Source organism: Rhineura floridana, chromosome 3 (assembly GCF_030035675.1).
Source record: "Rhineura floridana isolate rRhiFlo1 chromosome 3, rRhiFlo1.hap2, whole genome shotgun sequence".
Lineage (NCBI taxonomy): Eukaryota > Metazoa > Chordata > Lepidosauria > Squamata > Rhineuridae > Rhineura > Rhineura floridana.
In genome coordinates, this window is record NC_084482.1 from 220919679 (window position 1) to 221043209 (window position 123531).

Genomic DNA, 123531 nt, shown 5'->3' on the forward strand with positions numbered 1-123531 from the left:
GTTTGAGGCTTTAAACTTAGTTGACAGAGAACCAGAAGAACTATAGAGTGAACTCAGACACATTATCAGGGAAGAATGCAAAAAGACAATACCTCTAGTTCAAAAGAGAGAAAAACTTCAATGGATGACTGAAGAAACTCTTAAAATGGTTAAAGAGAGAAGGAAAGCAAAAGGAGACAGAAACACAGTCAGAACCCTAAATGCAACAATACAGCGACTAGTAGGTAGGGACAAAGAGAACTGTTACAATAGTTATTGTATAGAAATAGAAGAGGACAACAAAAAGGGAAAAACAAGAGCCCTGTTCCAAAAGATTAGAGAAATGAAAGGGAAATTTAAACCAAGAGTAGAGATGTTGAATAATCAACAGGGGAACACACTGACTGACTGAGATGAAATAAAAGGAAGATGGAAGCAATACCCTGAAGAACTCTATAAAAGAGATGCAAGGATGACAGATTCATTCACGGAGGAGCCATATGATGAAGAACCAGAAATTTTAGAATGCGAGGTGAAAGCTGCTCTTAAAATACTTGGAAGAAACAAATGATCAGGAACAGATGGCTACAAGCTACTGAGACTGAATCTGTCCAAATTTTGACAAACATCTGTCAAGAAATATGGAAAACTAAACAATGGCCCACAGGCTGGAAGTGTTCCATATACATCCCGATTCCAAAGAAAGGGGATCCCAGGAAATGCAGTAATTATCGAACTATTGCCTTAATATCCCATGCAAGTAAAGTAATGCTCAAGATTCTACAACAAAGGCTCTTACCATATATGGAGCGAGAAATGCCAGACATCCAAGCTAGATTTAGAAAGGGAAGAGGCACCAGAGATCATATTGTAGTTTGTGAAGGGTGCTGAGAGGAGACTCCTATTCCACTGAGAGAGCTCCAGTGGCCAGACTGGTTTAACAGTTAGCCACTCTGATTGATGCTCTGTGAGGGGAACAGGGCGTCTCCTAGCAACTCTCAGCACCCTTCACTAACTACATTTCCCAGGATTCTCTGAGGGAAGCCATGACTGTCTCAAGTGAAATCAAGTCAGCTGTGGGTGTGGCCCCCTGATTACCCAAGCCCAGCAGCTGTGAGTCTGGCTTTTAGAACAATGACAGTTGGTTCTTACTGAACATGTCCCACATTATCATTGGGTCCCAGCCAAAATTTTTTAAACTAATTAAAAATCAGCCAGGCATTTCAATATGGGAATTCCTGCCTTCTCTTGACCCTTTCCTGCCGGAACAAAGGTCCCCACTTGCTGAATCTGCTCCAAAAGCCCTTTCAAGGTTGCTGCTGCAATTCCTGCTTTCCCGGGATCCCTACTAGCTGAGGGAACGGGCCTTGTTCCAGCTGCCAAGGACCCTTTCTCAGGGTCCCTCTTGCCTGCTGCCTTTGCTGTGTCCCTTTGCTGAGTCCTTCAAGAAACCTGGTCCCCGAGTTCAGCAGTTGTGCAACTGACCTCCCAGTCAGTAATCTTCACACTTCTGATTCCCAGAAAATGGCATTCAGAGGCATACTGCTTCCCAGAGAGAAACTACAGGGAAGCATCATTAACAATTGCATAACATGGATTAGTTACACAACATGGATTAGTTTGAAGTTACCAGACCATTGATATATCTGGCCCAGAACTATCTATCCCAACAAACTGCCTCCCCCAATAATTTAAGCAGAGCTTTTCTGCAGCTTTGCTGCCTTTCCTAAAGGCCCTTCTATTGCCTGGAGAAGCCATTTGGCTATGTGACCGCTGACAAAACCCAATTCTCACTCCTTTTCTCTATGCGCACCAGATGACAGTGAGGTCCTTCATTTGCCTGCTAGGAAATAGCACTGAGACCAGATGAGACTGTGGAGTGAAATCAGTTTGGAAAATGTATTTAAAATACATCAGCAGAAAACTAGTGAATTCATTCTTCTTTATGAAAGATGTTAGAATAGCCAATACAAAAAACATCTAAGCAAAATAAAAACCATATTATACACAAAAATACATTTTTAGTTATTTATCTTAATAAAATGTGTACACTGCAGAAGAATTTTATAAAGAATAGAAAATGTACATTAAAATAGTTAATAAAAATCAACATTTAAAAAACACTAAAAATCAATAAAATCAACAGTTAAAGGTATGCTAAACTAAACTATATGAAAACACCGAGTAAGGAGACCATTAGAAACAAGGACTAGTATTATTTTATTTTCATTTAGAAATCACTTCCCAGAAAGTATCTCAAAAATACCAACAATAAAAAAAACATTTCATATGCAAACCAATTAAAAACATTTTAAAATCCCACAGAGATCCTCGGTGATGCAGAGTGGTAAGCGGCAGTAATGCAGTTGAAGCTCTGCTCAGGTCTGCAGTTCGATTCCAACAGAAGGAGGAAGTCGAATCTCCGGTAAAAGGGGTCGAGGTCCACTCAGCCTCCCGTCCATCCGTGGTCAGTAAAATGAGTGCCCGGCATATGCTGGGGGGTAAAGAAAGACCGGGGAAGGAACTGGCAGTCCCACCTCATATATACGGTCTGCCTAGTAAACGTCGCAAGACATCACCCTAAGAGTCGGAAACGACTCGCACTACAAGTGCAGGGACACCTTTACCTTCTAAAATCCCACAGAAACAGTAATAAAGCTCTGCCCTTAAAAGGTTTGTTGAAAAAGGAAGGTCTTCTATAGGCACCACACAAAAAAACACCTGTCTGATATGTAACAGGAGGAAGTTCAAAAAAGTAGATGCCACCACACAAAAGGCCAGGTTTCTCTATCATGCAGAGTGGCCTTCCTAATGAGATGGTATGCGTAAGAGGCCATCTTCTGCAGACTTCAGTGATGGGCTGCATATATAACAGGTGAGATAATCTTTTAAGCATCCTGGCCCCAACCTGTATAGGGCTTTAATCTATGTAGCCTGCAAGATGAAGAATAAAGCTCCCATTCAAGTTCTTTTCATACTCCCTAAATTTCAATTGTTTCTACTGTGTATCCCCTGTGATGTAAGCCTACTGCTTTCATTGAATCTCTTTCCATACTCCGTGCATTAAAAAAGTTACTCCACAGTGCTTTTTCATGCGAAGTAAGTGTGCTCTGACTGAACCTCTTTCCACTCACTACATTTAAATGGTTTCTCCCGTGTGGCTTCGGTGATGTAAAACAAGGCTACTGCTTACACTGAAGCTTTTTCCACACTACCTGCACTTAAACGGTTTCTCCCCTGTATGGGTTCTTTCATGTACAGTACGGCTATAGCTCTGACTGAAGCTCTTTCCACACTCCCTGCATTTAAATGGTTTGTCCCCTGTGTGGGTTCTTTCATGTACAGTAAGGCTACTGTTCTGACTGAAGCTCTTTCCACACTCACTGCATTTAAATGGTTTCTCGTCTCTGTGGGTTCTTTCATGTAAAGTAAGGCTACTGCTCTGACTGAAGCTCATTCCACACTCCCTGCATTTAAATGGTTTCTCCCCTGTGTGGGTTCTTTGATGTGAAGTAAGGTGACCACTCTGACTGAAGCTCTTTCCACACTCGTTACATTTAAATGGTTTCTCCCCTGTGTGGGTTCTTTGATGTGAAGTAAGGTTACTGCTCTGACTAAAGCCCTGTCCACACTCCTTGCATTTAAATGGTTTCTCCCCTGTGTGTGTTTGGTGATGTAATTTCAGGCTAAAGCTTACTCTGAAGCTCTTTCCGCACTCACTGCATTTAAATTGTTTCTCCCCTGTATGGGTTCTTTGATGAAAAGTAAGGTGACTGCTCTGACTGAAGCTCTTTCCACACTCCCTGCATTTAAACGGTTTCACCCCTGTATGGGTTCTTTCATGTACAGAAAGGCTACTGCTCTGACTGAAGCTCTTTCCACACTCCCTGCATTTAAATGGTTTGTCCCCTGTGTGGGTTCTTTCATGTACTTTAAGGCTACTGCTCTGACTGAAGCTTTTTCCACACTCCCTGCATTTAAATGGTTTCTCGCCTGTGTGGGTTCTTTCATGTAAAGTAAGGCTACTGCTCTGACTGAAGCTCATTCCACACTCACTGCATTTAAATGGTTTCTCCCCTGTGTGGGTTCTTTGATGTGAAGTAAGGTGACCGCTCTGACTGAAGCTCTTTCCACATTCGTTACATTTAAATGGTTTCTCCACTGTGTGGGTTCTTTGATGTGAAGTAAGGTGACTGCTCTGACTAAAGCCCTGTCCACACTCCTTGCATTTAAATGGTTTCTCCCCTGTGTGTGTTTGGTGATGTAATTTCAGGCTAATGCTTACACTGAAGCTCTTTCCGCACTCACTGCATTTAAATGGTTTCTCCTCTGTGTGTGTTCTTTCATGTAATCTAAGATTACCACTCTGACTGAAGCTCTTTCCACACGCTTTGCATTTAAATAGCTTCTCCCCTGTGTGGGTTCTTTGATGCAAAGTAAGGTCACTGCTCTGACTGAAGCTCTTTCCACACTCACTGCATTTAAATTGTTTCTCCCCTGTATGGGTTCTTTGATGCAAAGTAAGCTTATTTCTCTGACTGAAGCTCTTTCCACACTCCCTGCATTTAAATGGTTTCTCCCCTGTATGGGTTCTTTGATGCGAAGTATGGTGACCGCTCTGACTGAAGCTCTTTCCACACTCCTTGCATTGAAATGGCTTCTCCCCTGTGTGGGTACTTTGATGTGAAGTAAGCTTACTTCTCTGACTAAAGCCGTGTCCACACTCCATGCATTTAAATGGTTGCTCCCCTGTGTGTGTTCTTTGATGTGAAGTAAGCTTACTTCTCTGACAAAAGCCCTGTCCACACTCCCTGCATTTAAATCGTTTCTCCCCTGTGTGTGTTCGGTGAAGTAATTTCAGGCTACTGCTTACACTGAAGCTCTTTCCGCACTCACTGCATTTAAATGGTTTCTTCCCTGTATGGGTTCTTTGATACGAAGTAAGGTGACTGCTCTGACTGAAGCTCTTTCCACACTCCTTACATTTAAATGGCTTCTTCCCTGTGTGGGTTCTTTGATGTAAAGTAAGCTTACTTCTCTGACTGAAGCTCTTTCCACACTCCCTGCATTTAAATGGCTTCTCCCCTGTATGGATTCCTTGATGCAAAGTAAGGTGACCGCTCTGACTGAAGCTCTTTCCACACTTCATGCATTTAAATGGTTTCTCCCCTGTGTGTTTTCGGTGATGTAATTTAAGGCTACTGCTTAGACTGAAGCTCTTTCCACACTCTCTGCATTTAAAAGGTTTCTCTCCTGTGTGGGTTCTTTTATGTGAAGTAAGATGATCATTCTGAGTAAAGCTTTTTCCACATTCCCTGCATTTAAATGGTTTCTCCCCTGTGTGGGTTCTGTGATGTGAAGTAAGGCTATTTTTTACACTGAAGCTCTTTCCACATTCCATGCATTTAAATGGTTTTTCTCCGGTGTGTGTTCTTTGATGAAAACTATGACAAGTAGAGGATTTCTTGCTCCCGTTCTCTGGCTGCTTTCTTTCAGACATTTTTGGTCCCCTGTGATTTCCAAATATCTCTTTTTGACTCTCAGCCTTGGCTATTACCAGTGGAACCATCTGTGGTTTTCTATAATTCTCATTCTGCCGGTCACCTGCTGAGGGGGAAGAGGGTTGAAAAAAACACATTGGAATTTCAAGGCAAAAACAAAGCATTTCATCACAGATGAAGCCCAATTATCTGCTTCTCTATTTTTACATCTCCATTATTCTCCCCCTTTTATCTTTGCATGGCCCTCCCTCCCTACTCAATATCTATATAAACTCGCTGACAAAACACCTCTCGGCAGTAAACTCTCACCCTCCTGTCTTGGCAAAGAGACACTTAACCTGTCTTCTATATGCCGAAGACATTGCCCTGTTATGCCAAACGCAGGTGGGCTTACGTTGTCTCTTAAGAGAACTTGCCTCCTTTTGTGTGGATGAACTTTTGAGAATTAACTATGCGAAATGTAAGGTTTTAGTTTTTGCCAAAAGTAGACATAAACACCGCTGGCAAATTGACAACCATATTATTGACCAAGTCAACGCCTTCAGTTACCTTGGCATTGCATTCCATCCCTTAGGTTTTTGGAATGTGCATTTTGTCCAGTCTGCTGCGACTGCACAGAAATCAGCCAGAGCTTTACTGACCTTCTTTTATACAAAGGGTGGTCAGTACATTCCGGCAGCAGTCCAGTATTCAATGCGAAGGTGCTTCCTCAACTGCTTTACGGGACCCAAATTTGTAGTGGACGCAATTACGCATTGTTGGACAGAGTACAATCTAAATTCATGAGGTCCGTTTTGGGCGCTCCAAGATGTGTCCCCAATGTGACCTTACGCTTGGAATTAGGTGCCCTTCTGATTGAGACCCACGCTTGGATATTAAAATTTAACTACTGGATGAAGCTGCTATTTTTACCCACGGGATTGCCCCCATTAACTTTGGAAGATTCCTTCCAATCTCAATGGCAATGGGTAATGATTCACAAACTCAGAACTCTCGGTTTTTCGCTCCCAGCGATTGGTGCCCTAGGCCATACGACCGCTAAAACAACAATTATCCAACGCCTCAAAGATGTTGAGTATCAGAACAACATGAGCCTAGTTGCCGCTTATTCACAATGCAGTATTAATGTAAATCCCTGTAACTTGGCCACTTACATTTCAAGTTTATCTACCCCAAAACTCAGGAGAGCTTTTACCCTGGCACGATTCAATGTTCTGCCCTCGGCACTAATGGAGGGTAGATACAGGGGAGTCGATTATTATGATCGAACTTGCCCCTGTGGAGCAGATGCGGTGGAGACAGTGAGCTATGTACTACTTTGCTGCCCTTTTTATTCAGATCTCCGCCTTAAGTTCATCTCCCCACTTTTATGTAATCTTCCTCTGAGCCCAGAAGCTATGATTTTACAATATTTAACAGCAGATTCAAAATCACGGATCACTCTGAGGTCGCCTCGTTCTGCACAGCTGCTATGGCTCGCAGGAGGGATCTAATGCGATGTCTATTAGGTCAAGGTTTTAGCTAGATTACTATGTGGACCCGGTTTTAGCTTTTTAGCTTTCTCACTGCAATGATACTGTATTGTATTCTATCTCCACTCTGATATTCAGAGGATCCGTAATTATACCGCTGGTCTTGGACCGTAATAAAGATTTTACGTTATCTTTGCATGGCCAGATGAAAGCAAGGTTACCTGAATATCCTACAGTCTCACACAGCAACATAAATTCCTTTCAGGTCCATATAACACTTGATGTCACTAAGCCCAGATTTGTCTGGGTTTCCTCCTACTGCCATACAACTGTGATATATATTTCTAAAATAGTATGCAATGAAAAGTGGGGTGCGGGGGATGAGAAGGGCAGCAAGTCTGCAGAACAGGACAAATTGGGCACAGCTCACTTCTCCTTGATTCTTAATAATTTGACTGCAGTCAAAAGAGCCGGTCAGACAGAAATATAGGAACAAATGAAGTTGTGATATACTGAATCAGACCCCTGGTCCCTCGAGCTCAGTACTGTCAATACTGGCTGGCAGCTGCGCTGCAGGTTTTCAGATAAAGACACTTCCAAATTCCACCTGAAGATTCAAGGGATTAAACTTAGCTGAGCTAAGACAGGGATGGCCAAAGACCAACACTACACGAGTTTGCAATGATGATCTGAACCGTAAGGGGAATGCCCGACTGATCTCTCCCCTTCATCAAAGCCCTGTCCAATTAGATCTTGTTCTTCCAGCCAAGAGACTAAGACCAGGTTTGACATTTCTTTCAAAGATACAGATAAACTAGTTAGTTCTGAACTGAAATTATTCTCCTCTTTCCAAAACAAAGAACGATCTTAGATCTCCTGGAGATGAATAGCACAGGGACATGTAGATCCAAATGTCTCTTGTGGACAAGAAACTGTTCAAAAACCTCAATTCAGTGACACTGTGGAAACCAATCCAGCTATCTTAATTTGGGGGATTTCTCAGCAGATGGGAAGGAAACTTCAACCTGGATGCCATTCCCCCTCCTTATATGAACAGCCTGGCTGGATCAGACCACAGGCCTATCTATTCCAGCATCCTCACAGTGCCAAAGTGGATGCAGATGGGAAGTCTACAGGGAGCACGTGAAGGCATCACTCAGCTCCAGCTGTTCTGATTCCAGAGATATCACATCTATTTATTCATTTATAGGCTCTTTGTATACCGCTATTTCATTAGAAACGTCAAAGCAGTTTACAACACGATAAGAAAAGGCAACCACCATAAATTAAAAACATCAAATATACAATAAAAACAAAGGTCAAGTGTTGTGAAAAGAGCATGCTCTTAATTGCCTGCCTGGTGCAACAGAACGGTTTTCAGCAGGCGCTTCGAAGTTTAAACAGAAGACGCCTGCTGAACCTCTGTTGGCAGAGCTTTCCAGAGAACTGGGCCGATGACACTGAAGGCTCGATTTCATGTCAACGTTCAAATCATTTAAACTCTATAAAATCTAGTTTCAAAGGAGATGAAGCTTCATCATGGATAGGGAGTAATTTACAAATGAATGCAAGCAAGAGTGAATTTGTTACAAGAAATTTTAAATGTCTCTATGCAAAGCACAGTAGCAAGCTGGAAGATGCAAAGGGAGACATCCTGGTTTGCTCCAAGAAAGCTAAATTGAGGAAGGTAACCTGGAAAGAAGGTGATGTGGAAGGCTAGTGACCAACTAATTTCAGAGATGAAAGGGAGACATCCTGGATAAACTGAGGAAGGTAACCTGGGACGCACGTGCAAGAAAGGAAGATGCTTTAAATGCAATTATAATGCCAATATAGAGGTACTGATTAAACAGAAATTATAACTTTAGGGTTTCTATAGGTTTCAATTAATCATAAAATGGCATCAGTATTTGTTAGGGAAAAGCTTTAAAAAAGCAGGTCACTTTGGGTCACCAATGATTGATATTTGAGGTTTAGAAAGTCTCGAAGGTCACAAAAAGCAAAACCAAAAGGAGATAGAAACCACAAAGTTTAATCTCAAAAAGTCAAACAAGCGTGCACTTTGAAAACAACTTATGTAGTCAGGGGCAGACACTTTGCAGGAAAGAAGGAGATGTGGAAGGCTAGTGACCAACTAATTTCAGAGATTTGACATTAAAACATCTTTAAGTAAGAGGGGGGAACATCGGTGAGGGTATATAAAGAACACGTCATCACTCCCTGACCATCCAGAGGCAGATCCTATGTTCTCTGAGCTACCACTTAGTCCCAGCAGCCTGGGCATTGCTTTTGGAGCATGGGGGTGCCCCTCTGCTGAGTTCCTCAACTCGCAGAGTAAGGAAGATCTTCCGTGCCTACAAGCTACTTCATTGCTGCTAAGGATCCATTGGAGAAGCTTTGCTGATCTGAGAGCAAGTGTGCATGCTTGTAATTTTCCTCTTTCCTCTTTGAAGAAAGCATTTATATTTGATGTCACACATTTGATTACTGCTGAAAATAGAGAGTGCTTCAAAGGCACATAGCACGCGCTATTGCAACCCTACACCTATGTGGGGGAAGCGTGGGGTATTTGAGGTGTTGGGGTACTCCCTCTAGGTTCCTGTTGACCACCAAGATTCAGTGTTGTGAAATCCTTCTACAGCTTCCCTGAGTCATCTTTCAAGTCCATACCTACTGATCTCTCCCTTTCATCAGAGCCACATACAACTGGATCATGCTCTTCCAGCCAAGAGGTGAAGCCTAGTTTTGACATTCCCAAATTATCCTCTCCTCCCCAAAGCAAACAAAGATTTTAGATCTGGAACTGATTAGTACAGGGACCCAAGTTATCCTCCTGACCAGTTGCCTGGAGGTGTACATAAATCTCCACTCAGGGGCTCTGTGGAAACCAATCCAGCCATCTTAATTTGGGGGATTCCTCAGCAGGTAGAAAAGAAACTTCAACCTAGCGGCTCTTCCTCAGAACAGCCCTGTTGAATCAGACCACAGGCCTATCTAGTCCAGCATCCTCAAAGTGCCTGATCAGATGCGAATGGGAAGTCTACAGGGAGGACAAAGGCACCACCCTCCGATCTGACATAAGATGTGTGGCAGATAAGGGTGAGGCTTCAAAAGAACCAACAGCACCTTGAAATGGGCTGCCAATTCCTCCTTTGCTGGACTGGGGCGCACTTGCACCTGCCAGTCAGCTGATCAGTGATTGAATGAGTCTTTGCTCAAGGAAGGGGAAGCTGTTTCCATTGGATGGAAATCACTTCTCCCTCCCAGCGCTGCTCTGTGAAGCAGCCCCATTCAGCTCCTGAAGTTGAAAGAAGCAGTGTGGGGTGGCGAGCCAAGGGCTCAGCTTGGCTATGGGTGCCTGTTCCCTTTCGGAAGCCACTGCTTTTTAGAAAGATCGGCTGTGCATGGGACTTCTCTGGCAGGCAGCACATCCGAAAGGCACCATTTTCCCCTCCCCCCTGCTCAATGAAAGGAGGGGGAAGGGTGCTTCAGAGAGCACTTTGCAGCTTTAAGACAGTCACTGTGCTCCCAACGGGGCAAGGGTTGCACTCAGGTCCTCCTTGCTTGCTTCCTATAGGCATGCTGCCATTGGCCTGATCCACCAGGCTCTTCTTAAAGACATCAAAGATGTTCTCCAGGAGAACTCACACTCTGATTAATCTGCAACAAATCATATTACACAGGAACTGAAAAATCCTACAATTTCCAAACCAAAATGGGGCCTCAACGCAGCTGAACATCTACCTGTTGATGTCGCATCTTTGGGATACTGGATAAAGGGATCTTTTCCTTCTTCCCAACACGAATGGAGGTCCGACTCTTTGAAGGAAATAGACAAGACTAGTTACTTTTGACCAGAAAATATTCAGCCCTTACAAACAGAGATTTTTATAGATAAGAAAAGGTATAATTTTGATCTGGTAAGTCCTGCTCTCGGTGAATAGAACAGAGTTGTGTGGACCAAGTAGGGTCAGTCTGGCACTTGTGAACATGCGTCCACTGGGCATGAAGCTCGTCTTGAAATGCTTGTTGGGGGTGAACCTAGTAAAGCCAGCTTCTTAGTAGGCTGCAAAGTACTAGGGCAGAACCTAGTAAAGTCAGCAACAGTGGATGCAATTCACTGTGTCACAGGCCACCTGTATTTATAGAAATTGGCCATCTCAAGTTCTTTATAATTGATTTACATAAAATTATGTGTGGAAAAGTAGCGCAAACAATACAAGCCAAAACATGAGTAAAAAGACAAGCTGCCAGTTAAAGTGTCTTTTTTCCTTTGAGTTTTGTTTACAGTAGTTCCAAAATAAATTCTTTCCCGTAAAGTATCAACATTGTATAAGGAGTCCGGGCATTCAGCCAATGATCATGTCTATATATGGCTGAAGCTGTACAGGGGTGAGTCAGGAGAACTTATCAGAATACAACATCAGCATCAAGATGCAGGTTAGGATGAGAGTTCAAATGATGGAAACAAGAGCATAGTAGTAATATGAGCATGAACTGACAGAGTCTAGATCAGGGTTTCCCAACCTTTGGTCCACAGATGTTGCTGGACTACAGTTCCCATAATTCCTGACCATTGGCCATGCTGGAGGGGGCTGATGGGAGTTGTAGTCCCACAACATCTGTGGCTCAAAGGTCGGGAAACCCTGGTCTAGATAGATACAAACTAGAGCTATAGAAGACAGACAGCCTTGGGGATTTTTACCAGTTGTCCGTGACACTGGTCGAAGAAAGAACCACCTGCTCTGAGTGTTAAGGTCCACACGCAGCAAAGGTGAGATCACTCCTTTTCAGATGGAAATCAATGTGACCTATGCTGTCCTTTGAAATGCAACACATTAGCGTACATCCCCTTTGTATGTGCTGTGTAAGACCTATGTTCTGATATGTGGCTATGTCCACAAACTATAGTAAATTAGACGTGTTAATTATAAATAGACACTGATAAAGATTTCCTTTGTTGATCGGCCATTAGATATTTCTAGACCTAAAAAGATTTTTGGCTGGGATCTCTGGCCACTTGGTTTACCTGGTCAGACCTAACTGCCGGCAAAAACTGATGGGTAAAAGTAGCCTAAGGAGTAAAATTGGTCTTCTCAGCTGAGATGACATTGCAAGTCGTATGCACAGGACATGACCTGGTCAGGAGAGAGAACTCCCTCGGCTAACCAATGTGGGAATCTGCTTTGAAACCTTTCCCAAAAGTGGATAAAACTGAACTCCTGGTCCCACTCTGGGTTCCAGTTTGTGCGGTTCCTTTTGCTGCTTGAAATCTATCTTAGCCCCAGATGTCAACCGGGGACTGACTCCATCACCCTCCCCTGCTTTTCCTTCCCTACCTCAGCTTCCTGCCTTCTCTCGACCCTTTCCTGCTGCAGCAAAGGTCCCGTCAAGGGCGCTGCTGCAATTCCTGCTTTCCTGGGATCTCTGCTAGCTGAGGGAACGGCCCTTGTTCCAGCTGCCAAGGAGCCTTTCTCGGGGTCCCTCTTGCCTGCTGCCTTTGCTGTGTCCCTGCCTGAGTCAAAGAGTCTCTGTGATCCATTTCTGTTTCCAGACTTCCCACCAGGGCTGGCAAAGCTAAATCTTGCTCTCTGTCCTGTCTTCTGGACAAAAGCTGACCTTTGGGCAGAGGAAGGAAGAGGGAGGAGGCAGGAGGTGCTCCCGGGAGCATCTCTTCCCACTGGGAGGTTAGAGTACAAGGCACAGAGTGTCAATGATCTGTTGAGGATGCAGGAGAAGATGCTCTGCTGGAGTTTGGGAGCCCCTGCCCTCTCCTCCTCCTGCTGCAAGGTAAGATTTTTCATCATGGGGCAGCAGAAGGCGGCAGGGAGGGGCACTTTTCGCACTGAATGATCAAAAAGCCCCAAGAACAGAGGAAGCTGCATTCTACCAGATCAGAGAGTTGGTCCATCTAGTCCCGCCTGCTTACAGCAACCAGCTGTGGATGTCACGCAGAGAAAAATCTTTCCCAGCACCTCCTACCGGATCCTTTCACCCCTCTTGGAGCTGCCAGGGACTAAACCTCGGACCTTCTACATGCAAAGCAGGTGTTCCCCTTCTGAGCTGCAGTCCCTCCCCAAATATCCAGGGCCCAGGCACCCATTTCCACGACAGCATCCGTGCAGTGGAAGGTTAAATAGCACAGGTGCTAAATCCATACCTTCAACATTCATCAGTCAAGGGGGAAAAGTGCCCTTACCGAGAGAGGCCACCGTCTCATAATTCTCCTCCATGACTTCCCTGTGCAGAACTCTTTGGCCAGGATCCAGCAGGGCCCATTCCTCCTCCGTGAAATACACGGCCACCTCCTCAAAGGTCACAAGACCCTGGAAGGGCAACAGATCCTGGAAAAAGAAGAAGAGGCAGTTTTTCCAACATGTACCATTTGCTCAGCCAAAAACTTGAATAGCTTTCAAAGAAGATTGGACAAATCCATGGAGGATCAGGCCATCAGTGGCTACGAGCCACAATGGCAATGCATTGCCTCCACTGCCAGAGGCAGTATGCTGGGAATGGCAACAGAGCAGGACACTTGGCAGCTACACTTTGGTTCATATCGTACTAATAGCCTGACCAGTGGGGCACGCTGGGATTAATTAATTAATTAATTTTATTGCATTTATATACAACCCCATAGCCGAAGCTCTCTGGGTGGTTTACCACAAAAGCAATATAGAAATCTAAAAATACATTTTAAAAAGCAATTTAAAAGCACATGCTAAAATGCCTGGGAGAAGAGGAAAGTCTTGACCTGGCGCCGAAAAGATAACAGTGTTGGCGCCAGGCTCACCTCATCACAGAAATCATTCCATAATTTGGGGGCCACCACTCAGAAGGCTCTCTCCCTTATTGCCAGACTCCAAGTTTCCCTCAGAGTGGGCACCCAGAGGAGGGCCTTAGATGTTAAGCGTAGTGTACGGGTGGGTTCGTGTCAGGAGAGGCATTCCATCAGGTATTTTGGTACCAAGCCGTGTGACTCTCTTGAAGCTGTCCCACTCTCTTTTTCTTTGCATTTCTTTAGTACAGTTACTTTTTATTTAGCTTTTGTGGGGGTGAGTATTTCTGGATTTTACACTGCTCAGACACAATTGCAGGGCAGAGCTTGATTGACTCTCGAAAAAGATCCCACCTCTCCAAGAGTGTATTTTAGGAGTTTTGCCAGAGTTCTGCCAGACACGTGTCACCGAATCACAAGTGGGGCGAGTGCTCATGTGTTCAGGTCCTGCTTGCAGGCTTCCCACAGGCATCTGGTCGGCCACTGCAAGAACCGGCTGCTGGAACAGACGGGCTATTGGCCTGATCCGGCAGGCTCTCCTTATGCAGCCTCAGAGGTAGTTTTCTCCCAGAGCCCTCCCCTCTATGCTCAGGGAGACACACCCCAGCTGTCCCCTCGGTCTCTCCCCCAATGATCCTCCCCTTACCTGATTGGGCTGCCCGGCTGCTCTTTCCACTCTATCCCACAAAAGAGACAATCCGGACGGTGCCTCTGAGGCCATGGCGCTGCCTGAGAGGGAGGAGTAAACTGGGCCAGCTCTGGGACTCCCACAGCTTTCACCACGATGCACGTTTCGTAGGGAGCAGCTCTCAAGGGCCTGCAGGGGAGAGACGGAGGATGGGAGGGATTTCATCCTTCATGCAAATTTGGGTTCCAGAGATTTGAATGTTATAAGCAGCCTCAATCCAAATAAATAAATTGCACGTCCCTTTGTTGTTTTTCCCCACAATGCTTGATCTGCAAAAGGCCTTAAAGGCCCCAAATCTCTCTCAGAACATTCTCCAGTTTCTTCCAGACTTTTCTCCATGCTTGGGCACCTGTTGTGTCCTTTGCCACCCCCAGGAATTTCACCCATCTCGGACCCCTCACCTCTCATCTCTGCTTCTGCTTCCGCAAAGTCTTTAATTCCTGAGCCCCACAGAGTTTCTTCATCACATTGTGAACCATTTCAGGCTTTATTATTGGGCCTTTTCATCATGGATATAATTAAAAATTTAATCTGCACAGATATTAATTCCATGTCATCTCCCTGACAGTTGGCAAAAAAATAGGTTTTGCACACATTGTCAAGAAGTACTGGGGGTGAATTTGGTCAAATGACTCCATCTTGGAGCTTCCTGGGGATGCAAAACACCTCCAGTCTTTCCATCAGAAATATGGGGAGAGGAAAAATGAGATGCATTCAGTCTGGTTCAGCTCACTGGGTAATGAAAAGAGTATGAAGAACTACTTGCAATACATCCATTTCAAGATCAGCAGGACACGTTATTTGGTACCATCCACTTGTATAATCTGAGTTAACCTTTAGACATTTCTGGACTACAACTCCCATCATCCCTGGCGTTTTGCCATGTTGTCCAGGGCTGATGGGAGTTGGTCCAACCATACCTGGAGGGCACCAAGTTACAGAACACTACTCCAAGTTGGAGAGGTGATGCACAAGTTGAAAAGCTTAACAGCAAACTCACCACACAGGGTTGAGCAACTGGGGTAATAAGTTGATTTCCTTATTATAGGTTTATCCAAACATTTCAATATATTTTTATATTTCTGTGCAGGCTTTCCTCTAATGAGCTCACCGTGGGAAACATAATTTGTGCCCCTCCTTTTGTCTTCACAACAACACTGTCACTGGGCCCAGGACACCACCTGAATTTCACTCCTGAGCAGGGATTTGAACCTGGGTCTCTGTGGACATAGTTCAGCATTAAACTGTGATTCCAATACAATAGACACACACACTTCCACAGATGTGGAAGGTCCCACACAGAGTGGATGTCTGAAATCTAGAGTGGCACATAAAAGTTTATCCTCACGACTTCCAGGAAGGGTGATTTAGCCTGTGCCTGCTTTTGGGACGGGCTCCCGCCGCAAAAGAAGCTTATTCAGATATAAATCAGTCAAAACATTTTTTTTTTTGACTGATGAAACTTCTCCCGGGCAGGGAGAAACGAAGAGATTAACCTCAAAGCCTATTTTTGTTGGGAGGACTAGATTTCATTAATTTATGAGACGAGGTCCAGCCGACAAAGAGGGACGGATTTTCAACAAGCTCTATCTGATAAAGCGACACGTTCATCTTTTCTTCAAAGAGAGAACGGACTAACAGGCAAGCACCCTTCTTTCTATATTTTTTTTACTTGACTTAAATTGTTGCAGTAAAAGGAGATTTGCCAGATTGATCGGCTTTGGACATCTTCTCGGTGAGCTATAACTCTTCTCTGCTATTCACTAATTAACAGCTTATCTCTGTTTTTGTTGCAAAAAGCTGTCCTGGATTTGCATTCTAAAGATATACACAGAAGAGGGATTTCTATTCTTGATTTCTATTCTGAAGAATATTATATTGTCTGAGACTACTCTCTTTTTGGTTTATTTTATTTTGACGAATCTGTTTCCTGACGACGCCATTAATTGTTTCGATCCTGGGAACTACATTTGTTTTCTTAAGCATAGAGAGATAAGGCTGGCTGCTCTGTTTATACTGTGATGTCACCAAGTTTGGAGTATTAACCCAATTGTTGCTGAAATAAGAAGTGGTTCTCTTATATTTTTCTTTTAAAATGGCAATCAAGAAAGTGGCTGAGAATCTGGAAGTAATTATGTTTCAGAAAATAATGGATGAGATTGAGATAACGAAACGAACCCTGTGACAGGGTTGTAAGGAGCTGAAAATTGAATTGAGCAAAATGACGCAGGAGTTTAAAGAAATAGGGGTCCCTGTGAGAGAGGAGACCCTGGAGACTGGAACAAACGTGGAACAGGAAAAAGATCTGGAGTTTATGGATTTTAGAAATAAAATCTACTGTTTGGAATTCAATGTTATCTCTGAAGAAATTAATGAAGATATTAGAGATAAAGTTATCAATGGCATGGATAATCTTCTGGACTGGAATGATGTGATGGAGCCTAATATAGAGAAAACCTATGGAATTAACTGCAGCCATGTGACAATGGAAAAACTTTCAAGAGATGAGCCAGTACATTTTGTAAAAAAGAACAGAGATATGATTTTACAGCAGTATTCCAGCAACCTATTCAGAATGGATGGCAAGAAAATATTTGGGATAGAGGAAATTCCCATCAGACTCTTACTATATGACTATGGCTATGACAGCAAGATTATTACGGAATACTGATAATGGAAGATTGGACACTGAAATTACTGGACTTAACAAGACTATTGAAGATGGAAGATGGAAGATGGAACTAATAGGGATAATAGAATAATGGCTACTGAAATTATTGAACCTAACAGATTCTGATGAGATGGATTAATCGAAATGTTTATTTTGACTATGGTTATGACAATAAGATTATTATAATTATTAATGAGATGGATTAATCGACATGCTTATCTGGAGAAAAATTGATAGATATATTTCTTAAAGAATTGAAACCTCTCTTTGACTTTTTGTGGAAAGAATAAAGTAATGTTTATGAGATTTGATGATTAAGTAAGATAACTACTGGAGGAAAGTGATTTTATAATATGATTTAAGAGACAGGATTGTTATACATTGTAGACTTATAACTGATTTGATCTGTGACAAATGGGAAGTCAATATTTTACTTTTTATTTTTTTGTTTAACTATTTTTGATTTTGTTTTTTGTCTTTGAATGTTTTATGGTTTTGTCTTGTATGTTTTATGAAAATCTGAATAAAAATTATTGTAAAAAAAAAAAAAGTTTATCCTCACAACCATCCAGTGAGGTGGGCTGGGCTGAAAAAAAGTAGACCCACAGACCTGCATAGATCTGGGGGGGAGGGGTCTTAGACCCCTTACTTTTTTGGGAGCAGGCTCTTAGCAGTGTCCCCATGTCTCCAGCAACCTATGAGCCAATCAGCAAGAAAGGAGAGTGTATTAGCCACTGAGAAGAATCTTCTAACATGCTTAATTGTTCTTTCCTGATAATTAGAGTGAATCAGAGTGAAAGGAGGTGAAGCCAGCCGCTGAGACTCTTCTCAGTAGGTAACACTTTGCCCTTCCATGCTTTTCGCTTCTGGCTGTGGGAGAAGGCATTAACATGCATCTCATTCTCAACCCAGCAGGAACAGGATGGGAGGGGGCATCGCTATCATGAATGGACCCTGCACTTCTGAATTTGTCACTACACTACTGTAGAGATGTGAAGGCCCATAACAAAAGTGGAAAATTTGGGAGGGAAAGCAGTTTTTTTCTCTCCCCCCCCCCCCCGTGCACTGACACCGCTCCTTAGAGAGCTCTGTATTGCTGTCCTGGGCTCCTACTGGGAGGAAGGGCAGGATATAAATCTAATAATTAATTAATTGCGCTGAAGAAATGTCTGACTGGTTCCTGGCTACAAGAGACTCTACTATACAAATGTCAGTGACACATCCATAGCTCTACCCACTCTGGCATTTGACAGTAAATTGGCCCTTGGACTGCTGCTTGTGCGTAAATGTGAACCTCGGGTTGAAGAATATTCCCTAACCACTACATTAGCCACAGGCTCTCATCCAAGACCGCCTTACAGGGCTCTTGCGACCACTGCCCAGCTATTGTGCTTTGGACAGGGGGGACGCTGGCTGCCAGCACCCCCACAGATGAGCCAATCCTGCAAGAGAAGCTGAGATCCATCCCAAGGAGGCTTCGATGTTGGAGGGAAACTGACCAGCCCCTCTTCCAGTGGAGGAAATCCAAAAGGGGCTCTCCCTCCAGCTGTGGGGCAGAAAAGCAGCACAGCATTCTCCCCTCCCCGCCAATGTGCCCCCCAACAAGGCTGCATCAAGAGGTCCCCCTTTCCCCCCTGCCTGAGCTGTGTTCCATCCTTGGGGGGAATGGGCTCACCTGCAAAAGGGTTGGGGGGCAGATTCAGTGGAAACAGTTTTGGCCACACTTTGCCTCTGGACTGCGTGGATCAGGCCCCCTCCACACACTTTCTATGGGTTCCCAGAGGGAAGGGAGGGCTCTTCCATCACACCCTCCCCCTCCCAAAAAACAAATCTTCCTTCCCTCATCAGTCCCCTGTCAGGCCCAGGAATTGCAAAGGCAGCTCCCCTCCCCCAGCTGTGGCCCTCAAAACAACACAGACATCAACCCCCAACATACAGCCGCCCCCCAAGTGCCCCTCTGCAAAGCTGCATCCCCTTGCCCGGGCTCTGGCTTCCAAGACGGCCTTGCAAAGCCAACCCCGCGGCATTTTGCAAATGGATTGCATGCACCAGGGACCACCAGAGGAAAAGGAGGGAGTGGCCCCCCCTTCCCTCACCCCCCAACAAAAATACCAAATCCTCCCCCCCCCTTTGCACCTCTTTCTCCTCTGCACGAATTATTTCTTTACCCGGAATACGAATTAAGACAGCCCCCCCACTTCCCCTTCAATATTCCCTCCCCCCTCCATGTGATTAAGACTTCCTGCCTCTCTAGGAACCAGAACTCCTTGCCTTAACCCATCGGAGGACTAAGTGGCAAGAGCTGCTTCTGCCCCCCCAACTGCCAACATTTTCCTCCCTCCTTTCTGTCCCAATATTGCACCTCATCTTCCTCTCTTGCCTCCCGCAGAAGCAGTGGCAAGATAGGCGTGTGCGTGTGTGCTGTGTGATATATACAATATACACATTTGTGTGTAAAAAGTAAAGTGTTCAGGAGGGACGGTGTAAAAGCTGGAACGGAACACGCCGGAATGGGCTCTTTAGAAAAGAAATTGATGCCAAAAACACTAGGATGTGTTAGAGACACATGAGAACAACATTTAGGAACAAAAACCATCCCGATAGCATTTTTATCAACCCTTTAACAACCAAAATGCCCTCCGGAATGAATGAACAGCCCCGAACGGTGACTTCCCAGCAAGCCAGACCTCTGAAATTCACCAGTCCCACATGACTACATGGGATGCATGCAGTAAGACACAAAACATCCACGCAAACCACGTTCCGATACCCGTTTCGGGCTAGAATCCATTTTTACGTAAAAAAGCCCGGAACGGCGACTTCCCAATCAGCCAGACCTACCAAAATTCACCAACCACACATGTTGCTGCCTCTCCTTTTGTTGGGAAATGGGAGATAGCACAGGATGGCCCAGGAACCTCTGGGGTGATCAGCAATACCTTTTCTTGCTGTTTGTAGGTCCCCTAAGCAGCATTATTGGTGCTGCTATCAGGTTGCGAACGGCTGGTGAATTGGGGAGAGAGAGAGAAAGAGAGATTGGAGGGGCAAGTCGGCTGGCAGAAGGGGGAGAGAATAGAGTTTGCCTTCTGTGAAATAGATGTGCTATCACAGGGAAAAAAACTGGGTTCAAAGAAGTGCTCTTGTGTGCTTGGGCTCAGACTCCACCTCTGCCTTGTATTCAAGTTCTGGGCCAAACCTCACCAGTTTGCTTTCTGTGAAATGAGTTTCTGACACAACTACTTTCAAAATCAAGGTTATTAAAGTCTGGAACCTGTGGGAGGGACTCCTACTCATTGGGCAGAGCGCATGAGGTGGAGGCAGAAGAACTTTCCAGTCAAAAGGCTCTCAGGCAAGAAGGCTGGAGAACAGGACCTTGGACAGCCACTGCCAGTCTGAGGGCCAAACTAGAGGAGATACCAATCATGCAACAAACAATTGCACGATGAGCTTTGCAACACTAAATTGAAGGTGCAGGGCAGTTGATCCCTAGTGGGGTCCTGACATGCACCTGTTATTTACATTGGGAACAACAACAATAACACCAGCTCACCAGTCTAATCACTTTTACTGGCTAGATCCCAAGGAAGAGGCAGGAAGGGACAGGAACAGGAAGTGCTTCAAGCAACCTGGTCCCCGAGTTCAGCAGTTGTGCAACTGACCTCCCAGTCAGTAATCTTCACACTTCTGATTCCCAGAAAATGGCATTCAGAGGCATACTGCTTCCCAGAGAGAAACTACAGGGAAGCATCATTAACAATTGCATAACATGAATTAGTTACACAACATGGATTAGTTTGAAGTTACCAGACCATTCATATATCTGGCCCAGAACTATCTATCCCAACAAACTGCCTCCCCCAATAATTTAAGCAGAGATTTTCTGCAGCTTTGCTGCCTTTCCTAAAGGCCCTTCTATTGCCTGGAGAAGCCATTTGGCTATGTGACCATTGAGAAAACCCAATTCTCACTCCTTCTCTCTATGCACACCAGATAACAGTGAGGTCCTTCTTTTGCCTGCTAGGAAATAGCACTGAGACCAGATGAGACTGCGGAGTGAAATCAGTTTGGAAAATGTATTTAAAATACATCAGCAGAAAACTAGTGAATTCATTTTACTTTATGAAAGATGTTAGAATAGCCAATACAAAAAATATCTAAGCAAAATAATAAATAATAATAAATAAAATTTTATTTTTGAGTCGCCTATCTGGCCGAATAAACGGCCACTCTAGGCGACGTACAATGTCATGATAAAATACAATACAACCAAAAATATAATAATTAAAATTAAACAGCATTATCAACATTAGAAACTGACCCATCCCCAGAGACCCCATAGGCCTGCCTGAATAGCCAGGTCTTTAAGGCCCGGCGGAAACCTGTCAGGGAGGGGGTGTGGCGAAGATCGAAAGGAAATGAGTTCCAGAGGGTGGGGGCCACAATCGAAAATGCCCTCTTTCTAGTCCTCACCAGCCTAGCTGTTTTAACTGATGGGACCGAGAGAAGGTCTTGTGTGGCTGATCTTGTCAAGCAGCATAATTGGTGATGCTGGAAGCGCTTCTTCAGATAAACTGGGCAGAACTGTATAGGGTTTTTTTGTTTTTGTTTTTTTTTTACAATAATTTTTATTCAAATTTTCATAAAACATACAAAACAAAATCATAAAACATTCAAAGACAAAAAACAAAACAAAACAAAAATGATTAAACAAAAAAATAAAATGTTGACTTCCCATTTGTCACAGATCAAATCAGTTATAGGTCTACAATATATAACAATCCTGTCTCTTAAATTATATTATAAAATCACTTTCCTCCAGTAGTTATCTTAATTAATCATCAAATCTCATAAACATTACTTTATTCTTTCCACAAAAAGTCAAAGAGAGGTTTCAATTCTTTAAGAAATATATCTATCAATTTTTCTCCAAATAAACATGTCGATTAATCCATCTCATCAAAATCTGTTAGGTCCAATAATTTCAATAGCCATTATTCCATTATCCCTATTAATTTCATCTTCCATCTTCAATAGTCCTGTTAAGTCCAGTAATTTCAGTGTCCAATCTTCCATTATCAATATTCCATAATAATCTTGCTGTCGTAGCCATAGTCATATAATAAGAGTCTGATGGGAATTTCCTCTATCCCAAATATTTTCTTGCCATCCATTCTGAATAAGTTGCTGAAATACTGTTGTAAAGTCATATCTCTGTTCTTCTTTTTTACAAAATGCACTGGCTCATCTCTTGAGAGTTTTTCCATTGTCACATGGCTGCAGTTAATTCCATAGATTTTCTCTATATCAAGCTCCATCACGTCATTCCAGTCCAGAAGATTATCCAAGCCATTGATAACTTTATCTCTAATATCTTCATTAATTTCTTCAGAGATAACGTTAAATTCCAAACAGTAGATTTTATTTCTAATATCCATAAACTCCAGATCTTTTTCCAATTCCACATTTGTTCCAATCTCCAGGGCTTGTATCTTCCCTTTATTTTTTCTTTTCTCATCTCTGATCTCATTCTCCTCTCTCACAGGATCCCCTATTTCTTTAAGCTCCTGCGTCATTTTGCTCAGTTCAATTTTCAGCTCCTTACTGCCCTGTAGCAGGGTTTGTTTCGTTATCTCAATCTCATCCATTATTTTCTGAAACATAATTACTTCCAGATTCTCAGCCACTTTCTTGATTGCCATTTTTAAAACCACGAAAACAAAGCAAAACAAAAATAAAGAAGAACCACTTCTTATTTCAGCAACAATTGGGTTAATATTCCAGGCTTGATGACATCACAGTATAAACATGGCATAATTGGTGATGCTGGAAGAGCTCCTTCAGATAAACTGGGCCAGAACTGTATAGGGTTTTAAAGGTCAATACCAACACCTTGAATTGGACCCGGTAAACAACTGGTAACCAGTGTAGATCCACTAACACCGGGGTGATATGATCATGGCGACGGCTGTTCTTAATCAAGCGTGCCGCCGCATTCTGTACCAGCTGTAATTTCCGGACCGTTTTCAAGGGTAACCCCACGTAGAGCACATTACAGTAGTCTAAGCGAGAGGAGACCAGGGCATGTATCACCCGTGGGAGCAGATGTACAGGAAGGCAGGGTTGTAGCCTCCGTAGCAGATGTAATTGAGACCAAGCCACCCGGCTCACTGCTGAGACCTGAGCCTCCATAGACAAGGCTACGGACCTGGTCTTTCAGGGGTAATCTTACCCCATTAAACATCAGGTCTATATCCCCCAACCTTCTCTTGTCCCCCATGAGCAACACCTCGGTCTTGTCGGGGTTTAGTTTCAGCCTATTCCTTCCCATCCATTCACTTACGGAATCCAGGCACTTGTACATGGTATCCACAGCCAACTCTGGTGAGGACTTAAACGAGAGATAGAGCTGAGTGTCATCTGCATATTGGTGACACTGCAGCCCGAATCTCCTGATGATGGCTCCCAGCGGTTTTACATAGATGTTGAATAGCATGGGGGAGAGGATAGATCCCAGTGGCACTCCGCAATTGAGAGCCGAATAAAAACCATGTTATACACAAAAATACATTTTTTAGTTATTTATATTAATAAAATGTGTACACTGCAGAAGAATTTTATAAAGGATATAAAATGTACATTAAAATGGTCAATAAAAAATCAACATTTAAAAAACACTAAAAATCAATAAAATCAACAGTTAACTGTATGCTATACTAAACTATATGAAAACAATAAGTAAGCAGACCATTAGAAACAAGGACTAGTATTATTTTATTTTCATTTATAAATCACTTCCCTGAAAGTATCTCAAAAATACCAACCATAATAAAAAAATCATATGCAAACCAATAAAACACATTTTAAAATCCCATAAAAACAGTAATAAAGCTCTGCCCTTAAAAGGTTTGTTGAAAAAGGAAGGTCTTCTATAGGCACCACACACAAAAACACCTGATATGTAACAGGAGGAAGTTCAAAAAAGTAGATGCCACCACACAAAAGGCCAGGTTTCTCTATCATGCACAGTGGACTTCCCAATGAGATGGTATGCGTAAGAGGCCATCCTCTGCAGATTTCAGTGATGGGCTGCATATATAACAGGTGAGATAATTTTTTAAGCATCCTGGCCCCAACCTGTATAGGGCTTTAATCTATGTAGCCTGCAAGATGAAGAATAAAGTTCCCATTGAAGTTCTTTCCATACTCCCTACATTTCAATTGTTTCTCCTGTGTATCCCCTGTGATGTAAGCCTACTGCTTTCATTGAATCTCTTTCCATACTCCGTGCATTAAAAAAGTTACTCCACAGTGTTTTTTCCTGCGAAGTAAGTGTGCTCTGACTGAACCTTTTTCCACTCACTACATTTAAATGGTTTATCCCGTGTGGGTTCTGTGATGTAAAACAAGTCTACTGCTTACACTGAAGCTTTTTCCACACTCCCTGCATTTAAACGGTTTCTCCCCTGTATGGGTTCTTTGATGCAAAGTAAGGTGACTGTTCTGACTGAACCTCTTTCCACACTCCCTGCATTTAAATGGTTTCTCCCCTGTATGGGTTCTTTGATGCAAAGTAAGGTGACTGTTCTGACTGAAGCTCTTTCCACACTCCCTGCATTTAAATGGTTTCTCCCCGGTATGGGTTCTTTGATGCGAAGTAAAGTGACTGCTCTGACTGAAGCTCTTTCCACACTCCTTACATTTAAATGGCTTCTCCCCTGTGTGGGTTCTTTGATGTGAAGTAAGCTTACTTCTCTGACTAAAGCCTTGTCCACACTCCATGCATTTAAATGGTTTCTCCCCTGTGTGTGTTCGGTGATGTAATATCAGGCTATTGCTTACACTGAAGCTCTTTCCGCACTCACTGCATTTAAATGGCTTCTCCCCTGTGTGAGTTCTTTGATGTGAAGTAAGCTTACTTCTCTGACTAAAGCCCTGTCCACACTCCATGCATTTAAATGGTTTCTCCCCTGTGTGTGTTCGGTGATGTAATATCAGGCTACTGCTTACACTGAAGCTCTTTCCGCACTCACTGCATTTAAATGGCTTCTCCCCTGTGTGGGTTCTTTGATGTGAAGTAAGGCAACCACTCTGACTGAAGCTCTTTCCACACACTTTGCATTTAAATGGCTTCTCCCCTGTGTGGGTTCTTTGATGCGAAGTAAGGTCACTGCTTCGACTGAAGCTCTTTCCACACTCCATGCATTTAAATGGCTTCTCCCCTGTGTGGGTTCTTTGATGTAAAGTAAGTTTACAGCTCTGACTGAAGCTCTTCCCACATTCCCTGCATTTAAATGGTTTCTCGCCTGTGTGGGTTCTTTCATGTAAAGTAAGGCTATGGTTCTGACTGAAGCACTTTCCACACAGCTTGCATTTAAATGGCTTCTCCCCTGTGTGAGTTCTTTGATGCGAAGTAAGGTCACTGCTCTGACTGAAGCTCTTTCCACATTCCCTGCATTTAAATGGTTTCTCGCCTGTGTGGGTTCTTTCATGTAAATTAAGGCTATGGTTCTGACTGAAGCACTTTCCACACTGCTTGCATTTAAATGGCTTCTCCCCTGTGTGACTTCTTTGATGCAAAGTAAGGTCAATGCTCTGACTGAAGCTCATTCCACACTCTCTGCATTTAAATGGTTTCTCCCCTTTGTGTGTTCTGTGATGCAAAGTAAGTTTACTGCTCTGACTGAAGCTCTTTCCACATTCCCTGCATTTAAATGGTTTTTCTTCAGTGTGGGTTCTTTCATGTACTGTAAGGTACCGCTTGTGTCTAAAGCTCTTTCCACACTGCTTGCATTTAAATGGCTTCTCCCCTGTGTGAGTTCTCTGATGTAAAGTAAGTTCATTGCTTACACTGAAGCTCTTTCCACACTCCATGCATTTAAAAGGTTTCTCTCCTGTGTGGGTTCTTTGATGTGAAGTAAGATGATCGTTCTGAGTAAAGCTTTTTCCACATTCCCTGCATTTAAATGGTTTCTCCACTGTATGGGTTCTTTGATGCGAAGTAAGGTGACCGCTCTGACTGAAGCTCTTTCCACATTCACTGCATTTAAATGGCTTCTCTCCTGTATGGGTTCTTTGATGCGAAGTAAGATGACCGCTCTGACTGAAGCTCTTTCCACATTCACTGCATTTAAATGGCTTCTCCCCTGTATGGGTTCTTTGATGCGAAGTAAGGTCACTGCTTCGACTGAAGCTCTTTCCACACATCATGCATTTAAATGGTTTCTCCCCTGTGTGAGTTCTCTGATGTAAAGTAAGTTCATTGCTTACACTGAAGCTCTTTCCACACTCCATGCATTTAAAAGGTTTCTCTCCTGTGTGGGTTCTTTGATGTGAAGTAAGATGATTGTTCTGAGTAAAGCTTTTTCCACATTCCCTGCATTTAAATGGTTTCTCCACTGTATGGGTTCTTTGATGCGAAGTAAGGTGACCGCTCTGACTGAAGCTCTTTCCACATTCACTGCATTTAAATGGCTTCTCTCCTGTATGGGTTCTTTGATGCGAAGTAAGGTGACCGCTCTGACTGAAGCTCTTTCCACATTCACTGCATTTAAATGGCTTCTCCCCTGTATGGGTTCTTTGATGCGAATTAAGGTCACTGCTTCGACTGAAGCTCTTTCCACACACCATGCATTTAAATGGTTTCTCCCCTGTGTGAGCTCTCTGATGTAAAGTAAGTTCATTGCTTACACTGAAGCTCTTTCCACACTCTCTGCATTTAAAAGGTTTCTCTCCTGTGTGGGTTCTTTTATGTGAAGTAAGATGATCATTCTGAGTAAAGCTTTTTCCACATTCCCTGCATTTAAATGGTTTCTCCCCTGTGTGGGTTCTGTGATGTGAAGTAAGGCTATTTTTTACACTGAAGCTCTTTCCACATTCCATGCATTTAATTGGTTTTGCTCCGGTGTGTGTTCTTTGATGAAAACTATGACAAGTAGAGGATTTCTTGCTCCCATTCTTTGGCTGCTGTCTATCAGACGTTTTCGGTCCCCTGTGATTTCCAAATATCTCTTTTTGACTCTCAGCCTTGGCTATTACCAGTGGCACCATCTGTGGTTTTCTATCATTCTCATTCTGCCGGTCACCTGCTGGGGGGGAAGAGGGTTGAAAAAAACACATTGGAATTTCAAGGCAGAAACAAAGCATTTCATCACAGATGAAGCCCAATTGTCTGCTTCTCTATTTTTACATCTCCATTATTCTCCCCCTTTTATCTTTGCATGGCCCTCCCTCCCTATTCAATATCTATATAAACTCGCTGACAAAACACCTGTCGGCAGTAAACTCTCACCCTCCTGTCTTGGCAAGGAGACACTTAACCTGTCTTCTATATGCCGACGACATTGCCCTGTTATGCCAAATGCTGGTGGGCTTACGTCGTCTCTTAAGAGAACTTGCCTCCTTTTGTGTGGATGAACTTTTGAGAATTAACTATGCGAAATGCAAGGTTTTAGTTTTCGCCAAAAGTAGACATAAACACCGCTGGCAAATTGGCAACCATATTATTGACCAAGTCAACGCCTTCAGTTACCTTGGCATTGCATTCCATCCCTTAGGTTCTTGGAATGCGCATTTTGTCCAGTCTGCTACGACCGCACAGAAATCAGCCAGAGCTTTACTGACCTTCTTTTATACAAAGGGCGGTCAGTACATTCCAGCAGCAGTCCAGGTATTCAACGCCAAGGTGCTTCCTCAACTTCTTTACGGGACCCAAATTTGTAGTGGAGGCAATTACGCATTGTTGGAGAGGGTACAATCTAAATTCATGAGGTCCGTTTTGGGCGCTCCGAGATGTGTCCCCAATGTGACCTTATGCTTGGAATTAGGTGCCCTTCTGATTGAGACCCAAGCTTGGATATAAAAATTTAACTACTGGATGAAGCTGCTATTTTTACCCACTGGATTGCCCCCCTTAACTTTGGAAGATTCCTTCCAATCTCAATGGCATCGGGTAATGATTCACAAACTCGGAACTCTCGGTTTTTCGCTCCCAGCGATTGGTGCCCTAGGCCATACGACCGCTAAAACAACAATCATCCAACGCCTCAAAGATGTTGAGTATCAGAACAACATGAGCCTAGTTGCCGCTTATTCACAATGCAGGATTAATGTAAATCCCTGTATCTTGGCCACTTACATTTCAAGTTTATCTACCCCGAAACTCAGGAGAGCTTTTACCCTGGCATGACTCAATGTTCTGCCCTCGGCACTAATGGAGGGTAGATACAGGGGAGTCGATTGTTATGATCGAACTTGCCCCTGTGGAGCAGATGCGGTGGAGACAGTGAACCTTGTACTACTTTGCTGCCCTTTTTATTCAGATCTCCGCCTTAAGTTCATCTCCCCACTTTTATCTAATCTTCCTCTGAGCCCAGAAGCTATGATTTTACAATATTTAACAGCAGATTCAGAATCACGGATCACTCTGAGGTCGCCTCGTTCTGCACAGCTGCTATGGCTCGCAGGAGGAACCTAATGCGATGTCTATTAGATCAAGGTTTTAGCTAGATTACTATGTGTACCTGGTTTTAGCTTTTTAGCTTTCTCACTGCAATGATACTGTATTCTATTCTATCTCCACTCTGATATTCAGAGGATCCATAATTATACCGCTGGTCTTGGACCGTAATAAAGATTTTAGGTTATCTTTGCGTGGCCAGATGAAAGCAAGGTTACCTGAATATCCTACAGTCTCACACAGCAACATAAATTCCTTTCAGGTCCATATAACACTTGATGTCACTAAGCCCAGATTTGTCTGGGTTTCCTCCTACTGCCATACAACTGTGATATATATTTCTAAAATAGTATGCAATGAAAAGTGGGGTGTGGGGGAAGAGAAGGGCAGCAAGTCTGCAGAACAGGACAAATTGGGCACAGCTCACTTCTCCTTGATTCTTAATAATTTGACTGCAGTCAAAAGAGCCGGTCAGACAGAAATATAGGAACAAATGAAGTTGTGATATACTAAATCAGACCCTGGTCCCTCGAGATCAGTACTGTCAATACTGGCTGGCAGCTGCGCTGCAGGTTTTCAGATAAAGACACTTCTAAATTCCACCTGAAGATTCAAGGGATTAAACTTAGCTGAGCTAAGACAGGGATGGCCAAAGACCAACACTACACGAGTTTGCAATGATGCTCTGAACCGTAAGGGGAATGCCCGACTAATCTCTCCCCTTCATCAAAGCCCTGTACAATTAGATCTTGTTCTTCCAGCCAAGAGACTAAGCCCAGATTTGACATTTCTTTCAAAGTTACAGATAAGCTAGTTAGTTCTGAACTGAAATTATTCTCCTCTCTCCAAAACAAAGAACGATCTTAGATCTCCTGGAGATGAATAGCACAGGGACATGTAGATCCAAATGTCTCTTGTGGACAAGAAACTGTTCAAAAACCTCAATTCAGTGACACTGTGGAAACCAATCCAGCTATCTTAATTTGGGGGATTTCTCAGCAGATGGGAAGGAAACTTCAACCTGGATGCCATACCCCCTCCTTATATGAACAGCCTGGCTGGATCAGACCACAGGCCTATCTATTCCAGCATCCTCACAGTGCCAAAGTGGATGCAGATGGGAAGTCTACAGGGAGCACATGAAGGCATCACTTAGCTCCAGCTGTTCTGATTCCAGAGATATCACATCAATTTATTCATTTATAGGCTCTTTGTATACCGCTATTTCATTAGAAACGTCAAAGCAGTTTACAACACGTTAAGAAAAGGCAACCACCATAAATTAAAAACATCAAATATACAATAAAAACAAAGGTCAAGTGTTGTGAAAAGAGCATGCTCTTAATTGCCTGCCTGGCGGCACAGAACAGTTTTCAGCAGGCGCTTCGAAGTTAAAACAGAAGACGCCTGCTGAACCTCTGTTGGCAGAGCTTTGCAGAGAACTGGGCCGATGACACTGAAGGCTCGATTTCATGTCAATGTTCAAATCATTTAAACTCTATGAAATCTAGTTTCAAAGGAGATGAAGCTTCATCATGTATAGGGGATATTTTACAAATGAATGCAAGCAAGAGTGAATTCGTTACAAGAAATTTTAAATGTCTCTACGCAAAGCACAATAGCAAGCTGGAGGATGCAAAGGGAGACATCCTGGTTTGCTCCAAGAAAGCTAAATTGAGGAAGGTAACCTGGAAAGAAGGTGATGTGGAAGGCTAGTGACCAACTAATTTCAGAGATGAAAGGGAGACATCCTGGATAAACTGAGGAAGGTAACCTGGGACGCACGTGCAAGAAAGGAAGATGCTTTAAATGCAATTATAATGCCAATATAGAGGTACTGATTAAACAGAAATTATAACTTTAGGGTTTCTATGGGTTTCAATTAATCATAAAATGGCATCAGTATTTGTTAGGGAAAAGCTTTAAAAGAGCAGGTCACTTTGGGTCACCAATGATTGATATTTGAGGTTTAGAAAGTCTCAAAGGTCACAAATAGCAAAACCAAAAGGAGATAGAAACCACAAAGTTTAATCTCAAAAAGTTGAACAAGCGTGCACTTTGAAAACAACTTATGTAGTCAGGGGCAGACACTCTCCAGGAAAGAAGGAGATGTGGAAGGCTAGTGACCAACTAATTTCAGAGATTTGACATTAAAACATCTTTAAGTAAGAGGGGGGAACATCCGTGAGGGTATATAAAGAACACGTCATCACTCCCTGACCATCCAGAGGCGGATCCTATGTTCTCTGAGCTACCACTTAGTCCCAGCAGCCTGGGCATTGCTTTTGGGGTATGGGGGTGCCCCTCTGCTGAGCTGGCAGAGTAAGGAAGATCTTTCATGCCTACAAGCTACTTCATTGCTGCTAAGGATCCATTTGAGAAGCTTTGCTGATTTGAGAGTGAATGTGCATGCTTGCAATTTTCCTCTTTCCTCTTTTAAGAAAGCATTTATATTTTATGTCACACTTTTGATTACTGCTGAAAATAGAGAGTGCTTCAAAGGCACATAGCACACGCTATTGCCAACCCTACACCTATGTGGGGGAAGCGTGGGGTATTTGAGGTGTTGGGGTACTCCCTCTAGGTTCCTAGAGACCACCAAGATTTAGTGTTGTGAAATCCTTCTACAGCTTCCCTAAGTCATCTTTCAAGTCCATACCTACTGATCTCTCCCTTTCATCAGAGCCACATACAACTGGATCATGCTCTTCCAGCCAAGAGGTGAAGCCTAGTTTTGACATTCCCAAATTATCCTCTCCTCCCCAAAGCAAACAAAGATTTTAGATCTGGAACCGATTAGTACAGGGACCCAAGTTATCCCCCTGACCAGTTGCCTGGAGGTGTACATAAATCTCCACTCAGGGGCTCTGTGGAAACCAATCCAGCCATCTTAATTTGGGGGATTCCTCAGCAGGTAGAAATGAAACTTCAGCCTAGCGGCTCTTCCTCAGAACAGCCCTGTGGAATCAGACCACAGGCCTATCTAGTCCAGCATCCTCACAGTGCCTGATCAGATGCGAATGGGAAGTCTCCAGGGAGGACATAAAGGCACCACCCTCCGATCTGACATAAGATGTGCGGCAGATAAAGGTGAGGCTTCAAAAGAACCACCAGCACCTTGAAATGGGCTGCCAATTGCTCCTTTGCTGGACTGGGGCACACTTGCACCTGCCAGTCAGCTGATCAGCGGTTGGAGGGGGCTTTGCTCAAGGAAGGGGAAGCTGTTTCCATTGGATGGAAATCACTTCTCCCTCCCAGCGCCGCTCTGTGAAGCAGCCCCATTCAGCTCCTGAAGTTGAAAGAAGCAGTGTGGGGTGGCAAGCCAAGGGTTCAGCTTGGCTGTGGGTGCCTGTTCCCTTTCGGAAGCCACTGCTTTTTAGAAAGATCGGCTGTGCATGGGACTTATCTGGCAGGCAGCCCATCTGAAAGGCATCTTTTTTCCCTCCCCCCCTGCACTATGAAAGTAGAGGGAAGGGTGCTTCAGAGAGCACTTTGCAGCTTTAAGACAGTCACTGTGCTCCCAATGGGGCAAGGGTTGCACTCAGGTCCTGCTTGCTTGCTTCCTATAGGCATGCTGCCATTGGCCTGATCCAGCAGGCTCTTCTTAAAGACATCAAAGATGTTCTCCAGGACAACTCACACCCTGATGGGTCAATTAATCTGCAACGAATCATATTACACAGGAACTGAAAAATCCTACAATTTCCAAACCAAAATGGGGCCTCAACGCAGCTGAACATCTACCTGTTGATGTCGCATCTTTGGGATACTGGATAAAGGGATCTTTTCTTTCTTCCCAACACGAATGGAGGTCCGACTCTTTGAAGGAAATAGACAAGACTAGTTACTTTTGACCAGAAAATATTCAGCCGTTACAAACAGAGATTTTTATAGATAAGGAAAGGTGTAATTTTGATCTGGTAAGTCCTGCTCTCGGTGAATACAACAGAGTTGTGTGGACCAAGTAGGGTCAGTCTGGCACTTGTGAACATGCGTCCACTGGGCATGAAGCTCATCTTGAAATGCCTGTTGGGGGTGAACCTCGTAAAGCCAGCTTCTTAGTAGGCTGCAAACTACCGGGGCAGAACCTACTAAAGTCAGCAACAGTGGATGCAATTCACTGTGTCACAGGCCACCTGTATTTATAGAAATTGGCCATCTCCAATTGTTTATAATTGATTTACATAAAATTATGTGTGGAAAAGTAGCGCAAACAATACAAGCCAAAACATGAGTAAAAAGACAAGCTGCCAGTTAAAGTGTCTTTTTTCCTTTGAGTTTTGTTTACAGTAGTTCCAAAATAAATTCTTTCCCGTAAAGTATCAACATTTTATAAGGAGTCCGGGCATTCAGCCAATGATCATGTCTATATATGGCTGAAGCTGTACAGGGGTGAGTCAGGAGAACTTATTAGAATACAACATCAGCATCAAGATGCAGGTTAGGATGAGAGTTCAAATGATGAAAACAAGAGTATAGTTGTAATATGAGCATGAACTGACAGAGTCTAGATCAGGGTTTCCCAACCTTTGGTCCACAGATGTTGCTGGACTACAGTTCCCATAATTCCTGACCATTGGCCATACTGGATGGGGCTGATGGGAGTTGTAGTCCCACAACATCTGTGGCTCAAAGGTCGGGAAACCCTGGTCTAGATAGATACAAACTAGAGCTATAAAAGACAGACAGCCTTGGGGATTTTTACCAGTTGTCCGTGACACTGGTCGAAGAAAGAACCACCTGCTCTGAGTGTTAAGGTCCACACGCAGCACAGGTGAGATCACTCCTTTTCAGATGGAAATCAATGTGACCTATGCTGTCCTTTGAAATGCAACACGTTAGCGTACATCCCCTTTGTATGTGCTGTGTAAGACCTATGTTCTGATATGTGGCTATGTCCACAAAGTATAGTAAATTAGACGTCTTAATTATACATAGACACTGATAAAGATTTCCTTTCTTGATCGGCCATTAGATATTCCTAGACGTAAAAAGATTCTTGGCTGGGATCTCTGGCCACTTGGTTCACCTGGTCAGACCTAACTGCCGGCAAAAACTGATGGGTAAAAGTAGCCTAAGGAGTAAAATTGGTCTTCTCAGCTGAGATGACATTGCAAGTCGTATGCACAGGACATCACCTGGTCAGGAGAGAGAACTCCCTCAGCTAACCAATGTGGGAATCTGCTTTGAAACCTTTCCCAAAAGTGGATAAAACTGAACTCCTGGTCCCACTCTGGGTTCCAGTTTGTGCGGTTCCTTTTGCTGCTTGAAATCTCTCTTAGCCCCAGATGTCAACTGGGGTCTGACTCCATCACCCTCCCCTGCTTTTCATTCATCACCGCAGGTTCCTGCCTTCTCTGGACCCTTTCCTGCTGCAGCAAAGGTCCCGTCAAGGTTGCTGCTGCAATTTCTGCTTTCCCGGGATCTCTGCTAGCTGAGGGAACGGCTCTTGTTCCAGCTGCCAAGGAGCCTTTCTCGGGGTCCCTCTTGCCTGCTGCCTTTGCTGTGTCTCTGCCTGAGTCAAAGAGTCTCTGTGCTCCAGTTCTGCTTCCAGACTTCCCACCAGGGCTGGCAAAGCTAAATCTTGCTCTCTGTCCTGTCTTCTGGAGGTCATTCCCTACAAATTGTAGCCTCCACCTCCGCTTCCTCTTCTCCAAACTGCCGATCTTCCTGCTTCAAAGACAAAAGCTGACCTTTGGGCAGAGGAAGGAAGAGGGAGGAGGCAGGAGGTGCTCCCGGGAGCATCTCTTCCCATTGGGGGTTTAGAGTACAAGGCACAGAGTGTCAATGATCTGTTGAGGATGCAGGAGAAAATGCTCTGCTGGAGTTTGGGAGCTCCTGCCCTCTCCTCCTCCTGCTGCAAGGTAAGATTTTTCATCATGGGGCAGCGGAAGGTGGCAGGGAGGGGCACTTTTCGCACTGAATGATCAAAAAGCCCCAAGAACAGAGGAAGCTGCATTCTACCAGATCAGAGAATTGGTCCATCTAGTCCCGCCTGCTTACAGCAACTAGCTGTGGATGTCAGGCAGAGAAAGACCTTTCCCAGCACCTCCTACTGGATCCTTTCACCCCTCTTGGAGCTGCCAGGGACTAAACCTCGGACCTTCTACATGCAAAGCAGGTGTTCCCCTTCTGAGCTGCAGTCCCTCCCCAAATATCCAGGGCCCAGGCACCCATTTCCACGACAGCAGTGGAAGGTTAAATAGCACAGGTGCTAAATCCATACCTTCAACATTCATCAGTCAAGGGGGGGAAAGTATATTTACCCAGAGAGGCCACCGTCTCATAATTCTCCTCCATGACTTCCCTGTGCAGAGCTCTTTGGCCAGGATCCAGCAGGGCCCATTCCTCCTCCGTGAAATACACGGCCACCTCCTCAAAGGTCACCAGACCCTGGAAGGGCAACAGATCCTGGAAAAAGAAGAAGAGGCAGTTTCTCCAAAATGTACCATTTGCTCAGCCAAAAACTTGAATACCTTTCAAAGAAGATTGGACAAATCCATGGAGGATCAGGACATCAGTGGCTATGAGCCACAATGGCAATGCAATGCCTCCACTGCCAGAGGCAGTATGCTGGGAATTGGAACAGAGCAGGACACTTGGCAGCTACACTTTGGTTCATATCGTACTAATAGCCTGACCAGTGGGGCACGCTGGGATTAATTAATTAATTAATTTTATTGCATTTATATACAACCCCATAGCCGAAGCTCTCTGGGTGGTTTACCACCAAAGCAATATAGAAATCTAAAAATACTTTTTAAAAAGCAATTTAAAAGCACATGCTAAAATGCCTGGGAGAAGAGGAAAGTCTTGACCTGGCGCCGAAAAGATAACAGTGTTGGCACCAGGCTCACCTCATCACAGAAATCATTCCATAATTTGGGGGCCACCACTGAGAAGGCTCTCTCCCTTATTGCCAGACTCTGAGTTTCCCTCGGAGTGGGCACCCGGAAGAGGGCCTTAGATGTTAAGCGTAGTGTACGGGTGGGTTCGTGTCAGGAGAGGCGTTCCATCAGGTATTTTGGTACCAAGCCGTGTGACTCTCTTGAAGCTGTCCCACTCTCTTTTTCTTTGCATTTCTTTAGTACAGTTACTTTTTATTTAGCTTTTGTGGGGGTGAGTATTTCTGGATTTTACACTGCTCAGACACAATTGCAGGGCAGAGCTTGATTGACTCTCGAAAAAGATCCCACCTCTCCAAGAGTGTATTTTAGGAGTTTTGCCAGAGTTCTGCCAGACACGTGTCACCGAATCACAAGTGGGGCGAGTGCTCATGTGTTCAGGTCCTGCTTGCAGGCTTCCCACAGGCATCTGGTCGGCCGCTGCAAGAACCGGCTGCTGGAACAGACGGGCTATTGGCCTGATCCGGCAGGCTCTCCTTATGCAGCCTCAGAGGTAGTATTCTCCCAGAGCCCTCCCTGCTATGCTCAGGGAGACGCACCCCAGCTGTCCCCTCGGTCTCTCCCCCAATGATCCTCCCCTTACCTGATTGGGCTGCCCGGCTGCTCTTTCCACTCTATCCCACAAAAGAGACAATCCGGACGGTGCCTCTGAGGCCATGGCGCTGCCTGAGAGGGAGGAGTAAACTAGGCCAGCTCTGGGACTCCCACAGTTTTCACCACGATGCACGTTTCGTAGGGAGCAGCTCTCAAAGGCCTGCAGGGGAGAGACGGAGGATGGGAGGGATTTCATCCTTCATGCAAATTTGGGTTCCAGAGGTTTGAATGTTATAAGCAGCCTCAATCCAAATAAATAAATGGCACGTCCCTTTCCTCTGTTGTTTTCCCCCACAATGCTTGATCTGCAAAAGGCCTTAAAGGCCCCAAATCTCTCTCAGAACATTCTCCAGTTTCTTCCAGACTTTTCTCCATGCTTGGGCACCTCTTCTGTCCTTTGCTACCCCCAGGAATTTCACCCATCTCGGACCCCTCACCTCTCATCTCTGCTTCTGCTTCCGTAAAGTCTTTAATTCCTGAGCCCCACAGAGTTTCTTCGTCACATTGTGAACCATTTCAGGCTTTATTATTGGGCCCTTTTCATCAGGGATATAATTAAAAATTTAATCTGCACAGATATTAATTCCATGTCATCTCCCTGACAGTTGGCAAAAAAATAGGTTTTGCACACATTGTAAAGAAATACTGGGGGTGAATTTGGTCAAATGACTCCATCTTGGAGCTTCCTGGGGATGCAAAACACCTCCAGTCTTTCCATCAGAAATATGGGGAGAGGAAAAATGAGATGCATTCAGTCTGGTTCAGCTCACTGGGCAATGAAAAGAGTATGAAGAACTACTTGCAATATATCCATTTCAAGATCAGCAGGACACGTTATTTGGTACCATCCACTTGTATAATCTGAGTTAACCTTTAGACATTTCTGGACTACAACTCCCATCATCCCTGGCATTTTGCCATGTTGTCCAGGGCTGATGGGAGTTGGTCCAACCATACCTGGAGGGCACCAAGTTACAGAACACTACTCCAAGTTGGAGAGGTGATGCACGAGGTGGAAATCTTAACAGCAAACTCACCACACAGGGTTGAGCAACTGGGGTAATAAGTTGATTTGCTTATTATAGGTTTATCCAAACATTTCAATATATTTTTATATTTCTGTGCAGGCTTTCCTCTAATGAGCTCACCGTGGGAAACATAATTTGTCCCCCTCCTTTTGTCTTCACAACAACACTGTCACTGGGCCCAGGACACCACCTGAATTTCACTCCTGAGCAGGGATTTGAACCTGGGTCTCTGTGGACATAGTTCAGCATTAAACTGTGATTCCAATACAATAGACACACACACTTCCACAGATGTGGAAGGTCCCACACAGAGTGGATGTCTGAAATCTAGAGTGGCACATAAAAGTTTATCCTCACAACAATCCAGTGAGGTGGGCTGGGCTGAAAAAAAGTAGACCCAGAGACCTGCATAGATCTGGGGGGGGAGAGAGGTCTTAGACCCCTTACTTTTTTGGGAGCAGGCTCTCAGCAGAGTCCCCATGTCTCCAGCAACCTATGAGCCAATCAGCAAGAAAGGAGAGTGTATTAGCCACTGAGAAGAGTCTTCTAACATGCTTTCTTGTTCTTTCCTGATAATTAGAGTGAATCAGAGTGAAAGGAGGTGAAGCCAGCCGCTGAGACTCTTCTCAGTAGGTAACACTTTGCCCTTCCATGTTTTTTGGCTCCTAGCTGTGGGAGAAGGCATTAACATGCATCTCATTCTCAACCCAGCAGGAACAGGATGGGAGGGGGCATGGCTATCACGAATGGACCCTGCACTTCTGAATTTGCCACTACACTACTGTAGAGATGTGAAGGCCCATAACAAAAGTGGAACATTTGGGAGGGAAAGCAGTTTTTTTCTCTCCCCCTCCCCATGCTCTGACCCCGCTCCTTAGAGAGCTCTGTATTGCTGTCCTGGGCTCCTACTGGGAGGAAGGGCAGGATATAAATCTAATAATTAATTAATTGCGCTGAAGAAATGTCTGACTTGTTCCTGGCTACAAGAGACTCTACTATACCAATGTCAGTGACACATCCATAGCTCTACCCACTCTGGCATTTGACAGTAAATTGGCCCTTGGACTGCTGCTTGTGCGTAAATGTGGCCCTCGGGTTGAAAAATATTCCCTAACCACTACATTAGCCACAGGCTCTCATCCGAGACCACCTTACAGGGCTCTTGCGACCACTGCCCAGCTATTGTGCTTTGGACAGGGGGGACGCTGGCTGCCAGCACCCCCACAGATGGGCCAATCCTGCAAGAGAAGCTGAGATCCACTCCAAGGGGGCTTCGATGTTCCCCTCCAACACACTCCCAAGGGGATGTCTGGAGAAGCCTCTTCCTCTGGAGCCCAGCTGAGGAGGGGACATTTAGTCATCCATTTCCTCCATCCTCTGCCTTGAAAGCTTCTAGAAGCCCATTCAGAGCCTGGTCAGTTTCAGATTCCTCTCTCCATCCCTCCATCTTCCTTGCCTGACAGGAGGGAAACTGACCAGCCCCTCTTCCAGTGGAGGAAATCCAAAAGGGGCTCTCCCTCCAGCTGTGGGGCAGAAAAGCAGCACAGCATTCTCCCCTCCCCTCCAATGTGCCCCCCAACAAGGCTGCATCAAGAGGTCCCCCTTTCCCCCCTGCCTGAGCTGCGTTCCATCCTTGGGGGGAATGGGCTGACCTGCAAAAGGGTTGGGGGGCAGCTTCAGTGGAAACAGTTTTGGCCACACTTTGCCTCTGGACTGCGTGGATCAGGCCCCCTCCACACACTTTCTATGGGTTCCCAGAGGGAAGGGAGGGCTCTTCCATCACACCCTCCCCCTCCCAAAAAACAAATCTTCCTTCCCTCATCAGTCCCCTGTCAGGCCCAGGAATTGCAAAGGCAGCTCCCCTCCCCCAGCTGTGGCCCTCAAAACAACACAGGACATCAACCCCCAACATACAGCCGCCCCCCAAGTGCCCCTCTGCAAAGCTGCATCCCCTTGCCCGGGCTCTGGCTTCCAAGACGGCCTTGCAAAGCCAACCCCGCGGCACTTTGCAAATGGATTGCATGCACCAGGGACCGCCAGAGGAAAAGGAGGGAGTGGCCCCCCCTTCCCTCACCCCCCAACAAAAATACCAAATCCTCCACCCCCTTTGCACCTCTTTCTCCTCTGCACGAATTATTTCTTTACCCGGAATACGAATTAAGACAGCCCCCCCACTTCCCCTTCAATATTCCCTCCCCCCTCCATGTGATTAAGACTTCCTGCCTCTCTAGGAACCAGAACTCCTTTCCTTTACCCATCGGAGGACTGAGTGGCAAAAGCTGCTTCTGCCCCCCCCCACTGCCAACATTTTCCTCCCTCCCTTCTGTCCCAATATTGCACCTCTTCTTCCTCTCTTGCCTCCTGCAGTAGCAGCAGCAAGATAGGTGTGTGTGTGTGTGTGTGCTGTGTGATATATATCATATACGCATTTGTGTGTAAAAGGTAATGTGTTCAAGATAACAGAGCTAAAGTGCCCCCATTTCCACAGTTGCTTCCAGTGCTGGTGTCTTCCCCACTAGTACACTCCCTCTTCCCAATGCTGACTTTCTCATCTGCTGCCTGGGCACCTTCTCCTCCTGCATCTCCCACCCTGCGGCACTTTCTGCCCTTGTCTCCAATGCAGGGAAATGTCCAACTTCAACCAATCTCAGAGGGTTGCCACATCCTTATTCCTCCTGGCGTAGCGTGGTTCCACCTCGCAGCAGTCACTGTTCAGGTTGCTGTTGCGATGGCCTCAAATCATCTCAATCTGTGAATGCAGGGGATTGAGAATTCTGGCGTCTCTCCCCTTGGTCCGCTCTCTGCCAGCTACCATATGACAAACTTTGCGGTCGCTTGAGCTTCCAACAGTTTTTGCCAGCAGTTAGGTCTGACCAGGTGAACCAAGTGGCCGGAGATCCCAGCCAAGAATCTTTTCAGGTATAGGAATATCTCAGGTAATTAATGGACAATCAACAAATTTATTATTTGGGAGCTTATTGCTATAGGGCGGTCTAAAAATGTAATAAAATAAATAATAAATAAATAAATAAATTATTATTTATTTATTAATTCAATTTATATACCGCCCCATAGCCAAAGCTGTCTGGGCGGTTTACAACAGGTAAAAAACATCTGACATACAATTAAAACCTCATATTAAGCAGTTTAAAAATAAGTTAAAAATATCAAGAATTAAAACATAATTAAACACATACTAAAATGCATATTAAATGCTGAAAATACCTGGGAGAAGAGGAAGATTTTTATCTGACGCGGAAAGGATAATAATGTTGGTGCCAGGCGTATCTCATCAGGAAGAATATTCCATAGTTACAAAGGAAATGTTTATCAGTGTCTATTTATTATTAATACATCTAATTTACTATACATTGTGGACATAACCATATATCAGAACATAGATCTTACACAGCGCATACAACGGGGATGTACACTAATGTGTTACATTTCAAAGGACAGCATAGGTCACATTGCATTTCCATCTGAAAAGGAGTGGTCTCACCTTTGTTGTGTATAGAGCTTAACTCTCAGAGCAGGTGGTTCTTTCTTCGACCAGTGTCACAGACAACTGGTAAAAATCCCTAAGGCTGTCTGACTTTTATAGCTCTAGTTTGTATCTATCTAGACTTTGTCAGTTCATGTTCATATTACAACTATACTCCATCATTTGAACTCTCATCCTAACCCTACATCTTGATGCTGATGTTGTATTCTAATAAATTCTCCTGACTCACCCCTTTACAGCTTCAGCCATATATAGACATGATCATGGGCTGAACGCTCAGACTCCTTATAAAATGTTCATACTATGAGAAACATTTTATTTTGGAACTACTGTAAACAAAACTCAAAGGAAAAAAAGATTCTTTAAGTGGCAGCTTGTCTTTTTACTCTCATTTTGGCTTGTATTGTTTGCACCACTTTTCCCCACATAATTTTATATAAATCAATTATAAAGAATTTGAGATGGCCAATTTCTATAAATACAGGTGGCCTGTGACACAGTGAATTGCATCCGCTGTTCCTAACTTTACTAGGTTCTCCAGTGCCACCCCCAACAGGCATTTCAAGATGAGCTTCATGCCCAGTGGATGCATGTTCACAAGTGTCAGACTGAGCCTGTTTCGTCCACATGACTTTGTTCTGTTCACAGAGGGCAGGACTTTGTTGTTGTTGTTATGTGCTTTCAAGCCATCCTATGCAGATTTCAGTGATGGGCTGCATATATAACAGGTGAGATAATTTTTTAAGCATCCTGGCCCCAACCTGTATAGGGCTTTAATCTATGTAGCCTGCAAGATGAAGAATAAAGCTCCCATTGAAGTTCTTTCCATACTCCCTACATTTCAATTGTTTCTCCTGTGTATCCCCTGTGATGTAAGCCTACTGCTTTCATTGAATCTCTTTCCATACTCCGTGCATTAAAAAAGTTACTCCATAGTGTTTTTTCATGTGAAGTGTGCTCTGACTGAACCTCTTTCCACTCACTACATTTAAATGGTTTCTCCCGTGTGTGTTCTGTGATGTTAAACAAGTCTACTGCTTACACTGAAGCTTTTTCCACACTCCCTGCATTTGAATGGTTTCTCCCCTGTGTGGGTTCTTTGATGCAAAGTATGGTGACCGCTCTGACTGAAACTCTTTCCACACTCCTTACATTTAAATGGCTTCTCCCCTGTGTGGGTTCTTTGATGTGAAGTAAGCTTACTTCTGTGACTAAAGCCCTGTCCACACTCCATGCATTTAAATGGTTTCTCCCCTGTGTGTGTTCGGTGATGTAAAGTAAGGTGACTGCTTACACTGAAGCTCTTTCCGCACTCACTGCATTTAAATGGTTTCTCCCCTGTGTGTGTTCTTTCATGTAGTGTAAGGCTACCACTCTGATTGAAGCTCTTTCCACACTCTTTGCATTTAAATGGCTTCTCCCCTGTGTGGGTTCTTTGATGCGAAGTAAGGTCACTGCTCCGACTAAAGCTCTTTCCACACTCCCTGCATTTAAATGGCTTCTCCCCTGTGTGGGTTGTTCGATGTAAAGAAAGTTTACTGCTCTGACTGAAGCTCTTTCCACACTCCCAGCATTTAAATGGTTTCTCGCCTGTGTGGGTTCTTTCATGTAAAGTAAGGCTACTGTTCAGACTGAAGCACTTTCCACACTGCTTGCATTTAAACGGCTTCTCCCCTGTGTGAGTTCTGTGATGTAATTTAAGGTTACTGCTGTCACTGAAGCTCTTTCCACACTCTCTGCATTTAAATGGTTTCTCCCCTGTGTGTGTTCTGTGATGTAAAGTAAGGTGACTGCTCTGACTGAAGCTCTTTCCACATTCCCTGCATTTAAATGGTTGCTCCCCTGTGTGGGTTCTTTCATGTAAAGTAAGGCTACTGTTCTGACTGAAACACTTTCCACACTCCCTGCATTTAAATGGTTTCTCCCCTGTGTGTGTTCTGTGATGTAAAGTAAGTTTACTGCTCTGATTGAATCTCTTTCCACATTCCCTGCATTTAAATGGTTTTTCTCCAGTGTGGGTTCTTTCATGTACTGTAAGGTACCGCTTGTGTCTAAAGCTCTTTCCACACTGCTTGCATTTAAATGGCTTCTCCCCTGTGTGAGTTCTCTGATGTAAAGTAAGTTTATTGCTTACACTGAAGCTCTTTCCACACTCCATGCATTGAAATGGTTTCTCCCCTGTGTGTGTTCGCTGATGTAAAGTAAGTTTATTGCTTACACTGAAGCTCTTTCCACATTGCCTGCATTTAAATGGTTGCTCCCCTGTGTGGGTTCTTTCATGTAATTTAAGTTGACCATTTCCACTGAAGCTCTTTCCACATTGCCTGCATTTAAATGGTTGCTCCCCTGTGTGCGTTCTGTGATGTAAAGTAAGGCTGTTTTTTACACTGAAGCTCTTTCCACACTCCCTGCATTTAAATGGTTTCTCCCCTGTGTGTGTTCTGTCATGCAATGTAAGGTACCACTTGTGGCTAAAGCTCTTTCCACACTGCTTGCATTTAAATGGTTTCTCTCCTGTGTGGGTTCTTTCATGTAATGTAAGTTGACCATTCTGAGGGAAGCTCTTTCCACACTCCTTGCATTTAAATGGCTTCTCCCCTGTGTGGGTTCTTTGATGTGAAGTAAGATTACTGCTCTGACTAAAGCTCTTTCCACACACCATGCATTTAAATGGTTTCTCTCCTGTGTGGGTTCTTTCATGTGAAATAAGATGATCGTTCCGAGTAAAGCTTTTTCCACATTCCCTGCATCTAAATGGTTTCTCCCCTGTGTGGGTTCTGTGATGTGAAGTAAGGCTATTTTTTACACTGAAGCTCTTTCCACATTCCATGCATTTAAATGGTTTTTCTCCGGTGTGTGTTCTTTGATGAAAACTATGACAAGTAGAGGATTTCTTGCTCCCATTCTTTGGCTGCTTTCTTTCAGACGTTTTTGGTCCCCTGTGATTTCCAAATATCTCTTTTTGACTCTCAGCCTTGGCTATTACCAGTGGCACCATCTGTGGTTTTCTATAATTCTCATTCTGCCGGTCACCTGCTGAGGGGGAAGAGGGTTGAAAAAAACACATTGGAATTTCAAGGCAAAAACAAAGCATTTCATCACAGATGAAGCCCAATTATCTGCTTCTCCATTTTTGCATCTCCATAATTCTCCCCCTTTTATCTTTGCATGGCCCTCCCTCCCTATTCAATATCTATATAAACTCGCTGACAAAATGCCTGTCAGCAGTAAACTCTCACCCTCCTGTCTTTGCAAGGAGACACTTAACCTGTCTTCTATATGCCGACGACATTGCCCTGTTATCCCAAATGCAGGTGGGCTTACGTCGTCTCTTAAGAGAACTTGCCTCCTTTTGTGTGGATGAACTTTTGAGAATTAACTATGCGAAATGTAAGGTTTTAGCTTTTGCCAAAAGTAGACATAAACACCGCTGGCAAATTGACAACCATATTATTGACCAAGTCAACGCCTTCAGTTACCTTGGCATTGCATTCCACCCCTTAGGTTCTTGGAATGCGCATTTTGTCCAGTCTGCTACGACGGCACAGAAATCAGCCAGAGTTTAATGACCTTCTTTTATACAAAGGGCGGTCAGTACATTCCGGCAGCAGTCCAAGTATTCAACGCCAAGGTGCTTCCTCAACTTCTTTACGGGACCCAAATTTGTAGTGGAGGCAATTACGCATGGTTGGAGAGGGTACAATCTAAATTCATGAGGTCCGTTTTGGGCGCTCCGAGATGTGTCCCCAATGTGACCTTACGCTTGGAATTAGGTGCCCTTCTGATTGAGACCCACGCTTGGATATTAAAATTTAACTACTGGATGAAGCTGCTATTTTTACCCACGGGATTGCCCCCCTTAACTTTGGAAGATTCCTTCCAATCTCAATGGCATCGGGTAATGATTCACAAACTCGGAACTCTCGGTTTTTCGCTCCCAGCGATTGGTGCCCTAGGCCATACGACCGCTAAAACAACAATCATCCAACGCCTCAAAGATGTTGAGTATCAGAACAACATGAGCCTAGTTGCCGCTTATTCAGAATGCAGTATTAATGTAAATCCCTGTACCTTGGCCACTTACATTTCAAGTTTATCTACCCCGAAACTCAGGAGAGCTTTTACCCTGGCACGACTCAATGTTCTGCCCTCGGCACTAATGGAGGGTAGATACAGGGGAGTCGATTGTTATGATCGAACTTGCCCCTGTGGAGCAGATGCGGTGGAGACAGTGAACCTTGTACTACTTTGCTGCCCTTTTTATTCAGATCTCCGCCTGAAGTTCATCTCCCCACTTTTATCTAATCTTCCTCTGAGCCCAGAAGCTATGATTTTACAATATTTAACAGCAGATTCAGAATCACGGATCACTCTGAGGTCGCCTCGTTCTGCACAGCTGCTATGGCTCGCAGGAGGGACCTAATGCGATGTCTATTAGATCAAGGTTTTAGCTAGATTACTATGTGGACCCGGTTTTAGCTTTTTAGCTTTCTCACTGCACTGATACTGTATTCTATTCTTTCTCCACTCTGATATTCAGAGGATCCGTAATTATATTGCTGGTCTTGGACCGTAATAAAGATTTTACGTTATCTTTGCATGGCCAGATGAAAGCAAGGTTACCTGAATATCCTGCAGTCTCACACAGCAACATAAATTCCTTTCAGGTCCATATAACACTTGATGTCACTAAGCCCAGATTTGTCTGGGTTTCCTCCTACTGCCATACAACTGTGATATATATTTCTAAAATAATATGCAATGAAAAGTGGGGTGTGGGCGAAGAGAAGGGCAGCAAGTCTGCAGAACAGGACAAATTGGGCACAGCTCACTTCTCCTTGATTCTTAATAATTTGACTGCAGTCAAAAGAGCCGGTCAGACAGAAATATAGGAACAAATGAAGTTGTGATATACTGAATCAGACCCCTGGTCCCTCGAGCTCAGTACTGTCAATACTGGCTGGCAGCTGCGCTGCAGGTTTTCAGATAAAGACACTTCTAAATTCCACCTGAAGATTCAAGGGATTAAACTTAGCTGAGCTAAGACAGGGATGGCCAAAGACCAACACTACACGAGTTTGCAATGATGCTCTGAACCGTAAGGGGAATGCCCGACTAATCTCTCCCCTTCATCAAAGCCCTGTACAATTAGATCTTGTTCTTCCAGCCAAGAGACTAAGCCCAGATTTGACATTTCTTTCAAAGTTACAGGTAAGCTAGTTAATTCTGAACTGAAATTATTCTCCTCTCTCCAAAACAAAGAACGATCTTAGATCTCCTGGAGATGAATAGCACAGGGACATGTAGATCCAAATGTCTCTTGTGGACAAGAAACTGTTCAAAAACCTCAATTCAGTGACACTGTGGAAACCAATCCAGCTATCTTAATTTGGGGGATTTCTCAGCAGATGGGAAGGAAACTTCAACCTGGATGCCATTCCCCCTCCTTATATGAACAGCCTGGCTGGATCAGACCACAGGCCTATCTATTCCAGCATCCTCACAGTGCCAAAGTGCATGCAGATGGGAAGTCTACAGGGAGCACGTGAAGGCATCACTTAGCTCCAGCTGTTTTTCTGATTCCAGAGATATCACATCTATTTATTCATTTATAGGCTCTTTGTATACCGCTATTTCATTAGAAACGTCAAAGCAGTTTACAACACGTTAAGAAAAGGCAACCACCATAAATTAAAAACATCAAATATACAATAAAAACAAAGGTCAAGTGTTGTGAAAAGAGCATGCTCTTAATTGCCTGCCTGGCGGCACAGAAAGGTTTTCAGCAGGCGCTTCGAAGTTAAAACAGAAGACGCCTGCTGAACCTCTGTTGGCAGAGCTTTCCAGAGAACTGGGCCGATGACGCTGAAGGCTCGATTTCATGTCAATGTTCAAATCATTTAAACTCTATGAAATCTAGTTTCAAAGGAGATGAAGCTTCATCATGGATAGGGAGTAATTTACAAATGAATGCAAGCAAGAGTGAATTCGTTACAAGAAATTTTAAATGTCTCTACGCAAAGCACAATAGCAAGCTGGAGGATGCAAAGGGAGACATCCTGGTTTGCTCCAAGAAAGCTAAATTGAGGAAGGTAACCTGGAAAGAAGGTGATGTGGAAGGCTAGTGACCAACTAATTTCAGAGATGAAAGGGAGACATCCTGGATAAACTGAGGAAGGTAACCTTGAAAGAAGGTGATGCGGAAGGCTAGTGACCAACTAATTTCAGAGATGAAAGGGAGACATCCTGGATAAACTGAGGAAGGTAACCTGGAAAGAAGGTGATGTGGAAGGCTAGTGACCAATTAATTTCAGAGATGAAAGGGAGACATCCTGGATAAACTGAGGAAGGTAACCTGGGACGCACCTTCAAGAAAGGAAGATGCTTTAAATGCAATTATAATGCCAATATAGAGGTACTGATTAAACAGAGATTATAACTTTAGGGTTTCTATAGGTTTCAATTAATCATAAAATGGCATCCGTATTTGTTAGAGAAAAGCTTTAAAAGAGCAGGTCACTTTGGGTCACCAATGATTGACATTTGAGGTTTAGAAAGTCCCGAAGGTCACAAAAAGCAGAACCAAAAGGAGATAGAAACCACAAAGTTTAATCTCAAAAAGTCAAACAAGTGTGCACTTTGAAAACAACCTATGCAATCAGGACAGACACTTTCCAGGAAAGAAGGTGATGTGGAAGGCTAGAGACCAACTAATTTCAGAGATTTGACATTAAAACATCTTTAAGAAAGAGGGGGGAACATCGGTGAGGGTATATAAAGAACATGTCATCACTACCTGACCATCCAGAGGCGGATCCTATGTTCTCTGAGCTACCACTTAGTCCCAGCAGCCTGGGCATTGCTTTTGGAGCATGTGGGTGCCCCTCTGCTGAGCTGGCAGAGTAAGGAAGATCTTTCATGCCTGCAAGCTACTTCATTGCTGCTAAGGATCCATTGGAGAAGCTTTGCTGATTTGAGAGTGAATGTGCATGCTTGTAATTTTCCTCTTTCCTCTTTTAATAAAGTATTTATATTTGATGTCACACTTTTGATTACTGCTGAAAATAGAGAGTGCTTCAAACGCACATAGCACACGCTATTGCCAACCCTACACCTATGTGGGGGAAGCGTGGGGTATTTGAGGTGTTGGGGTACTCCCTCTGGGTTCCTGGAGACCACCAAGATTCAGTGTTGTGAAATCCTTCTACAGCTTCCCTAAGTCATCTTTCAAGTCCATACCTACTGATCTCTCCCTTTCATCAGAGCCACATACAACTGGATCATGCTCTTCCAGCCAAGAGGTGAAGCCTAGTTTTGACATTCCCAAATTATCCTCTCCTCCCCAAAGCAAACAAAGATTTTAGATCTGGAACCGATTAGTACAGGGACCCAAGTTATCCTCCTGACCAGTTGCCTGGAGGTGTACATAAATCTCCACTCAGGGGCTCTGTGGAAACCAATCCAGCCATCTTAATTTGGGGGATTCCTCAGCAGGTAGAAAAGAAACTTCAACCTAGCGGCTCTTCCTCAGAACAGCCCTGTGGAATCAGACCACAGGCCTATCTAGTCCAGCATCCTCACAGTGCCTGATCAGATGCGAATGGGAAGTCTACAGGGAGGACATAAAGGCACCACCCTCCGATCTGACATCAGATGTGCGGCAGATAAACGCGAGGCTTCAAAAGAACCACCAGGACCTTGAAATGGGCTGCCAATTGCTCCTTTGGTGGACTGGGGCGCACTTGCACCTGCCAGTCAGCTGATCAGCGGTTGGAGGGGGCTTTGCTCAAGGAAGGGGAAGCTGTTTCCAATGAATGGAAATCACTTCTCCCTCCCAGCGCTGCTCTGTGAAGCAGCCCCATTCAGCTCCTGAAGTTGAAAGAAGCAGTGTGGGGTGGCAAGCCAAGGGTTCAGCTTGGCTGTGGGTGCCTGTTCCCTTTCGGAAGCCACTGCTTTTTAGAAAGATCGGCTGTGCATGGGACTTCTCTGGCAGGCAGCCCATCTGAAAGGCACCTTTTTCCCATCCCCCCCTGCTCAATGAAAGGAGGGGGAAGGGTGCTTCAGAGAGCACTTTGCAGCTTTAAGACAGTCACTGTGCTCCCAACGGGACAAGGGTTGCACTCAGGTCCTGCTTGCTTGCTTCCGATAGGCATGCTGCCATTGGCCTGATCCAGCAGGCTCTTCTTAAAGACATCTAAGATGTTCTCCAGGACAACTCACACCCTGATGGGTCAATTAATCTGCAACGAATCATATTACACAGGAACTGAAAAATCCTACAATTTCCAAACCAAAATGGGGCCTCAACGCAGCTGAACATCTACCTGTTGATGTCGCATCTTTGGGATACTGGATAAAGGGATCTTTTCTTTCTTCCCAACACGAATGGAGGTCCGACTCTTTGAAGGAAATAGACAAGACTAGTTACTTTTGACCAGAAAATATTCAGCCCTTACAAACAGAGATTTTTATAGATAAGAAAAGGTATAATTTTGATCTGGTAAGTCCTGCTCTTGGTGAATACAACAGAGTTGTGTGGACCAAGTAGGGTCAGTCTGGTACTTGTGAACATGCGTCCACTGGGCATGAAGCTCATCTTGAAATGCCTGTTGGGGGTGAACCTAGTAAAGCCAGCTTCTTAGAAGGCTGCAAACTACTAGGGCAGAACCTAGTAAAGTCAGCAACAGTAGATGCAATTCACTGTGTCACAGGCCACCTGTATTTATAGAAATTGGCCATCTCCAATTGTTTATAATTGATTTACATAGAATTATGTGTGGAAAAGTAGCGCAAACAATACAAGCCAAAACATGAGTAAAAAGACAAGCTGCCAGTTAAAGTGTCTTTTTTCCTTTGAGTTTTGTTTACAGTAGTTCCAAAATAAATTCTTTCCCGTAAAGTATCAACATTTTATAAGGAGTCTGGGCATTCAGCCAATGATCATGTCTATATATGGCTGAAGCTGTACAGGGGTGAGTCCGGAGAACTTATTAGAATACAACATCAGCATCAAGATGCAGGTTAGGATGAGAGTTCAAATGATGGAAACAAGAGTATAGTAGTAATATGAGCATGAACTGACAGAGTCTAGATCAGGGTTTCCCAACCTTTGGTCCACAGATGTTGCTGGACTACAGTTCCCATAATTCCTGACCATTGGCCATGCTGGATGGGGCTGATGGGAGTTGTAGTCCCACAACGTCTGTGGCTCAAAGGTCGGGAAACCCTGGTCTAGATAGATACAAACTAGAGCTATAAAAGACAGACAGCCTTGGGGATTTTTACCAGTTGTCCGTGACACTGGTCGAAGAAAGAACCACCTGCTCTGAGTGTTAAGGTCCACACGCAGCAAAGGTGAGATCACTCCTTTTCAGATGGAAATCAATGTGACCTATGCTGTCCTTTGAAATGCAACACGTTAGCGTACATCCCCTTTGTATGTGCTGTGTAAGACCTATGTTCTGATATGTGGCTATGTCCACAAAGTATAGTAAATTAGACGTCTTAATTATACATAGACACTGATAAAGATTTCCTTTCTTGATCGGCCATTAGATATTCCTAGACCTAAAAAGATTCTTGGCTGGGATCTCTGGCCACTTGGTTCACCTGGTCAGACCTAACTGCCGGCAAAAACTATTATGTATATCACACACGGATATGCCTGTCTTGCTTCTGCTACTGCAGGAGGGAAGAGAGGAAGATGAGGTGCAATATTCGGCATTGCTGGTTTCTGTTATCAGTTCGTTATTTTCTTCCAGTTTTTTACAGCTCTGCTATTAGTGGATATTTACTTATTCATTGTCATGTAGGTGAATTATACGTCACCTTTTTGGACAGGACAGTTTATAATAAAGAAGAAGTAGATAAGAATATATAAACATCCCAAAAAACTCCCACAGTCTATCCAAACACACAATAAAACACTGAATGACAACTATTAGAAGCAGCAGGAATTTCGGGTCTGTCTTCCTCCGAACACCTTCCCCAAAAGATGTGTCTTGACCGACAGCATGGAAGTATAAAGAGACGAGGCCCGACGTAGGGAGAATGTTCCATGTCAAGGAGCCTTTACTGAAAAATCACCATGTACCTCATCCTGTGTAGGGACCACCTGGAAGGCCTCATCTGTTGATCTTAAAGCACGGGAGATTCATACAGGTGAGGGTGTTGTTGGCTGGCTACTACTTTATGAGCCTCGGAGACCCTCCAGCTCAATATTGATAATATGAGCTTTAAAAATGGCTTCTATATGGGTCACTTTGCAACAGAAACAAAAAGGCCTGATGGGAAAAAGTAGCCTAAGGAGTAAAATTGGTCCCACTCTGGGTTCCAGTTTGTGCGGTTCCTTTTGCTGCTTGAAATCTCTCTTAGCCCCAGATGTCAACTGGGGTCTGACTCCATCACCCTCCCCTGCTTTTCATTCATCACCGCAGGTTCCTGCCTTCTCTGGACCCTTTCCTGCTGCAGCAAAGGTCCCGTCAAGGGCGCTGCTGCAATTCCAGCTTTTCTGGGACCTCTGCTAGCTGAGGGAATGGCACTTGTTCCACCTGGCAGGGAGCCTTTCTCGGGGTCCCTCTTGCCTGCTGCCTTTGCTGTTTCCCTGCATAAGTCAAAGAGTCTCTGTGCTCCAGTTCTGCTTCCAGACTTCCCACCAGGGCTGGCAAAGCTAAATCTTGCTCTCTGTCCTGTCTTCTGGAGGTCATTCCCTACAAACTGTAGCCTCCACCTCCGCTTCCTCTTCTCCAAACTGCCGCTTCTTCCTGCTTCAAAGACAAAAGCTGACCTTTGGGCAGAGGAAGGAAGAGGGAGGAGGCAGCAGGTGCTCCCGGAAGCATCTCTTCCCACTGGGGGTTTAGAGTACAAGGCACAGAGTGTCAATGATCTGTTGAGGATGCAGGAGAAGATGCTCTGCAACTAGCTGTGGATGTCAGGCAGAGAAAGACCTTTCCCAGCACCTCCTACTGGATCCTTTCACCCCTCTTGGAGCTGCCAGGGACTAAACCTCAGACCTTCTACATGCAAAGCAGGTGTTCCCCTTCTGAGCTGCAGTCCCTCCCCAAATATCTAGGGCCCAGGCACCCATTTCCACGACAGCATTCCTGCAGTGGAAGATTAAATAGCACACGTACTAAATCCGTACCTTCAACATTCATCAGTCAAGGGGGGGAAAGTATATTTACCCAGAGAGGCCACCGTCTCATAATTCTCCTCCATGACTTCCCAGTGCAGAACTCTTTGGCCAGGATCCAGCAGGGCCCATTTCTCCTCCGTGAAATAGACGGCCACCTCCTCAAAGGTCACCAGACCCTGGAAGGGCAACAGATCCTGGAAAAAGGAGAGGCAGTTTCTCCAACATGTACCATTTGCTCAGCCAAAAAGTTGAATAGCTTTCAAAGAAGATTGGACAAATCCATGGAGGATCAGGGGATCAGTGGCTATGAGCCACAATGGCAATGCAATGCCTCCACTGCCAGAGGCAGTATGCTGGGAATTGCAACAGAGCAGGACACTTGGCAGCTACACTTTGGTTCATATCGTACTAATAGCCTGACCAGTGGGGCACGCTGGGATTAATTAATTAATTAATTTTATTGCATTTATATACAACCCCATAGCCGAAGCTCTCTGGGTGGTTTACCACAAAAGCAATATAGAAATCTAAAAATACATTCTAAAAAGCAATTTAAAAGCACATGCTAAAATGCCTGGGAGAAGAGGAAAGTCTTGACCTGGCGCCGAAAAGATAACAGTGTTGGCGCCAGGCTCACCTCATCACAGAAATCATTCCATAATTTGGGGGCCACCACTCAGAAGGCCCTCTCCCTTGTTGCCAGACTCCGAGTTTCCCTCGGAGTGGGCACCCGGAAGAGGGCCTTAGATGTTAAGCGTAGTGTACGGGTGGGTTCGTGTCAGGAGAGGCGTTCCATCAGGTATTTTGGTACCAAGCCGTGTGACTCTCTTGAAGCTGTCCCACTCTCTTTTTCTTTGCATTTCTTTAGTACAGTTACTTTTTATTTAGCTTTTGTGGGGGTGAGTATTTCTGGATTTTACACTGCTCAGACACAATTGCAGGGCAGAGCTTGATTGACTCTCGAAAAAGATCCCACCTCTCCAAGAGTGTATTTTAGGAGTTTTGCCAGAGTTCTGCCAGACACGTGTCACCGAATCACAAGTGGGGCGAGTGCTCATGTGTTCAGGTCCTGCTTGCAGGCTTCCCACAGGCATCTGGTCGGCCACTGCAAGAACCGGCTGCTGGAACAGACGGGCTATTGGCCTGATCCGGCAGGCTCTCCTTAAGCAGCCTCAGAGGTAGTATTCTCCCAGAGCCCTCCCCGCTATGCTCAGGGAGATGCACCCCAGCTGTCCCCTCGGTCTCTCCCCCAATGATCCTCCCCTTACCTGATTGGGCTGCCCGGCTGCTCTTTCCACTCTATCCTACAGAAGAGACAATCCGGACGGTGCCTCTGAGGCCATGGGGCTGCCTGAGAGGGAGGAGTAAACTAGGCCAGCTAGACTCCCACAGCTTTCACCACGATGCACGTTTTGTAGGGAGCAGCTCTCAAGGGCCTGCAGAGAAGAGACGGAGGATGGGAGGGATTTAATCCTTCATGCAAATTTGGGTTCCAGAGGTTTGAATGTTATAAGCAGCCTCAATCCAAATAAATAAATGGCACGTCCCTTTCCTCTGTTGTTTCCCCCCACAATGCTTGATCTGCAAAAGGCCTTAAAGGCCCTAAATCTCTCTCAGAACATTCTCCAGTTTCTTCCAGACTTTTCTCCATGCTTGGGCACCTCTTCTGTCCTTTGCTACCCCCAGGAATTTCACCCATCTCGGACCCCTCACCTCTCATCTCTCCTTCTGCTTCCTCAAAGTCTTTAATTCCTGAGCCCCACAGAGTTTCTTCGTCACATTGTGAACCATTTCAGGCTTTATTATTAGGCCCTTTTCATCATGGATATAATTAAAAATTGCAATTTAATAAGGCAAAAGCTACCACTCCTTGTGGAAAAGGTCATCTTTAATATTCTGTTATTCATTCCCTGTTATAGTGAACATACTGAAATTGAAAAATAAAATTGTGTGCCTTTAAATCTCAGCATCATCAATTAAAAATGGTTACCGATTTAAAAACTGGCACCCACTTAAGTTCTTCCATAGTTGTCAAACTCCTTGCATTCAAGTGTTGGTATTAACCTATAAAGCCTTATACGGTGCGGGACCACGATACCTTGCGGAACGCCTCTTCCGATATGAACCGGCCCGTGCACTACGTTCTGCTACGAAGGCCCTCCTCACAGGGAGGCCCGGAGGGTGATGACAAGATCTAGGGCCTTCTCAGTGGTGGCCCCCGAACTATGGAACAGTCTCCCCGAGGAAGTACGCCTGGCTTCGACTCTGCTCTCCTTCCGGCGCCAGGTCAAAACCTTCCTATTCTCTGAAGCATTTTAAGTTACACTGATTTACTTTTAAAAATGTTTATTGTATTGGATTGTTGATTGTATTTTAGTATTATTTTGTTATTCATTGTATTTTTATGCTATTTTATGTTCACCGCCCAGAGAGCTATTGCTAGTCGGGCGGTATATAAATTTAATAAATAAATAAATAAATAAATAAATAATCTGCACAGATATTAATTCCATGTCATCTCCCTGACAGTTGGCAAAAAAATAGGTTTTGCACACACCCTAACCCTAACCCTAACCCTAAAGAAATACTGGGGGTGAATTTGGTCAAATGACTCCATTTTGGAGCTTCCTGGGGATGCAAAACACCTCCAGTCTTTCCATCAGAGATATGGGGAGAGGAAAAGTGAGATGCATTCAGTCTGGTTCAGCTCACTGGGCAATGAAAAGAGTATGAAGAACTACTTTCAATACATCCATTTCAAGATCAACAGGACATCATCTTGGACCCCTCGCCTCTCATCTCTGCTTCTGCATCCGCAAAGCCTTAATTCCTGCTCACCACAGAGTGTCTTCTCCACGTTGTGAATCATTTCAGGCTTTTATTATTGGGCCCTTTCCATCATGGATGTAATAGTGACAAATAGTGGTAACAAGAGACTTCCGGGAAGGGTGACTTAGCCTGTGCCTGCTTTTGAGACGGGCTCCTGCCTCAAAAGAAGCTTATTCAGATATATCAGTCAGTTTTTTCTTTTTTTTTGACTGATTAAACTTCTCCCGGGTAGGGAGAAACGAAGAGATTAACCTCAAAGCCTATTTTTGTTGGGACGACCAGATCTCATTAATTTATGGGACGAGGTCCAGCCGACGAAGGTGGGACGGATTTTCAACAGCAAGCTCTATCTGATAAAGCGAACGTTCACCTTATCTTCTAAGAGAGAACGCACTAACAGGCAAGCACCCTTCTTTCTATATTTTTCTTTTACTTGACTTAAATTGTTGCTGTTTAAAAGAGATTTGCCAGATTGATCGGTTTTTGACATCTCACTGGGGAGCCATAACTTCTCTCTGCTACGCACTAATTAATAGCTTATCTCTGTTTTTGTTGCAAAAAGCTGTCCTGGATTTGCATTCTAAAGATATACACAGAAGAGGGATTTCTATTCCAGATTTTTATTTTGAAGAATATTATATTGTCTGAGACTACTCTCTTTTTGGTCTATTTTATTTTGACGAATCTGTTTTCTGACGACTGCCATTAATTGTTTCGATCCTGGGAACTGCATTTTGTTTACTTAACTATGGAGAGATAAGGCTGTCTGCTCTGTTTATACTGTGATGTCACCAAGTTTGGAGTATTAACCCAATTGTTGCTGAAATAAGAAGTGGTTTTCCTATATTTTTCTTTTAAAATGGCAATTAAGAAAGTGGCTGAGAATCTGGAAATAACTATGTTTCAGAAAATAATGGATGAGATTGAGATAACGAAACAAAACCTGCGACAGGGTTGTAAGGAGCTGAAAATTGAATTGAGTAAAATGACGCAGGAGATTAAAGATATAGGGGTCCCTGTGAGAGAGGTGACCCTGGAAGGGGTCCCTGTGAGAGAGGAGACCCCGGAGATTGGAACAAACGTGGAACAGGAAAAAGATTTGGAGTCTATGGACTTTAGAAATAAAATCTATTGTTTGGAGACACAGGAGATTAAAGACATAGGGGTCCTTGTGAGAGAGGAGACCCTGGAGACTGGAACAGGGGTCCCTGTGAGAGAGGAGACCCTGGAGACTGGAACAGGGGTCCCTGTGAGAGAGGAGACCCCGGAGATTGGAACAAACGTGGAACAGGAAAAAGATTTGGAGTCTATGGACTTTAGAAATAAAATCTATTGTTTGGAATTCAATGTTATCTCTGAAGAAATTAATGAAGATTCTAGAGATAAAGTTATCAATGGCATGGATAATCTTCTGGACTGGAATGATGTGATGGAGCCCAATATAGAGGAAATCTATGGAATTAACTGCAGCCATGTGACAATGGAAAAACTTTCAAGAGATGACCTAGTGTATTTTGAAAAAAAGAACAGAGATATGATTTTACAGCAGTATTTCAGCAACCTATTCAGAATGGATGGCAAGAAAATATTTGGGATAGAGGTAATTCCCATCAGACTCTTACTATATGACTATGGCTTTGACAGCAAGATTATTATGGAATACTGATAATGGAAGATTGGATACTGAAATTACTGGACTTAACAAGACTACTGAAGATGGAAGATGGAAAATGGAACTAATAGGGATAATAGAACAATGGCTACTGAAATTACTGAACCTAACAGATTCTGATGTGATGGATTAATTGAAATGTTTATTTTGACTATGGTTATGACAATAAGATTATCATAATTAGTAATGAGATGGGTTAATCGATATGCTTATCTGGAAAAAAAAATTGATAGATATATTTCTTAAAGAATTGAAACCTCTCTTTGACTTTTTGTGGAAAGAATAAAGTAATGTTTATGAGATTTGATGATTAAGTAAGATAACTATTGGAGGAAAGTGATTTTATAATATGATTTAAGAGACAGGATTGTTATATATTATAGACTTATAACTGATCTGATCTTTGACAAATGGGAAGTCAATATTTTACTCTTTATTTTTTATTTTTATTTTTATTTTATTTTTTTTATTTTTTTTTGTTTGACTATTTTTGATTTTGTTTTTTGTCTTTGAATGTTTTGTGATTTTGTCTTGTATGTTTTATGAAAATTTGAATAAAAATTATTGAAAAAAAAAAAAACAAATAGTGGTAACAAGAGAGGAAGCTCTAGGCTTAATGGACAATATAAAAACTGGCAAGTCACTGGGCCCGGATGGCATCCACCCGAGAGTTCTCAAAGAACTCAAATGTGAAATTACTGATCTGCTAACTAAAATATGTAATTTGTCCCTCGGGTCCTCCTCCGTGCCTGAGGACTGGAAAGTGGCAAATGTAACGCCAATCTTCAAAAAGGGATCTAGGGGGGATCCTGGAAATTACAGGCCAGTTAGCTTAATTTCTGTCCCTGAAAAACTGGTAGAAAGTATGATTAAAGCTAGATTAACTAAGCACATAGAACAAGCCTTGCTGAAGCAGAGCCAGCATGGCTTCTGCAAGGGAAAGTCCTGTCTCAGTAACCTATAGTGTCAACAAGCATATAGATAGAGGTGATCCAGTGGACATAGTGTACTTAGACTTTCAAAAAGCGTTTGACAAGGTACCTCACCAAAGTCTTCTGAGGAAGCTTAGCAGTCATGGAATAAGAGATGTCCTCTTGTGGATAAGGAATTGGTTAAGAAGCAGAAAGCAGAGAGTAGGAATAAATGGACAGTTCTCCTAATGGAGGTATAATGTGTTTTATTTCACCATAAACACATCTTGATTCTTTAACATAAGAATAGTATACTTTAATCACCGTTCCACAGGGCACAGTCTTTACATCTGCTTATGCTGTGCTTAACCCATCTCAACCGAAACACCAACTGAACTCAACTGACAATTCCAAGACCTTAAAGAGAATCAAGATGTGTTTATTGTGAAATAAAAAACACATTATATGGTGTCAGAAGTCCAAAATGGACTCAGTCCGGCCTCCACCTCCTCTGGTATTGCAAGGTAATCTGGCTGAGACATGGAAGCGATGGGAGCAAGCTTTTATTTTATATCTTTCTGCAGCTGGAGTTAATAATGTTGCTAAGAATTGACAAATTGCTATTTTGTTACATTGTGTTGGAGAGGAAGCATTGGCAGTTTACAATAGTTTTGATTTGCCTGAAGGGGGGCCACAAGACATAGAGGAAGTTCTTGAACAATTTAGGATATATTGTACTGTTGGCGTGTGTGCATTGTTGCGTGAAACAGCATATGTTACCTTGGAGTTAAGTTGAGCAAGAAACTTCTTCAGAGCAGTAGAGCATGTTAAGAGTCTTTTATTAAGACATTATGGCTTAAGGCTTAAGAGTAAATACATGTAGAATTTCTTCAGTCACCCCCCCCCCTTCTGGTACATCTCTCTCCAAAGGTAAACATAGAACACAACCTCTCAGTTCAGAGGCATGATACAGAAGACAAAACTCAGAGACTCTGTTAGAACTTTCCCAGTCGCTATCAGATGGTTACCATAGCAACGGCCCTGGCAGTCCGTTCCCAGACTGGGCAAAGACATAACTCCCCCTTAACTACAGTTTTTCAGAACTTTCAGACTTGATGGAAAACTACCAGGCCTCATGCCAACAAGTCCCCCTTTTTCCCATCATGTCTGTCAATTACAAATAAATCTCAACAATACATCTCCACAATACATAGTCATACAGTAATACATTTCAGTAGTTTAAAATTACATGTCAGTACATTACAGTACATTTCAGAACATCTCTGTACATTTAGCTAGAACTTTATTCAATCAAACTTTGGTTGAACACAAGTCAAATAAAGTGGCTCAGGATCCATTTCTACAACTTTATTCATTCCAGGACTTGTTATTAATCCCACGGTAAATCTTTCAGGCGGTTTGCCTAAATTCGCTCTTGTAGAGCGTCTTAAAGGAACCAGGGCTTCAGCTCTCTCTGCCCCCCCATTTGTACTTGCGCTTGTGCTTGTGCTTGGCACCGCGTGCCCAGGAGATTCCATTTCCTCAGCTTTTCGTTTCTTCGATCTGCGTTTCCCACAAATGAGCTCATTTAATGCATCTTTGAGAGGAATTTGTGTGCCTTCCACTTTAATGTCAAGATTTCGCTTAAATGTCTGTGCTTGTGTTCGTGTTTGTGTGTCATCTGTTCCTGTAAGAATGACTGTCTGCTTTTGATCCCAAGGTTTCTCTGAGACTTTAATGCTTCTGCTCAGAATTAACTGCTGTGTTTCTGGACACCAAACTCTGAAATATGCATTCTGAAAACCCAAAACAAAACATTGCTGTGCTCGAGGTGCAAGCTTGCCTCTTCTCTTGTGTTGTGGTATGTGTACCCAGCATCTAGCTCCGAATTTTTGAATGTGTTCTATTTTAGGCTTTCTGCCAGTAAGTTTCTCATAAGGAGACATTCCAAGTGCACTATGTAACACCCTGTTGTGAATATAATTCGCTTAAAGAATTGCTTCTGCCCAGAAAGAATTCCCTAAACTGCAATCCATCAGCATGGCTCTCATTGCTTCCTGCAGCACCCTATTTTTTCTCTCAGCAGTTCCATTGGAAAACGGGCTGTGTGGAGCAGTGAAATTCTGGTTTATTCCCTTACTCTCCAGAAAGTCACTCAATGCCTTATTCGTGAATTCCCCTCCCTGGTCCGAGCGTATGGCCACCACTGTGGTGCCATGTTGAGTTTCGATTCTCTTAATGAACAGTTTCAGCTTCTGCTCAGCTTCACTTTTATGCTTTAACAGAAAAACATGACAAAATCTTGAAAAATCATCTACCAGTACCATGAAGAATTTCGCACCTCCTCGTGAAGCATTTATTGGCCCTGATAAATCAACATGAACTAGCTGGTAGGGAGCTGTTGTGGTTCTTTCAGCCTCCCGGTTTATTGGTGCAATAGTCATTTTAGCTTTATGACAAGAATCACAATCCATTAACTGACCACAATCTCTTAAACGCATGTCTTCACTATGCATTGGGGTTTTCTTAATCGTGTCAAGGTTTGCATGCCCCAGCCTTTGATGCCATTCATGGACGCAGCCCTGATGTACCTGTGCCTCAGCGTTTAACACAGCACACCCTGCTTGACTGCTCTTTATTACAAACTGTGAATCATTCAGGCTTCCCTGCATGCACTCTTGATCTCCCCTCATTACAAAACATTGGTCTTTGTGAAACAAAATTGAATAATTACAACTCACCAGTTTGCTAACTGATAAAATATTATGAGCCAATTCCGGAACAAACAAACAGTCTGACATTATTCCAAGCTTGTCAAATTTCACCAGACCTTTAGCTTCCACAGATTTACGTGATCCATCTGCCAGGTAAACAAAGTCTTGCACTTTTTCTGAAATGTAAAACAAACGTCTGTCTTTAATTAATATATGGCTTGCCCCGCTGTCAATAATCCAGGTAACAGGTCCTAAATCTTGAGACTTCTGTTTACAAACAAAGTTCACACTGCCCTGCTTCAAGCCTCCATCCCTGGAGTTTCGCTTGACTGGACAGTCCCGCTGTAGATGCCTACGATCTCCGCAAACAAAACAAGACTTCAGCCTCTGTTGCTGCTCCTGTTTATAATCCTTCGGCACGGCATATTTCACCTCTTGCCTCCTGACAGCTTCCATCGACTCGGCTCCTTTCACCTCCTGTCTCCGCTGCCATTCTTGGGTCAGCTTTTCCTCAATAAATGCAACGTTCAAACCTCCGTCAGGCATGGCTTCGAAAGCCATGACCATATTATTCCAAGTCCCATCGAGCGAAGCCAGGATCAGATAGGTCTTCTGAAGCTCAGAGTGTTCGACGCCTCGGTCTGTCAGCTCAGCAAACAGGCGTCTGAATTCCGTGAGATGCTCACTCAAGTCGCACTCACCCGTGAAGCGCATCTGATACAGCTTCCGTGCCAAACACAATCTAGATCCCACGGTCTGTTGCACATGAATGCCTTCCAACTGGTCCCACATCTGTTTGGCGTTTGTAACATCCCTCACGTGTAGCAGTTGAGAGTCTGATAGAGCCAGAAGTATAAAAGCTTGAGCTCGCTCATTGTTCCTAGTCCAAGCCGCTGTAAGGGGCGCAGGGGGTGTACCTTCAATAGCTTCCCATAAATCTTCTTTTACTAGCAAAGCCCGCATTCTCAGCTTCCAGCTGCCATAATTCTTTTCATTAAGCCGTTCCATCGGCAAGCCTCCCCCAGACAGGTTTACAGCCATGTTGCTCACCTCCATCTAGTACAATTAATCAAGCTGCCCTCTGAAACTCCATCTGCCGTTCACACCAGCAACTTACTCCCATGTAATACGCTGTGGATCTGGGCCATAACCCCTGTTGGCGTGTGTGCGTTGTTGCGTGAAACAGCATACGTTACGTTGGAGTTAAGTTGAGCAAGAAACTTCTTCAGAGCAGTAGAGCATGTTAAGAGTCTTTTATTAAGACATTATGGCTTAAGGCTTAAGAGTAAATACATGTAGAATTTCTTCTGTCACCCCCCCCTTCTGGTACATCTCTCTCCAAAGGTAAACATAGAACACAACCTCTCAGTTCAGAGGCATGATACAGAAGACAAAACTCACAGACTCTGTTAGAACTTTCCCAGTCACTATCAGATGATTACCATAGCAACGGCCCTGGCAGTCCATTCCCAGACTGGGCAAAGACATAACTCCCCCTTAACTACAGTTTTTCAGAACTTTCAGACTTGATGGAAAACTACCAGGCCTCATGCCAACAAGCACTCCTCGTAAGAACATGATATTTGAACGCTATGCTTTTTGGAACCACTCACAGAGATATCAAGAAACCAGTGAACAGGTTGTGACTGAGCTTAAGCTTAAGGCTAGTAAGTGTGAGTTTGGTGCAACAGTTAATGATATGATACGAGATAAGATTGTGTTCAGCGTTAAAGATGAAAAATGGAAGAAAAGATTGATTGCGGAACCTGAGCTTACTTTGGAGAAGGCGATTGAAATATGTCGTTTAGAGGAAATAACAAGAGTTCAACTACAAGCTATGTCAACTCCCTCAAGAGATGGCCAAGAGTTACATACAGTATCTGTGATTGATAAGACCCATGGACAAAGTCCAGTACAGGCTTTTGGATCTGATAAGTTTCAATCTAAAGATAAATATGAGCAGATTAAATATAGTAGATGCTCCTGTTGTGGTACTGTGCATCCACCTCGAAATTGTCCAGCGTTTGGAAAAACCTGTTATAAATGTCATATGAAAAATCATTTTGCTAGAGTATGCAAAGTAAAGTTACTCAGTGCCAAAAAGGGGCAACAGAATTATTCGATGCATGAGCTAGATTTAAACAGTTTGTTTATAGGAGAATTAACTCATGAAGCTGGGGAAGATTTGGTGAGTGGATGGTATGTTGATATAGTTCTGCAAGGACTCTCAGTAAGGTTTAAGTTGGATACAGGAGCTGAGGCAAATGTTTTGCCTCTACAAATATTTCATGAGTTACCAGACAAGAAGGTGTTGTTTAAAACTGATGTTTGTCTTGTGTCTTATGGTGGAACTCGTATAAAGCCTGTGGGAGCTATTGTTCTTGATTGTCGTACTTCCAGAGGGGCAGCAAGGCTGATGTTTCACGTAACAGATGGATCCTCTCTTCCATTGCTTGGACGAGCAGCTTGTGAGACTCTGGATTTAGTTCATCAAACTGATAATGTGACTACAGTTCAATCATTAACGCAAGAACAGCTACTTAAGAAATATTCTGATGTGTTTGATGGGCTTGGTGAATTTGAAGGTGTCCACCATATACATCTTGATCCTACTGTGGCTCCTGTTATTCATGGATGTAGAAAAATTCCTTTTGCCATATTGAATAAACTGAAAGAGACTTTGGGACAAATGAGAAATGCTGGAGTGATATTCAGGGTTATAGGTCCTACGGAGTGGGTCAGTAGTCTTGTTATTACAGAGAAGAAGAATGGAAAGTTACGGATATGTCTTGATCCTCGGGATTTGAATAAAGCAGTTTGTCGACAACATTATACAATTCCTACAACAGAGGATGTTTTGAGCCGTCTAGCAGGAATGAAGTTTTTTACTATTTTAGATGAAAAGGATGGTTATTGGCAAGTCAAGCTAGATGCACATTCTTCACGGTTATGTACATTTAATACACCTTGGGTACGATATTTTTTTAATTGTTTGCCATTTGGGCTTAAGTCTTCTAGTGAAGTGTTTCAACAGAAAAATGAGGAAGTTTTTGGTCATATAAGAGGGGTTTATATGATAGCTGATGATATGATTATTGCAGCAGCAACCTCAGAGCAGCATGATCAGATTCTTTGTCAAGTTATGGATTCAGCAGAGTTATGGATACCAGAGGCAAGGTGTTCAAATATCACATTCTTATGAGGAGTACAATATATCCTAAATTGTTCAAGAACTTACTCTTTATCTTGTGGACCCCCTTCAGGCAAATCAAAAGTATTGTAAACTGCCAACGCTTCCTCTCCAACACAATGTAACAAAATAGCAATTTGTCAATTCTTAGCAACATTATCAACTCCAGCTGCAGAAAGATATAAAATAAAAGCTTGCTCCCATCACTTCCATGTCTCAGCCAGATTACCTTGCAATAACAGAGGAGGTGGAGGCCGGAATGAGTCCATTTTGGACTTCTGACACCATATAATGTGCTTTTTTCACAATAAACACATCTTGATTCTTTAACGTAAGAATAGTATACTTTAATCACCATTCCACAGGGCACAGTCTTTACATCTGCTTATGCTGTGCTTAACCCATCTCAGCTGAAACACCAACTGAACTCAACTGACAATTCCAAGACCTTAAAGAGATATTACCTGTACTTTTCAATTTGTTCATTAATGACCTAGAATTTGTTTTTTTTTCCAATTAATTTTTATTCAAATTTTCAAAGCCAAGACAATACAAAAAGAAAAAACACAAATCATTAACTAATACAATAAAAAAAGAAAAATATATATAAAAATATTGACTTCCGATTTATCATAGTTCAGCTATAAATCTATAGTATATAACAAGCCTGTCTCTTAATAGATTATAAAAACACCTTCCTCCAACGGTTATCTTAATTGGTTTCAAATCTCATTAACATCATATCATTTTATTCTTCCACAAAATGTCAAAGAGAAGTTTCCAATCCTTGAGATATATGTCCACCAATTTTTTTTCTAGATAAACATGTCAATTAATCCAACTCATCAAGTCTACTTAGTCCAGTAATTTCAAATCGCTCTTCTTCCATTATCCGTATTGATTCCATCTTCCATCTTTACGCACCCAGTAATCTTGCTGTCATAGTCATATAATAAGAGTCTGATAGGAATTTCCTTTATCACAGATATTTTCTTGCCATCAATTCCGAACGTATCACTGAAGTATTGTTGCAAAGCCGCATCTCTGTTCCTCTTTTTTACATGATACACTAGCACATCTCTTGAAGATTTTTCCATTGACACAGAGCAGGGATTAATTCTGTTAACTTTCTCCATTTCAAGTTCCATCAAGTCCTTCCAGTCCAGGAATTTTTTTGAACCAATAATATCTTTATCTCCAATCTCTTCAATTCCTTCAGGGACAGAGCTGAGTTCCAAAGCATAATATTTATCTCCAGGATCCATCACAGCCAGGAAATCCAAATCTTTTTCCATGTCCATATTTAATCCAATCTCCATAGTTTGAACCTTGCCTTTAATTTCTCTTTCATCTTTTTTTGGTTTTCCAGAGCTATCTTTATTCTCCTTTCTCATAGAATCCTGAATTTCTTTCAGCACCTGTCTCATTTCGTCAAATTCAGTTCTCAACTCTTGACTATTATTTCTCAGTTCTTGTTTTATTGACTTAATCCCATTCATATTTTCTGAAACATGTCTAAAGATAAAGTCCCTTCTTGTACATCCATGATCTTCTTAATTGTCATTCTTAAAGCCAAAGGAACAAAACTCTTTCAATTTTCAATGTCCCAAGCAAAGAGCAGTTTATTTCTTTATCCAGTTACAAAGGAGTTAATCTTTCAAACCAACTGGCGTCACACTCTAAACAGCCCTTATCTCTTATATGTCCAGAAGTACAAAAACAGCTTTAGTTCACAGCGTCCAAATGACTAGTAACAGAAAGAATGTGCAGATTCGTCAAAAAAAAAAAAAAAGTAGAACAGGAAAAATAGTCCCAGACTTATATTACACAAAAATCTTATAGATCAAAAAGATTTTTCTTATCTCTTCCAGTCAGAAACCCCTCATCCGTTGTAATCTTTATAATGCTATTTTCCAAGTCAGCTTTTTGCAATAAAAAAAAAAGATAGGCTATTTTTATTTTCTTCCCCCTTAATTCCGTGAGTAAAGAGAAGGAAAGTTTTGGCTCACCCAGGTTTTCTTAATTACTGATCCTCTGACAAATCTCTTTAGCTGTATAGGGACTTCCCGGAAGGAGTGCTGGCTGGTGGTTGTCTCTGAGGGAGCTCTGCCTCAGAGGAAGCTTTTTTCAGGTTAAAAGCCAGCCAAGAGGAATCTTGGACTGGCTTAAATGTTCTCCAAGGTATAGGAGAACCGATCAGAGTTTCCACAAGACTTCGTTGAGCTGTCTGCGGCTGGAATTGATCAGGAAATCCCTGAGATAAGAAGGCATGCCGATCGGCTGAAGACGGAGTCAGGATTTCCACGCAAGCTGTACTGGAAAAAAGCGAAGCGTTCTTTTTTTTTCTTCTTAAAAAAAAACGTTCTTAACCAGCGAGCCTACTTCTGTCTAGATCTTATCATTCGGCTTAAATTACTACAATAAAAGAGATTTGTTTACGAATCAGCAACTGAGAAACCTGGGTGAGTCATACTTTTTCTCTTTTAAATATAATTAAGGAAGAAAGAAAATGTAAACAACTTATATACTTTTTTTTTTTTTCAATAATTTTTATTCAGATTTTCATAAAACATACAAGACGAAATCATAAAACATTCAAAGACAAAAAACAAAATCAAAAATAGTTAAACAAAAAAAAAATAAATAAAAATAAAAAATAAAGAGTAAAATATTGACTTCCCATTTGTCAAAGATCAAATCAGTTATAAGTCTATAATATATAACAATCCTGTCTCTTAAGTCATATTATAAAATCACTTTCCTCCAGTAGTTATCTTACTTAATCATCAAATCTCATAAACATTACTTTATTCTTTCCACAAAAAGTCAAAGAGAGGTTTCAATTCTTTAAGAAATATATCTATCAATTTTTTTTTCCAGATAAGCATATCGATTAATCCATCTCATTACTAATTATGATAATCTTATTGTCATGACCATAGTCAAAATAAACATTTCAATTAATCCATCACATCAGAATCTGTTAGGTTCAGTAATTTCAGTAGCCATTGTTCTATTATCCCTATTAGTTCCATTTTCCATCTTCCATCTTCAGTAGTCTTGTTAAGTCCAGTAATTTCAGTATCCAATCTTCCATTATCAGTATTCCATAATAATCTTGCTGTCAAAGCCATAGTCATATAGTAAGAGTCTGATGGGAATTACCTCTATCCCAAATATTTTCTTGCCATCCATTCTGAATAGGTTGCTGAAATACTGCTGTAAAATCATATCTCTGTTCTTTTTTTCAAAATACACTGGGTCATCTCTTGAAAGTTTTTCCATTGTCACATGGCTGCAGTTAATTCCATAGATTTTCTCTATATTGGGCTCCATCACATCATTCCAGTCCAGAAGATTATCCATGCCATTGATAACTTTATCTCTAGAATCTTCATTAATTTCTTCAGAGATAACATTGAGTTCCAAACAATAGATTTTATTTCTAAAGTCCATAGACTCCAAATCTTTTTCCTGTTCCACGTTTGTTCCAATCTCCGGGGTCTCCTCTCTCACAGGGACCCCTGTTCCAGTCTCCAGGGTCTCCTCTCTCACAGGGACCCCTGTTCCAGTCTCCAGGGTCTCCTCTCTCACAGGGACCCCTATATCTTTAATCTCCTGTGTCATTTTACTCAATTCAATTTTCAGCTCCTTACAACCCTGTCGCAGGTTTTGTTTCGTTATCTCAATCTCATCCATTATTTTCTGAAACATAGTTACTTCCAGATTCTCAGCCACTTTCTTAATTGCCATTTTAAAAGAAAAATATAGGAAAACCACTTCTTATTTCAGCAACAATTGGGTTAATACTCCAAACTTGGTGACATCACAGTATAAACAGAGCAGACAGCCTTATCTCTCCATGCTTAAGTAAACAAAATGCAGTTCCCAGGATCGAAACAATTAATGGCGTCGTCAGGAAACAGATTCGTCAAAATAAAATAGACCAAAAAGAGAGTAGTCTCAGACAATATAATATTCTTCAAAATAAAAATCTGGAATAGAAATCCCTCTTCTGTGTATATCTTTAGAATGCAAATCCAGGACAGCTTTTTGCAACAAAAACAGAGATAAGCTATTAATTAGTGAGTAGCAGAGAGAAGTTATGGCTCCCCAGTGAGATGTCAAAAACCGATCAATCTGGCAAATCTCTTTTAAACAGCAACAATTTAAGTCAAGTAAAAGAAAAATATAGAAAGAAGGGTGCTTGCCTGTTAGTGCGTTCTCTCTTAGAAGATAAGATGAACGTTCGCTTTATCAGATAGAGCTTGTTGTTGAAAATCCGTCCCACCTTCGTCGGCTGGACCTCGTCCCATAAATTAATGAGATCTGGTCGTCCCAACAAAAATAGGCTTTGAGGTTAATCTCTTCGTTTCTCCCTACCCGGGAGAAGTTTAATCAGTCAAAAAAAAAAAAAATCTGACTGATATATCTGAATAAGCTTCTTTTGAGGCAGGAGCCCGTCTCAAAAGCAGGCACAGGCTAAGTCACCCTTCCCGGAAGTCAACTTATATACTTTTTTACGACAAAAAGCTGGCCTGAATTTGGAGCTTTAAAGTTTAAAAACGGATGAGAGGTAATTATTATATTTTGGACTATTTTTCTCTTTGGACTATTTCTTTTTGGACGAATCTGCTGCTCGTATATGTTACTAATTGCTTGGTGTTGGGAACCAGAATTGTTTTGCATTCTTGGATGTAGATAAGAACTGTGCTGTGCTGGCTGGATTTCAATAACAGGCCTGGAATATTAACTTTTTTGTTGGTGGAGGAAAAAAAAAAGAAATAGACTGCCTCTAGGTTTTGGAACAGTGATTAATATTAGAAATTAAAGGCTTCTCTTGAAAATGACAACTAAAAAAGCAACTAAGGCTTTTTTAGCGAAGAGGTTCTACTGATCCACAGGAAGGGGCTATACCCCCAGATATGTTTCAAATAATAATGGAAGGGATTAATGATATAAAACAGGATATGAAAACTGAATTGACAGATATAAAAAAAATATTAAAACACAAGTGGATGAGATTAAAGGGACAATTGGGCAAATAAAGGAGGATGCAAAGAACACTAAAGAAAAGGAACAAATCTTGGAGAATAGAACAGATATATTAAATCTGGAATTAGAAAAAAATTTGGACTATATGGCTGTGACTGAAGTGAGAAATAAAGAACATTGTTTGAGATTCCGTGCAATTCCTGAGGAAACAGGTGAAGACATCAGAGATAAAATTGTTAATGCTCTAGCAAGATTTCTGGATTTGAATGAAGATCGGATGGAATTTGAAATAGACAAAGTGTATAGAATTAATTCCAGATATGCAACAATGAATAAAATTCCAAGAGATGTGCTTGTTCATTTTATAAAGAAGACGACCAGAGATATGGTATTACAGCAACATTTTAAAAATACCTTTAAAATTGATGGTAAGGAAATACTGGTGATGAAAGAAATTCCTATTAGACTTTTACGTAAGAGAAAAGAATATGCTTTCCTTACAGAGAAACTTAAGCAACGCAAAATTCAATTTAGATGGGATGTTCCAGAAGGAATGATCTTTACATTCAGACAACAGAAGTATAGATTGAATACTGTTCAAAAAGCAAGGGACTTCTTGAGAAAAGCTTCAAAAGATATGGATGAAGATAAACTCAAAGATATGGATATAATTCCTGGGGAACAAAGTCAACAAGATATGCAGAGGAAGGAAAGGAAGATGATGGATTAAAAGGAGCATCAGGCACATTTTAAAATACACGCTTAAAGATGGATTACAAATATCTAACTTGGAATATAAATGGAGCCAATACGGCGCAGAAGAGAAAGAAAGTGTTTCATTATTTGAAAAAATTAAAATTGGATATAATTTGTTTACAAGAAACTCATATTAAGAAGAAAGATTCCAAATATTTGATTTGTAAAAATTTGGGTGAAGAATTTATTTCGGCTGGACCAAAAAAAAAAAATGGAGTTGTTCTCTACATTAACCCACAATTGCTTCCTAAATTGGTATTATTGGATGATAGTGGTAGATTTGTGGGGGTCGAAATTACTCTACAGGGTACAAACATTTTGATAGTGGGTATTTATGCCCCCAATGAAGATAAAACAAGGTTTTACACAGGACTTATGGAAAAATTGTCAGAGTTTTCATATGACCATTGGTGCGTTATGGGTGATTGGAATGGGGTAATCACACCAAAAATTGATAGGCTTTCTGAAAAAAATATCAAAGAGACACAGGGTAAATTACCGAAGATTTGCTTTGAACTGATGGAACATTTAGAATTGGTGGATACCTGGAGATATATAAATGATAATGCAAAGGAATTTACTTATTTTTCAGAAAGACACAAAACATTCTCGAGGATTGATATGATTTGGATGTCTAAAATTTTAGTGAAGGACACTTTTAAAATGGATATATTACCAAAAACTTTTTCGGATCATAACCCTGTGATATTAACTTTAAAAAAGAAAAATCTTGGTTTTAGATGGAGACTAAATGAATCTTTATTACAGAATGACAAAGTAGTACAAGAATGTAAGAAGAAATTAAAAGAGTTTTTTGAACATAATTTACATAAAGGAACAAGTGAAAATATCGTTTGGGATACAAGTAAGGCATTTATGAGGGGATATCTTATTAAATGTAACTCTGAATTAAAAAAAAGAAACAACAGAAAATGCAATTAATTTTGGAAGAAATAAAACAAAAAGAGGAAGAATTGAAAAAGAATCCAACTAAAGTTTCTATTGTAAATCAAATCAAAATGTTACAGAAGCAAGTATCAATGCTGACAGTTAGAGAAATTGAAAGAAAACTAAATTTTGCTAAACAAAGGACTTTTGAATTTGCAAATAAACCTGGGAAATGGTTAGCATATAAATTAAGAAAAGAACGTCAAAAAATATCATTTTAAAGATACAAGAAGGAGATGAGACGTTGACAGATAATGTAAAAATTAAAAAGATTTTTCATCAATATTATTCAACATTGTACAAATGTCAGGAAATTCCATCTGAAAAAATAGAAGAGTATATATCTAAACAGAATTTGCCTAAAATTACAGACTTTCAGAGACAAGCTATTAATGGTCCTATTACGTCAAGAGAGATATCTGAAGCTATAAACAAAATTAAATTAGGAAAGGCACCAGGACCAGATGGGTTATCTGCAATGTATTATAAATGTTTGGAGGAAGAACTCTTACTACCTTTACAGTCTACAATGAATCTTATTCTGCAAGAGGGAAAGATACCGGATAGTTGGAAAAATGCTAATATAACATTAATACCTAAAGAGGAGCAAGATTTAACTAAAACAAAAAATTATCGACCAATATCTCTATTGAATAATGACTATAAAATTTTTACAATGATCTTGGCAGAAAGATTGAAAATAATATTGCAACAATTTATTCAGGAAGATCAATCAGGGTTTTTACCTAAAAGACAATTACGTGACAACGTCAGGAATGTCTTGAATGTCTTGGAATATTTAGAACAACGAAATGATAAACAAGCAGCTTTGATTTTTTTAGATGCTGAAAAAGCATTTGATAATTTGAATTGGAAATATATGTTCCAGGTTTTGGAGCAAATGGATTTTGGAGACAATTTTATAAAATGGATTAGATCGATTTATACATCTCAGAAGGCTCAGATAATTGTTAATGGAGATTTAACGGATTCATGTGAAATACAAAAGGGTACAAGACAGGGATGTCCTTTATCTCCCCTTTTATTTATTCTGGTCTTAGAAGTGCTGCTTAGAGATATAAGGCAAGATAAAAGAATTTCGGGATTAAAGATAAAAAAAGAAGAATATAAATTGAGAGCATTTGCTGATGATTTGATAATTGTACTAGAAAATCCTTTGGAAGGAATTAGTGTATTGATGGACAAATTAAAAGAATTTGGACCGTTAGCAGGATTTAAGATCAACAATCAAAAAACAAAGATGTTGGTGAAAAATTTAACTTTAAGGGAACAGAAAGAGTTAATGGACAAGACAGATTTTACAATAGAAAAAAAGTTGAAATATTTAGGTATCATTATGACAAATAAAAATTCAAAGTTGTTTCATAATAATTATGAAAAATTATGGAAAGAGATTAAGAAAGACTTGCTAAGATGGGATAAACTACAACTGTCATTAATGGGTAGAATATCTGTGATAAAAATGAATGTATTACCGAGAATGATGTTTTTGTTTCAAACAATACCTGTAATATCCTCTGATTTACCTTTTAAACAATGGCAAAAAGATATCTCTAAATTTGTATGGCAAGGAAAAAAACCAAGAGTTAAATTTAAACTACTACAAGATGCCAAAGAAAGAGGAGGACTGGGATTACCAAATCTGAGACTTTATTTTGCTGCCTGCTGTTTAGTCTGGATAAAGGAATGGATTTTATTGAGGAATAAAAGACTATTGGATTTGGAGGGCCATAATTTGAAGTGGGGATGGCATGGATATTTATGGTATGACAAAGTAAAAGTAAATGTAGACTTTAACAATCATTTTATAAGACGTCCTCTGTTGAAAATATGGAATAGATATAAACCAAGGTTTTATTCGAAAATACCATTATGTGTCTCAAGTCAAGAAGCTTTTTATAGAAGAGAAATGGCTGGAAAAGAGAAATGGTTAACTTATCAAGAACTATTACAAAATGTACATGGAGAATATACAATGAAAGAGAGAGAACAACTGACAAAGGAAGGATATAGTTTTCAATGGTTTGCCTATTTACAATTGTTAGAAAGATATAAAATGGACAAGAAAATGTATGGGTTTGAAATAAGTAAATCTGATTATGAAATAGGATTGTGTACAAATGATGAAAATATAATTGCGAAAATGTATAAACTCTTATTGAAAACGGATATGGAGGAAGAACAAGTAAAAGAGTGTATGGTAAAGTGGGCAAAAAATTTTGGTCATAACATACAAATGGATCAATGGGAAAATATGTGGAAAAAAGGTTTGAAATTTACACTATGCTATAATCTTAAAGAAAACTTTTATAAAATGATGTACCGTTGGTACATGACTCCAGAAAAGTTGTCAAAAATGTATAGTAATGTTTCTAATGTTTGTTGGAAATGTAAACAACAAGAAGGATCATTTTATCATATGTGGTGGTTATGTAAAAAGGCAAAATCATTTTGGGCACAGATAGGTAGGAAGATGCAAAAAATTCTAAAGATAAATATTCAGTCAAAACCAGAATATTTTTTATTGGGTTTTATGGATAAACAAATAGAAAAGAAATATGGAAGAATAATATTATATATGATTACGGCAGCAAGATTATTATATGCACAAAAGTGGAAAATGGAATCAACACCAACAATGGAAGAATGGCTATTGAAATTAATGGATTTAGAAGAAATGGACAAATTGACATGTTTACTTAGAGAAAAATCGACAGATACATTTCTTAAGGAATGGAAGCCTCTTTTAGACTTTTTGTTGAAAGATCAAAATAAAATGATGATACTGGGATTTGACGATTAATTAAGACAGCCTACGGAGAAAAGGAACTCTGTATGTATACATTAAGGGACAGGTTTGATGTATATTATATACTTATAGCTGCTCTGCGACAAATCAGAAGTCAACTATTTTATTTTCATTTTTTGTTGATGTATTGTTATGTTTTTTTGACTTTGTTTTGTTTGTTTTTGGAAAAATTTGAATAAAAATTATTATAAAAAAAAACCTCTTTAGCTGTATAGATAAGAAAATAATGAGCGTAGACAGGAGAATATTTGCCTGTTAGTCCGTTTTCTTTAAAAAGAAAAAAAAATGGATCACTTATTCAGCTGAGCTAGCTAGAAATCCTCTCTCCGTCCGAGCTGCTGAAAGACCTTCTTTCTGACGAATTCCAGTCTCCAATACTCACAACAAAGCTATGTGGAAAATCTCACGTTTCTTCCTTATCTGGAAGAAGTTATCCCCAGTCAAAAAAGACCCTTCTGACTAGATTTAAAGCTGAATAAGTTTCATCCAAGACAGGAGCCCATCTCGGAGGCTGCACAGGCGTAGGGATCCTCCTGGGAAGTCCCATTAATGACCTAGAATTAGGAGTGAGCAGTCAAGTGGCCAAGTTTGCAGACGACACTAAATTGTTCAGGGTTGTTAAAACAAAGAGGGATTGCGAAGAACTCCAAATAGACCTCTCCAAACTGAGTGAATGGGCGGAAAAATGGCAAATGCAATTCAATATAAACAAGTGTAAAATTATGCATATTGGAGCAAAAAATCTGAATTTCACATATACGCTCATGCAGTCTGAACTGGCGGTGACCGACCAGGAGACAGACCTTGGGGTTGTAGTGGACAGCACGATGAAAATGTCGACCCAGTGTGCGGCAGCTGTGAAAAAGGCAGATTCCATGCTAGGGATAATTAGGAAAGGTATTGAAAATAAAACAGCCGATATCATAATACTGTTGTATAAATCTATGGTGCGCCTGCATTTGGAATACTGTGTACCGTTCTGGTCGCCTCATCTCCAAAAAGGTATTATAGAGTTGGAAAAGGTTCAGAAGAGGGCAACCAGAATGATCAAGGGAATGGAGCGACTCCCTTACGAGGCAAGGTTGCAGAATTTGGGGCTTTGTAGTTTAGAGAAAAGGCGGGTCAGAGGAGACGTGATAGAAGTGTATAAAATTATGCATGGCATTGAGAATGTGGATAGAGACTTCCGGGAAGGGTGACTTAGCCTGTGCCTGCTTTTGAGACGGGCTCCTGCCTCAAAAGAAGCTTATTCAGATATATCAGTCAGATTTTTTTTTTTTTTGACTGATTAAACTTCTCCCGGGTAGGGAGAAATGAAGAGATTAACCTCAAAGCCTATTTTTGTTGGGACGACCAGATCTCATTAATTTATGGGACGAGGTCCAGCCGACGAAGGTGGGACGGATTTTCAACAACAAGCTCTATCTGATAAAGCGAACGTTCATCTTACCTTCTAAGAGAGAACGCACTAACAGGCAAGCACCCTTCTTTCTATATTTTTCTTTTACTTGACTTAAATTGTTGCTGTTTAAAAGAGATTTGCCAGATTGATCGGTTTTTGACATCTCACTGGGGAGCCATAACTTCTCTCTGCTACTCACTAATTAATAGCTTATCTCTGTTTTTGTTGCAAAAAGCTGTCCTGGATTTGCATTCTAAAGATATACACAGAAGAGGGATTTCTATTCCAGATTTTTAAAGAATATTATATTGTCTGAGACTACTCTCTTTTTGGTCTATTTTATTTTGTCGAATCTGTTTCCTAACGACGCCATTAATTGTTTCGATCCTGGGAACTGCATTTTGTTTACTTAAGCATGGAGAGATAAGGCTGTCTGCTCTGTTTATACTGTGATGTCACCAAGTTTGGAGTATTAACCCAATTGTTGCTGAAATAAGAAGTGGTTTTCCTATATTTTTCTTTTAAAATGGCAATTAAGAAAGTGGCTGAGAATCTGGAAATAACTATGTTTCAGAAAATAATGGATGAGATTGAGATAACGAAACAAAACCTGCGACAGGGTTGTAAGGAGCTGAAAATTGAATTGAGTAAAATGACGCAGGAGATTAAAGATATAGGGGTCCCTGTGAGAGAGGTGACCCTGGAAGGGGTCCCTGTGAGAGAGGAGACCCCGGAGATTGGAACAAACGTGGAACAGGAAAAAGATTTGGAGTCTATGGACTTTAGAAATAAAATCTATTGTTTGGAGACACAGGAGATTAAAGATATAGGGGTCCTTGTGAGAGAGGAGACCCTGGAGACTGGAACAGGGGTCCCTGTGAGAGAGGAGACCCTGGAGACTGGAACAGGGGTCCCTGTGAGAGAGGAGACCCCGGAGATTGGAACAAACGTGGAACAGGAAAAAGATTTGGAGTCTATGGACTCTAGAAATAAAATCTATTGTTTGGAACTCAATGTTATCTCTGAAGAAATTAATGAAGATTCTAGAGATAAAGTTATCAATGGCATGGATAATCTTCTGGACTGGAATGATGTGATGGAGCCCAATATAGAGAAAATCTATGGAATTAACTGCAGCCATGTGACAATGGAAAAACTTTCAAGAGATGACCCAGTGTATTTTGAAAAAAAGAACAGAGATATGATTTTACAGCAGTATTTCAGCAACCTATTTAGAATGGATGGCAAGAAAATATTTGGGATAGAGGTAATTCCCATCAGACTCTTACTATATGACTATGGCTTTGACAGCAAGATTATTATGGAATACTGATAATGGAAGATTGGATACTGAAATTACTGGACTTAACAAGACTACTGAAGATGGAAGATGGAAAATGGAACTAATAGGGATAATAGAACAATGGCTACTGAAATTACTGAACCTAACAGATTCTGATGTGATGGATTAATTGAAATGTTTATTTTGACTATGGTTATGACAATAAGATTATCATAATTAGTAATGAGATGGATTAATCGATATGCTTATCTGGAAAAAAAAATTGATAGATATATTTCTTAAAGAATTGAAACCTCTCTTTGACTTTTTGTGGAAAGAATAAAGTAATGTTTATGAGATTTGATGATTAAGTAAGATAACTACTGGAGGAAAGTGATTTTATAATATGACTTAAGAGACAGGATTGTTATATATTATAGACTTATAACTGATTTGATCTTTGACAAATGGGAAGTCAATATTTTACTCTTTATTTTTTATTTTTATTTTTTATTTTTTTATTTTTGTTTAACTATTTTTGATTTTGTTTTTTGTCTTTGAATGTTTTATGATTTCGCCTTGTATGTTTTATGAAAATCTGAATAAAAATTATTGAAAAAAAAAAAAAGAGAATGTGGATAGAGAAAAGTTCTTCTCCCTCTCTCATAATACTAGAACTTGCGGACATTCCAAGAAGCTGAATGTTGGAAGATTCAGGACAGAAAAAAGGAAGTACTTCTTTACCCCGCGCATAGTTAAACTATGGAATTTGCTCCCACAAGACGCAGTAATGGCCACCAGCTTGGACGGCTTTAAAAGAAGATGAGACAAATTCATGGAGGACAGGGCTATCAATGGCTACTATTTTATTTATTTATTTATTTATTTAATTACATTTCTAGACCGCCCTATAGCAGAAAGCTCTCAGGGCGGTGTACAACAAATAAGCCATGATGGCTGTGCTCTGCCACCCTAGTCAGAGGCAGCATGCTTCTGAAAACCAGTTGCCGGAAGCCTCAGGAGGGGAAAGTGTTCTTGCACTCGGGTCCTGCTTGTGGGCTTCCCCCAGGCACCTGGTTGGCCACTGTGAGAACAGGATGCTGGACTAGATGGGCCACTGGCCTGATCCAGCAGGCTCTTCTTATGTTCTTATGAAAAACTTAATCTGCACAGGTATTAATTCCATGTCATGCCCCGACAGTTGGCATAAAAATAGGTTTTGCACACATTGTAAAGAACTACTGGGGGTGAATTTGGTCAAATAACTCCATCTTGGAGCTTCCTGGGGATGCAAAACACCTCCAGTCTTTCCATCAGAAATATGCGGAGAGGAACAGTGAGATACATTCAGTCTGGTTCAGCTCACTGGGCAATGAAAACCATATGAAAAACTACTTGCAATACATCCATGTCAAAATCAGCAGGATGCCTTGTTAGTACCATCCACTCGTATAATCCAAGTTAACCTTTAGACATTTCTGGACTACAACCCCATCTTCCCTGGCATTTGGCCATGTTGTCTGGGGCTGATGGGAGATGCAGTCTAATAATACCTGGAGGGCACCAGGTTACAGAACGCTGCTCCAAGTTGAGCAGGTGATGCACGAGGTGGAAAGCTTAACAGCAAACTCATCTACTGTATTGGGTTGAACAACTGAGGCAATAAGTTGATTTAATTATTATTATTATTACCGATACATTTTATTATATTTTTATATTTCTATGCAGGACTTCCTCTAATGAGCTCACCACGATTTGTCCCCCTCCTTTTGTCTTCACAACAACACTGTCACTGGGACCAGGACACCACCTGAATTTCACTCCTGAGCAGGGATTTGAATCTGGGTTCCTATGGACATAGCATTAAACTATGATTCCAATAATACAACAGACACACACACCTGCACAGACGTTGAAGGTCCCACACAGAGTGGATGACCGAAATCTGGAGTGGCACATAAAAATTCTGCACAGTTTATCCTCACAACAATCCAGTGAGGTGGGCTGGGCTGAACAAAAGTGGTCACTGCCCCAGGGTCACCCAGGGACCTGCATAGATTTGGGGGGGGGAGATCTTAGACACCTTACTTTTTTGGGAGCAGGCTCTCAGCAGAGTCCCCATGTCTCCAGCAACCTATGAGCCAATCAGCAAGAAAGGAGAGTGTATTAGCCACTGAGAAGAGTCTTCTAACATGCTTCCTTGTTCTTTCCTGTTAATTAGAGTGAATCAGAGTGAAAGGAGGTGAAGTCAGCCACTGAGACTCTTCTCAGGAGGCAACACTTTGCCCTTCCATGCTTTTTGGCTCCTAGCTGTGGGAGAAGGCATTAACATGCATCTCATTCTCAACCCAGCAGGAACAGGATGGGAGGGGGCATGGCTATCATGAAGGGACCCTGCACTTCTGAATTTGCCACTACACTACTGTAGAGATGTGAAGGCCCATAACAACAGTGGAAAAATTTGGAGGGAAAGCAGTTTTTTTCTCCCCTCTCCCGTGCTCTGACCCCGCACCTTAGAGTGCTCTGTATTGCTGCCCTGGGCACCTTCTGGGAGGAAGGACAGGGTATAAATCTAATAATTGCACTGAAGAAAAGTCTGACTTGTTCGTGTCTACAAGAGACTCTACTATACACATGTCAGTGACACATCCATAGCTCCACCCTCTCTGGCCTTTGACTGGAAATTGGCCCTTGGACTGCTGCTTGTGCGTAAATGTGGCCCTCGGGTTGAAGAATATTCCCTAACCACTACATTAGCCACAGGCTCTCATCCGAGACCACCTCACAGGGCTGTTGCGACCACTGCCAAGATATTGTGCTTTGGACAGGGGGGATGCTGGCAACGCCAGGAGACACAGACCCCCAGTCAGAGCTTGGAAAAGTTACTTTTTTAAACTACAACTCCCATCAGCCCAATCCAGTGGCCATGCTGGCTGGGGCTGATGGGAGTTGTAGTTTAAAACAGTAACTTTTCCAAACTCTGCCCCCAGCACCGCCACAGATGGACCAATCCTGCAAGAGAAGCTGAGGTCCACTCCTCTAGGGTCTTCCCCTCCAATACACTCCCAAGGGGATGTCTGGAGAAGCCCTTCCCCTGGAGCCCAGCTGAGGAGGGGGCATTTATTCACCCATTTCCTCCATCCTCTGCCTTGAAAGCTTCTAGAAGCCCATTCAGAGCCTGGTCAGGTTCAGATTCCTCTCTCCATCCCTTCATTTTTCTTCCCTGGCAGGAAGGAAACTGACCAGCCCCTCTTCCAGTTTAGGAAATCCAAAAGGGGCTCTTCCTCCAGCTCTGGGGCACTTTCTAGGGATGCCCAGAGGGAAGAGGGGCCTCTTCCATCAACCCTCTCCCCCTCCCCAAAAGCAAACCTTCCTTCTCTCTCCCCTCCCCCCACCAGTCCCCTGTCAGGCCCACGAATTGCAAAGGCAGCTCCCCTCCCCCAGCTGTGGCCCTCAAAACCAACACAGGACATCAACCCCCAACAGCTGCATCCCTTTGCCTGGGCGATGTCTTCCAAGAGGGCCTCGAAAGGCCAACCCCGCGGCACTTCGGACCCCCCTGTGCAAATGGATTGCATGCAGCAGGGGAGTGGGGCTCTTCCCTCCTTTTCCCTCACCCCCCAACAAAAATACCAAATCCCCCCCTTGCACCTCTTTGTCCTCTGCACGCTCCAGCTTCCTCCTCTCTGGGCCTAATACTTTCTTTACCCGGAATACCAATGAAGACAGCCCTCCTACTTCCCCTTCAATATGCTCTCCCCCCTCCATGTGATTAAGACTTCCTGCCTCTCTAGGAACCAGAACTCAGAGGCTCCTACTGGGAGGAAGGGCAGGATATAAATCGAATAATTAATTAATTGCGCTGAAGAAATGTCTGACTTGTTCCTGGCTACAAGAGACTCTACTATACAAATGTCAGTGACACATCCATAGCTCTACCCACTCTGGCATTTGACAGTAAATTGGCCCTTGGACTTCTGCTTGTGCGTAAATGTGGCCGTTGGGTTGAAGAATATTCCCTAACCACTACATTAGCCACAGGCTCTCATTCGAGACCGCCTTACAGGGCTCTTGCGACCACTGCCCAGCTATTGTGCTTTGGACAGGGGGGACGCTGGCTGCCAGCACCCCCACAGATGGGCCAATCCTGCAAGAGAAGCTGAGATCCACCCAAAGGGGGCTTCGATGTTCCCCTCCAACACACTCCCAAGGGGATGTCTGGAGAAGCCTCTTCCTCTGGAGCCCAGCTGAGGAGGGGACATTTATTCACCCATTTCCTCCATCCTCTGCCTTGAAAGCTTCTAGAAGCCCATTCAGAGCCTGGTCAGTTTCAGATTCCTCTCTCCATCCCTCCATCTTCCTTGCCTGACAGGAGGGAAACTGACCAGCCCCTCTTCCAGTGGAGGAAATCCAAAAGGGGCTCTCCCTCCAGCTGTGGGGAGGAAAGCAGCACAGCATTCTCCCCTCCCCTCCAATGTGCCCCCAACAAGGCTGCATCAAGAGGTCCCCCCTTCCCCCCCTGCCTGAGCTGCGTTCCATCCTTGGGGGGAATGGGCTGACCTGCAAAAGGGTTGGGGGGCAGCTTCAGTGGAAACAGTTTTGGCCGCACTTTGCCTCTGGACTGCATGGATCAGGCCCCCTCCACACACTTTCTATGGGTTCCCAGAGGGAAGGGGGGGCTCTTCCATCACCCCGTCCCCCTCCCAAAAAGCAAACCTTCCTTCTCTCTCCCCTCCCCCCACCAGTCCCCTGTCAGGCCCAGGAATTGCAAAGGCAGCTCCCCTCCCCCAGCTGTGGCCCTCAAAACCAACACAGGACATCAACCCCCAACAGCTGCATCCCTTTGCCTGGGCGATGGCTTCCAAGAGGGCCTCGAAAGGCCAACCCCGCGGCACTTCGGACCCCCCTCTGCAGATGGATTGCATGCAGCAGGGGTCCCCCTGAGGAAAAGGGGGGAGTGGAGCTCTTCCCTCCTTTTCCCTCACCCCCCAACAAAAATACCAAATCTCCCCCCTTGCACCCCTTTGCCCTACTTTCTTTACCTTGAATACCAATGAAGACAGCCCTCCTACTTCCCCTTCAATATGCTCTCCCCCCTCCATGTGATTAAGACTTCCTCCCTCTCTAGGAACCAGAACTCCTTTCCTTAACCCATCGGAGGACTAAGTGGCAAAAGCTGCTTCTGCCCCCCACTGCCAACATTTTCCTCCCTCCCTTCTGTCCCAATATTGCACCTCTTCTTCCTCTCTTGCCTCCCGCAGAAGCAGCGGCAAGATAGGTGTGTGTGTGTGTGCTGTGTGATATATACAATATACACATTTGTGTGTAAAATGTAAAGTGTTCAGGAGGGACGGTGTAAAAGCTGGAATGGAACACGCCGGAATGGGCTCTTTAGAAAAGAAATTGATGCCCAAAACACTAGGATGTGTTAGAGACACACGAGAACAACGTTTAGGAACAAAAACCATTCCGATAGCATTTTTATCAACCCTTTAACAACCAAAATGCCCTCCGGAACGGAATGAACAGCCCCGAACGGGGACTTCCCAGCAAGCCAGACCTCTGAAATTCACCAGACCCACATGACTACATGGGATGCATGCAGTAAGACACAAAAAGTCCACGCAAACCACGCTCCGATACCCGTTCCGGGCTATAATACATTTTTACGTAAAAAAGCCCGGAACGGCGACTTCCCAATCAGCCAGACCTACCAAAATTCACCAACCACACATGTTGCTGCCTCTCCTTTTGTTGGGAAATGGGAGATAGCACAGGATGACCCAGGAACCTCTGGGGTGATCAGCAATACCCTTTCTTGCTGTTTGTAGGTCCACTAAGCAGCACTATTGGTGCTGCTATCAGGTTGTGAATGGCTGGTGAATTGGGGAGGGAGAGAGAAAGAGAGATTGGAGGGGCAAGTCGGCTGGCAGAAGGGGGAGAGAATAGAGTTTGCCTTCTGTGAAATAGATGTGCTATCACAGGAAAAAACTGGGTTCAAAGAAGTGCTCTTGTGTGCTTGGGCTCAGACTCCACCTCTGCCTTGTATTCAAGTTCTGGGCCAAACCTCACCAGTTTGCTTTCTGTGAAATGAGTTTCTGACACAACTACTTTCAAAATCAAGGTTATTAAAGTCTGGAACCTGTGGGAGGGACTCCTACTCATTGGGCAGAGCGCACGAGGTGGAGGCAGAAGAACTTTCCAGTCAAAAGGCTCTCAGGCAAGAAGGCTGGAGAACAGGACCTTGGACAGCCACTGCCAGTCTGAGGGCCAAACTAGAGGAGATACCAATCATGCAACAAACAATTGCACGATGAGCTTTGCAACACCAAATTGAAGGTGCAGGGCAGCTGATCCCTAGTGGGGTCCTGACGTGCACCTGTTATTTACATTGGGAACAACAACAACAATAACACCAGCTCACCAGTCTAATCACTTTTACTGGCTAGATCCCAAGGAAGAGGCAGGAGGGGACAGGAACAGGGAGTCCTTCAAGCAACCTAGTCCCCGAGTTCAGCAGTTGTGCAACTGACCTCCCAGTCAGTAATCTTCACACTTCTGATTCCCAGAAAATGGCATTCAGAGGCATACTGCTTCCCAGAGAGAAACTACAGGGAAGCATCATTAACAATTGCATAACATGGATTAGTTACACAACATGGATTAGTTTGAAGTACCAGACCATTGATATATCTGGCCCAGAACTATCTATCCCAACAAACTGCCTCCCCCAATAATTTAAGCAGAGATTTTCTGCAGCTTTGCTGCCTTTCCTAAAGGCCCTTCTATTGCCTGGAGAAGCCATTTGGCTATGTGACCAATTCTCACTCCTTTTCTCTATGCGCACCAGATGACAGTGAGGTCCTTCTTTTGCCTGCTAGGAAATAGCACTGAGACAGATGCGACTGCGGAGTGAAATCAGTTTGGAAAATGTATTTAAAATACGTCAGCAGAAAACTAGTGAATTCATTTTACTTTATGAAAGATGTTAGAATAGCCAATACAAAAAACATCTAAGCAAAATAAAAACCATGTTATACACAAAAACACATTTTTTAGTTATTTATATTAATAAAATGTGTACACTGCGGAAGAATTTTATGAAGAATATAAAATGTACATTAAAATGGTCAATAAAAAAATCAACATTTAAAAAACACTAAAAATCAATAAAATCAACAGTTAAAGGTATGCTAAACTAAACTATATGAAAACAATCAGTAACGAGACCATTAGAAACAAGGACTAGTATTATTTTATTTTCATTTAGAAATCACTTCCCAGAAAGTATCTCAAAAATACCAACAATAAAAAAAGATTTCATATGCAAACCAATTAAAAACATCTTAAAATCCCACACAGACCCTCCGTGACGCAGAGTGGTAAGCGGCAGTAACGCAGCCGAAGCTCTGCTCACGTCTGCAGTTCGATTCCAATGGAAGAAGGAAGTCGAATCTCCGGTAAAAAGGGTCAAGATCCACTCAGCCTCCCATCCATCCGTGGTCAGTAAAATGAGTGCCCGGCATATGCTGGGGGGTAAAGAAAGACCGGGGAAGGAACTGGCAGTCCCACCTCATATATACAGTCTGTCTAGTAAATGTCGCAAGACGTCACCCTGAGAGTCAGAAACGACTCGGACTACAAGTGCGGGGACACCTTTACCTTTTAAAATCCCACAGAAACAGTAATAAAGCTCTGCCCTTAAAAGGTTTGTTGAAAAAGGAAGGTCTTCTATAGGCACCACACAAAAAAAACACCTGTCTGAGATGTATCAGGAGGAAGTTCAAAAAAGTAGATGACACCACACAAAAGGCCAGGTTTCTCTATCATGCAGAGTGGACTTCCTAATGAGATGGTATGCGTAAGAGGCCATCCTCTGCAGATTTCAGTGATGGGCTGCATATATAATAAGTGAGATAATTTTTTAAGCATCCTGGCCCCAACCTGTATATGGCTTTAATCTATGTAGCCTGCAAGATGAAGAGAGGCTCCCATTGAAGTTCTTTCCATACTCCCTGCATTTAAATTGTTTCTCCTGTGTATCTTCTCTGGTGTAATGTAAACCTATTGCTTACATTGAAGCTTCCACACTCCATGCATTAAAAAAGTTACTCCATAGTGTGTTCTTTGATGTGACGTAAGGCTACTGCTCTGACTGAAGTGCTTTCCACACTCCTTGCATTTAAATGGTTTCTCCCCTGTGTGGGTTCTTTCATGTACTGTAAGCGTACTGCTCTGACTGAAGCTCTTTCCACACCCCTTGCATTTAAATGGCTTCTCCCCTGTGTGTGTTCTTTCATTTAAAGTAAGTTGATGATTTTGACTGAAGCTCTTTCAACACTTCTTGAATTTAAATGGTTTCTCTCCTGTGGGTTCTTTGATGTGAAGTAAGCTTACTTCTCTGACTAAAGCTCTGTCCACACTCCGTGCATTTAAAGGGTTTCTCGTCTGTGTGTGTTCTGTGATGTAATTTAAGGCGACTGCTTACATTGAAGCTCTTTCCACACTCCTTGCACTTAAATGGTTTCTCCCCTGTATGGGTTCTTTGATGCAAAGTAAGGTGACTGCTCCGACTGAAGCTCTTTCCACACTCCCTGCATTTAAATGGTTTCTCGCCTATGTAGGTTCTTTCATGTACTTTAAGGTTACCACTCTGACTGAAGCTCTTTCCACACTCTCTGCATTTAAATGGTTTCTCCCCTGTGTGGGTTCTTTGATGCGAAGTAAGGTCACTGCTCTGACTGAAGCTCTTTCCACACTCCCTGCATTTAAATGGTTTCTCGCCTATGTGGGTTCTTTCATGTACTTTAAGGTTACTACTATGATTGAAGCTCTTTCCACACTCTCTGTATTTAAATGGTTTCTCCCCGTCTGGGTTCTTTCGTGTAAAGTAAGCTTACTGCTCTGACTGAAGCTCTTTCCACACTCCCTGCATTTCAATATTTTCTCCCCTGTGTGTGTTCTTTCATGTAATGTAAGGTGACAATTTTGACTGAACCTCTTTCCACACTCCTTCCATTTAAATGGTTTCTCGCCTGTGAACATAAGAACATAAGAACATAAGAAGAGCCTGCTGGATCAGGCCAGTGGCCCATCTAGTCCAGCATCCTGTTTTCACAGTGGCCAACCAGGTGCCTGGGGGAAGCCCGCAAGCAGGACCCGAGTGCAAGAACACTCTCCCCTCCTGAGGCTTCCGGCAACTGGTTTTCAGAAGCATGCTGCCTCTGACTAGGGTGGCAGAGTACAGCCATCATGGCTAGTAGCCATTGATAGCCCTGTCCTCCATGAATTTGTCTAATCTTCTTTTAAAGCCATCCAAGCTGGTGGCCATTACTGCATCTTGTGGGAGCAAATTCCATAGTTTAACTATGCGCTGAGTAAAGAAGTACTTCCTTTTGTCTGTCCTGAATCTTCCAACATTCAGCTTCTTGGAATGTCCACGAGTTCTAGTATTATGAGAGAGGGAGAAGAACTTTTCTCTATCCACTTTCTCAATGCCATGCATAATTTTATACACTTCTATCATGTCTCCTCTGACCCGCCTTTTCTCTAAACTAAAAAGCCCCAAATGCTGCAACCTTTCCTCGTAAGGGAGTCGCTCCATCCCCTTGATCATTCTGGTTGCCCTCTTCTGAACCTTTTCCAACTCTATAATATCCTTTCTGAGATGAGGCGACCAGAACTGTACACAGTATTCCAAATGCGGTCGCACCATAGATTTATACAACGGCATTATGATATCGGCTGTTTTATTTTCAATACCTTTCCTAATTATTGCTAGCATGGAATTTGCCTTTTTCACAGCTGCCGCACACTGGGTCAACATTTTCATCGTGCTGTCCACCACAACCCCGAGGTCTCTCGCCTGGTCGGTCACCGCCAGTTCAGACCCCATGAGCGTATATGTGAAATTAAGATTTTTTGCTCCAATATGCATAATTTTACACTTGTTTATATTGAATTGCATTTGCCATTTTTCCGCCCACTCACTCAGTTTGGAGAGGTCTTTTTGGAGCTCTTCGCAATCCCTTTTTGTTTTAACAACCCTGAACAATTTAGTGTCGTCAGCAAACTTGGCCACTTCACTGCTCACTCCTAATTCTAGGTCATTAATGAACAAGTTGAAAAGTACAGGTCCCAATACCGATCCTTGAGGGACTCCACTTTCTACAGCCCTCCATTGGGAGAACTGTCCGTTGATTCCTACTCTCTGCTTTCTGCTTCTTAACCAATTCCTTATCCACAAGAGGACCTCTCCTCTTATTCCATGACTGCTAAGCTTCCTCAGAAGCCTTTGGTGAGGTACCTTGTCAAACGCTTTTTGAAAGTCTAAGTACACTATGTCCACTGGATCACCTCTATCTATATGCTTGTTGACACTCTCAAAGAATTCTAATAGGTTACTGAGACAGGACTTTCCCTTGCAGAAGCCATGCTGGCTCTGCTTCAGCAAGGCTTGTTCTTCTATGTGCTTAGTTAATCTAGCTTTAATCATACTTTCTACCAGTTTTCCAGGGACAGAAGTTAAGCTAAGTGGCCGGTAATTTCCGGGATCCCCCCATGATCCCTTTTTGAAGATTGGCGTTACATTTGCCACTTTCCAGTCCTCAGGCATGGAGGAGGACCCGAGGGACAAATTACATATTTTAGTTAGCAGATCAGCAATTTCACCTTTGAGTTCTTTGAGAACTCTCGGGTGGATGCCATCCGGGCCCGGTGATTTGTCAGTTTTTATATTATCCATTAAGCTTAGAACTTCCTCTCTCGTTACCACTATTTGTCTTAGTTCCTCAGAATCCCTTCCAGCAAATGTTAGTTCAGGTTCAGGGATCTGCCCTATATCTTCCACTGTGAAGACAGATGCAAAGAATTCATTTAGCTTCTCTGCAATCTCCTTATCGTTCTTTAGTACACCTTTGACTCACTTATCATCCAAGGGTCCAATTGTCTCCCTAGATGGGAGGTTTCTTTCATGTAATGTAAGGTGATCATTCCGACTGAAGCTCTTTCCACACTCCTTGCATTTAAATGACTTGTTCCCTGTGTGGGTTCTGTGGTGTAATTTAAGGTTACCACTTCCACTGAAGCTCTTTCCACATTGCCTGCCTTTAAATGGTTGCTCCCCTATGTGCGTTCTGTGATGGAAAGTAAGGCTATTTTTTACACTGGAGCTCTTTCTACACTCTCTGCATTTAAATGGTTTCTCCCCTGTGTGGGTTCTTTCATATAATGTAAGGTTACTGCTCTGACTAAAGCTCTTTCCACACTCCCTGCATTTAAATGGCTTGTTCCCTGTGTAGGTTCTGTGATGTATTTTAAGGTTACCGCTTACACTGAAGCTCTTTCCACACTCCATGCATTTAAATGGTTTTTCTCCAGTGTGTGTTCTGGCATGAAAAGTATGAGAAGTAGAGGATTTCTTGCTCTCATTCTTTGCCTGCTTTATTTCAGATGTTTTTGGTCCCCCATGATTTCCAAACATCTCTTTCTGACTCTCAGTCTTGGCTATTACCAGTGGCACCATCTGCGGTTCTCTAGTATTCTCATTCTTCTGCCCGTCACCTGCTGAGGGGGAAGAGGGTTGAAAAAAAGCATTGGAATTTCAAGGCAAAAACAAAGCATTTCATCACAGATCAAGCCCAATTATCTGCTTCTTTATTTTTACATTTCCATTATTCCTCCTCTTGTGTCTTTGCATTCCCAGATGAAACCAAGATTTCCTGAGCACAGTTTTGAAATTTCTTTCAAAGATACAGATAAACTAATCAATTCTGAACTGAAATTATTCTCCCTGCTCCAAAACAAAGAAAGATCTTAGATTTCCTATAGTTGAATAGCACAAGGGTTTGTATATCCAAATGTCACTTGTGGACAGGAAACTGTACATAAAGCAAAAAGACCCAGACAGTAAGGGACAGGATACTTCTAAATATCAGTTGCTGGGAACTGCAGGAGGGAGCAACAGTTGCATTCAGGTCCTGTCTGCTTGCTTCCCATAGGCATGCTGCACTAGAGGGGCCATTGGCCTGATCCAACAGGCTCTTCTTATGTTCTTAAAGACATCTAAGACGTCCTCCAGAAGAACTCACACCCTGATGGGTTAATTAATCTGCCAGGAATGATATCACACAGGAACTGAACAATCCTACAATTCCCAAACCAAAAAGGCCCTCACAACGCAGCTGAACATCTACCTGTTGATGTCGCCTCTTCTTTGGGATCCAGGATAAAGGCATCTTCTCTTTCTTCCCAACACGAATGGAGGTCTGACTCTTTGAAGGAAATAGACAAAACTAGTTACTTTTGACCAGAAACAGGTCCATATTTATTGATTGATTTTTTTTTTACAATAATTTTTATTCAAATTTTCATAAAACATACAAAACAAAATCATAAAACATTCAAAGACAAAAAACAAAACAAAACAAAAATGATTAAACAAAAAAATAAAATGTTGACTTTCCATTTGTCGCAGATCAAATCAGTTATAGGTCTACAATATATAACAATCCTGTCTCTTAAATTATATTATAAAATCACTTTCCTCCAGTAGTTATCTTAATTAATCATCAAATCTCATAAACATTACTTTATTCTTTCCACAAAAAGTCAAAGAGAGGTTTCAATTCTTTAAGAAATATATCTATCAATTTTTCTCCAAATAAACATGTCGATTAATCCATCTCATTAATAATAATAATAATCTTATTGTCATAACCATAGTCCAAATAAACATATCGATTAATCCATCTCATCAAAATCTGTTAGGTCCAATAATTTCAATAGCCATTATTCCATTATCCCTATTAATTCCATCTTCCATCTTCAATAGTCCTGTTAAGTCCAGTAATTTCAGTGTCCAATCTTCCATTATCAGTGTTCCATAATAATCTTGCTGTCATAGCCATAGTCATATAATAAGAGTCTGATGGGAATTTCCTCTATCCCAAATATTTTCTTGCCATCAGTTCTGAATAAGTTGCTGAAATATTGTTGTAAAGTCATATCTCTGTTCTTCTTTTTTACAAAATGCACTGACTCATCTCTTGAGAGTTTTTCCATTGTCACATGGCTGCTGTTAATTCCATAGATTTTCTCTATATCAAGCTCCATCACGTCATTCCAGTCCAGAAGATTATCCAAGCCATTGATAACTTTATCTCTAATATCTTCATTAATTTCTTCAGAGATAACGTTAAATTCCAAACAGTAGATTTTATTTCTAATATCCATAAACTCCAGATCTTTTTCCAATTCCACATTTATTCCAATCTCCAGGGCTTGTATCTTCCCTTTATTTTTTCTTTTCTCATCTCTGATCTCATTCTCCTCTCTCACAGGATCCCCTATTTCTTTAAGCTCCTGCGTCATTTTGCTCAGTTCAATTTTCAGCTCCTTACTGCCCTGTCGCAGGGTTTGTTTCGTTATCTCAATCTCATCCATTATTTTCTGAAACATAATTACTTCCAGATTCTCAGCCACTTTCTTGATTGCCATTTTTTAAAACCACGAAAACAAAGCAAAACAAAAATAAAGAAGAACCACTTCTTATTTCAGCAACAATTGGGTTAATATTCCAGGCTTGATGACATCACAGTATAAACAGAGCAGCCTGCCTTATCTCTCTATGTTCAAGAATACAAAACAAATTTAGTTCCCAGCATCAAAACAGTTAGCGGCGTCGTGAATAAGCAGATTCGTCAAAATAAAATAGACCAAAAAGAGAATAGTCCCAGACAATATAATGTTCCTCGGAATAGAAATCCCTCTTCTGTGTATATCTTTAGAATGCACTTCCAGGACAGCTTTTTGCAATAGAAACAGAGATAAGCTGTTAATTTCGTGAATAACAGAGAAGAGTTATAGCTCACCCAGAAGCTCTTTAAAGCTGATTAAATTGACAAATCTCTTTTTGCTGCAACAATTTAAACCAAGTAAAAAAAATAATAGAAAGAAGGGTGCTTGCCTGTTAGTCTGTTTTCTCTTTGAAGGAAAGATAAACGTATCGCATTAAACAGATAGAGCTTGTTCGGAAGTCCGTCCGGCATTGCTGGCTGGACCTTTTCTCATAAATTAATGAAATCCAGTCCTCCCAACAAAAACAGGCTTTTGAGGTTGATCTCTACGTTTCTCCCTGCCCGGGAGAAATTTCATCAGTCAAAATAAAAATGTTCTGACTGATTTATATCTGAATAAGCTTCTTTTGAGGCGGGAGCCCGTCTCAAAAGCAGGCACAAGCGAAGTCACCCTTCCCGGAAGTCCATATTTATTGATTGATTGACTGATTGTATTTATATACTGCCCCATAGCCGAAGCTCTCTGGGCGGTTTATAGTACCTAAAAACATTAAAAACAAATATACAAATTTAAAACACATCTTTTAAAAGCAATTTAAAACACAATTTAAATACTTAAAACAATTTAAAACACATATAACACTTGATGTCACTAAGCTCAGATTTGTCTGGATTTCCTCCTACTGCCATACAACTGTGATATACATTTCTAAAATAATAGGCAATGAGCAGTGGGGTGAGGAGGAAGGGAAGGGCAGCAAATCTGCAGAAGAGGACAAATTGGGAACAGCCCACTTCTCCTTGATTCTTAATAATTTGACTGCAGTCAAAAGAGGAGCTCAGACAGAAATATAAGAACAAAAGAAACTGTGATATACTGAATCAGACCACTGGTCCCTCTAGCTCAATACTGTCTATACTGGCTGGCAGCTGCTCTGCAGGTTTTCAGATAAAGACCCTTCCAAGTTCCACCTGAAGATTCAAGGGATTAAACTTAGCTGAGCTAAGACAGGGATGGCCAAAGACCAACACTATACGACTTTGCAAAGATGTTCTGAACTGTAACAAGAATGCGGAGTGTGTATTTCGCTGGCAAGCGCAGGTACGGCATCCTCATTTTGTTCCCGTTATAACCTTCTACAAGATATTTTCCAGATTCATACCAACTGATCTCTTCCATTCGTCTAAACCCTGTACAATTAGATCTTGTTCTTCCAGCCAAGAGACAAAGCCCAGATTTGACATTTCTTTCAAAGATACAGATAATTCTGAACTGAAATTATTCTCCTCTCTCCATAACAAAGAAAGATCTTAGATCTCCTGGAGATGAATAGCACAGGGACGTGTAGATCCAAATGTCTCTTGTGGACAAGAAACTGTTCAAAAACCTCAGTTCAGTGACACTGTGGAAACCAATCCAGCTTCATCAAGCCCTGTACAATTAGATCTTGTTCTTCCAGCCATACCCCTTTAGGATGCACACCTTCACATAATGAGGGGGTTTGAGAGTGTTGAAGAAGCTGAGAGCAATGCCATTAGGAGTATAGACCAAGAGGCTAGACTCCTAGCAGGGGCACCCATGGCGGAATGGTCAAAGCTGGGACACCAGACTAAGATGCATCCAAACTCAGAGGAAGGCAATGGTAAACCACCTCTGAATATCTCTTACCATGAAAACCCTATGAACAGAGTATCCAAAATGCAATATGAGATACTGCTGGAAGATGAGACCCCCAGGTCAGAAGGCACTCACCGAGCTACTGGGGAAGAACAAAGGACAAGTATGAGCAGCGCTGTGACTAATGACGCAGCTGGCTCAAAGCCGAAAGGAAGCCCAGAGGCTGATGCGCACAGATGTGAAAGTAGAGTCTGGAGTTGTACGACGCACACGATAGCAACATGGAATGTGAGAAGCATGAACCAGGGAAAGTTAGAAATTGTCAAGCAAGAAATGGAGCACATCAACATGACAATACTTGGTGTGAGCGAACTAAAATGGACAGGAATGGGACATTTCCAATCAGGCAACTACAAAAGATTTTATGCAGGAAATGAAAAATTAAGAAGAAATGGGGTTGCTTTAATAGTGAGAAGTGATGTAGCAAGAGCAATTAGGAGCTACAACGCAAGGTCTGAGCGAGTGATATCAATGAGATTAAATGGGAAACCTATCAACATAACCACCATACAAGTCTACGCTCCAACGTCAAACGTAGAAGAAGAAGAATTGGAGAGATATTACGCAGAAGTACAGGAGGAAATTGATCACACACCAAAACAAGATAAGATGATAATCATGGGGGACTGGAATGCAAAAGCAGGGAACAGAGAAGAACTAGGAATTGTGGGGAAATGGGGCTTAGGAGACAGAAATGAAGCAGGAGACAGACTTATTGAATTCTGTGAAGCCAATAATTTGTTTCTTGCAAACACATTTTTTGAGCAACCGAAAAGACGACTGTACACGTGGACATCACCAGATGGTCAATATGGGAATCAAATTGATTATATAACGGGCAACAGAAGATGAAGAAGTTCCATACTTTCTGCGAAAACAACACCAGGAGCAGACTGTGGTACAGATCATGAACTGGTCATATCGAAAATCAGAGTAAAGCTAAAGAAGAACAACAAAGTAATCACAATGTCAAAATACAATTTAAATAAAATCCCAGAAAAATATAAAGATCAAATAAGGAACAGGTTTGAGGCTTTAAACTTAGTTGACAGAGAACCAGAAGAACTATAGAGTGAACTCAGACACATTATCAGGGAAGAATGCAAAAAGACAATACCTCTAGTTCAAAAGAGAGAAAAACTTCAATGGATGACTGAAGAAACTCTTAAAATGGTTAAAGAGAGAAGGAAAGCAAAAGCAGACAGAAACACAGTCAGAACCCTAAATGCAACAATACAGCGACTAGTAGGTAGGGACAAAGAGAACTGTTACAATAGTTATTGTATAGAAATAGAAGAGGACAACAAAAAGGGAAAAGAACAGCCCTGTTCCAAAAGATTAGAGAAATGAAAGGGAAATTTAAACCAAGAGTAGAGATGTTGAATAATCAACAGGGGAACACACTGACTGACCAAGATGAAATAAAAGGAAGATGGAAGCAATACCCTGAAGAACTCTATAAAAGAGATGCAAAGATGACAGATTCATTCACGGAGGAGCCATATGATGAAGAACCAGAAATTTTAGAATGCGAGGTGAAAGCTGCTCTTAAAATACTTGGAGGAAACAAATGGTCAGGAACAGATGGCTACAAGCTACTGAGACTGAATCTGTCCAAATTTTGACAAACATCTGTCAAGAAATATGGAAAACTAAACAATGGCCCACAGGCTGGAAGTGTTCCATATACATCCCGATTCCAAAGAAAGGGGATCCCAGGAAATGCAGTAATTATCGAACTATTCCCTTAATATCCCATGCAAGTAAAGTAATGCTCAAGATTCTACAACAAAGGCTCTTACCATATATGGAACGAGAAATGCCAGACATCCAAGCTAGATTTAGAAAGGGAAGAGGCACCAGAGATCATATTGTAGTTTGTGAAGGGTGCTGAGAGGAGACTCCTATTCCACTGAGAGAGCTCCAGTGGCCAGACTGGTTTAACAGTTAGCCACTCTGATTGACGCTCTGTGAGGGGAACAGGGCGTCTCCTAGCAACTCTCAGCACCCTTCACTAACTACATTTCCCAGGATTCTCTGAGGGAAGCCATGACTGTCTCAAGTGAAATCAAGTCTGGTGTGGGTGTGGCCCCCTGATTACCCAAGCCCAGCAGCTGTGAGTCTGGCTTTTAGAACAATGACAGTTGGTTCTTACTGAACATGTCCCACATTATCATTGGGTCCCAGCCAAAATTTATTAAATTAATTAAAAATCAACCAGGCATTTCAATATGGGAATTCCTGCCTTCTCTGGACCCTTTCCTGCTGCAGCAGAGGTCCCCTTTCAAGGGCGCTGCTGCAATTCCTGCTTTCCTGGGATCTCTGCTAGCTGAGGGAACGGCCCTTGTTCCAGCTGCCAAGGAGCCTTTCTCGGGGTCCCTCTTGCCTGCTGCCTTTGCTGTGTCCCTGCCTGAGTCAAAGAGTCTCTGTGCTCCAGTTCTGTTTCCAGACTTCCCACCAGGGCTGGCAAAGCTAAATCTTGCTCTCTGTCCTGTCTTCTGGAGGTCATTCCCTACAAACTGTAGCCTCCACCTCCGCTTCCTCTTCTCTAAACTGCCGCTTCTTCCTGCTTCAAAGACAAAAGCTGACCTTTGGGCAGAGGAAGGAAGAGGGAGGAGGCAGCGGGTGCTCCCGGGAGCATCTCTTCCCACTGGGAGGTTAGTGTTCAAGGCACAGAGTGTCAATGATCTGCTGAGGATGCAGGAGAAGATGCTCTGCTGGAGTTTGGGAGCTCCTGCCCTCTCCTTCTCCTGCTGCAAGGTAAGATTTTTCATCATGGGGCAGCGGAAGGCGGCAGGGAGGGGCACTTTTCGCACTGAATGATCAAAAAGCCCCAAGAACAGAGGAAGCTGCATTCTACCAGATCAGAGAATTGGTCCATCTAGTCCCGCCTGCTTACAGCAACTAGCTCTGGATGTCAGGCAGAGAAAGACCATTCCCAGCACCTCCTACCGGATCCTTTCACCCCTCTTGGAGCTGCCAGGGACTAAACCTTGGACCTTCTACATGCAAAGCAGGTTTTCCCCTTCTGAGCTGCAGTCCCTCCCCAAATATCCAGGGCCCAGGCACCCATTTCCACGACAGCATCCCTGCAGTGGAAGGTTAAATAGCACAGGTGCTAAATCCATACCTTCAACATTCATCAGTCAAGGGGGAAAAGTGCCCTTACCGAGAGAGGCCACCGTCTCATAATTCTCCTCCATGACTTCCCTGTGCAGAGCTCTTTGGCCAGGATCCAGCAGGGCCCATTCCTCCTCCGTGAAATACACGGCCACCGCCTCAAAGGTCACCAGACCCTGGAAGGGCAACAGATCCTGGAAAAAGAAGAGGCAGTTTCTCCAAACGTGTACCATTTGCTCAGCCAAAAACTTGAATAGCTTTCAAAGAAGATTGGACAAATCCATGGAGGATCAGGACATCAGTGGCTATGAGCCACAATGGCAATGCATTGCCTCCACTGCCAGAGGCAGTATGCTGGGAGTGGCAACAGAGCAGGACACTTGGCAGCTACACTTTGGTTCATATCGTACTAATAGCCTGACCAGTGGGGCACGCTGGGATTAATTAATTAATTAATTAATTTTATTGCATTTATATACAACCCCATAGCCGAAGCTCTCTGGGTGGTTTACTACAAAAGCAATATAGAAATCTAAAAATACATTTTAAAAAGCAATTTAAAAGCACATGCTAAAATGCCTGGGAGAAGAGGAAAGTCTTGACCTGGCGCCGAAAACATAACAGTGTTGGCGCCAGGCTCACCTCATCACAGAAATTATTCCATAATTTGGGGGCCACCACTCAGAAGGCTCTCTCCCTTATTGCCAGACTCCGAGTTTCCTTCGGAGTGGGCACCCGGAAGAGGGCCTTAGATGTTAAGCGTAGTGTACAGGTGGGTTCATGTCAGGAGAGGCGTTCCATCAGGTATTTTGGTACCAAGCCATGTAACTATCTTGAAGCTGTCCCACTCTCTTTTTCTTTGCATTTCTTTAGTACAGTTACTTTTTATTTAGCTTTTGTGGGGGTGAGTATTTCTGGATTTTACACTGCTCAGACACAATTGCAGGGCAGAGCTTGATTGACTCTCAAAAAAGATCCCACCTCTCCAAGAGTGTATTTTAGGTGTTTTGCCAGAGTTCTGCCAGACACGTGTCACCGAATCACAAGTGGGGCGAGTGCTCATGTGTTCAGGTCCTGCTTGCAGGCTTCCCACAGGCATCTGGTCGGCCACTGCAAGAACCGGCTGCTGGAACAGACGGGCTATTGGCCTGATCCGGCAGGCTCTCCTTATGCAGCCTCAGAGGTAGTATTCTCCCAGAGCCCTCCCCGCTATGCTCAGGGAGACGCACCCCAGCTGTCCACTCGGTCTCTCCCCCAATGATCCTCCCCTTACCTGATTGGGCTGCCCGGCTGCTCTTTCCACTCTATCCCACAGAAGAGACAATCCGGACGGTGCCTCTGAGGCCATGGCGCTGCCTGAGAGGGAGGAGTAAACTAGGCCAGCTCTGGGACTCCCACAGCTTTCACCACGATGCACATTTCGTAGGGAGCAGCTCTCAAGGGCCTGCAGGGGAGAGACGGAGGATGGGAGGGATTTCATCCTTCATGCAAATTTGGGTTCCAGAGGTTTGAATGTTATAAGCAGCCTCAATCCAAATCAATAAATGGCACGTCCCTTTCCTCTGTTGTTTTCCCCCACAATGCTTGATCTGCAAAAGGCCTTAAAGGCCCCAAATCTCTCTCAGAACATTCTCCAGTTTCTTCCAGACTTTTCTCCACGCTTGGGCACCTGTTGTGTCCTTTGCCACCCCCAGGAATTTCACCCATCTCGGACCCCTCACCTCTCATCTCTGCTTCTGCTTCCGCAAAGTCTTTAATTCCTGAGCCCCACAGAGTTTCTTCGTCACATTGTGAACCATTTCAGGCTTTATTATTGGGCCCTTTTCATCATGGATATAATTAAAAATTTATTCTGCACAGATATTAATTCCATGTCATCTCCCTGACAGTTGGCAAAAAAATAGGTTTTGCACACATTGTCAAGAAATACTGGGGGTGAATTTGGTCAAATGACTCCATCTTGGAGCTTCCTGGGGATGCAAAACACCTCCAGTCTTTCCATCAGAAATATGGGGAGAGGGACTTCCGGGAAGGGTGACTTAGCCTGTGCCTGCTTTTGAGACGGGCTCCTGCCTCAAAAGAAGCTTATTCAGATATATCAGTCAGTTTTTTCTTTTTTTTTTGACTGATTAAACTTCTCCCGGGTAGGGAGAAACGAAGAGATTAACCTCAAAGCCTATTTTTGTTGGGACGACCAGATCTCATTAATTTATGGGACGAGGTCCAGCCGACGAAGGTGGGACGGATTTTCAACAACAAGCTCTATCTGATAAAGCGAACGTTCATCTTATCTTCTAAGAGAGAACGCACTAACAGGCAAGCACCCTTCTTTCTATATTTTTCTTTTACTTGACTTAAATTGTTGCTGTTTAAAAGAGATTTGCCAGATTGATCGGTTTTTGACATCTCACTGGGGAGCCATAACTTCTCTCTGCTACTCACTAATTAATAGCTTATCTCTGTTTTTGTTGCAAAAAGCTGTCCTGGATTTGCATTCTAAAGATATACACAGAAGAGGGATTTCTATTCCAGATTTTTATTTTGAAGAATATTATATTGTCTGAGACTACTCTCTTTTTGGTCTATTTTATTTTGACGAATCTGTTTCCTGACGCCATTAATTGTTTCGATCCTGGGAACTGCATTTTGTTTACTTAAGCATGGAGAGATAAGGCTGTCTGCTCTGTTTATACTGTGATGTCACCAAGTTTGGAGTATTAACCCAATTGTTGCTGAAATAAGAAGTGGTTTTCCTATATTTTTTTTTTAAAATGGCAATTAAGAAAGTGGCTGAGAATCTGGAAATAACTATGTTTCAGAAAATAATGGATGAGATTGAGATAACGAAACAAAACCTGCGACAGGGTTGTAAGGAGCTGAAAATTGAATTGAGTAAAATGATGCAGGAGATTAAAGATATAGGGGTCCCTGTGAGAGAGGTGACCCTGGAAGGGGTCCCTGTGAGAGAGGAGACCCCGGAGATTGGAACAAACGTGGAACAGGAAAAAGATTTGGAGTCTATGGACTTTAGAAATAAAATCTATTGTTTGGAGACACAGGAGATTAAAGATATAGGGGTCCTTGTGAGAGAGGAGACCCTGGAGACTGGAACATGGGTCCCTGTGAGAGAGGAGACCCTGGAGACTGGAACAGGGGTCCCTGTGAGAGAGGAGACCCCGGAGATTGGAACAAACGTGGAACAGGAAAAAGATTTGGAGTCTATGGACTTTAGAAATAAAATCTATTGTTTGGAACTCAATGTTATCTCTGAAGAAATTAATGAAGATTCTAGAGATAAAGTTATCAATGGCATGGATAATCTTCTGGACTGGAATGATGTGATGGAGCCCAATATAGAGAAAATCTATGGAATTAACTGCAGCCATGTGACAATGGAAAAACTTTCAAGAGATGACCCAGTGTATTTTGAAAAAAAGAACAGAGATATGATTTTACAGCAGTATTTCAGCAACCTATTCAGAATGGATGGCAAGAAAATATTTGGGATAGAGGTAATTCCCATCAGACTCTTACTATATGACTATGGCTTTGACAGCAAGATTATTATGGAATACTGATAATGGAAGATTGGATACTGAAATTACTGGACTTAACAAGACTACTGAAGATGGAAGATGGAAAATGGAACTAATAGGGATAATAGAACAATGGCTACTGAAATTACTGAACCTAACAGATTCTGATGTGATGGATTAATTGAAATGTTTATTTTGACTATGGTTATGACAATAAGATTATCATAATTAGTAATGAGATGGATTAATCGATATACTTATCTGGAAAAAAAAATTGATAGATATATTTCTTAAAGAATTGAAACCTCTCTTTGACTTTTTGTGGAAAGAATAAAGTAATGTTTATGAGATTTGATGATTAAGTAAGATAACTACTGGAGGAAAGTGATTTTATAATATGACTTAAGAGACAGGATTGTTATATATTATAGACTTATAACTGATTTGATCTTTGACAAATGGGAAGTCAATATTTTACTCTTTATTTTTTTATTTTTTTTTTTTTGTTTAACTATTTTTGATTTTGTTTTTTGTCTTTGAATGTTTTATGATTTCGTCTTGTATGTTTTATGAAAATCTGAATAAAAATTATTGAAAAAAAAAAAAGAAATATGGGGAGAGGAAAAGTGAGATGCATTCAGTCTGGTTCAGCTCACTGGGTAATGAAAAGAGTATGAAGAACTACTTGCAATACATCCATTTCAAGATCAGCAGGACACGTTATTTGGTACCATCCACTTGTATAATCTGAGTTAACCTTTAGACATTTCTGGACTACAACTCCCATCATCCCTGGCATTCTGCCATGTTGTCCAGGGGTGATGGGAGTTGGTCCAACCATACCTGGAGGGCACCAAGTTACAGAACACTACTCCAAGTTGGAGAGGTGATGCACAAGGTGGAAAGCTTAACAGCAAACTCACCACACAGGGTTGAGCAACTGGGGTAATAAGTTGATTTGCTTATTATAGGTTTATCCAAACATTTCAATATATTTTTATATTTCTGTGCAGGCTTTCCTCTAATGAGCTCACCGTGGGAAACATAATTTGTCCCCCTCCTTTTGTCTTCACAACAACACTGTCACTGGGACCAGGATACCACCTGAATTTCACTCCTGAGCAGGGATTTGAACCTGGGTCTCTGTGGACATAGTTCAGCATTAAACTATGATTCCAATACAATAGACACACACACTTCCACAGATGTGGAAGGTCCCACACAGAGTGGATGTCTGAAATCTAGAGTGGCACATAAAAGTTTATCCTCACAACAATCCAGTGAGGTGGGCTGGGCTGAAAAAAAGTAGACCCAGAGACCTGCATAGATCTGGGGGGGGAGATCTTAGACCCCTTACTTTTATAGGAGCAGGCTCTCAGCAGAGTCCCCATGTCTCCAGCAACTTGTGAGCCAATCAGCAAGAAAGGAGAGTGTATTAGCCACTGAGAAGAGTCTTCTAACATGCTTCCTTGTTCTTTCCTGATAATTAGAGTGAATCAGAGTGAAAGGAGGTGAAGTCAGCCACTGAGACTCTTCTCAGGAGGCAACACTTTGCCCTTCCATGCTTTTTGGCTCCTAGCTGTGGGAGAAGGCATTAACATGCATCTCATTCTCAACCCCGCAGGAACAGGATGGGAGGGGGCATGGCTATCATGAATGGACCCTGCACTTCTGAATTTGCCACTACACTACTGTAGAGATGTGAAGGCCCATAACAAAAGTGGAAAATTTGGGAGGGAAAACAGTTTTTTTTCTCCCCCCTCGTGCTCTGACCCCGCTCCTTAGAGAGCTCTGTATTGCTGTCCTGGGCTCCTACTGGGAGGAAGGGCAGGATATAAATCTAATAATTAATTAATTGCGCTGAAGAAATGTCTGACTTGTTCCTGGCTACAAGAGACTCTACTATACAAATGTCAGTGACACATCCATAGCTCTACCCACTCTGGCATTTGACAGTAAATTGGCTGCTTGTGCGTAAATGTGGCCCTCGGGTTGAAGAATATTCCCTAACCACTACATTAGCCACAGGCTCTCATCCAAGACCGCCTTACAGAGCTCTTGCGACCACTGCCCAGCTATTGTGCTTTGGACAGAGGGGACGCTGCCAGCACCCCCACAGAGGAGCCAATCCTGCAAGAGAAGCTGAGATCCACCCCAAGGGGGCTTCGATGTTCCCCTCCAACACACTCCCAAGGGGATGTCTGGAGAAGCCTCTTCCCCTGGAGCCCAGCTGAGGAGGGGACATTTATTCATCCATTTCCTCCATCCTCTGCCTTGAAAGCTTCGAGAAACCCATTCAGAGCCTGGTCAGTTTCAGATTCCTCTCTCCATCCCTCCATCTTCCTTGCCTGGCAGGAAGGAAACTGACTAGTCCCTCTTCCAGTATAGGAAATCCAAAAGGGGCTCTTCCTCCAGCTCTGGGGCACTTTCTAGGGATTCCCAGAGGGAAGAGGGGCCACTTCCATCAACCCCCTCCCCCTCCCAAAAAACAAACCTTCCTTCCCTCATCAGTCCCGTCAGGCCCAGGAATTGCAAAGGCAGCTCCCCTCCCCCAGCTGTGGCCCTCAAAACCAACACAGGACATCAACCCCCAACAGCTGCATCCCTTTCCCTGGGCGATGGCTTCCAAGAGGGCCTCGAAAGGCCAACCCCGCGGCACTTCGGTCCCCCTCTGCAAATGGATTGCATGCAGCAGGGGTCCCTCTGAAGAAAGGGGGGAGTGGGGCTCTTCCCTCCTTTTCCCTCACCCCCCAACAAAAATACCAAATCCCCCCCTTGCACCTCTTTGCCCTCTGCACGCTCCGGCTTCCTCCTCTCTGGGCCTAATACTTTCTTTACCCGGAATACCAATGAAGACAGCCCTCCTACTTCCCCTTCAATATGCTCTCCCCCCTCCATGTGATTAAGACTTCCTGCCTCTCTAGGAACCAGAACTCCTTGCCTATCCCATCGGAGGACTAAGTGGCAAGAGCTGCTTCTGCCCCCCCACTGCCAACAGTTTCCTCCCTCCCTTCTGTCCCATTATTGCACCTCATCCTCCTCTCTTGCCTCCCGCAGAAGCAGCGGCAAGATAGGCGTGTCTGCTGTGTGATATATACAATATACACATTTGTGTGTAAAAAGTAAAGTGTTCAGGAGGGACGGTGTAAAAGCTGGAACGGAACACGCCGGAATGGGCTCTTTAGAAAAGAAATTGATGCCAAAAACTCTAGGATGTGTTAGAGACACATGAGAACAACATTTAGGAACAAAAACCATTCCGATAGCATTTTTATCAACCCTTTAACAACCAAAATGCCCTCCGGAACGAATGAACAGCCCCGAACGGCGACTTCCCAGCGAGCCAGACCCACCAAATTCACCAGTCCCACATGACTACATGGGATGCATGCAATAAGACACAAAACGTCCATACAATCCACGTTCCGATACCCGTTCCGGGCTATAATAAATTTTTACGTAAAAAAGCCCGGAAAGGCGACTTCCCAATCAGCCAGACCTACCAAAATTCACCAACCACACATGTTGCTGCCTCTCCTTTTGTTGGGAAATGGGAGATAGCACAGGATGACCCAGGAACCTCTGGGGTGATCAGCAATACCCTTTCTTGCTGTTTGTAGGTCCACTAAGCAGCACTATTGGTGCTGCTACCAGGTTGCGAATGGCTGGTGAATTGGGGAGGGAGAGAGAAAGAGAGATTGGAGGGTCAAGTCGGCTGGCAGAAGGGGGAGAGAATAGAGTTTGCCTTCTGTGAAATAGATGTGCTATCACAGGAAAAAAACTGGGTTCAAAGAAGTGCTCTTGTGTGCTTGGGCTCAGACTCCACCTCTGCCTTGTATTCAAGTTCTGGGCCAAACCTCACCAGTTTGCTTTCTGTGAAATGAGTTTCTGACACAACTACTTTCAAAATCAAGGTTATTAAAGTCTGGAACCTGTGGGAGGGACTCCTACTCATTGGGCAGAGCGCATGAGGTGGAGGCAGAAGAACTTTCCAGTCAAAAGGCTCTCAGGCAAGAAGGCTGGAGAACAGGACCTTGGACAGCCACTGCCAGTCTGAGGGCCAAACTAGAGGAGATACCAATCATGCAACAAACAATTGCACGATGAGCTTTGCAACACTAAATTGAAGGTGCAGGGCAGTTGATCCCTAGTGGGGTCCTGACATGCACCTGTTATTTATATTGGGAACAACAACAATAACACCAGCTCACCAGTCTAATCACTTTTACTGGCTAGATCCCAAGGAAGAGGCAGGAGGAGACAGGAACAGGGAGTCCTTCAAGAAACCTGGTCCCCAAGATCAGCAGTTGTGCAACTGACCTCCCAGTCAGTAATCTTCACACTTGTGATTCCCAGAAAATGGCATTCAGAGGCATACTGCTTCCCAGAGAGAAACTACAGGGAAGCATCATTAACAATTGCATAACATGGATTAGTTACACAACATGGATTAGTTTGAAGTTACCAGACCATTCATATATCTGGCCCAGAACTATCTATCCCAACAAACTGCCTCCCCCAATAATTTAAGCAGAGATTTTCTGCAGCTTTGCTGCCTTTGCTAAAGGCCCTTCTATTGCCTGGAGAAGCCATTTGGCTATGTGACCGCTGACAAAACCCAATTCTCACTCCTTTTCTCTATGCGCACCAGATGACAGTGAGGTCCTTCATTTGCCTGCTAGGAAATAGCACTGAGACCAGATGAGACTGCGGAGTGAAATCAGTTTGGAAAATGTATTTAAAATACATCAGCAGAAAACTAGTGAATTCATTTTACTTTATGAAAGATGTTAGAATAGCCAATACAAAAAATATCTAAGCAAAATAATAAATAATAATAAATAAAATTTTATTTTTGAGTCGCCTATCTGGCCGAATAAACGGCCACTCTAGGCGACGTACAATGTCATGATAAAATACAATACAACCAGAAATATAATAAAATTAAACAGCATTAAACAACATTAGAAACTGACCCATCCCCAGAGACCCCATAGGCCTGCCTGAATAGCCAGGTCTTTAAGGCCCGGCGGAAACCTGTCAGGGAGGGGGTGTGGCGAAGATCGAAAGGAAGGGAGTTCCAGAGGGTGGGGCCACAATCGAAAATGCCCTCTTTCTGGTCCGCACCAGCCTAGCTGTTTTAACTGATGGGACCGAGAGAAGGTCTTGTGTGGCTGATCTTGTCAGGCGGCTTAATTGGTGATGCTGGAAGCGCTCCTTCAGATAAACTGGGCCGGAACTGTATAGGGTTTTAAAGGTCAATACCAACACCTTGAATTGGACCCGGTAAACAACTGGTAACCAGTGTAGATCCACTAACACCGGGGTGATATGATCATGGCGACGGCTGTTCTTAATCAAGCGCGCCGCCGCATTCTGTACCAGCTGTAATTTCCGGACCGTTTTCAAGGGTAACCCCACGTAGAGCACATTACAGTAGTCTAAGTGAGAGGAGACCAGGGCATGTATCACCCGTGGGAGCAGATGTACAGGAAGGCAGGGTTGTAGCCTCCGTAGCAGATGTAATTGACACCAAGCCACCCGGCTCACTGCTGAGACCTGAGCCTCCATAGACAAGGCTATGGACCTGGTCTTTCAGGGGTAATCTTACCCCATTAAACATCAGGTCTATATCCCCCAACCTTCTCTTGTCCCCCATGAGCAACACCTCGGTCTTGTCGGGGTTTAGTTTCAGCCTATTCCTTCCCATCCATTCACTTACGGAATCCAGGCACTTGTACATGGTATCCACAGCCAACTCTGGTGAGGACTTAAACGAGAGATAGAGCTGAGTGTCATCTGCGCTTTGGTGAAACTGCAGCCCGAATCTCCTGATGATGGCTCCCAGCGGTTTTACATAGATGTTGAATAGCATGGGGGAGAGGATAGATCCCTGTGGAACTCCGGAATTGAGAGCCCAATAAAAACCATGTTATACACAAAAATACATTTTTTAGTTATTTATATTAATAAAATGTGTACACTGCAGAAGAATTTTATAAAGAATATAAAATGTACATTAAAATGGTCAATAAAAAATCAACATTTAAAAAACACTAAAAATCAATAAAATCAACAGTTAAAGGTATGCTAAACTGAACTATATGAAAACAATCAGTAAGGAGACCATTAGAAACAAGGACTAGTATTTTTTTAAATCACTTCCCTGAAAGTATCTCAAAAATACCAACAATAATAAAAAAATCATATGCAAACCAATGAAAAACATTTTAAAATCCCACAGAAACAGTAATAAAGCTCTGCCCTTAAAAGGTTTGTTGAAAAAGGAAGGTCTTCTATAGGCACCACACAAAAAAACACCTGTCTGATATGTAACAGGAGGAAGTTCAAAAAAGTAGATGCCACCACACAAAAGGCCACGTTTCTCTATCAAGCAGAGTGGACTTCCCAATGAGATGGTATGCGTAAGAGGCCATCCTCTGCAGATTTCAGTGATGGGCTGCATATATAACAGGTGAGATAATTTTTTAAGCATCCTGGCCCCAACCTGTATAGGGCTTTAATCTATGTAGCCTGCAAGATGAAGAATAAAGCTCCCATTGAAGTTCTTTCCATACTCCCTACATTTCAATTGTTTCTTTCATTGAATCTCTTTCCATAGTCCGTGCATTAAAAAAGTTACTCCATAGTGTTTTTTCATGCGAAGTAACTGTGCTCTGATTGAACCTCTTTCCACTCACTACATTTAAATGGTTTCTCCCGTGTGGGTTCTGTGATGTAAAACAAGCCTACTGCTTACACTGAAGCTTTTTCCACACTCCCTGCATTTAAACGGTTTCTCCCCTGTATGGGTTCTTTGATGTAATTTAAGGCTACTGCTTCGACTGAAGCACTTTCCACACTCCCTGCATTTAAATGGTTTCTCCCCTGTGTGGGTTCTGTGATGTAATTTAAGGCTACTGCTCTCACTGAAGCTCTTTCCACACTCCTTGCATTTAAATGGTTTCTCCCCTGTGTGGGTTCTGTGATGTAATTTAAGGCTACAGCTTCGACTGAAGCTTTTTCCACACTCCCTGCATTTAAACGGTTTCTCCCCTGTGTGGGTTCTTTGATGTGAAGTAAGCTTACTTCTCTGACTAAAGCTCTTTCCACACTGCATGCATTTAAATGGTTTCTCCCCTGTGTGTGTTCGGTGATGTAATTTCAGGCTACTGCTTAAACTGAAGCTCTTTCCACACTCACTGCATTTAAAAGGTTTCTCCCCTGTGTGTGTTCTTTCATGTGATGTAAGGCTACCGCTCTGACTGAAGCGCTTTCCGCACTCTTTGCATTTAAATGGCTTCTCCCCTGTGTGGGTTCTTTGATGCGAAGTAACTTCACTGCTCTGACTGAAGCTCTTTCCACACTCACTGCATTTAAATGGCTTCTCCCCTGTATGGGTTCTGTGATGTAAAGTAAGCTGACTGCTCTGACTGAAGCTCTTTCCACACTCCCTGCATTTAAATGGTTTCTCCCCTGTGTGGGTTCTTTCATGTGATGTAAGTTGACCATTCTCAGGGAAGCTCTTTCCACACTCCCTGCACTTAAATGGTTTCTCCCCTGTGTGGGTTCTGTGATGTAAAATAAGTTTACTGCTTACACTGAAGCTCTTTCCACACTCCCTGCATTTAAATGGTTTCTCCCCTGTGTGGGTTCTGTGATGTAAAGTAAGCTGACTGCTCTGACTGAAGCTCTTTCCACACTCTCTGCATTTAAATGGCTTCTCCCCTGTGTGGGTTCTGTGATGTAAAATAAGTATACTGTTTACACTGAAGCTCTTTCCACACTCCCTGCATTTAAATGGTTTCTCCCCTGTGTGGGTTCTGTGATGTAATTTAAGGCTACAGCTTCGACTGAAGCTTTTTCCACACTCCCTGCACTTAAATGGTTTCTCCCCTGTATGGGTTCTTTCATGTAAAGTAAGGTGACTGTTTACACTGAAGCTCTTTCCACACTTCATGCATTTAAAAGGTTTCTCGCCTGTATGGGTTCTTCGATGCAAAGTAAGGTGACTGTTCTGACTGAAGCACTTTCCACACTCCCGGCATGTAAATGGTTTCTCCCCTGTGTGGGTTCTGTGATGTAAAGTAAGTCTACTGCTCTCACTGAAGCTCTTTCCACACTCCTTGCATTTAAATGGTTTCTCCCCTGTGTGGGTTCTGTGATGTGAAGTAAGGCTATTTTTTACACTGAAGCTCTTTCCACATTCCATGCATTTAAATGGTTTTTCTCCGGTGTGTGTTGTTTGATGAAAACTATGACAAGTAGAGGATTTCTTGCTCCCATTCTTTGGCTGCTTTCTTTCAGACGTTTTTGGTCCCCTGTGATTTCCAAATATCTCTTTTTGACTCTCAGTCTTGGCTATTACCAGTGGCACCATCTGTTTTTTTCTATAATTCACATTCTGCCGGTCACCTGCTGAGGGGGAAGAGGGTTGAAAAAAACACATTGGAATTTCAAGGCAAAAACAATGCATTTCATCACAGATGAAGCCCAATTATCTGCTTCTCTATTTTTGCATCTCCATAATTCTCCCCCTTTTATCTTGTATAGCCCTCCCTCCCTATTCAATATCTATAAAAGTCGCTGACAAAACGCCTGTCGGCAGTAAACTCTCACCCTCCTGTCTTGGCAAGGAGACACTTAACCTGTCTTCTATATGCCGATGACATTGCCCTGTTATCCCAAACGCAGGTGGGCATACGTCATCTCTTAAGAGAACTTGCCTCCTTTTGTGTGGATGAACTTTTGAGAATTAACTATGCAAAATGCAAGGTTTTATTTTTCGCCAAAGTAGACATAAACACCGCTGGCAAACTGACAACCATATTATTGACCAAGTCAACGCCTTCAGTTACCTTGGCATTGCATTCCATCCCTTAGGTTCTTGGAATGCGCATTTTGTCCAGTCTGCTACGACTGCACAGAAATCAGCAGGAGCTTTACTGACCTTCTTTTATACAAAGGGTGGTCAGTACATTCTGGCAGCAGTCCAGGTATTCAACGCCAACGTGCTTCCTCAACTTCTTTACAGGACCCAAATTTGTAGTGGAGGCAATTACGCATGGTTGGAGAGGGTACAATCTAAATTCATGAGGTCCGTTTTGGGCGCTCCAAGATGTGTCCCCAATGTGACCTTACGCTTGGAATTAGGTGCCCTTCTGATTGAGACCCACGCTTGGATAGTAAAATTTAACTACTGGATGAAGCTGCTATTTTTACCCACGGGATTGCCCCCATTAACTTTGGAAGATTCCTTCCAATCTCAATGGCATCGGGTAATGATTCACAAATTCGGAACTCTCGGTTTTTCGCTCCCAGCGATTGGTGCCCTAGGCTATACGACCGCTAAAACAACAATTATCCAATGCCTCAAAGATGTTGAGTATCAGAACAACATGAGCCTAGTTGCCGCTTATTCACAATGCAGTATTAATGTAAATCCCTGTATCTTGGCCACTTACATTTCAACTTTATCTACCCCAAAACTCAGGAGAGCTTTTACCCTGGCACGATTCAATGTTCTGCCCTCGGCACTAATGGAGGGTAGATACAGGGGAGTCGATTGTTATGATCGAACTTGCCCCTGTGGAGCAGATGCGGTGGAGACAGTGAGCCATGTACTACTTTGCTGCCCTTTTTATTCAGATCTCCGCCTTAAGTTCATCTCCCCACTTTTATCTAATATTCTTCTGAGCCCAGAAGCTATGATTTTACAATATTTAACAGCAGATTCAGAATCACGGATCACTCTGAGGTCGCCTCGTTCTGCACAGCTGCTATGGCTCGCAGGAGGGACCTAATGCGATGTCTATTAGATCAAGGTTTTAGCTAGATTACTATGTGGACCCGGTTTTAGCTTTTTAGCTTTCTCACTGCAATGATACTGTATTGTATTCTATCTCCACTCTGATATTCAGAGGATTCGTAATTATATTGCTGGTCTTGGACCGTAACAAAGATTTTACGTTATCTTTGCATGGCCAGATGAAAGCAAGGTTACCTGAATATCCTACAGTGTCACACAGCAACATCAATTCCTTTCAGGTCCATATAACACTTGATGTCACTAAGCCCAGATTTGTCTGGGTTTCCTCCTACTGCCATACAACTGTGATATATATTTCTAAAATAATATGCAATGAAAAGAGGGGTGTGGGGGAAGAGAAGGGCAGCAAGTCTGCAGAACAGGACAAACTGGGCACAGCTCACTTCTCCTTGATTCTTAATAATTTGACTGCAGTCAAAAGAGCCGGTCAGACAGAAATATAGGAACAAATGAAGTTGTGATATACTAAGTCAGAGCCTGGTCCCTCGAGCTCAGTACTGTCAATACTGGCTGGCAGCTGCGCTGCAGGTTTTCAGATAAAGACACTTCCAAATTCCACCTGAAGATTCAAGGGATTAAAGTTAGCTGAGCTAAGACAGAGATGGCCAAAGACCAACACTACATGAGTTTGCAATGATGCTCTGAACCGTAAGGGGAATGCCCGACTGATCTCTCCCCTTCATCAAAGCCCTGTACAATTAGATCTTGTTCTTCCAGCCAAGAGACTAAGCCCAGGTTTGACATTTCTTTCAAAGATACAGATAAGCTAGTTAGTTCTGAACTGAAATTATTCTCCTCTCTCCAGAACAAAGAACGATCTTAGATCTCCTGGAGATGAATAGCACAGGGACATGTAGATCCAAATGTCTCTTGTGGACAAGAAACTGTTCAAAAACCTCAATTCAGTGACACTGTGGAAACCAATCCAGCTATCTTAATTTGGGGGATTTCTCAGCAGATGGGAAGGAAACTTCAACATGGATGCCATTCCCCCTCTTTATATGAACAGCCTGGCTGGATCAGACCACAGGCCTATCTATTCCAGCATCCTCACAGTGCCAAAGTGGATGCAGATGGGAAGTCTACAGGGAGCACATGAAGGCATCACTTAGCTCCAGCTGTTTTTCTGATTCCAGAGATATCACCTCTATTTATTCATTTATAGGCTCTTTGTATACCGCTATTTCATTAGAAACGTCAAAGCAGTTTACAACACGTTAAAAAAAGGCAACCACCATAAATTAAAAACATCAAATATACAATAAAAACAAAGGTCAAGTGTTGTGAAAAGAGCATGCTCTTAATTGCCTGCCTGGCGGCACAGAAAGGTTTTCAGCAGGCGCTTCGAAGTTAAAACAGAAGACGCCTGCTGAACCTCTGTTGGCAGAGCTTTCCAGAGAACTGGGCCGATGACACGGAAGGCTCGATTTCATGTCAATGTTCAAATCATTTAAACTCTATAAAATCTAGTTTCAAAGGAGATGAAGCTTCATCATATATAGGGGATATTTTACAAATGAATGCATGCAAGAGTGAATTCGTTACAAGAAATTTTAAATGTCTCTATGCAAAGCACAGTAGCAAGCTGGAGGATGCAAAGGGAGACATCCTGGTTTGCTCCAAGAAAGCTAAATTGAGGAAGGTAACCTGGAAAGAAGGTGATGTGGAAGGCCAGTGACCAACTAATTTCAGAGATGAAAGGGAGACATCCTGGATAAACTGAGGAAGGTAACCTGGGACGCACGTGCAAGAAAGTAAGATGTTTTAAATGCAATTATAATGCCAATATAGAGGTACTGATTAAACAGAAATTATAACTTTAGGGTTTCTATAGGTTTCAATTAATCATAAAATGGCATCAGTATTTGTTAGGGAAAAGCTTTAAAAGAGCAGGTCACTTTGGGTCACCAATGATTGACATTTGAGGTTTAGAAAGTCTCGAAGATCACAAAAAGCAGAACCAAAAGGAGACAGAAACCACAAAGTTTAATTTCAAAAAGTCAAACAAGCGTGCACTTTGAAAACAACCTATGTAGTCAGGGCAGACACTTTCCAGGAAAGAAGGAGATGTGGAAGGCTAGTGACCAACTAATTTCAGAGATTTGACATTAAAACATCTTTAAGTAAGAGGGGGGAACATCGGTGAGGGTATATAAAGAACACGTCATCACTCCCTGACCATCCAGAGGCAGATCCTATGTTCTCTGAGCTACCACTTAGTCCCAGCAGCCTGGGCATTGCTTTTGGAGCATGGGGGTGCCCCTCTGTTGAGTTCCTCAACTCACAGAGTAAGGAAGATCTTTCATGCCTACAAGCTACTGCATTGCTGCTAAGGATCCATTGGAGAAGCTTTGCTGATTTGAGAGTGAATGTGCATGCTTGTAATTTTCCTTTTTCCTCTTTTAAGAAAGCATTTATATTTGATGTCACACTTTTGATTACCGCTGAAAATAGAGAGTGCTTCAAAGGCACATAGCACACGCTATTGCCAACCCTACACCTATGTGAGGGAAGCGTGGGGTATTAGAGGTGTTGGGGTACTCCCTCTAGGTTCCTGGAGACCACCAAGATTCAGTGTTGTGAAATCCTTCTACAGCTTCCCTAAGTCATCTTTCAAGTCCATACCTACTGATCTCTCCCTTTCATCAGAGCCACATACAACTGATCATGCTCTTCCAGCCAAGAGGTGAAGCCTAGTTTTGACATTCCCAAATTATCCTCTCCTCCCCAAAGCAAACAAAGATTTTAGATCTGGAACCGATTAGTACAGGGACCCAAGTTATCCTCCTGACCAGTTGCCTGGAGGTGTACATAAATCTCCACTCAGGGGCTCTGTGGAAACCAATCCAGCCATCTTAATTTGGGGGATTCCTCAGCAGGTAGAAAAGAAACTTCAACCTAGCGGCTCTTCCTCAGAACAGCCCTGTGGAATCAGACCACAGGCCTATCTGCTTTATCTGGGGCGGCTCAGGACTTCATGGTTTCCATGACAACCATGGGGCTGTCTCAATTTGTTTCTGGCCCGACGCATGTGTCGGGACATACCCTTGATTTGATCTTCGTCACTGGACATGGAGATGGTGATCTGGAGGTTGGGGATTTATCATCTATTCCTTTGTCATGGACAGATCACCGCTTGCTGAAGTTTAGGCTCACAGCAGCCCTTTCCCTCTGCAAGGGCGGGGGACCTATTAATTTGGTCCGCCCCCGGAGTCTAATTGATCCTGAGGGTTTCCAAAGGGCTCTGGGGGTTTTTCCGACTGAGAAGACTGGCGCTCCTGTCGAAGCCCTGGTTGAACTGTGGAATACGGAAATGACCCGGGCGGTTGACACGATTGCTCCCATGCGCCCCCTCCTATGCAGAGCTCATACAGCTCCATGGTATACCTTGGAGCTGAGAGCGATGAAGCAAGAGAGGAGGAGGCTTGAGTGCAGATGGAGGCGAACTCCCGATGAATGCAATTACACCTTGGTAAGTGCTTGTTCTAAGCAGTATATAGTAGCGGTGAGGGCAGCAAAAAAGAGATATTTTGCTGATACTATTAAGTCATCACTCTCCCGCCCAGCGGAGCTCTTTAAAATTGTGCGAGGGCTTTTACATTCTGGTCCTCGGGATATTATAGATTCATCTGTAGCCCGCTGTGATGAGTTCGCCGAGCACTTCCAAGAAAAGATCGCATGCATTCGCCGGGACTTAGACTCCAATATTATAGCAGTTGGACCTAATGAAGTATCCAGATCACGGTCTTGTCCTCATTTATTGGATGAGTTTCAGTCTGTGCAGCTTGAGGATGTTGACAGGATCCTTGGACTGGTGCGGGTGACCACGTCTGTACTGGATCCTTGCCCCTCTTGGCTGGTGAAAGCTGGCAGGACCGGAACCGCCGGCTGGGCCAAGGAGGTAATAAATGCCTCTTTAAGAGAGGGAGTGGTCCCTGACTGCCTAAAAGAGGCGGTGGTGAGACCGCTCCTGAAGAAATCCTCCTTGGACCCAGATAACTTGAACAACTATAGACCTGTGGCGAATGTTCCGTTCCTGGGCAAGATCCTGGAGCGGGTGGTTGCTGGCCAGCTCCAGGGGCTCTTGGATGACACTGATTATCTTGATCCATTTCAATCCGGTTTTAGGCCCGGTTATGGCACCGAAACAGCCCTGGTCGCCCTGTATGATGACCTCTGTCGGGAGAGGGACGGGGGAGTGTGACTCTGTTGATTCTCCTTGATCCCTCAGCTGCTTTTGATACCATCGACCATGGTATCCTTCTGGGAAGACTCACGGAGTTGGGAGTTGGGGGTACTGCTTGGCAGTGGCTCCGCTCCTACTTGGTGGGTCGTCACCAGAAGGTAGTGCTTGGGGAACATTGCTCGACACCCTGGACTCTCCATTGTGGAGTCCCGCAGGGATCGGTACTGTCCCCCATGCTTTTTAACATCTACATGCAGCCGCTGGGTGCGGTCAACAGGAGTTTTGGGGTGCATCAGTATGCTGATGACACACAACTCTATTTCTCCTTTTCATCCTCTTCAGGTGAGGCTGTTAACGTGCTAAACCGCTGCCTGGCCGTGATAAAGGAAAGGATAGGAGCTAACAAACTGAAGCTCAATCCTGACAAGACCGAGACGCTGTTGGTGAGTGCCTTCAATGTCCAGATGGAGGATGTTCATCCTGTTCTTGATGGGGTTACACTCCCCTTGAAGGAACAGGTTCGTAGCTTGGGAGTTCTTTTCGATCCTTCCTTGTCTCTCGAGACCCAGGTGGCCTCGGTGGCACGGAATGCTTTCTATCATCTTTGACTGGTAGCCCAGCTATGTCCCTATCTAGACAGTGACGACCTCGCCTCAGTTGTTCACGCTCTGGTAACATCTAGGCTGGACTACTGCAATGCGCTCTACGTTGGGCTGCCCTTGAAGATAGTTCGGAAACCACAGCTAGTCCAGAATGCAGCGGCCAGATTACTGACGTGGACCAGAAGGTCTGCTCATATAACACCTGTTCTGGCTCATCTGCACTGGCTTCCTATTTGTTTCCGGGCTAGATTCAAAGTGCTGGTTTTGACCTATAAAGCCCTACACGGCATGGGACCGCAATACCTGGTGGAACGCCTCTCCCAATATGAACCTACCCGTACACTGCGCTCAACATCTAAGGCCCTCCTCCGGGTGCCATCCCATCAAGAAGCCCGGAGGGTTGTGACTAGAACTAGGGCCTTTTCGGTAGTGGCCCCCGAACTGTGGAATAGTCTCCCCGATGAGGTACGCCTGGCGCCAACGCTGCTATCCTTTCGGCACCAGGTGAAAACCTTTTTATACTCCCAGGCATTTGAAAGTGTATTTTAAATTGTATTTTATAGTGTATTTTATCAGTATTTTCATTATTGTTGTATTTTGACGTTGCTGGTTCTTTGTTATTGTTTGTTTTGATCTTTGATTTCGTTATACTTATTGTATTTATATATTGTGCTTGTTTTATCTCTTATGTACACCGCCCACAGAGACTTTTTGGCTTAGGGCGGTATATCAATTAAATTAAATAAATAAATAAAATAAATATCTAGTCCAGCATCCTCACAGTGCCTGATCAGATGCGAATGGGAAGTCTATAGGGAGGACATAAAGGCACCACCCTCCGATCTGACATAAGATGTGCGGCAGATAAAGGTGAGGCTTCAAAAGAACCACCAGGACCTTGAAACGGGCTGCCAATTGCGCCTTTGCTGGACTGGGGCGCACTTCTGCCAGTCAGCTTATCAGCGGTTGGAGGGGGCTTTGCTCAAGGAAGGGGAAGCTGTTTCCAATGAATGGAACTTACTTCTCCCTCCCAGCGCTGCTCTGTGAAGCAGCCCCATTCAGCTCCTGAAGTTGAAAGAAGCAGTGTGGGGTGGCGAGCCAAGGGCTCAGCTTGGCTGTGGGTGCCTGTTCCCTTTGGGAAGCCACTGCTTTTTAGAAAGATCGGCTGTGCATGGGACTTCTCTGGCAGGCAGCCCATCCGAAAGGCACCTTTTTTCCCTCCCTCCCTGCACTATGAAAGGAGGGGGAAGGGTGCTTCAGAGAGCACTTTGCAGCTTTAAGACAGTCACTGTGCTCCCAACGGGGCAAGGGTTGCACTCAGGTCCTGCTTGCTTGCTTCCTATAGGCATGCTGCCATTGGCCTGATCCAGCAGGCTCTTCTTAAAGACATCTAAGATGTTCTCCAGGAGAACTCACACCCTGATGGGTCAATTAATCTGCAACGAATCATATTACACAGGAAGTGAAAAATCCTACAATTTCCAAACCAAAATGGGGCCTCAACGCAGCTGAACATCTACCTGTTGATGTCGCATCTTTGGGATACTGGATAAAGGGATCTTTTCTTTCTTCCCAACACGAATGGAGATCCGACTCTTTGAAGGAAATAGACAAGACTAGTTACTTTTGACCAGAAAATATTCAGCCCTTACAAACAGAGATTTTTATAATTGATTTACATAAAATTATGTGTGGAAAAGTAGCGCAAACAATACAAGCCAAAACATGAGTAAAAAGACAAGCTGCCAGTTAAAGTGTCTTTTTTCCTTTGAGTTTTGTTTACAGTAGTTCCAAAATAAATTCTTTCCCGTAAAGTATCAACATTTTATAAGGAGTCCGGGCATTCAGCCAATGATCATGTCTATATATGGCTGAAGCTGTACAGGGGTGAGTCAGGAGAACTTATCAGAATACAACATCAGCATCAAGATGCAGGTTAGGATGAGAGTTCAAATGATGGAAACAAGAGTATAGTAGTAATATGAGCATGAACTGACAGAGTCTAGATCAGGGTTTCCCAACCTTTGGTCCACAGATGTTGCTGGACTATAGTTCCCATAATTCCTGACCATTGGCCATGCTGGATGGGGCTGATGGGAGTTGTAGTCCCACAACATCTGTGGCTCAAAGGTCGGGAAACCCTGGTCTAGATAGATACAAACTAGAGCTATAAAAGACAGACAGCCTTGGGGATTTTTACCAGTTGTCCGTGACACTGGTCGAAGAAAGAACCACCTGCTCTGAGTGTTAAGGTCCACACGCAGCAAAGGTGAGATCACTCCTTTTCAGATGGAAATCAATGTGACCTATGCTGTCCTTTGAAATGCAACACGTTAGCGTACATCCCCTTTGTATGTGCTGTGTAAGACCTATGTTCTGATATGTGGCTATGTCCACAAAGTATAGTAAATTAGACGTCTTAATTATACATAGACACTGATAAAGATTTCCTTTGTTGATCGGCCATTAGATATTCCTAGACGTAAAAAGATTCTTGGCTGGGATCTCTGGCCACTTGGTTCACCTAGTCAGACCTAACTGCCGGCAAAAACTGATGGGTAAAATTAGCCTAAGGAGTAAAATTGGTCTTCTAATCTGAGATGACATTGCCAGTCGTATGCAGCGGACATGACCTGGTCAGCAGAGAGAACTCCCTCAGCTAACCAATGTGGGAATCTGCTTTGAAACCTTTCCCAAAAGTGGATAAAACTGAACTCCTGGTCCCACTCTGGGTTCCAGTTTGTGCGGTTCCTTTTGCTGCTTGAAATCTATCTTAGCCCACATGTCAACTGGGGTCTGACTCCATCACCCTCCCCTGCTTTTCCTTCCCTACCTCAGCTTCCTGCCTTCTCTGGACCCTTTCCTGCTGCAGCAAAGGTCCCCTTTTCAAGGGCGCTGCTGCAATTCCTGCTTTCCCGGAATCTCTGCTAGCTGAGGGAACGGCCCTTGTTCCAGCTGCCAAGGAGCCTTTCTCGGGGTCCCTCTTGCCTCCTGTTTTCGCTGTGTCCCTGCCTGAGTCAAAGAGTCTCTGTGCTCCAGTTCTGCTTCCAGACTTCCCACCAGGGCTGGCAAAGCTAAATCTTGCTCTCTGTCCTGTCTTCTGGAGGTCATTCCCTACAAATTGTAGCCTCCACCTCCGCTTCCTCTTCTCCAAACTGCTGCTTCTTCCTGCTTCAAAGACAAAACCTGACCTTTGGGCAGAGGAAGGAAGAGGGAGGAGGCAGGAGGTGCTCCCGGGAGCATCTCTTCCCACTGGGAGGTTAGAGTACAAGGCACAGAGTGTCAATGATCTGTTGAGGATGCAGGAGAAGATGCTCTGCTGGAGTTTGGGAGCTCCTGCCCTCTCCTCCTCCTGCTGCAAGGTAAGATTTTTCATCATGGGGCAGCAGAAGGCAGCAGGGAGGGGCACTTTTCGCACTGAATGATCAAAAGGCCCCAAGAACAGAGGAAGCTGCATTCTACCAGATCAGAGAATTGGTCCATCTAGTCCCGCCTGCTTACAGCAACTAGCTGTGGATGTCACGCAGAGAAAGATCTTTCCCAGCACCTCCTACCGGATCCTTTCACCCCTCTTGGAGCTGCCAGGGACTAAACCTCGGACCTTCTACATGCAAAGCAGGTGTTCCCCTTCTGAGCTGCAGTCCCTCCCCAAATATCCAGGGCCCAGGCACCCATTTCCATGATAGCATCCCTGCAGTGGAAGGTTAAATAGCACAGGTGCTAAATCCATACCTTCAACATTCATCAGTCAAGGGGGAAAAGTGCCCTTACCGAGAGAGGCCACCGTCTCATAATTCTCCTCCATGACTTCCCTGTGCAGAGCTCTTTGGCCGGGATCCAGCAGGGCCCATTCCTCCTCCGTGAAATACACGGCCACCTCCTCAAAGGTCACCAGACCCTGGAAGGGCAACAGATCCTGGAAGAAGAGGCAGTTTCTCCAACATGCACCATTTGCTCAGCCAAACACTTGAATAGCTTTCAAAGAAGATTGGACAAATCCATGGAGGATCAGGACATCAGTGGCTACGAGCCACAATGGCAATGCATTTCCTCCACTGCCAGAGGCAGTATGCTGGGAATGGCAACAGAGCAGGACACTTGGCAGCTACACTTTGGTTCATATCGTACTAATAGCCTGACCAGTGGGGCACGCTGGGATTAATTAATTAATTAATTAATTTTATTGCATTTATATACAACCCCATAGCCGAAGCTCTCTGGGTGGTTTACCACAAAAACAATATAGAAATCTAAAAATACATTTTAAAAAGCAATTTAAAAGCACATGCTAAAATGCCTGGGAGAAGAGGAAAGTCTTGACCTGGTGCCGAAAAGATCACAGTGTTGGTGCCAGGCTCACCTCATCACAGAAATCATTCCATAATTTGGGGGCCACCACTGAGAAGGCCCTCTCCCTTGTTGCCAGACTCCGAGTTTCCCTCGGAGTGGGCACCCAGAAGAGGGCCTTAGATGTTAAGCGTAGTGTACGGGTGGGTTCGTGTCAGGAGAGGCGTTCCATCAGGTATTTTAGTACCAAGCCGTGTGACTCTCTTGAAGCTGTCCCACTCTCTTTTTCTTTGCATTTCTTTAGTACAGTTACTTTTTATTTAGCTTTTGTGGGGGTGAGTATTTCTGGATTTTACACTGCTCAGACACAATTGCAGGGCAGAGCTTGATTGACTCTCGAAAAAGATCCCACCTCTCCAAGAGTGTATTTTAGGAGTTTTGCCAGAGTTCTGCCAGACACATGTCACCGGATCACAAGTAGGGCGAGTGCTCATGTGTTCAGGTCCTGTTTGCAGACTTCCCACAGGCATCTGGTCGGCCACTGCAAGAACCGGCTGCTGGAACAGACGGGCTACTGGCCTGATCCGGCAGACTCTCCTTATGCAGCCTCAGAGGTAGTATTCTCCCAGAGCCCTCCCCGCTATGCTCAGGGAGATGCACCCCAGCTGTCCCCTCGGTCTCTCCCCCAATGATCCTCCCCTTACCTGATTGGGCTGCCCGGCTGCTCTTTCCACTCTATCCCACAGAAGAGACAATCCGGACGGTGCCTCTGAGGCCATGGCGCTGCCTGAGAGGGAGGAGTAAACTAGGCCAGCTCTGGGACTCCCACAGCTTTCACCACGATGCATGTTTCGTAGGGAGCAGCTCTCAAGGGCCTGCAGGGGAGAGACGGAGGATGGGAGGGATTTCATCCTTCATGCCAATTTGGGATTCAGAGGTTTGAATATTATAAGTAGCCTCAATCCAAATAAATAAATGGCACATCCCTTTCCTCTGTTGTTTTCCCCCACAATGCTTGATTTGCAAAAGGCCTTAAAGGCCCCAAATCTCTCTCAGAACATTCTCCAGTTTCTTCCAGACTTTTCTCCATGCTACCCCCAGTAAACTGCCAATGCTTCCTCTCCAACACAATGTAACAAAATAGCAATTTGTCGATTCTTAGCAACATTATCAACTCCAGCTGCAGAAAGATATAAAATAAAAGCTTGCTCCCATCGCTTCCATGTCTCAGCCAGATTACCTTGCAATAACAGAAGAGGTGGAGGCCAGAATGAGTCCATTTTGGACTTCTGACACCATATAATGTGTTTTTTTTCACAATAAACACATCTTGATTCTTTAACATAAGAATAGTATACTTTAATCACCATTCCACAGGGCACAGTCTTTACATCTGCTTATGCTGTGCTTAACCCATCTCAGCTGAAACACCAACTGAACTCTACTGACAATTCCAAGACCTTAAAGAGATATTACAGCACAGGAGGGCTGTAGAAAGTGGAGTCCCTCAAGGATCGGTATTGGGACCTGTACTTTTCAATTTGTTCATTAATGACCTAGAATTTGGAGTGAGCAGTCAAGTGGCCAAGTTTGCTGACGACACTAAATTGTTCAGGGTTGTTCAAACAAAGAGGGATTGCGAAAGACTCCAAATAGACCTCTCCAAACTGACTGAATGGGCGGAAAAATGGCAAATGCAATTCAATATAAACAAGTGTAAAATTATGCATACTGGAGCAAAAAATCTGATTTTCACATATACGCTCGTGGGGTCTGAACTGGCAGTGACCGACCAGGAGAGAGACCTCGGGTTTGTAGTGGACAGCACGATGAAAATGTCGACCCAGTGTGCGGCAGCTGTGAAAAAGGCAAATTCCATGCTAGCGATAATTAGGAAAGGTATTGAAAATAAAACAGCCGATATCATCATGCCGTTGTATAAATCTATGGTGCGGCCGCATTTGGAATACTGTGTACAGTTCTGGTCGCCTCATCTCAAAAAGGATATTATAGAGTTGGAAAAGGTTCAGAAGAGGGCAACCAGAATGATCAAGCGAATGGAGCGACTCCCTTACGAGGAAAGGTTGCAGCATTTGGGGCTTTTTAGTTTAGAGAAAAGGCGGGTCAGAGGAGACATGATAGAAGTGTATAAAATTATGCATGGCATTGAGAAAGTGGATAGAGAAAAGTTCTTCTCCCTCTCTCATAATACTAGAACTCGTGGACATTCAAAGAAGCTGAATGTTGGAAGATTCAGGACAGACAAAAGGAAGTACTTCTTTACCCCGCGCATAGTTAAACTATGGAATTTGCTCCCACAAGATGCAGTAATGGCCGCCAGCTTTGTTGGCTTTAAAAGAAGATTAGGCAAATTCATGGAGGACAGGGCTATCTATGGCTACTAGCCATGATGGCTGTGCTCTGCCACCCTAGTCAGAGGCAGCATGCTTCTGAAACCCAGTTGCCGGAAGCCTCAGGAGGGGAGAGTGTTCTTGCACTCGGGTCCTGCTTGCGGGCTTCCCCCAGGCACCTGGTTGGCCACTGTGAGAACAGGATGCTGGACTAGATGGGCCACTGGCCTGATCCAGCAGGCTCTTCTTATGTTCTTATGAAAAACTTAATCTGCACAGGTATTATTTCCATGTCATGCCCCTTACAGTTGGCATAAAAATAGGTTTGGCACACATTGTAAAGAAATACTGGGCGTGAATTTGGTCAAATGACTCCATCTTGGAGCTTCCTGGGGATGCAAAACGCCTCCACTCTTTCCATCAGAAATACGGGGAGAGGAATCCTGACCTGCATTCAGTCTAGTTCAGCTCACTTACCAATGAAAAGAGTATGAAGAATTACTTGCAATACATCCATGTCAAAATCAGCAGGATGCCTTGTTAGTACCATCCACTTGTATAATCCAAGTTAACCTTTACACATTTCTGGACTACAACCCCCATCTTCCCTGGCATTTGGCCATGTTGTCTGGGGCTGATGGGAGATGCAGTCTAATAATACCTGGAGGGCACCAGGTTACAGAACGCTGCTCCAAGTTGAGCAGGTGATGCACGAGGTGGAAAGCTTAACAGCAAACTCATCTACTGTATTGGGTTGAACAACTGAGGCAATAAGTTGATTTAATTATTATTAATATTACCGATACATTTTATTATATTTTTATATTTCTATGCAGGTCTTCCTCTAATGAATTCACCATGATTTGTCCCCCTCCTTTTGTCTTCACAACAACATTGTCACTGGGCCCAGGACACCACCTGAATTTCACTCCTGAGCAGGGATTTGAATCTGGGTCCCTGTGGACATAGCATTAAACTATGATTGCAATAATACAACAGACACACACACCTGCACAGACGTTGAAGGTCCCACACAGAGTGGATGTCCGAAATCTGGAGTGGCACATAAAAATTCTGCACAGTTTATCCTCACAACAATCCAGTGAGGTGGGCTGGGCTGAACAAAAGTGGTCACTGCCCCAGTGTCACCCAGGGACCTGCATAGATCTGGGGGGGGAGATCTTAGACCCCTTACTTTTTTAGGAGCAGGCTCTCAGCAGAGTCCCCATGTCTCCAGCAACCTGTGAGCCAATCAGCAAGAAAGGAGAGTGTATTAGCCACTGAGAAGAGTCTTCTAACATGCTTCCTTGTTCTTTCCTGATAATTAGAGTGAATCAGAGTGAAAGGAGGTGAAGTCAGCCACTGAGACTCTTCTCAGGAGGCAACACTTTGCCCTTCCATGCTTTTTGGCTCCTAGCTGTGGGAGAAGGCATTAACATGCATCTCATTATCAACCCAGCAGGAACAGGATGGGAGGGGGCATGGCTATCATGAATGGACCCTGCACTTCTGAATTTGCCACTACACTACTGTAGAGATGTGAAGGCCCATAACAACAGTGGAAAAATTTGGATTCACTCCCTTCCGTGCTCTGACCCCGCTCCTTAGAGAGCTCTGTATTGCTGCCCAGGGCACCTACTGGGAGGAAGGGCAGAGTATAAATCTAATAATTAATTAATTGCACTGAAGAAATGTCTGACTTGTTCCTGGCTACAAGAGACTCTACTATACAAATGTCAGTGACACATCCATAGCTCCACCCACTCTGGCCCTTGACTGGAAATTGGCCCTTGGAAGGCTGCTTGTGTGTAAATGTGGCCGTTGGGTTGAAGAATATTTCCTAACCACTACATGAGCCGCAGGCTCTCATCCTGGACCACATTACAGGGCTGTTGCGACCACTGCCAAGATATTGTGCTTTGGACAGGGGGGACGCTGGCCACGCCAGGAGACACAGACCCCCAGTCAGAGCTTGGAAAAGTTACTTTTTTAAACTACAACTCCCATCAGCCCAATCCAGTGGCCATGCTGGCTGGGGCTGATGGGAGTTGTAGTTTAAAACAGTAACTTTTCCAAACTCTGCCCCCAGCAACGCCACAGATGGACCAATCCTGCAAGAGAAGCTGAGGTCCACTCCTCTAGGGTCTTCCCCTCCAATACACTACCAAGGGGATGTCTGGAGAAGCTCTTCCCCTGGAGCCCAGCTGAGGAGGGGGCATTTATTCACCCATTTCCTCCATCCTCTGCCTTGAAAGCTTCTAGAAGCCCATTCAGAGCCTGGTCAGTTTCAGATTCCTCTCTCCATCCCTCCATTTTTCTTCCCTGGCAGGAAGGAAACTGACCAGCCCCTCTTCCAGTTTAGGAAATCCAAAAGGGGCTCTTCCTCCAGCTCTGGGGCACTTTCTAGGGATTCCCAGAGGGAAGAGGGGCCTCTTCCATCAACCCCCTCCCCCTCCCAAAAAACAAATCTTCCTTCCCTCATCAGTCCCTTCAGGCCCAGGAATTGCAAAGGCAGCTCCCCTCCCCCAGCTGTGGCCCTCAAAACCAACACAGGACATCAACCCCCAACAGCTGCATCCCTTTCCCTGGGCGATGGCTTCCAAGAGGGCCTCGAAAGGCCAACCCCGCGGCACTTCGGACCCCCCTCTGCAAATGGATTGCAGGCAGCAGGGGTCCCTCTGAAGAAAGGGGGGTGTGGGGCTCTTTCCTCCTTTTCCCTCACCCCCCAACAAAAATACCAAATCCCCCCCTTGCACCTCTTTGCCCTCTGCACGCTCCGGCTTCCTCCTCTCTGGGCCTAATACTTTCTTTACCCGGAATACCAATGAAGACAGCCCCCCCACTTCCCCTTCAATATGCTCTCCCCCCTCCATGTGATTAAGACTTCCTGCCTCTCTAGGAACCAGAACTCCTTGCCTTAACCCATCGGAGGACTAAGTGGCAAGAGCTGCTTCTGCCCCCCCCACTGCCAACATTTTCCTCCCTCCCTTCTGTCCCAATATTGCACCTCTTCTTCCTCTCTTGCCTCCCGCAGAAGCAGCGGCAAGATAGGCGTGTGTGCTGTGTGATATATACAATATACACATTTGTGTGTAAAAAGTAAAGTGTTCAGGAGGGACGGTGTAAAAGCTGGAACGGAACACGCCGGAATGGGCTCTTTAGAAAAGAAATTGATGCCAAAAACACTAGGATGTGTTAGAGACACATGAGAACAACATTTAGGAACAAAAACCACTCCGAGAGCATTTTTATCAATTCTTTAACAACCAAAATGCCCTCCGGAAAGGAATGAACAGCCCCGAACGGCGACTTCCCAGCGAGCCAGACCCACCAAATTCACCAGTCCCACATGACTACATGGGATGCATGCAATAAGACACAAAACGTCCATGCAAACCACGTTCCGATACCCATTCCGGGCTATAATACATTTTTACATAATCCAGCCCAGAACAGAAACTTCCCAATCAGCCAGACCTACCAAAATTCACCAACCACACATGTTGCTGCCCCTCGTTGTGTTGGGAAATGGGAGGATGACCCAGGAACCTCTGGGGTGATCAGCAATACCCGTTCTTGCTGTTTGTAGGTCCACTAAGCAGCACTATTGGTGCTGCTACCAGGTTGCGAATGGCTGGTGAATTGGGGAGGGAGAGAGAAAGAGAGATTGGAGGGGCAAGTCGGCTGGCAGAAGGGGGAGAGAAATAGGGTTTGCCTTCAGTAAAATAGATGTGCTATCACAGGAAAAAACTGGGTTCAAAGAAGTGCTCTTGTGTGCTTGGGCTCAGACTCCACCTCTGCCTTGTATTCAAGTTCTGGGCCAAACCTCACCAGTTTGCTTTCTGTGAAATGAGTTTCTGACACAACTACTTTCAAAATCAAGGTTATTAAAGTCTGGAACCTGTGGGAGGGACTCCTACTCATTGGGCAGAGCGCATGAGGTGGAGGCAGAAGAACTTTCCAGTCAAAAGGCTCTCAGGCAAGAAGGCTGGAGAACAGGACCTTGGACAGCCACTGCCAGTCTGAGGGCCAAACTAGAGGAGATACCAATCATGCAACAAACAACTGCACGATGAGCTTTGCAACACTAAATTGAAGGTGCAGGGCAGCTCATCCCTAGTGGGGTCCTGACATGCACCTGTTATTTACATTGGGAACAACAATAACACCAGCTCACCAGTCTAATCACTTTTACTGGCTAGATCCCAAGGAAGAGGCAGGAGGGGACAGGAACGGGGAGTCCTTCAAGAAACCTGGTCCCCAAGATCAGCAGTTGTGCAACTGACCTCCCAGTCAGTAATCTTCACACTTCTGATTCCCAGAAAATGGCATTCAGAGGCATACTGCTTCCCAGAGAGAAACTACAGGGAAGCATCATTAACAATTGCATAACATGGATTAGTTACACAACATGGATTAGTTTGAAGTTACCAGACCATTCATATATCTGGCCCGAACTATCTATCCCAACAAACTGCCTCCTACAATAACTTAAGCACAGATTCTCTGCAGCTTTGCTGCCTTTCCTAAAGGCCCTTTTCTGCCCTAGAGAAGCCATTCTGGCTATGTGACCACTGACAAAACACAATTCTCACTCCTTTTCTTGGTGAGCACCAAATGAAAGTATGGTCCTTCATTTGCCTGCTAGGAAATAGCACTGAGACCAGATGCGACTGCGGAGTGAAATCAGTTTGGAAAATATATTTAAAATACATCAGCAGAAAACTAGTGAATTCATGTTACTTTATGAAAGATGTTAGAATAGCCAACACAAAAAATATCCAAGCAAAATAAAAACCATGTTATACACAAAAATACTTTTTATTTATATTAATTAAATGTGTACACTGCAGAAGAAATTTATAAACAATATAAAATGTACATTAAAATGATCAATAAAAATCAACATT

The 123531-nt window shown here is 43.3% G+C and overlaps 4 protein-coding genes, 2 long non-coding RNA genes and 2 pseudogenes across 6 annotated transcripts; all 8 read right to left on the reverse strand.

Annotated features, from left to right (window-relative positions):
- Nucleotides 1-2139: 2139 nt before the first annotated feature.
- LOC133381718 (zinc finger protein 208-like) lies at nucleotides 2140-34913 on the reverse strand (annotated as a pseudogene).
- Nucleotides 13158-19274, reverse strand: LOC133381733 (uncharacterized). The gene is made up of 3 exons (XR_009761719.1): nucleotides 19223-19274; nucleotides 14374-14544; nucleotides 13158-13296 (listed from the first exon to the last, which is right to left on the reverse strand). It is a non-coding gene; the product is annotated as an uncharacterized LOC133381733 (long non-coding RNA).
- A 5384-nt stretch (nucleotides 34914-40297) lies between the features above and the next one.
- On the reverse strand, nucleotides 40298-78953 carry LOC133381689 (oocyte zinc finger protein XlCOF6-like). Its single transcript, XM_061621087.1, has 5 exons — nucleotides 78888-78953; nucleotides 52976-53143; nucleotides 51757-51901; nucleotides 48898-48972; nucleotides 40298-43609 (listed from the first exon to the last, which is right to left on the reverse strand). Exons 3-5 carry the CDS (start codon nucleotides 51788-51790, stop codon nucleotides 41595-41597), a joined length of 2124 nt encoding a protein of 707 aa, XP_061477071.1. The 5' UTR covers nucleotides 51791-51901; nucleotides 52976-53143; nucleotides 78888-78953; the 3' UTR covers nucleotides 40298-41594.
- A 4347-nt stretch (nucleotides 78954-83300) lies between these two features.
- Nucleotides 83301-83570, reverse strand: LOC133379018 (zinc finger protein 664-like; the record flags this gene model as incomplete). Its single annotated transcript, XM_061613630.1, has 1 exon — nucleotides 83301-83570. A coding segment is annotated over one exon (270 nt), but the record flags the coding sequence as incomplete, so codon positions are not given.
- Nucleotides 83563-84129, reverse strand: LOC133379019 (gastrula zinc finger protein XlCGF49.1-like; the record flags this gene model as incomplete). Its single annotated transcript, XM_061613631.1, has 1 exon — nucleotides 83563-84129. A coding segment is annotated over one exon (543 nt), but the record flags the coding sequence as incomplete, so codon positions are not given.
- Nucleotides 84130-85696: 1567 nt separating this feature from the next.
- Nucleotides 85697-100201, reverse strand: LOC133381700 (zinc finger protein 239-like). The gene is made up of 5 exons (XM_061621106.1): nucleotides 100148-100201; nucleotides 95104-95274; nucleotides 93880-94024; nucleotides 87431-87508; nucleotides 85697-86801 (listed from the first exon to the last, which is right to left on the reverse strand). Exons 2-5 carry the CDS (start codon nucleotides 95176-95178, stop codon nucleotides 86158-86160), a joined length of 942 nt encoding a protein of 313 aa, XP_061477090.1. The 5' UTR covers nucleotides 95179-95274; nucleotides 100148-100201; the 3' UTR covers nucleotides 85697-86157.
- A 1997-nt stretch (nucleotides 100202-102198) lies between these two features.
- Nucleotides 102199-113573, reverse strand: LOC133381695 (oocyte zinc finger protein XlCOF6-like; annotated as a pseudogene).
- Nucleotides 113574-117017: 3444 nt separating this feature from the next.
- On the reverse strand, nucleotides 117018-121427 carry LOC133381728 (uncharacterized). The gene is made up of 3 exons (XR_009761715.1): nucleotides 121378-121427; nucleotides 119631-119862; nucleotides 117018-117145 (listed from the first exon to the last, which is right to left on the reverse strand). It is a non-coding gene; the product is annotated as an uncharacterized LOC133381728 (long non-coding RNA).
- Nucleotides 121428-123531: the final 2104 nt, after the last annotated feature.

Coding starts and splice junctions, on each gene's coding strand:
- LOC133381689 (XM_061621087.1), bottom strand. CDS start 51,790: ATGGAGGAGAATTATGAGACGGTGGCCTCTCTGG. Junction 48,973..51,756: donor TGAGACGGTGGCCTCTCTGG/GTAAATATACTT, acceptor TTTCCTTCAAAG/AGTCGGACCTCCATTCGTGT. Junction 43,610..48,897: donor CAAAGATGCGACATCAACAG/GTAGATGTTCAG, acceptor CTTCCCCCTCAG/CAGGTGACCGGCAGAATGAG.
- LOC133381700 (XM_061621106.1), bottom strand. CDS start 95,178: ATGGCCTCAGAGGCACCGTCCGGATTGTCTCTTCTGTGGGATAGAGTG. Junction 94,025..95,103: donor CAGCCGGGCAGCCCAATCAG/GTAAGGGGAGGA, acceptor TTCTTTTTCCAG/GATCTGTTGCCCTTCCAGGG. Junction 86,802..87,430: donor AGAAGAGGCGACATCAACAG/GTAGATGTTCAG, acceptor CTTCCCCCTCAG/CAGGTGACGGGCAGAAGAAT.